This window comes from Vicugna pacos, chromosome 14, assembly GCF_048564905.1.
Source record: "Vicugna pacos chromosome 14, VicPac4, whole genome shotgun sequence".
Classification (NCBI taxonomy): domain Eukaryota; kingdom Metazoa; phylum Chordata; class Mammalia; order Artiodactyla; family Camelidae; genus Vicugna; species Vicugna pacos.
In genome coordinates this window covers 73,744,279-73,888,457 of record NC_133000.1, presented here as the reverse complement: position 1 = coordinate 73,888,457, position 144,179 = coordinate 73,744,279, and the positions used below count along the sequence as shown (strand labels likewise).

At 43.5% G+C, this 144,179-nt stretch overlaps 4 protein-coding genes and 1 long non-coding RNA gene across 21 annotated transcripts in view; 2 read left to right on the top strand and 3 right to left on the bottom strand.

Moving 5' to 3' along the window:
• Positions 1-43,717: 43,717 nt before the first annotated feature.
• On the top strand, positions 43,718-53,111 carry CHAMP1 (chromosome alignment maintaining phosphoprotein 1). Of its 4 annotated transcripts, none has more exons than XM_072976616.1 (4): positions 43,718-43,875; positions 45,814-45,916; positions 47,160-47,271; positions 49,557-53,111. In XM_072976616.1, exon 4 carries the CDS (start codon positions 49,584-49,586, stop codon positions 52,062-52,064), a length of 2,481 nt encoding a protein of 826 aa, XP_072832717.1. In that variant the 5' UTR covers positions 43,718-43,875; positions 45,814-45,916; positions 47,160-47,271; positions 49,557-49,583; the 3' UTR covers positions 52,065-53,111. The 4 variants fall into 4 exon arrangements, with proteins under 4 accessions (XP_072832717.1, XP_072832720.1, XP_072832716.1 ...); XM_072976619.1 differs by having other exon boundaries at positions 45,786-45,916; XM_072976618.1 differs by lacking the exon at positions 43,718-43,875 and adding an exon at positions 43,898-44,003.
• UPF3A (UPF3A regulator of nonsense mediated mRNA decay) lies at positions 48,962-84,352 on the bottom strand. 10 transcript variants are annotated; one of them, XR_012080153.1, is made up of 15 exons: positions 84,108-84,352; positions 83,088-83,194; positions 81,442-81,548; positions 80,209-80,307; positions 79,975-80,085; positions 76,759-76,814; positions 76,511-76,669; positions 71,097-71,257; positions 69,091-69,364; positions 63,851-64,106; positions 62,426-62,541; positions 61,471-61,622; positions 61,031-61,155; positions 52,859-52,928; positions 48,962-49,297 (listed from the first exon to the last, which is right to left on the bottom strand). XR_012080153.1 is itself a non-coding variant. In XM_072976624.1 (10 exons), the coding sequence occupies exons 1-10, from the start codon at positions 84,309-84,311 to the stop codon at positions 63,954-63,956; spliced, it is 1,431 nt and encodes a 476-aa protein (XP_072832725.1). In that variant the 5' UTR covers positions 84,312-84,352; the 3' UTR covers positions 63,038-63,953. The 10 variants fall into 10 exon arrangements, 3 of the variants coding, with proteins under 3 accessions (XP_072832725.1, XP_072832726.1, XP_072832727.1); XR_012080154.1 differs by lacking the exon at positions 52,859-52,928; XR_012080155.1 differs by lacking the exon at positions 61,031-61,155.
• Positions 84,231-86,472, top strand: LOC140701199 (uncharacterized). Its single transcript, XR_012080160.1, has 2 exons — positions 84,231-85,065; positions 85,932-86,472. It is a non-coding gene; the product is annotated as an uncharacterized lncRNA (long non-coding RNA).
• A 43-nt stretch (positions 86,473-86,515) lies between these two features.
• CDC16 (cell division cycle 16) lies at positions 86,516-122,322 on the bottom strand. 5 transcript variants are annotated; one of them, XR_012080152.1, is made up of 19 exons: positions 121,692-121,888; positions 120,380-120,434; positions 120,189-120,286; positions 119,230-119,268; positions 118,758-118,901; positions 116,671-116,830; positions 115,628-115,719; positions 114,986-115,119; positions 114,105-114,184; positions 113,008-113,057; positions 112,032-112,105; positions 110,324-110,449; positions 103,491-103,643; positions 102,049-102,112; positions 99,599-99,660; positions 98,534-98,669; positions 96,973-97,063; positions 94,057-94,527; positions 86,516-87,162 (listed from the first exon to the last, which is right to left on the bottom strand). XR_012080152.1 is itself a non-coding variant. In XM_072976623.1 (18 exons), the coding sequence occupies exons 5-18, from the start codon at positions 118,857-118,859 to the stop codon at positions 94,268-94,270; spliced, it is 1,584 nt and encodes a 527-aa protein (XP_072832724.1). In that variant the 5' UTR covers positions 118,860-118,901; positions 119,230-119,268; positions 120,189-120,286; positions 120,380-120,434; positions 122,141-122,322; the 3' UTR covers positions 94,047-94,267. The 5 variants fall into 5 exon arrangements, 4 of the variants coding, with proteins under 4 accessions (XP_072832724.1, XP_072832721.1, XP_072832723.1 ...); XM_072976623.1 differs by lacking the exons at positions 86,516-87,162; positions 121,692-121,888 and adding an exon at positions 122,141-122,322 and having other exon boundaries at positions 94,047-94,527; XM_072976620.1 differs by lacking the exon at positions 86,516-87,162 and having other exon boundaries at positions 94,047-94,527.
• Positions 122,323-138,375: 16,053 nt separating this feature from the next.
• The window catches only part of CFAP97D2 (CFAP97 domain containing 2), a 16,714-nt gene continuing 10,910 nt past the window's right edge, over positions 138,376-144,179 (bottom strand). Inside the window, exon 4 of the mRNA XM_015251096.3 lies at positions 138,376-138,657. Coding sequence (XP_015106582.2) covers positions 138,381-138,657 — 277 coding nt within the window. The 3' untranslated portion in view covers positions 138,376-138,380. The remainder of the gene's footprint in view (positions 138,658-144,179) is intronic.

Below are 144,179 nucleotides of genomic sequence, written 5' to 3'. Positions count from 1 at the left end.
AACCCTAACCCTAACCCTAACCCTAACCCTAACCCTAACCCTAACCCTAACCCTAACCCTAACCCTAACCCTAACCCTAACCCTAACCCTAACCCTAACCCTAACCCTAACCCTAACCCTAACCCTAACCCTAACCCTAACCCTAACCCTAACCCTAACCCTAACCCTAACCCTAACCCTAACCCTAACCCTAACCCTAACCCTAACCCTAACCCTAACCCTAACCCTAACCCTAACCCTAACCCTAACCCTAACCCTAACCCTAACCCTAACCCTAACCCTAACCCTAACCCTAACCCTAACCCTAACCCTAACCCTAACCCTAACCCTAACCCTAACCCTAACCCTAACCCTAACCCTAACCCTAACCCTAACCCTAACCCTAACCCTAACCCTAACCCTAACCCTAACCCTAACCCTAACCCTAACCCTAACCCTAACCCTAACCCTAACCCTAACCCTAACCCTAACCCTAACCCTAACCCTAACCCTAACCCTAACCCTAACCCTAACCCTAACCCTAACCCTAACCCTAACCCTAACCCTAACCCTAACCCTAACCCTAACCCTAACCCTAACCCTAACCCTAACCCTAACCCTAACCCTAACCCTAACCCTAACCCTAACCCTAACCCTAACCCTAACCCTAACCCTAACCCTAACCCTAACCCTAACCCTAACCCTAACCCTAACCCTAACCCTAACCCTAACCCTAACCCTAACCCTAACCCTAACCCTAACCCTAACCCTAACCCTAACCCTAACCCTAACCCTAACCCTAACCCTAACCCTAACCCTAACCCTAACCCTAACCCTAACCCTAACCCTAACCCTAACCCTAACCCTAACCCTAACCCTAACCCTAACCCTAACCCTAACCCTAACCCTAACCCTAACCCTAACCCTAACCCTAACCCTAACCCTAACCCTAACCCTAACCCTAACCCTAACCCTAACCCTAACCCTAACCCTAACCCTAACCCTAACCCTAACCCTAACCCTAACCCTAACCCTAACCCTAACCCTAACCCTAACCCTAACCCTAACCCTAACCCTAACCCTAACCCTAACCCTAACCCTAACCCTAACCCTAACCCTAACCCTAACCCTAACCCTAACCCTAACCCTAACCCTAACCCTAACCCTAACCCTAACCCTAACCCTAACCCTAACCCTAACCCTAACCCTAACCCTAACCCTAACCCTAACCCTAACCCTAACCCTAACCCTAACCCTAACCCTAACCCTAACCCTAACCCTAACCCTAACCCTAACCCTAACCCTAACCCTAACCCTAACCCTAACCCTAACCCTAACCCTAACCCTAACCCTAACCCTAACCCTAACCCTAACCCTAACCCTAACCCTAACCCTAACCCTAACCCTAACCCTAACCCCTAACCCTAACCCTAACCCTAACCCTAACCCTAACCCTAACCCTAACCCTAACCCTAACCCTAACCCTAAACCCTAACCCTAACCCTGAGTCTAACCCTAACCCTGAGTCTAACCCTAACCCTGAGTCTAACCCTAACCCTAACCCTAACCCTGAGTCTAACCCTAACCCTGAGTCTAACCCTAACCCTGAGTCTAACCCTAACCCTAACCCTAACCCTGAGTCTAACCCTAACCCTAACCCTAACCCTAACCCTAACCCTAACCCTAACCCTAACCCTGAGTCTAACCCTAACCCTAACCCTAACCCTAACCCTAACCCTAACCCTAACCCTAACCCTAACCCTGAGTCTAACCCTAACCCTAACCCTAACCCTAACCCTAACCCTAACCCCTAACCCTAACCCTAACCCTAACCCTAACCCTAACCCTAACCCTAACCCTAACCCTGAGTCTAACCCTAACCCTAACCCTAACCCTAACCCTAACCCTAACCCTAACCCTAACCCTAACCCTAACCCTAACCCTGAGTCTAACCCTAACCCTGAGTCTAACCCTAACCCTAACCCTAACCCTAACCCTAACCCTAACCCTAACCCTAACCCTAACCCTAACCCTAACCCTAACCCTGAGTCTAACCCTAACCCTAACCCTGAGTCTAACCCTGAGTCTAACCCTGAGTCTAACCCTAACCCTAACCCTGAGTCTAACCCTGAGTCTAACCCTGAGTCTAACCCTGAGTCTAACCCTAACCCTAACCCTGAGTCTAACCCTGAGTCTAACCCTAACCCTAACCCTGAGTCTAACCCTAACCCTAACCCTGAGTCTAACCCTGAGTCTAACCCTAACCCTAACCCTAACCCTAACCCTAACCCTAACCCTAACCCTAACCCTAACCCTAACCCTAACCCTAACCCTAACCCTAACCCTAACCCTAACCCTGAGTCTAACCCTAACCCTAACCCTAACCCTAACCCTAACCCTAACCCTAACCCTAACCCTAACCCTAACCCTGAGTCTAACCCTAACCCTAACCCTAACCCTAACCCTAACCCTAACCCTAACCCTAACCCTAACCCTAACCCTAACCCTAACCCTAACCCTAACCCTAACCCTGAGTCTAACCCTAACCCTAACCCTAACCCTAACCCTAACCCTAACCCTAACCCTAACCCTAACCCTAACCCTAACCCTAACCCTAACCCTGAGTCTAACCCTAACCCTAACCCTAACCCTAACCCTAACCCTAACCCTAACCCCTAACCCTAACCCTAACCCTGAGTCTAACCCTAACCCTAACCCTAACCCTAACCCTAACCCTAACCCTAACCCTGAGTCTAACCCTAACCCTAACCCTAACCCTAACCCTAACCCTGAGTCTAACCCTAACCCTAACCCTAACCCTAACCCTAACCCTAACCCTAACCCTGAGTCTAACCCTAACCCTAACCCTAACCCTAACCCTAACCCTGAGTCTAACCCTAACCCTAACCCTAACCCTAACCCTGAGTCTAACCCTAACCCTGAGTCTAACCCTAACCCTGAGTCTAACCCTAACCCTGAGTCTAACCCTAACCCTAACCCTGAGTCTAACCCTAACCCTGAGTCTAACCCTAACCCTGAGTCTAACCCTAACCCTGAGTCTAACCCTAACCCTAACCCTGAGTCTAACCCTGAGTCTAACCCTAACCCTAACCCTAACCCTGAGTCTAACCCTAACCCTAACCCTAACCCTAACCCTAACCCTGAGTCTAACCCTAACCCTGAGTCTAACCCTAACCCTGAGTCTAACCCTAACCCTAACCCTGAGTCTAACCCTAACCCTAACCCTGAGTCTAACCCTGAGTCTAACCCTGAGTCTAACCCTAACCCTGAGTCTAACCCTAACCCTGAGTCTACCCCTAACCCTAACCCTAACCCTAACCCTAACCCTAACCCTGAGTCTAACCCTAACCCTAACCCTAACCCTAACCCTAACCCTAACCCTAACCCTAGCCCTAGCCCTAGCCCTAGCCCTAGCCTTAGCCCTAGCTCTAGCCCTAACCCTAACCCCTAACCCTAACCCTAACCCTGACCCTGACCCTGTCCCTGACCCTAACCCCTGACCCTGACCCTGACCCTGACCCTAATCCCTAACCCTGACCCTGACCCTGACCCTAGCCCTAACCCTGAGCCTAACCCTAACCCTGGGTCTAACCCTAACCCTGAGTCTAACCGTAAGTCTAACCCTGAGTCTAACCCTGAGTCTAACCCTGAGTCTAACCCTACCCCTGAGTCTAACCTTGAGTCTAACCCTAACCCTGAGTCTAACCCTGAGTCTAACCCTGAGTCTAACCCTAACCCTAACACTAACCCTAACCCTAACCCTAACCCTGAGTCTAACCCTGAGTCTAACCCTGAGTCTAACCCCTAACCCTAACCCTAACCCTAACCCTGAGTCTAACCCTGAGTCTAACCCTGAGTCTAACCCTGAGTCTAACCCTAACCCTGAGTCTAACCCTGAGTCTAACCCTGAGTCTAACCCTAACCCTGAGTCTAACCCTGAGTCTAACCCTGAGTCTAACCCTAACCCCTAACCCTAACCCTAACCCTAACCCTGAGTCTAACCCTGAGTCTAACCCTGAGTCTAACCCTAACCCTAACCCTAACCCTGAGTCTAACCCTGAGTCTAACCCTGAGTCTAACCCTAACCCTAACCCTGAGTCTATCCCTAACCCTAACCCTTACCCTGAGTCTAACCCTGAGTCTAACCCTGAGTCTAACCCTGAGTCTAACCCTAACCCTAATCCTAACCCTAACCCTGAGTCTAACCCTGAGTCTAACCCTAACCCTAACCCTGAGTCTAACCCTAACCCTGAGTCTAACCCTGAGTCTAACCCTGAGTCTAACCCTAACCCTAACCCTAACCCTGAGTCTAACCCTAACCCTAACCCTAACCCTAACCCTAACCCTGAGTCTAACCCTGAGTCTAACCCTAACCCTGAGTCTAACCCTAACCCTGAGTATAACCCTAACCCTAACCCCTAACCCTGAGTCTGACAATAACCCCTAACCCTAACCCTAACCCTGAGTCTAACAATAACCCTAACCCTGATTGTAACGCTGAGTCTAACCCTAACCCTAACTCTGACCCTGACTCTGACCCTGACCCTTACCCTGAGTCTAACCCTGAATCTAACCCTGAGTCTAACAATAACCCTAACACTGAGTCTAACCCTGAGTCTAACCCCTAACCCTAACCCTAGCCTCTATCCTGTCCCGAATCCGGAACCCTGATTCCAACACCAACTCCTAATCCGAATCCTAACTCTGACCCTAAAACCCTTACCCTGACCCTCACTCTGACACTAAAGCCCTAACCCTGATCATGACCCTTTGCTCCTGATCCCTGACCCCTAGCCCTTGACCTTGTTCTGGTTCTAACCCTAGCCCTAATCCTAACCTGTTTCATAACCCATAACCTTACTTGTACCTTAAACCGTACATAACCCATACCCTAAACTTAACCTTTACCCTAATTCCTGCTCTTACCCATACTCTAATCCTATCCTGTACCCTATCCTCACACCTAAGCCATTCCCTAACCCTCACTCATACCCTGACACTGACCCTAACACTAACCCATTCCTTTACCCTACCCCTAATTTTGACCCTGACCCTAATCCTTAATCCCATTTTCTTGTAACAACCTAGTACTATCCTGATGGTCAAATCCCATGAAGACATAAGAAAAACACATCAACTAACCTTAAAATAGAATCCTCCACTTACCTGTATATTACTACTTACCTGAAATTAACAGCACAATAGAAATGTGTGTGCACCTACTGCAAATGTCTCCAAAGCAGATAATCCAATATTTTAACAATGTAAGCCAAGTAATGTCATAAATTATTACATAAAGCTAAGCAATGTGATAAACAGCAATTGTACAATACAGAAAACTCACATCATCCCATCCACTTGATTCACCACAAGCTTTAAACAAATTCCAATCCTACTTCATGGCATAAACACTCGTGAAAATTGGACTAGGAACAAATTATTCAGTTGATACAAAGCATTATAAAAATCACATAGTAAATGTCAATCATCTGGAACAAGGCCCAGAGGATTCCTTTCACCTCTGTTATTCACTATTGTACAGGAAATTCCAGGCAAATCCAGGATGAAAGAGAATAAAGATAAAATTGTTACATATAAAAGGATGTCTATTCACAGACACAGTTGACATCACTTTACATACACATCTTGAAAGCCTGAGCAATTCATTGACTAGCTCAATTTTTAAAATGTGAGCAACTGAAGTACTTCAGCAAGTAGACAATACAAAATATCAATGTATCAAAATTTGTTTACATGGACACATTGACAATGAATAATCTCAAGAATTTAAGAGAATTGTACTTTACATGATGTCAATATTACTAAAATTAAGAATTAATTTAATCCAGGTACAAGACAAATAAATTGAAGTGTAAAAGATATCACTAAAAGAAATGCAATAAAACCTTAAAAAAGGAAGACATCCCATGTTGATAACAAAACTAAACATGGCACAAGTGCCCAAAGCAATTTAGGAGTCAATGTAATTTCTATGACAATTTTGGAATAAACACAGAAGTTGATTTTAGCATTTGTATATCATTTTAGGAACCCCAAAAGACAAAACAAACTTGAAAAAAGAAAACCAAAGATAGAGCTTTGTATTTTCAAATTTCATGTCAGTACAAAGCAATATAAAAAATATGATATTTTCATAAAAATGTATAGATAAATGACAATCCACAATTGGCCCACACATAATCCCATTCACTTAGGATCAATACATTTTTGACAAGCACAAATATTTAGGGTTTTTTTTTAATAGTCTTTTCCACAAATGGTGCTGGGTAACTAGCTAACCACAAGTGTGGGAATAAAACTGGACCCTTACCTCTCACCACATATACAATTAACTCAAACTACATACATTGGGATATGGCTGATGGTTTTATATTACTGATTGTAGTTAAAAAAAATTAAAACCACCAAGAATGAAAAGACACCTACTAAATACATGGAGGGCATGGATAGGTTGGCAGAGTCTCCTACGTGGCCAGATTGCCAGCTAGAGGTGGATATACACATGGTTCAACAAGTGCTGGCACCCACTTCTACTTTTGATGATACGAGTAGGTGTAAGAATGATGGGAGGAATTGTGATAAGCTGCTATCATTCAGTCAGAGCAATGCTGTATTGAATGCCCCAATTATCAGTGGAACAAGTCAGTCTCTGGGTCCTCCAATTGTCCTTAGTATAACTAATAAACACATGCACAGGGTATGCATACTACAAATGCATATGCTGTTATGACTACATCGCAGATTTCCTCATCTCTGAGGAGTGCTCCAGGTCTCTCTGTCTCAGCAGGGATTAATGAACTTACTGTAGTGCCTACTATTCCAGCTCAAATAATAATGTAGTGATATAAAATGCCAATCTTTGTGACTTGTTGAAAGTTGTCAGTGGTTTGTGAATATAGGTGAAGTGGTTGAGCAAGGCTTATACTGTAAATCTAAAGATAGAGGTTTTTCCCCTTTGGGGTCAACCCCCATGGTGACTCAACATATTTAAATGCAAATTCTAAAAAAATCAGCTTCAATTTTGCTACAGCTTCTCCTGCAAAATTTTTCTAGATGGCTGGAGAAATACCTAGAAGCCAATTTACTGGAAGATTTACCTGTTAACTAAAATGTCCTGTGGTGGAAGCCCACCGATCTACTAAGTATTTACCTTAATTAAAGTGTTTCTTTTGCATTCAACAGATGTAGTACAATCTCTTATTATCCATATTTTTAGAAATTAAATTGGACTTCCTTGAACATTTGAAAGCCCTGGGTGTATATTAAGCTGAACTCCTACTCCAGCTCTGATACAATGGGCGTTAAGGACAGTAATGGTGTGACTATCAGGATTAGTGATCATCAGACGGTTGTTTTCTATGTTTAAAATCTCATTTTTTAAATTTATTCATAAAAATAGAGGAAGTGATATGGAGAATTTCAGCCAGATGTACAAATCTATGTTGAACAGCGCTGTGAGGATGGTTAGTGCCGGTGGGTTGATGTTACTGGGTTTTGTTGTATCTCAAATGATTGCTCATTTCAGGAAAAACCCTGATCCTCGTGAGAGGCCTCCTAATAAAATACGATGCCAGGGATGAGGATCATGATGGGAAGGTTTATTCCATGTGTGTGATAACGACAGAGTTGTGGTGCACGAGCAGAGCATGGATAGCAAGACGACACTATGGACTGATATAAGTTAGTACATTCAGGCTTGTCATGGTTGGACTACACACTGGAATAGCTGTCATCCGTCCTCTAGGGATGACTGACGAGCAGGCTATACATGTGGTAGTGGAGTTTTGTTAGTCTGCCTCGGCTGCTGACGATAATTCATAATACGCCTGTGAATAATAGTATGCTTGGGGGGCGGGTGCTGAGATTTGCTGTAACACTTGGGGGTACACATTCATCACATTAATTGCATTGGCCCTGCTGTGGGGGGGATGCCCTGTGTAGCTTCAGTCACTCAGGAAAGACATGTGAGAAGCCCAACTTTGTGACTAGGGCTGTTGTTTAAATTGTGGATCCTGTTGGATAAAAAAATTTTGTACTTGTCCATGGCTGGAGTATATTAGATTAAAAGTAAAATCCCACATGAAGAGTACGGATGTGGTGGGGTTTGTTGGAGAACAGTTGTTGGGTGCTTCTATAACTTGTGCATTCAATTTTCTTATTAGAATGGAAATACTTGTACAATGTCAGCTTGCTAATAAAATCATGGAATGGTCAGTAGAATGATAGTGAAAATAGGGTTTATTAGCATAGTAAGGATATCAAACAACACTGATAGCAGAATGTGGTGTAATGTGGCAGCATGAACACTTTTAAGTTCTTAACGGAACGATCAATTCCTGTGATTCTAGGAATAAGAGTTCTTAAACCTCTTTTATTTACCGTTAAGATAACTCTTTTGTCAAACTTATCAATGTTTTGGTGGGATGACCGATGCACATATGGGTAGTAAAACATACACAGGGCTACTGTTAGTGTTAATTTTTTTTTCATAGGAGATGTATAAGTTGATCATCTCAAAATCGTGGGTAGGCTATTCAAAGTCCTAGGAAGGAGGTTGTTAGGAGGAGTGTTTGAATGACAACATGGGCTGCATGTAATTGGCCTGTATATAATTCTGTTATCTAGGGATTTGAGATGCTCCTAAAAAGATTATGAAAATATTTATTATCATGATATAGACCTAACCTGCTATAAAGGCCAGAGAAAATAGACCTGCTACATACTCTACATTGAAGCTGGATACAACTTTTCAGTCTCCTTCTGTTAAGTCTAATGGAGCTCCTTAGATTTTTGCTACAGTAGAGGTAAATAAAAATCTGACTAGGAGTTGGGAGAGGACAAATCATCAGATATTCTTGAGTAATAACTGAGAGTACAAATGATCTATTTATCAGTAGGAATGATAAACCAATAACTGCTAGTTTACTTCACATGAGATTGTCTGTGCTGCTGCCCACAGAGCTCCGGTGAGTGTGTATTTTTAATATGAAGGTAATGCAGATCAGGGGGTGGAATACATGGCTAGGCTTCATACAGCCAGTATGCGAAGTGTGCCTAGGTTCACATGAGCAGACAGTGGATAAGGAATGGGAAGAGGAGCTCCTAATGTGGAAGCCATGGTTAAGGCCAGCATTGGTGCAACTATATATATACAATGTACATTGATGTATTATATATAATTTAACACTGTGTGTGTGTGTGTGTGTGTGTGTGTATATGATGATTGGGCCTCTCCAAATTTCCAGAACCTAGGACATCCCTTCAAATAATATGAGAAGTGAAACATGGATTAAAACTGTAATCATTAGTAAAGGAATGGAGGTTATAACCCTATTCTAAGGAAGAGGACTTAGACTTCAGGAAATAAAGGTTTTGTTTTCATGCAATTGTGAGATCTGCTACCCTAACAAACCATGTTCTACTGTAGAGTATGTAGAAATTATTTAAATTGTACTGTATCACCAATTAATTTGAAGGTATTTTTGTAAAGCGACCCTTAACTCTCCTGTCCTCTCATACTGGGACAAATGTATAAAACAGAAACCAATCGAGATTACTCCAGTCTGAACTCACATCTCACAGAACTCTAATCATTGAATAAATCATTTACAGCAGTTGCAACATTGGGATATTCCGATCCAGTTCTGAGGCTATAAACCCTATTGCTGAAATGAACTGTAAATTTGGATTGAACGGTTATCCCTAGAGCACCTTGTTCTGTTAATCAATGTACTGGATCAACACATGCCACAGCATTTTCAATAGCTGGTCTAAATGTTAGTCACTTGCAGTTTGGAGTTTGTTTTATTCACTGGGGCCTCCACAACCAAATATTTTAAGCCATTAAAAGCTGTGTTATTCCTTAATATTCAGTTACTTACTTTATAGGTTAAATGCCTAAAGCACCATAGGATCTTCTCATTTTATATGGCTCCCACCTCTTATTGGGAAGGTCAATTTCACTGACGAAAAGAGATACTATAACCTTGTGGGGCCTTCCTCCCAACTCCTTATGTGGAAAACAAATGATCATGCTACCTTGGCAGGGTCGGGGAACCACAGCCACTAACCATGCCCGTGGTCAGGCAGTGCCTCTAAGACCAGAAGTGCTAAAGGATATCTTCCTGGTAAACAGGCAGGACTTGTGATCACCACGTTCCTTTTACTTTTTTTTTAATCTTTCCTAGAGATTCATACCTGTGTTAGATTAAGAATTGCTTTTATAAATAATTAAATATTGATTAGCATTTTTTACTGTAAACTATCAGTAACTTACTCATTCTGATATAAGCTTATGCAAGGAGAAATAGTTCTCACTGCCTATATGAAGAGTATTGCTTTTACTAACTAATAGATTCGTCCAGTATTAAATTATGAGGGGTTTCTCTTTTTTTCTTCTTCTTTTCTTCTTCTTTTCTTCTCTTTTCCTTTTTTTTTTTTTTTTTTTTTTTGCTTTTGGTGTTGTGAATACTTTCTTAATGTGTGGCTGTTCTTAAGCCAGCTGCAACATTGTTTCTACTGATTCTCTAGAGGTTTTATCCTGTAACTAAAAACCTGTATCTTTTAAAAAAAAACATTAAAAATTATATTAAAATTTATATTCTTAATTAATAATTAAAACTGAATTAAAGTCTTTTCTGAACAACCTGCTGTCAGCAGCCTTGTTAGGTTTATTACCTCTACTCATAAATCTTCTATTTTACATATAGATGACTCTGTTCCACTGAACTGTTCATAATTACCTCATCTGGGTTCAAGGTACTTAACTTATTTCATCATTCCCTAGTGGTGCTTTATACAACCAGATTTAAATGTCTATCTTCTATACTTTAGATGTTAAATGAATCTTTAATTTAATTATGACAGTTAAATTTGGTAGGAAGCCTCAGCTAGTTTTAGTTCAAATCTTTCATCAAGTATGGAATTGACTGGGTGTAAATCAGGTGCTTTTCTTTAAACTACACTTTGATGTATCCAAGCACACTTTCCAGTGTGCCCACCTTGTAATGACTCCTCTCCTCTTTAATGTCTACTACTTGTTAATGGGTTATGAAAATTTATCGCTATTTGAGGAGGGTGACAGACTGAGTGTGCCTGCTTCGTGGCCTGACTGTATTAGGCACTCTTAAGTTACAGCTAAGTTCTCCTTTGGTATTTCATCACAATTTTTATATATATTATTTTGTACTCAAGATAGAAAATGAAACACTTATCTTCCCATCCCGTAGGTTACACCTAGAGCTAATGTTTTTATACCTGGTCATTATGATCACTATTCCTCCTTTTGGGGGTTTGCTGAAGATGCTGGTACATAAACATTACAGACTGTGTTCATGAGAGTGGTGAGGTTTATCAGGTTTTGTGGATTATAAACACCATTGGAAGCACCACAAATCCTTTTAGTTTTTTTGGATTATGCTAGTATTCATTTGGCCAACAATTTTGTTATAATCATTGTATTTTGATCTAAAGATATGTATAGTTGGATATCTATCCCCTTACTGACACACAGATACGACTTTGAATCTTTACTGACCTGTAACAAGGAATGTTAAAGTCATTTTAGTAGTTCATTTTCACTTTAGCTATGGCTTTGCACACCGTAGCTAGGACTTACCTTTATTTTGCAATACTCTTTAGCACACGTCACACTGACTTTCTATTATTTGAGGTTCATGTTATGACAGTGGTACCTGGTGTGACAATTTACCAACCCTAATTAGTTATGATAACCTAGTCAAACTTTCATTTATGGCTTAATTTTTATCACTGCCACTTCCCATAGGGGCATGGGTCAGTGAGGCATTGAAAGATACATCCAGGGTGCTTGATAGCTGATTTTACTCTTTTAAAATATTTAGAGGGCATTCTCACGGGAATGCAGAAACTTGCATGTGTAATTTTATTACAAGTTATTAGAAAGGCTGGAATGAAATCTATGTTTATGGAGTTAGTAAATTCATCCAGGCATTTTCACTGCCTTGCTTTAATTATTGAAGCTACATCAACAGGTTGAGTAGGATTTTCGACATGAGATTTCTGTATTTGTCTGAAATCTTGGTATTTGGTATAGTACTCCACATTGTGTTAAAATTAGTATTAAATATATAATATTTCTTTTGGAGACTGCTACAGTGCACTGTGTTTTTAGTTTTGTTCAAAGTAAACAGCAGATCTAGGGGTATGCCTATCGATATAAGCCTTATATATCTAAGCAGTTGATGGATAGAGTTAAAAGGCTACTTTGTAGTTATAGTAACTGGGTGGGTGAAGTAAGGGCAGTATGTTTGTTAGGTGAGTCAGTTGAATCTTACATAGTTACATCCTTTGCCTTGTTTGGAGGGGGTTGGCAAGGTGATAAGGACAGACAAAGTATGAGATTAAGCAGTAAGCAGGGGGTTGATACAGCAAGCTATGTATTGATTTGCATGTGGACGCGGATGTGTAATTTCTGAATGTCCTGTGACCACTGACTCAACACATTATGATGGTCGATGACGTTGGTAAATACTATTCAATTTAAGCTGAGCTACAGGTTACTTGGCTGTGTTAAGGTCTCTGATGATCATAACTGAGTCACAGCTTTCCCCCAACGACTATCACTTGGTTCAGCAACTTCCCTCTTATACATATACATATATGGCAAAAAATTTAACACAGGTGTCCAAACAAAAAATGCTGCACTACACTAATAGTCATGGCAGCATGATTTGAAACAGCTCAAAGGTAGAAACTATTCAAATGTCCATCAATGGATGAAAGGATATGCAAACTACAGTTCATCAATAAACTGTCATATAATTCTGCCATTGAAAGAAATAAAGTAAAATGGTGCAGCCACTGTGGAAAACATCTATCACCTGTTGATTCAACTTCAGAGTATAAACCCAAAAGATTTGAAAGCAGGGACTGAAAAACACATTTCTACAGCCATGTTCATACCAGCCCTATTCACACTGGCCAACAGACATAAGCAACCCAAGTGTCCATGGATGGATGATTCCATACACAAAATGTAGTATATACACATTGAAATAGGATTCAGCCTTTAAAACGAAGGTAATTCTGACACATGCTACAACGTGGATGAACCTTGCAGTCATTCAAGGGAAACAAACCAAATCAAACCAAAAAAGGACAAACGTTCTATGATTCTAAGATGAGGTATCCACATAAGTCTAATTCAATAACAAAACATACAATGTACTTGCCAGGAGATTAGGAATTCATGTCTGATGGATACAGTTTCACTTGGGGAAACTGAAAAAGTAGTGGAGATGAGTGCTGAGAATATTTCTACAACAATGTAAACGTAGTTAATATCCAAAAACAACATGACATGAATGTAATGAAACTATATACTTAAAGCAGTTTAAATGGTACATGTTATGTGGAACAGATTTAATCACAATGAAAAACATGAAGTGCTGATATTTGTTACAACATGGATGAACAATGAAAACATCCTAAGAAAAAGAAGCCACCCAAATCACACTCATCGTGTGCCCTTTAATTCAATCAAAGCTGGGGAAATAAGGGAAAGTCTCGAGAACAGTTCCAGGAAACAAAAAAACACTGGATCGGATTGGGAAAACCCATTGCCATACAGTTGGAGCAGGTGCCGACAGTGGAACTGAGCCTGTGGACTGCATTATGAAGTGAGAACCATAATGAATCCTCATTTGGGTGTTATGTGGTGACACAGAGAGAGTGTCTCTACTCAAGTTTAGAACACACTAGAGACTGTCATGAGAAGTGGCATACGTGCTACATCAGTGATGAGTGAGAAACCTGAGCTTACAGATGAAGAGGACATTGTACTACTTCTGCACATTTTCTGTACGGTTAACATTATCGGAAAGTAAATAATTTTCTAAATCAACCATGTCAAAATCAATACAGGAAAGCAGAGAAAACATCAAACTTCACTGTAGAGCCCAAGCCTTCTCCAGTTCCAGTTGATCCAAAATGGTTCAGCTGATCACCCTTGCAGGAATCTACATATTATTGAGAGACACCATAAGATAATATCATAACCCACTGTGTCTTGGTTGTTGTGAACGACTTGGATGTGATTTAAAAAAAAAAAGCGGCAATTTTGAATTCTACTTTTCCACATCAGAATACAAAAAAAAAAACTGTTAAAAAATAATAAATAACTTTAATAAAGCTACATGATATAATATCTATACACAAAAATTGATTGACTTTCTATACACTAATACAGAAGTTTCAAAAAGAGAAATTAATATAGCAATCCCATTTAACAATTGCACCAAGAGAAGAAAAAAACCTAGGAATAAAATTAACCAAGAATGTGAAAAACCTGCACATGGAAAGTTAGAAAACACTGATAAAGAAATTGAAGAGGACGCACACAAAACAAAAGCTGTACTCGTGCACTAGAAGAACATCACTGTAACATTCACGAAGCCTAAGCAGTGCACACATCAACTGCAAACTCTACCAAACTCAAGTGGCATTTTTTTCACAGAAACAGGAAACAAGAAATCCTACCATTTGTGTAGAACAAAAAAGAACCTGGAATAGCCTGAGCAACCTCGAGAAGGGAGAACTCAGTTGGAGGCGTCTCCCTCCCTGGCTTCACACGACGTTAGGAAGCCACCGTCCCCAGCAGAGATACAGTAAGACATTGGCACAAAAACAGGCACATGGGCCAGAGGAACAGAACAGGGAGCACAGGAATAGACCCGCCTTTAGGCTGCCAGTTAGTCCACGGCAACGGAGCCCAGAACACAAAGTGGGAAAAGGACAGTCCCCTCCATAAAGGTGCCAAGAACATGGGACACCATACCCCCAAAAATGACACCAGACACAAGATCAAGTAAATTTGAAAATTTTCCACATCAAGCCCCTGCTGGATCCTCTGAAAATGGACCTCCTCAGTTGCAATCACACACAGGAGGCCTCCCCCCACTTTTTCCTCACCTTTTACTCCCACAGTGATGCCTCCTGGTGATCCTTGGAGACGTCTGGCTCCTGTCTGGGTGGACTTGGTTGGTCGAGTGTTGTCCTGAAGCTGAGACCACGGAAGGTCCTGAGGAGACCCAGCCTCCACCAGCACTGCAGGAGCCAAGTTCCCACAGGAGCCAACCCCCTCAATGAGACACATGCACCTTGAGGGTCAGAGAACAGTGCCATCCGCTCGCCAGCTGGGAACTGCAGGCCACAACCACTCAGGTTTTACCACTCACACCAAAATGTACTCTAAATTGTCCACAGACAATTATATAATGCACATCTGGAATTATTCTAAAAGAAAACATGTAAGAAAATCTACATAACCTTGCCTAAGAGATGAACTTTTACAAAAATCCCCAAGTCTATCCACAGAAGTAAAATTTATATCATAGAATTTTTAAAAAATTTAAAATTTAAACTCTGTTAATGACCTTATTCAGAAAACCTAAAAACAAGTCACATACTGAGAAGCATTAATTTACAAAACACGTAACTGATTAAGGATTTGGACTCAAATTACACCAAGAAGTTTACAACAAACAGCCCCAATAAAAATAGGTAAAGATCTTAACAAACACCTCTCCAAAGAAAACACACAGATAGTAAATACGCATATGAAAATGTGCTCAAAAATCATACACCAGTAGGAAATTGCAAATTAAAACAACGATGATGTAACACTGCACACTCATTAGAACCACTAAACTCCAAAAAGTGACATTACTTGTGATTGATGGAAGATGAAGAAAAAGAGGAACTCTCCCTCACTGCAGGTGGAATGCGTGTGTGGCTACTTTGAAAGACAGTTTGGTAGTTTTTTCCAAAGCTAGTCAATGCTCACCTGAGAATCCAACATTACGCCTCTAGTATTTAGACAATTGCTTTGAAAAAACATCCAAACAAAAACTAGCACGCAATTATGCACAGCAACTCAACTCATAATGGCTTAAAACTTTAAAATATGAGGATGTCCTTCCATGCATGAATATATAAACAAGTTGGGGTACACCCATGTGAAAGAGGGCAAATGACACCCTAAAATATATCTCTTTGGCAAGAAGATTACAATGGGCAGATTTCTTAAAAAATAAGACACATAAGACTCTATGAAACCCGATTCAAAATTGCCTTTTGTGAGGCAAATTTACATTTATAAGGGAAATCTACATTTGAAAAGTAATCTCCCTTTCTGTACCAGGAATAAAAGAAAGACTAAATCTCAAAAAACTTATCAATAGAAAAGGCTAAGATTTAAATCTATATGATGAACATAACCTTCCTTTCTTTTGGTGTTACAGAAAGACGGTATTTCAGGTGATGTCTTGGCCATTTCAGGGAATTACTCAATTTCCTGGGCATCTTCCATGCTTAAAGTAGGCACACAAGTTCTTGAACTTGTTTGTACAATTATATAAACGTAGTTAATACCACAGAAATGTGTACCTGAAATGATTTCAATTAAAAACTGTCATATGTATTTTTAATCACAGTGAAAATCATGTAGGGATGTAGAACTGATACAACGTACACCATTAACAAACATTGAAAAGATCCCTAGTGAAAAGAGCCGTAAAGAAAAGTTCTCCCAGATCACATGGTCATCGTGTGTGCTTCACATCCATCAAGGTTGTCACAGTGAGAGTCTCAGTAGCAAACCCAGAAACAGAGAACAAGCAGCTGGACCAAGCGGTGGCAGCTGAAGGGGCCGGCGGGTCACACAGTGATGCAGAAGCCACACGGCTTCTTCACTGGTGGGTATGTGATGGCTCCTCAGGAGACTGCCCCTGTTTGGGGTAAAGCACTCTATGGTATTTTGTATAAAGGGACAACTGTGGGTAGTTTTTACCATCATAGAAATTACTGGAAAGTCCACTACTTTTCAAAACAACCATATCAATACCACGGCAGAGAAGCTGATAAGACAGACTTCCAACCTTGTTCTAGAAGCCAAGACTCACCCAGACCGAGGTCAGCCAGAGGTGTGATGCTCATCGCTCTTGTAGGAGTCCACTTGTTATTAAGAGGCACTGTGGGAGGAGTACACCCGTAGCCAGCAAGTCTTGGATCCTGTGCACAACCTGGGATGAGGAGAAACAGTGAGATTTTAACACTACAATTTTCCACAACACTTAACAAACAATTGTTACAATAAATAAATTCAGTAAAGTTCAATTTGAAATCAATGTACAAAAATCAGCTGCATTTCTATACACTAATAATAACCCATCAGAAGGAAAATTTAGGGAAACAATCACATTTATAATTGTATCAAAAAGAACAAAATATCTAGGAACAAATTTAACCAAGGATGTGAAAGACCTGTACTCAGAAAACTATAAACCATTGAAAAAGAAGTTAAAGAAGACACAAATAGACAGAAAAATATTCTGTACGTATAGATTGGAAGAATTACTATTATTAAATTATTGATTCTACCCAAAGCTATCAACAAATTCACTGAAACATCAATATAATATTCAATGATATGTTTCATTGAAATAGAAATAATAATCCTATTATTAATATAGAGCAACTAAGGACCCTGAACAGCCAAAGAAGTTCAGAGAAAGAAGGACACAGCTGGAGGTGTCACCCTCCCTAGCATCAAACTGTATCACAGAGCTGTAGTAACCACAACAGTGAGGAACTGGCACAAACACAGACACACGGATGACAGGAACAGCATAAAGAGCCCAGAAATAAAACCACATGGCTGTGGTCAGTTAATTCATGAAAATGGGGCCAAGAACATACAAAGATGGAGGGACAGTCCCCACAATAAACATTGCTGGGAAAATGGGACACCATGCACCAAAGAACATCACTGGTCACCATCTCCATTGCACACAAAACTAACTAAAACCCCACGGTTTTCCACATCAACCTCTTTCTGAGGTACCTCTGAGGACAGAACTCCCTTGAACAGTCAGCTGCACACAGGAAGCTTCTCCCAACTTGGTCTTTTCTTCCTCTTATGGCCCCTTTTCACAGCGATGCCCAAGAAAACTCAGCCCATGACAGCATGGACACAGCCCCACTGTCTAGAAGACAAAGCCCTGATGATCCTGAAGAGACCAAGCCCCAGACAGGTCCATGGGCAGAATGCACCTGTGCCCTGTGGGTCAGAGGTGGATTTGGCACCCCACTGTGGACCATCAGAAAAGTTCAGGGAACACTGAGCTCTCAAAGCCCAGAGTCCTCATCCTGAATGCAGTTCTGCTCTACGTAGTGTCTTTGGAAATCCAAACTGAAACACAGTCAAATAACTCACTATGTTGTCTCAAAAACTGGCTAAGGAGCAATTAATTTAAAAAATGTATAGAATGAAGAGAACATAGACACAAACTTTACAGCTGATAGCAAAGTTCACTCAAGATTGCCTGTAGACAAATCTAAATGACAAAACTATAAAAATCTTAAAAGGAAAAGTGAGAAAATCTGTAGAACCTTGGGTCTGGTGATGAGTTTTAACTCGTAACAACAAATGCCAGTCTACAAATCAACACAAAATTAATAATGTGGACTTTATAGAACTATAAATTTCTACTCTGTGAAAGGTCTTATTCATAAAGGCAAAAGAGAAACCACACACTAGGAGAAAGTATTTGCAAAATGAGTATCTGATAAAGGATATGTACTCAAGTTATATCAATAAAATCTAGAACAAACAACCCCATTAAAAATGGGTAAAGATAGAAACAAACATCTGGCTAAAAAAGGTATACAGATAGAAAATAACCATACAAACATATACTCAAGATCCTAGTGGAAGACAGGTACGGCCAACTTTGGAAAACAGTTTGGCAGTTTCTTCCAAAGCTAAACACTCTCAGCTTAGAATCCAAAAAAATCATCTCTTGAATTCAGACAACTGCTTTGAAAATCTGTTCAAACGAAAACTAACATCAAGTAATGCACAGGATGTCTATTCATAATGGCTTAGAAACTCAAGTGATCAGTATGCCCTGAATTATTTGAGGCCAAGAGTACAATAAGTAGATAAGTTTCTGGCAGATGTTCTGGGTGACTTCATCAGGTCAAAACTTAGGATTTGATTCAGGCTGAGATGTGATAAGTCACAATTTCCGAATGGGCTCCTGGCTCCACTGGACGGAGCTCTCTTACCAATACCAACTCATGATGATTTTCCTTTGACAAGTGAAAGAATCAGTCTGGAGAGGCAACATATGCACTATGTGACCCAATTTATATGAAATTCTGGGAAAGGGAAAAACTAAGAGATAGTAAACAGGTCATGCTGGAGTTTTGAAATGTTCCATATGATACTTAGTGATGGACATTTGCCATTATGCGTTAGTCTAAACCCATACGTCTGTATGACCCAACAAGTCAATTATGTGATCAAGTAAGTGGTAGTGTCACAGAATGGAATGCAGTATGTAACACAGGGTCTGTATTAGAAATGTATGAAAACACTAAGTGATGCTGGTGGAGCAGAAGTTGCCAGCCTCAGTAACTGCAGGAATGAACAGAACGTGCAGACTAAAGGGAAAACATACTGCACGTAAACAGTGGGGTCTGTAGGATCCATCCCACAGGGGCAGGAGCTAAGCATGCTCAAACCACTCATCTGGAGCAGAATGAAAAATGAATTGAATGGGTGGAAGCTGGTGGGAAACAGTATCCTACTGTCTGACTGGGAGTTACAGATAAGCAGAGGGGGAGATGTACACTGTCCATATGATAACGGATCAAGTTGGAGGCATCAGTATAAACCCGTCTTCTGCTTAATATGAATACAGACATTTCAACATAGAAATCTTTATAATTAGGAGTGTATACTATTGGGGAGGGGGAAATTTCACTCTCTCTCCCTCTTGACCTCTTGTGGCTGGACTAATAATAAAACTAACACAAGACTGAGCCACAGGAGAAAAAGAAATTTTAATTCCGACACACATAATTCTTATAGAAATGAGAAGAAGTAGTGAAAACAGGCAGATTTTATACATCTAGAAAACTATAAATTTCTTAAGAATTGACAGCCCAAAGAAATGTAGCTTTTGGGTATTCAATGAAGAATCTAAACAGAGTTTGGGCTTGGGGTGGTAAATTAAAAAGTTACAAGTTTTGTCTACATGTGCCTCTGAACATTTCATGTGTTAGACTTATTTCCTGCTTTTAGGGAGATAGATCTGGGGTCAGAGTGTCCCTCTTGCTTCAGCCATTTCTAAGTAACTTAAATGTATAACACTATGTGATTGTTGCAGATTGGGGGGCTGGGGGTGCACGGTGCTCCCTGAGCAACAATACACTAAGGTGGGAACACATGCACACACTTCCTTGCACTGTCAGCTGAGAACATTTTCCTTCCATGTGTAAACTCTTAATACCATTCTCAAATTAGTGGAATCAGGACTCTTTGAAGAAACGGCTTATACTAGGACTGAGACAGTCATTATGAGCCAGGATAATCTTGAATCTTGTATCAGAAAGTAAGGAAGTACCGGGGGGGACCCCAAAATATGGAATGACCTCAAAGGAAACAGGAGCCAATGAAAGAGTTCTCAGTAGCCAAATCAGGAATAAACTGAGCAACCAAACCTGTAGTGCTGGATTATAACCAAAAGATTAAAATAAATATCCAGGTGAAGTTAAATGATGACAGTTATTTTTTTTAATTTTAATAAATGGGGTTGAATAGAAATCTATGCAGAAGAAATCCTAATAATCCATGACATCCATCAAGGAGGTGGAGTTGAAGCCCCCTCTCCTGAAGTGTTGGTTCCACATAGCGACCTCCTCCTGTTTAGGTCAAAAGCAAGGAAAGCCTGAGATCCCACTGCTGGGCACATATCCAGAGCAACACTCTAATGTGAAAAGACACATGCACTAATTTTTTTTTTACCACAGTGGGCAACATTAAATTGGGGGAAAATTTGTGTTTTCAACAAATGGTGCCAGGCAATTGTCTATCCAGTGAAACTTTTTTCATTTCCAAGAGAAATGAAATTGGACCCTTGCTTCAAACCACATGCAAAATTACCTCAAGATACATAAAAAGCTTAAATTCAAAGAGTGTTAAAGTGACAATCAGCCCTCATTTGCTGATTCCACATTTGCAGAATCAGTCACCTTTAGATAAAATAATAATAATTTGAGAAAGTTCCATAAAGAAAAACTTGAATTTGTGGCATGCCAGAAACTATTTAAATAACATTAGTTTTAATTAATATTTTTATTATTAATTAAATAATATTATTTTATTATATTATTTTATTATTAATTAAATAATACTGTCTTCACAATTATTTACATATCATTTACATTGTACTATTTATTATAAGTGATCTCGAGATGATTTTAAGTATACAGGAAGATGTGCTTAGATTATTTGCAAATACTATGCCATTTTATATAATGGATTTAAACACCGACAGACATTTAGTATCCACAGGGTGTCCTGGAACCAATACCTCACAGATAGAGAGGAAAGCTGTATAAACTCTCAAAGAAACAATAGGGATAAGTCATCATGACCCTGGATTTAGCAATTTTTTTAGATCTGATAGCAAACACAAGCAAGGAAAGAAAAAAAATAAATTGCCTTTCCTCAAAATTGAAGACTTTTGTACATCAAAGACGCTATCCAGAAACTGAAAAGACAGTACACAAAATCAAAGAAAATATTTGCACATTATGTACTTGAAAAAAATTTTATCAAGAATATATCAAGAACCTTTACAACTCATAAAAAGACAAAACAAACCCATTTTTTAACTTGGTAAAAAGGATTTTTTAAACATTTTTATTGAGTTATAGTCATTTTACAATGTTGTGTCAAATTCCAGTGTAGAGCACAATTTTTCAGTTATACCTGAACATATGTATATTCATTGTCACAATTTTTTTCGTTGTGAGCTACCACAAGATCTTACATATATTTCCCTGTGCTACACAGTATAATCTTGTTTATCTATTCTACATATGCCTGTCAGTATCTACAAATTTTGAACTCCCAGTCTATCCCTTCCCACCCACCCCCTTGGCAACCACAAGTTTGTATTCTATGTCTATGAGTCTAACATGGTAAAAGGACTTAAATAGACCCTTCTCTATATGTAAAGTAAAAGAAAAAAGTCCAGTATATTCTATATATGTATTTACATGCAATATAATGTAAGTCTGCAGTCAAACAGTAATAATTCTACCTAATAAAAATGAAAAATTAAAACACCAATAAATAAATAAATTTAAATAATTTAAAAAAAATAGACCCTTCTCCAGACAAGGCAAGTAGTCTACAAGCACATGAAGGGATGCTCAAAATCAGTCGTGATGGGGATGTAAGTGAATACCATAATGCCATACCCTCTCAAGCACACTAGAAGCCCTACGATCAAGAAAACTGAAAACAACAAATACTGGCAAAAATGTAGAGAAACTGAAACCTTTAAACATTACTTGAAAAATTGGAAAATGGTACAGCCCATGTTTCCAGTTTGTCATTTCCTCAGAAAGATAAAAAATATAGTTACCTTATGGTTCAACAACTTCACTTCTACATATATCCCAAAACATTAAAAATAGGTATTCAAACAAAAAAAAAATGGTGCACAAATATTCATAGCAGCACTATGCGCAATGGCCCCAAAAGTAGAACAATTGAAATGTCCATCAAAGGCCAAATAGATAAACAAATAGGGTGTATCCATAAACTGCCATACTGTTCTGCCATATAAAGGAATACAATGGTGCAGCCACGGTGGAGACCCATAAAGGAGTTCCTCAAGAATTTACACATGGGGCTGACATGTTATCCATCAATTCCCAGTTCAGACACATCTGTCCAACCACTGTGTCCCCCTTTCACCTTGGGGCTGACAGGCCCCTCACAGGACTGTGACCATGCTGCTCCCCACACCCCAGGAGGCAGCCCCACCTTCCCTGGTTGATGAGCCCAGACACGCAGGGCCTCCCAGTCCCCCACTTTCCTTGTGCCCCAGTGACTGTTAGCTCCTCCTCCAGAGTCTATGGCCAGTCCCTACATTAATGCCCCTCTAAGGCCACAGGCCTGATGCTGGACCAATGCGATCTTGTGCCCAGCTCCTTCATCAGGCCCTGACAAATCTCCCGCCCCCACGGTGCATCTCACACCATGTCCCAGCTTTCTGAAGCATCACTGCGATAATGACCCTCTCCCACCTAATCCCCCAAAGTGTCCCCACTCTGGCTGGGCTGTCTGCTGGGAGAGACGTCTGCCGGGGCCCTAAGAGTCCCCAGCACCCCCACTAGGCTGCTGGCTCCCAGGTTCACTGACACTGAGCACCTCAGCAGGCCAGGTGACACGGCCTGAAACCCCAGAACTGCTCGCCTCAGGAAGCGCTGGCACTGCAGCTGCTCCATCAGAGAGAGCAGGGAAGAGCTCCCCAGCTGAGACACAGTCTTTACTCTAAAATCAAATCCCTCTCACAACGTGGGCAAGAAGTTGTCTGTGAACTAAGTCCCCACTTCTCCAGTCTTTGACTACTGAATAAAGCTTGTGCTGCATTCATATCAGCTTGTCTTGTTTTTGGCTTCCAAACCTGAACTAGCATCTATTCCACACTTTCTTTTAATTATTTTAATTCCTGTCCTTTTACTAACAAGCATTATTGAAAATAACCTGCTGAAATGAAGAGTCTTTGTCGTGTATTTATTACCCTGGTCCTGTAAACTGGAAAAGGAGAACATATCTCCCTGAGACTCCACAGTCTTCACCTGCACTCCAGCTCCACCTTCAGCTTCCAAGTTTGAGGTTCCACTTAAACTATTCCCTGAACAGCTTTCTTACCTTGTTCCTTGACTGCTATCTCTAAAGGCTGTGTGACCATGAGAAAATGACATCATTAAAACGAACATCACTGTGTACCTTGTGCGTTACATGCCCTTCCACCCAAAGAAGTGCAGTAAAGATGCTTCATCATAGGTAACACTGATATGTATAATCGGGAATTAATTAGCTAACCCACGTGCATAAGCATGCACACCAGCCTATTGCTATTACAGGACACAGTAAACAGTTCAATCCATATTAGATTCCAGTCCATACAAATATTCACAGGGGTAATTGAACAGATTGATATTACATAGAGCATGTTTATTAATCATAATACCACACTGGGTCCAAACATTTCCTGTCAACATGCTTATGGTAACTGATAACCAGTGCTTAATCATCAAGCCTCGACAAACCTACCTCTCTCCTCATTCTGAGCCCATGATCCATGGGAATTTCTGTGAAAGAACTGTAACTGGCATCTGATTCTTACTTCAGCACCCTCTCACATAAAACTGCCAACTTCCCCCCTTAAGTAAGACATCTCAATGGCATTTTTCACAGAAATAGGGCAAATCACCCTAATATTTGTGTGGAACCACAAAGGACCCCAAATAGCAAAGCGACCCTGAGAAAGGAGAATAAGCTGGAGGAGTCTCCTTCCCTGACTTCACACTACAGCACAAAGCTGCTCACAAAAACAGCGTGGAACTGATACAAAAACAGTGCGGAATGGGAACAAAAACAGGCATATGGACAAGAGGAACAGAACAGAGAGCCCAGAAACAAAGCCACACCGATGATGTCAGTTAAGGTATGACCAAGGAGCTGAGACACACCAAGAGGAAAGGACGGTCCCACAGGAAGCAGTGCTGGGAAAACTGGACACCACATGCCGTCTACACCACACACGAAACTTATAAAACCTGCTTTTCCACACCAAAGCCCTTCCTGGTCATATGAACACCACCACCACCACCACCCGCTCCAAGCCATCAGCCACGCACAGGAAGCGTCTTTCCACTTTTCCTCACCTGTTACTCCCAGCAGTGCCTGGGTCTCAGGAAACCCGGCTCCTGTCTGCATGGACACTGCCCTTTTTGGCACTGAAGCCACAGCCCGGGTGGGTCTCAAGGAGACTAAGCTCCTGCTGCATAGACATTGATCACATCAATACCACGCCAAAAGAGCAGAGAAGACATCAGATTTCCTTATAGAGGCCAACCCTTAACCAGGTCCACTTCAACCAAAGTGCCGATGCTAATCGCCCTTGTAGGAGTCCACATGTAACTCAGAGGCACTGTGGGAAGATTAGGAGCCACTGGGTCTTGGGTGTTGTGAATGACCTGGATGTTGTCCAAACAGGGCAATTTCTGAATTCTAGTTTTCCACAATAAATCATCAAAAAAACTGTTAGAACAAATTAATCATTTCAGTAAATCTACAAGGTAAAAAAAATCAATACACAAAAATCAGTTGTCTTTCTATACATTAATAATGAAACGTCAGAAAAATTTTTTGAAAAATCCCATTTACAATTGCATCCACAAAAAATTCCTAGCAATAAATTGAATCAAAGATGTGAAAGGCCTGCACACTGAAAATTCTAAAACACTGAAGGAAAGAAACTGAATAGACAAAAATAAATGAAGATATCCTGTACTCAAGGATAGAAGAATTAATCTTGCTAAACTGTCCATTTTATACAAAGCAATGTTCAAATTCAAAGCAACCCTGCTCAAACCACTATGCCCTACACTAGAAAATAATGGAACATTGTAAACTGACTACACTTCAATAAAATAAAATAAACTTCAGTGGCATTTTTCACAGAAACAGAACAAACATTCCTAATATTCCTGTGGAAACACAAAGGACCCTGAACAGCCAAAGGGATTCTGCGAAAGAACAGGCTGGAGGCATCTCCTTCCCTGACTTCACACTACGTTATGAAGAAACAGTCACCAAAAAAAAGTGTGGAATTGGCACAAAAACAGGGACATGGAACAGATAGAGAGCCCACAAATAAAACTAGGAATATGTGGTCAATTAATTCCCAAGGAAGGAGCCAGGAACCTGCGCCAGGGAAAGGACAGTCCCCTCAACGAATGGCGCTGGGAAAACTGGACACCACACACCAGAGAAGGACACGGCACACTCTACACCACACACAAAACCTGACTAAAACCTGTGGCTTCCCACATCCAGCCCTTCCTCTCCTGGGGCCTCTGAGCAGGGACTCCCCTCAGCAGTCAGCCCCTCACAGGAAACTTCCCCTCATTTTCCCTCACTTGTCCTTTCTTCTCACCTCTCCCTCAGTGCAGAACCTCCTGCTGGGTCCTGAGAATATTGGGCTCCAGTCAGTGTGAGCATAACCCCCGGCTGTCCTGAAGCCCCAGCAGGTCCAGAGGAGACGCAGCTCCAGTCAGCTGCGCAGGAAGCCAAGTCCTCAGACAGAACACAGGTGCGGGAGGCGGGCCCTGCCAGCCAATGGAAAAGTGCAGACCCAGCCGCCCTCACAGCCAGCGGGGGTGGGGTGGGGGGTGGGCTGCCTAAGGGTGGCTCCGCTCAGTCCTTTAAACTGGAAATTCAAACTGAAATAGAGCCAAATATTCGTAATTTCTCACAAACTTTACAACTTACAACAAATTCTCTCAAATTTATTTTTACCCATTTAAAATCCAAAACTATCAAAATTATAGAGATAAACAAGACATTCTAAATGACCTTGGGTTTGGTCACATAGATTATGCCCTTTGAGTTTTAACACACAACACAAAAAGCCAATCCACAGAAAAGTAATGATAATGGACTTTATAAAATAAAGATCTCTACTCTGAAAGCCCTTATTCAGAAAGCCAAAAGACAAGCCACAAATTGTGAGAAATATTTATGAAACATGTATCTGATAAATGATTTGGATTCATAATAAACAAAGAACTCTAAAATAACCCCATGAAAATGGGTAAAGATCTGAACAGACCCTGGGTCCAAGGAGACATGCAGATAGTACATAAACGCACAAAAATACGCTCAGACTCATACATCGTTCAGGGATTACAAATTAAAATCACAAGGTAACATGGCACACCTGTCAGAACTGCTAAACTGCAAAAACACAATAGCACTGCAGGTGGTGGGAAACGGCAGGGCTTTCCCTCGTTGCTGGTGGGATGTGTGCACAGCCACTTCCTAAGACACTTTGACAGTGTCTACCAAAGCTAAACAAGTCTCACCTTGGGATCCAACAAGCCTGCTTTCCAGTAATTAGGCAACTGCTTTGAAAAACTATGTCAAAACACAAACTGGGATGCAGTTATATGCAGCAGCTCTGCTCATAATGGGTAAAAACTTGACATCAGGATGTGCTTCACTAGATGAAGCATAAGCAAACTGGGGTACATGCATGTCAAGAGGAGCAGAATAAGCCACCTCAAAATAGGCCTCTTTGGCAAAGCATTAGTCTGGTCTAACTATTAAAAAAAAAAATCACAGAAAACTGAGTAGAGGTTGCCCATCTGGGAGCAATATTTACATTTCTTAGGAAAATCTACATTTGTAAGGGTGTGTCCCTCTTTGTACCAGAAATAAAGGGCTGATTAAACCTCAATTAATTCTTGCCAGTCGAGAAGTCCTGACTTAAATCTGCATAACAAACACATCCTTGTTTACTGAGCTTTCATAATAACCTGCCTTAACCGACTTCCTCCCTCCCCAAGGCCTTGCTTCTGTTTTTAGCTGAAGATCCTATTTAAGGTGATACCTTTGGCCATTTCAGAGAGAGACCCAGTTGTCCTGAGTGCCTCCCCTGTACACAGGAGGTACACATGTTATTAAATCTGTTTGTTTTTCTCCCTATAGTCTGTCTTATTGGAGGGGGGGTCTTGTTACGGAAATGACAGGCCAGCCAAGAAACAAGCACCACTCGGAGGGTTGGAGTACTCAGATTTATTATGCCGGCGGGCTCAGAGGGGCTTCTGCTCCGAAGCTCTGAGCACCTCCAAGACGTGCACATGAGGTTTTATAGGGTTAATTACAAGTATGGGGCTATTAGCCAATAAGGTTCAAACAACAAAAAGCAAGGAATCAGTACACTGGAGCTTATCAATTTGGAACAGATCACGTTACTGACACTTGTTGAGCTTGGATTTACGAGTTAGCTTGTTAGCCCAGTAAACTGACACTAAACTTTAGATTTACAAGTTAGCCCGGCAGAACTTATATCAGTAAACCAACACTTATCACACTTAGATTTGTGACTGAGCTCGTTAGCCCAATAGACTGACACTAAACTTCAGATTTATGAGTTAGCCCAGCAGAACTCAGATCAGTAATCCGACACTTGTTGCACTTAGATTTGTGACTTAGCTTGTTAGCCCAGCTGGGCTTTTCCTTCATATTCCCCCCTCTTGATGCTTTCACAACCCTTGTTGGAGTAAGCATCATCATTTACCTGTTGCAGGGGCTCATAATTGGAGGCTAACATCTGAAGTTTTATAGCCTCTATCCGCTCACTGACAAAGCGGGTCAGGAAGTTTAGGACATAGGGCCCAAACAGCAGAACTGCAAAAATCAGGAGTAAGGGACCTATGAACGGTGCCAGCCAGGAGGTCCAGCCCCAGGGGCCTGTCCATGGGCTCTTATCTAAAATATGTTTTCTTTTTTCCACTCGGTCTTGTAACTCTTGAACCATCCCTCTGACAATTCCTGATTGATTGGCATAAAAACAACACTCTTCATTTAGAAAGAGGCATAGTCCCCCCTCTTTGGCCGTGAGTAAGTCCAGACCCCTCCTGTTTTGTAAGACCACCTCGGCGAGAGAGTCAATCTGATTTTGCACAGTTCCCAGGGTTTCTGCTATTTGTTGGAGATCGTGGCTGAATTCACCTGTAAGCTGATAATAGTAATAAGAGGAAGAGGCGATGCCCCCGATTCCTGTGCCTACCCCTGTTGCCACTCCGAGCCCCACTAGCAAGGGGATCAATTGTATAGCTCGTTTTATTCTCCGTGGATGCTGGTGAGTTATGACAGGGATGGGCAGACTTTGATTATTAGGCATAATGTCCATTCGGGGAGTGAGATAAGCCAAAGCACATAACCCTGCCCATCTGGCAGGGAGGCACCGGTAGGCAAATTCACCACATACAAAATAAGTCCCGTTATTAGAACACCATCTTTGTGTGGGTTGGCACCCTAGACCCATACAGTGAGAGGTTTTAATACATTGATTTATAGTTAGATTGCCCTCTAAAGGATTAGTTCCATTGTTGAAATAACATTCTGGTGCCTTGTAGGCGAGCTGTATCCAGTTCAGCCTGGAACTCCTAGTGGTAGAAACGGCATCGCTATGAGTTGTGGTGAAAGTCTTAGTGAGGTTTGTCAGAGGTAAAGCCAGGTGCTGGATGGGGCCAGGACGCAAGCATAGCCAGCAATCTTTAGCCAGGTCTGGATTGGAATGATTGAGAATCCCATGGACTGCGGCTAACAGCCCATTTATTTGTGGATCCAGATCCCGAGGCTCGGCTAAAGATGGAAGTTTTATTGGCTTCCGGGTAGGTAATAACTTCCGGTGTTGCCTCTGGACTGCTTGTTGGACTGCTTGCCGGCGTGCCTGGTCCTGTACGCCCCCTCCATCACTCATCCCATAATGTGTTTGCTTGGTCCAGCACACCAGCTTGCCGGGTGTGCCATAGCATTTGATGCTAGATACATAATAAGCCTTAATTGTGCCAATCCAGTAGGATTTTCCCTGATATGTGCACTCTGAAGCGGAGTCATAGCATTGACTCGGCTGATAAGTATAAGCTGAAAATACAGGCCGGTATATGGACCACCTGTCACCCGGTTCCATGCAGGTGCACTGTACAGCCAAGGAGAGTGAGGACATTAGCATTAGTAACATCAGCCTTATGATTATCTTAGACATGATGCTGCGGTGATGGCACTAATTATAAGAAGATATAAAATAGCTATCAGGATTTTATGGCCTATGTTCCAGTCAGGTGGGGTGGCGCTAGCTAGCCCCACTGCTAGTACGCAGACTGGTATAGAAAACAAGGAAAGAGGCAAGGGAGCACAAAAGAAATATATTTAACAGCTGCGTTGGGCTTTCCTCAAGCTTCGGCCATGCGTTGACTAGCCAGCTTCCGGGTGTGGCTAGAGCAGGGCTCGTTGGTCCTCAGGCTTCGGCCGTGCTTTGACTAGCCAGCTTCCGGGTGTGGCTAGAGCAGGGCTCATCGATCCTTTTCTGGTCCCTCTTGATCTTGATCTTGAGCGGGTCTCCCGGGACACTCTCAATTTTCCAGGGACCCTCTGTCTGAGGTGCAGTTGCTCTCTTGACTCTGGAGTGGTGGATCCAAGGGACGATTCCTGCAACTTTAACAGCTGTAGGAGTAGTTAATACCACTAAATATGGTCCCTTCCATGTTGGTTTGAGAGGTTTCTTTTTCCAATCCTTCACCCATACCTGGTCACCTGGTTTATGGGGATGCACTTGAACCCCTAATGAAATGGGGGTTTTCTCTATCACCCAACCCCAAACTTCTCGTAGTACTTTTCCTAGTCCCAACAGTTGTTGGTGGAGCCCTAGATTTCCTATTTCTGGGGTGGGGTTTCTCATCCTGACTAAAGGTGGCGGTCGCCCATAGAGGATTTCGAAGGGAGAGTACCCAATATTAAATCTTGGGGTGCATCTAATTCGCAACAGAGCCAGGGGTAGAATGTCCACCCAGGGAAGCTGGGTTTCTTGGCTAATTTTAGCTATAATTTGTTTTAGAGTTCTGTTCATTCGTTCTACTTTCCCTGAGCTTTGAGGCCGGTATGCTGTGTGTAGGTTCCAGTGGATGCTCAGTGCCTTTGCCACTTGCTGTACAATTTCTGACACAAAGGCGGGTCCATTGTCAGACCCGATGGAGGTAGGCATTCCAAATCGAGGGATAACATCCCTGAGAAGAGCCTTTGTCACTTCCCTTGCTTTCTCTGTCCTGGTGGGGTAGGCCTCTACCCACCCTGTGAAGGTGCAGACGAAAACCAGCAGGTACTTATATCCCTTACTGGGCCCAAGTTCAGTAAAGTCCACTTCTAAATCTTCAAAGGGAGCCAATCCATATCGTTGTATTCCCATTGGCCCAGTGAGCCCTTGTTTTGGATTGTTTTGTGCACAGAGCAAGCAGCGTTGGGAAACTGATGCACATAGAGTAGGGAGACGAGAAATTAGGAAATATCGCTTTAAGAGGGCCTCTAAAGCTGTTTTTCCCATATGTGTGGCTTCGTGCTGTTGTTGGACTAAACGATAAGCTAGTCGTTCTGGGATGAAAACCCTTCCATCCGTCATGATCCACCATCCGTCCTTTCTTTTCTCTCCTCGTTCAGCCTGTGTCCACTTGTTTTCATCATGACTATATTCTGGGGCAGTGGGTAGCTCTGGCGCTGCCATAACTTTAATTACTGAGTGTTCCCAGGCGGCTGCTTCTCTTGCCTTTTGATCAGCTAGCCTGTTCCCCTGGCTCACAGGGTCATTTTCTCTTTGATGTCCCTTACAGTGAATAACGGCCACTTCCTTTGGATCCCATACTGCCTCCAGTAACTGTAAAATTTCTTCTTTGTTTTTGATTTCTTTTCCCCCAGCAGTCAAAAGTCCTCTCTCCTTATAGATGGCTCCATGTACATGCAAGGTTGCAAATGCATATTTGGAATCAGTGTATATATTGACTCGTTTTCCTTTCCCTTCCCTTAGTGCCTGGACCAGTGCCCAGATCTCTGCTCGCTGAGCAGACCATCCTGGGGGGAGGGACTCTGCCTTTATTACCTCTCGGGTTGTTGTTACAGCGTAACCTGCTCGCCGTTGTCCATCTTGCATGTAACTGCTGCCGTCTGTGAAAAGTTCCAGGTCTGGGTTTTGCAGGGGCTTGTCGGTTAGATCAGGCCTGCTTGCATACACCTCTTCAACGATTTCTTCGCAGTTGTGGTCAGGCTGCCCTTCCCCTTCAGGCAAATATGTGGCTGGGTTTAAGGTTTGCACAGTCTCTAGACGGACTCTTGGATTTTCACATAGAAGCCCCTGGTAGTGGGTCATCCTTGTGTTAGTTATCCATTTGTAACCTGGGCCATTTATCAGGGCCACCACAGAATGGGGCACTTTTACATTTAAAGTCTGTCCCAGTGTGAGTTTGTCTGCCTCATTGACCAGGAGGGCTGTGGCAGCGAGGGCCCGTAAACAGGGTGGCCATCCTGATGCTACAGGGTCCAGTCTTTTAGATAAATAAGCCACAGGGCGCTGCCATGGCCCCACATTTTGAGTTAGGACTCCAAGAGCAGTTTGGTCTCTTTCATGTACAAACAGATTAAACTCTCGTGTTACATCTGGTAAGCCTAGTGCTGGGGCTTGGGTTAGTAGTTCCTTTAATTGCCTAAAGGCATTTTCTTGTTTAGTTTCCCATTTGAGGGTTTCTTTTCCTGATCCAGCAGTTGCTTCGTAGAGGGGCTTGGCTATTCTTGAAAACCCGGGGATCCAGATCCGGCAAAACCCAGCTGCGCCCAGGAACTCTCTCAGTTTCCTTTTTGTTTCCGGTCTGGGTATGGCACAAATAACTTGTTTTCGTTCTGGTCCTAGGGCTCGGTGTCCCTCTGAGATAATAAATCCCAAGTATTTGACTGTCTTTTTGCAGATCTGGGCCTTTTTCCATGAGACCTTGTACCCAGTTGTTTGGAGTAACCCTAGGAGGGCTCGAGTTCCTTTCCAACAGTCCTCTTCACTGGGGCTGGCTAACAGCAAGTCATCCACATACTGGAGCAGAGTACAGTTCAATGTTTCCCCAGGGAATTTTACAAGGTCTGCGGCTAGTGCCTCTCTGAACAAGGTGGGTGAGTTCTTAAAGCCTTGGGGGAGACGTGTCCATGTCAGTCGAGTTTTTTCTCCTGTATGGGGATCCTCCCATTCAAATGCGAATATGGGCTGGCTCACAGGTGAGAGTCGAAGACAGAAGAAAACATCTTTAAGGTCTAGGCATGTAAACCATTTGGCATCTGCCGGAATGAGGCCCAGAAGAGTGTATGGATTTGGCACTGCTGAATGTATTGTAGTGACTACTTTATTTACTTTTTGTAAGTCCTGCACTGGCCTATAATCTGTTTCTTTTGCTTTTTTTCACTGGGAGCAACGGTGTGTTCCAGGGAGATCTGCACTCAGTTAGGATTCCCTCTTGTCTGAGGCGCTGTATATGCTTCTGGATTCCTAGGTGGGCCTCTCGAGGCATGGGATATTGCTTTTGTCTGACTGGGCTGGCTCCAGGTTTGAGGTCAATCACCAGTGGTGCCTGATTATGTGCCAAGCCTGGTGGTCCATTTTCAGCCCAGACTAATGGAAACTCTTCCAGGAGTTTGCAAGGATTTTCCTGGAGTTTTCTGCTCTCATACAGATGCCACTCTTCTTCTCGGGGAACTGAGATGGCTAGAATCATAGACTCTCCCTGTAGGGTCAGATGTGCCTGTTTCCCGGGGACAAAGGTAATTTGTGCCCCCAATTTAGACAGAAGGTCTCTTCCAAGCAATGGTATTGGGCATTCAGGCAAATATAAAAATTCATGTGTCACTAGATGGCCCCCTACTTGACAGGATCGTGGTTGGCAGAAATGGCGGGCAGTTGAGTCCCCAGTAGCCCCAATAATAGTCGCCTTTTTTTTGGTCAGGGGGGCTACAGGTTGGGTCACCACAGAATACTCTGCTCCTGTGTCTACCATAAAAGTCATTGGTTGGCCCCCTATAAACATTTTGACCTTGGGCTCCCGGGGGCCCAGGGGCAGGGAGCCCGGTCTCTCCTATTTTGAGTTAACCCCAGCCAGTCCGATGTGATTACTGGCTGGTGGCTCCAGCTGATAAGTAGGTCTTTTAGGGAGTGCTCTCTTTCCATCCTTTCTGTTTGGGCACTCGCTCTTCCAGTGCCCAGTCTCCCGGCAGTATGCACATTGGTCTCGGCCCAGGGGCATCCATGGTTGGGGTCCCCTCTTCCGGGGTGGTGCAGGGTTCTGGCTGAAGCCTGTTTTCCCCAGGGCTGCTGCAAGGAGCGCGGCTTTCTGCTTCATTCGCTGGTCTGCTTCTCGTTGGGCTTCCCGTTCTCGGTTTACAAAAACTTTGTTTGCTACTTCCAGCAGCTGTGTAGCGTTTATCCCTGCGAATCCATCCAGTTTTTGGAGTTTCCGGCGTATATCTGGGTATGATTGGGCTACGAAGGCAGCGTTGACCATCCGTTGGTTTTCTTGGGCCTCAGGATCAAAAGGAGTGTAGACTCGGAATGCTTCACACAGTCTCTCATAGAAGTCAGTGGGGGTTTCGTCTGGCCTCTGGGTCACTGTGGTCGTTTTAGACATGTTAGTTGGCTTCTTGGCTCCTGCTTTTAGCCCTTGTAGGATGGCCTCCCGGTACTCACGTAGTGCTTCTCTTCCTTCTTGAGTGTTAAAGTCCCAATCTGGTCTGGTGTCAGGGGCACGTGTCATGGCCCACGCCTCAACATCTATTGTGTCCCCAGGGGCTCGGCCCTGCAGCCATTTTCGTGCTTCAGTGAGAATGCGTCTCCTCTCCTCTGTATTGAAAAGAGTCAGAAGCAGCTGGCGGACATCTTCCCAGGTGGGCCGGTGAGAATGGAAGATAGACTCTATGAGGTCAATCATAGCCTGTGGCTTTTCAGAGTAGGAAGGAGTGTGATGGCGCCAATTGAGAAGGTCTGTGGTGCTAAAGGGTTGGTACTAGAGTACGGGGTGCCCAGGCTGAACAGTCCCGTCTTCCCCAACTTGCTGTGGCCCTTGTGTCTCCCGCAGCGGCATTTGGAGGGCCGGTGGTGCTGGCTTCATGGCTTGTGCTGAGCGGAGTCTCCTTCCTACCGGCTCAGGCTGGGGGCTGAGTTCTGCCTCTGGGTCCTCAGGTTGGGGAGGTGGTGACACAGAGGGTGGTGGTGTCTCCAATGGGACTGGAGGTGTTTGTGCCTTGGGGGCATATGGAGGGGGCAGGCATATCTCGTCTTCTGCGTCTCCCTGGAAAATCGGTTTTTTTTCTGTCTTTTTGGCTTGGACTGGCTGAGCTGCTAATATCTTGCATTGCCCAGGTCCATTCGAGCAAAACCGAATCCATGGGGGTAGAGTCTGGGCGATATTCAGCCAGGAGTCAATGTAAGGGAATTGATCTGGGTGGCCTGGGGTTCCAGTGATTATTTGATAGACTGCTCGCACTGTTGCTAGGTCCAGAGTTCCTCCTGAGGGCCACCCGACTCCAAAGGCAGTCCATTCAAGCTCACACAAAGTGCGCAGCCTGCCAGGGGTCATTCGAATTCCATAGTCTCCTGAGAACCCCTTTTTGAAATTCTTAATCATGCAGTCTAGAGTGGTGGGTTTTGACTTAGAGCCTCCCATTCTTTTAGATATTTAAGGATAATAGTTCTGTTGCTTTAGATGTTTGGGAAGGTAGCCTTTATATCTTTTTCTTCTTCACTCTTTAAAACACCGGAGTTCCCAGAGAGACTGCTCTCTTGCTGGGTCTATGAGTTGTTTTAAGGCTAACTTGGTCAGGGACTCTGGGTTCCAGTCTCAGCTGATGTCTCTGGATCTCAAGGCCTCAAGCAGTTTCAGGGACTTTCTTCATTAAATCCTCTCTATATTCTGAACTAACGTATCAGGGGCGTGGGACTGACGGCAGATGACAAAACAAATGGACTAGAAAAGGGACCTCCAGGGCTGGGCAAGCCCGGTCCTGAAGGAATTCGTCTTCTAAACTTACATCCTGGGTGTCTGGGGCTAGGCAAAAGGGGCACTACTTGGGTCAGTTCAGTAGGGGAACAATAAGTCTTGGGTGTTCTGTGACAGAGTCAGGTAGGAGACTTTCTCAAAGAAATAGCATCCTAGCCTCCAAGGGCACAGGGGCGTTGACTCATTGGCTATGTCCTTTTCCCTCCCAGTGTAGCCACCCTGTGCCGGTGTCTCAGACAAGACAAGGGAGGGTTTTCGTTGCGTCCGCCTGGCCGCTCCCCTCGCGGGGACGAAGGTGCCTCTTAGCTTTGGCGGGTCAGTATAAGCCGCTGACTCCGATCGGGACCCTGAGGGACCGATACCGCCCTGAGCCGTATGAGGTCACCACGGAACCGCAGGTTGGGACTCACTCGAACTCCGTAGCAGAATGCCGTGGAGCTACAAACTCGAGCCTGATTGTATGCTTCACAGGCCGCTCATTCACTCACACACACACACAGAGGTTAACAACATTCCTCCCACCAATACCAATATCCTGTTTCCTGTAGGAGGGGATCAGCCTCCTCTTTTGTCCACTGGGACAGGACCTGATTCCTGACCTGATTCCTGATTTCCCCGTCTGAGTTACCATCAGACGGAGAGCCTGTAGGAGGGGATCAGCCTCCTCTTCTGTCCAATGGGACAGGACCTGATTCCTCCCGGGGGATCCTACCTTGTCCGGACGGCCACCTGGTGAGTTTGTCCGTCCCTCCACGGAGTCTGGCTCTGGTTGTAGCCCAGCCACCCGGGGGGCCGAGTTGCCGTCACGAAAGAGAACCTGGAATACCGTCGGGTGGCGCCACCTCGTTCGCTGCCGGAGTCCCGTCCCCCGGTCGGCCGGAGCCACCAGTCCAGCGGCTCAAGGGGCCGGCGTGGTTGTATCTCGCTGGGGCCTCCAGAAATGTTACGGAAATGACAGGCCAGCCAAGAAACAAGCACCACTCGGAGGGTTGGAGTACTCAGATTTATTACGCCGGCGGGCTCAGAGGGGCTTCTGCTCCGAAGCTCTGAGCACCTCCAAGACGTGCACATGAGGTTTTATAGGGTTAATTACAAGTATGGGGCTATTAGCCAATAAGGTTCAAACAACAAAAAGCAAGGAATCAGTACACTGGAGCTTATCAATTTGGAACAGATCACGTTACTGACACTTGTTGAGCTTGGATTTACGAGTTAGCTTGTTAGCCCAGTAAACTGACACTAAACTTTAGATTTACAAGTTAGCCCAGCAGAACTTATATCAGTAAACCGACACTTATCACACTTAGATTTGTGACTGAGCTCGTTAGCCCAATAGACTGACACTAAACTTCAGATTTATGAGTTAGCCCAGCAGAACTCAGATCAGTAATCCGACACTTGTTGCACTTAGATTTGTGACTTAGCTTGTTAGCCCAGCTGGGCTTTTCCTTCATAGTCTCATCCAAGAACATAGAAGGGGAGAGGGAAAACTGGTTTCCCTCCCACACACACGCAATGGAATGCTCCTCAGCAACAGACATGAAACCATCAACCCACGGAAAGACACGGGTAAATCTCACTTGTATGTTACAAAGGGAAAGAACCCAGTCTGAGGAGGCTGCACACAGTAGGACCCCATTTATGACAGTTATGGAAAAGGCAAAACTGTACTTGAGCTGATCATGGAGTGGGGGTGGGGGTAAAGTATTCCATGTGATATTTTAGGATGGACACCTGTCACTATGTGTATGTCGAAGCCCAAAGGTCAATCATAATCTATTCAAATTTAGTTGTTTAGGGTGCAGGAGTGTCACAGGATGGAACACAAACTGTGACAGAATCTAACTGCATTGGAAAAAGGTGGAAAAATCTCAGTCGGTGGTGGGGCAAAAGGTGCTGATCTAAGTTAACTTTGGAAATGAACAGACTTATTCTACAAAGGCAAAATGGACCATTGATAAACTGTGGACTTTGTATTATACAATTCTTTCTGGGGTGTAGTAGCTAACAATTCTGAAAGCACTGTGCATGTAACCTGCAAAAGAGAAATGAGTTGACAAAGGGCAGATGGTGGGAGCCAGGCTCCTCGCTGTGGGACTGGGGAGTCACAGATAAGCAAGGGGAGAGCCTCACACTCCTGGATATGAGCTTCCTGGGCAGATGGTGTGGGGAATAGACTGGGATAGGGGAAGGCACAGGTACTTACTCTTGGAAGACCCTGCAGATTTAAGAACTTCACACCCTTTCCTTCCCCCTATACCTGCTGGAAACACTCAGACTTCCAAAATCAGCCGGTTGCAGGTTTTAAAGACACTGTCACCCCCAGAAAGGTAAAGGAGCATGAGGATCTTGCACTACCCAGAAGCTGTCCCAGAATCCAGGCCCTAGAGGGTGGAGCCAGGACGGGGTACCTGGATCTCTGACCAGCAGGTAAGAGCAAGGAGACCAGTCCTGAGGGCAAGGGTCTCCTGAAGTCTGTGAGCCTGATGCCCTGATGGGGTTCAGTCCCTGTTGGGACATGGGTGGGGCCTGCCGTGGTTCTGTTTTCCACCTGAGCCTCTTGGATGAAGCCTGAGCAGCACTGGGCTCAGGTGTCTCCTGGTAGTGTTTCAAACTCTGACACAGCAGCTTTACAAAGGAACAGGAGAGTGAAGCTGAGCACCTGACAGCAACCCCTCTCTGGCTCTCAGCTGCTTCCATCAGGACCACAGTCCCCTGCACAAGATCTGCTATAACCCACCTGCCCTGACCCAGCCTCTCCCCTTCCACCCTGGACCCCTCTCCCATGCCAGATGCTTCTGCCCAACCACTGTATCCCCCTCTCACCTTGGGGCTAACAGGCCCCTCAGAGGACTGTGATCCTGTTGGCCCCACACCCCAGGAGGCAGCCCCACCTTCCCTGGTTGCTGAGCTCAGACACCCCAGGCCTCCTAGTGCCCGCCCATGTGAACCCCGTGTGCTGCTGGGTTTCTGGCCAGGTGAGCTCCATATCCTGGGAGGAGCCTGCGAACAAGCATCCTCACTTTGCTGCTGGCACAGTTGTTTAACTACTCACCCATGGGCAGTGCTGGGATGAGATGAGGACCAGGAGATGTTCCAGGTCTCTGAGCCCTGCCCAGGCCCATCCAGACTGACCAGGTCAGTAGGTGGGGTGCTGGCTGCTGTGCTGTATGAGGGTGGCCCCATAAGTACCTCCTGTTTCTTCTACCCTACACAGCAGAGGCTTCCAGAGGGCAGAGCAGACAGCCTGCTTCAGTGGGTAGAAGCTCCTGGTGACCCTATAGGGGACCTGGAAGGGAGGGACCAGGCAGGAGGGGAGCAGGGACCCAGGCAGAGCCATGGGGCTTGGGGCCTGAGGGGCCTTTCTGGGTCTGAGCTTGGAGTGGACAAGCAGGAGTGTGAACGAGGAAAGCTGCCCTGGTGAATGAGGCAGAACCCACTTTAGGGTGAAAAGCCTCCTGGATGACCCTAAAAACAGGATTATTAGATGAATCCTATTAAAGGAAGATTTTGTAACATGAGTCCTGCTGAAGAGAAGGTTCTGCAAAGCGAATCCTCCTAAAAGGAGGCTCTGTGAGCTGGCACCCCTCAGAAGGAGGATGTAGAACTTGCTGGGGGCCACCCTGGGCAGGTGGTGGGCACAGACTCCACTCCGTGGCCCCACATCTGTGCTTCTGGGTGGTCACTTGGCTCCTCAAAGCCTCAGCTTCCCAGTCTGCTCAGGGAGGGACGGCAGTGTGGATTGACCAGTATTTTGCTCAGAATAGGGTAGAAAGGAGTCTTGTGGAAACTTTGCAGAACACTGTCTTTAGGGGAATCGCAGGCTGTTTCCTGCAGGTGTTAGTTTAGGGTCAGGAGGGCAAATCTGAGTGGACTTGCAACAGATCCTGGGGATGGGCTCATTTCAGTGGGTCCTCTTATTTCCTGAATCTCAGAAGGGGGAGGCTCCGGTGGGCAGTGGCAAGTTCATCCCGTACCTGGAAGCATCCAGACCTCAAGGCCCAGTGGCCCCCAGGAGGCGGGCAGGACAGGCCAGCCTCCCCCTCAGTCTCCTCCTTCTCAGGACATGCAGGGTCCAGACTGTCATCAGGGAGAAGGATGGAGGGAGGTGGGTGTCCTATGTGGGAAGCAGCTTGTGTAAGAGAAACAGTCCTTAATTTATGTCTCAATCATTTTTATATTTCTTGAAATGCATATTAATGCACTAGTTTGAATTGAAAAATTGCCTTTTTTCTGCCAGAAGTCAGTCTGATTTTGGCCACTTCATTTAACAATGTGCAATGGGTGTGCCATTGTGATTCTGTGCAGATTTGGAGTATGTGCAGAGGCTCAATGCTGTTACTCTATGTACACATATGACAAAGCCCAATGCCACTTCAGTGGTGTTTGGGGTCCTGCTCCACAAAGGCTGTTTAGACTGTCACTTCCTGCTGCAATTGTAGCTCACTTGCTTCCACCCATTCACTCCCTTCTTCAGGTTTGGCACCTGGAATCCACCGTAAGTTGAGAAAACACCCAAATTAGTTGTTAAGAAACGTGTTAAATAAAAACCTTAAACTAGACCTAGTTTGAAAGCCTGTAAGGCCTCATTTTACTGGGTTTTGTGAGTTATTTCTGCTTTCTTTGGTTGCTTTCAAGTACTGAGAAGCTTTAAAAGGGCATGATTTCAATAATTGAGAGTTTGTTTGCATTATTCACCTTTAAGTATTTACATATTCTATTACTACAATAGCTTTGCTTACGTAATTTCGATTCAAAATAATGGAAGAAGGTCTTTCGGTGTTTTGTTATTTTGTTGTATATTTATAAAGAAAACACCCATGAAAAAGATCCAGAATTACTGCCCCATCACAATCTAGATTTTGGCCCCCAAAAGTTGCACAGTGCTACAGGTTTGTTCAGAGTTCAGTTGGGATAATCAACTCATTTGAACACTTAAGAAAACAAAGTAAAGGACCAGTTCAAATTACAGCCTGCATCCACAGCAAGCCTTATCTCTAACAGTGAATTTCACAACAGAAGGTAAAAAGGCCCCAGAGGCATCATAAAGAAAAGGAACCCAGAGGTATCCACACACTCCACAACCACCTCTAGACTGAAGGGTCCCCCTTCTGCAGATAAAGCAAAGGAACAAGTACATGTTTGTACACTCATGTTTCCCTGACAGATTCCTCCAAGACATCTCATCTTCACCAAATACAGAAATAAAAACAGGTATCTTGCTACCAGTCTTGGGCTCTAACCTGTTCTTTAACTGGAAATTGTGTGATAGGAATGATAAATTAAACTGCCTTCCAGGAAGTGGCCTCACGAATAACAACATTAAAGGGTTGCAAGTTATTCTGGTGATGCTGATACAACAGCAACACTTTCAATAAAATTATTACAAGACCTTCAAATACAAACTACAGAACTCCATATATGCCCAAACTTAATTTCACAACATAACTTCATATTATAGTTAATGATCTCACAAGTTCTTTTAAAAGAAAAACCTGATGTTCAAAGTAAAGATCTCAAATATCTGCAAATGATGCAACTGACAAGGGCTTAATTTCCAGAATACACAAACACCTCAAATAACTGAGTAACAACAACAACAACAACAAAACAGCAACAACAACTCAATCAAGCAATGGGCAGAAAACCTAAACAGACATTTCTCCAATGCAGACATACAGATGGCCAATAGGCACATGAAAACATGCTCAATATCAATAATTAACTGAAAAATGCAAATCAAAACTACAATGAGGTATCCCTTTACATTGGTCAGAATGGCCATCATTAAAAAGTCCACAAATAATAAATGCTAGAGATGGTGTGTGGAGTAAAGAGAACCCTCCTACACCACTGATGGGAATGTAATTAGGTGCAGCCATTGTGGAAAATAGTATGGAGATTCCTCAAAAACTAAAACAGACTTACCCTATGATCCAACAATCCCACTCCTGGGCATATATCTGGAGGAAACTCTAATTCGAAAAGACACATGCACCCCAATGCTCATAGCAGCACTACTTACAATAGCCAAGACATGGAAACAACCCAAATGTCCATCGACAGATGACTGGATAAAGATGTGACATATATATAATATATATATATATTATATATATATTATACATATATGGCATATATACACAATGGAATATCACACAGCAATAAAAAGAATAAAATAATACCATTTGAAACAAAAATGAACTTATTTACAAAACAGAAACATACAGACAGAAAACAAACACAGTTAGCACGGGGAAAGGGCGGGGGAAAGGATAAATTAGGAGTTTGGGATTTGCAGATACTACTATATATAAAACAGGCAACAAGGTCCTACTGAGACAGGAAGGAAGAGGGCAGGGCACAGCCACTCAAGGAATGACAGCAACCAAAATGGTGGAAGATTCACCTCCTAGTTGGCCTTGAGGATTAAGAGGTTTGATTTCTAATAGACCTTGAGCTTCATTATACGCTCATTGTAACAGCATGATCAAATAACATGCCCGCAGGTGCCATGACAGACCCAAGGCTAGCCGCAAAAGGCCAAAGAATGCACGGTAGCCCAATCCCTGGGAATCCCAGCCCCTTCCCCAGGGCTGTTAGATTGATTGCACCCGAAGGCTTGTGAAGCTACTGAGACCATAAAAAGTGACAACACCACGCCTAGTGTTCCTTTGCCCTTTCTATCCCCTTTGGAGAGGGCCTGCCCTCGGTCTATGGAGTGTGTACCTACTTTTACTTTAACCTGCACACCCAATTCCCACAACTCTTTCCTTGCCTGCCTCTTGCCTTATACTCTATGCAGTATGTATCTCTCTAAATAAATCTACCTTAACTCAACAGTGGCTTGCACTTGAATTCTTTCCTGCACAAAGCCAAGGACCCACACTTGGCAGGGCACATCCCAGGGGCTCAACCGAGACCTGGGACTCAGCCCTCCTCATGCCCCACATCCTGCATCACTACTGTAAAGCACAGGGAACTATATAATCAGCATCTTGTAGTAACCTACCATAATACAGAATATGAAAAAGAATGTTTCTGTGTATAACTGAATCAATATGCTGTACACCAGAAATTAACACAACAGTGCAAATCAATCATACTTCAATTTTTAAAAATCTCATGTCTACGTTCAAACCTGCCACTTAAATCGTGTTTTTATTTGCATTTTTCTTATTATTAAAGCTGAAGGTTTTCCTGTTTATTGGACATGTGGGTCTTCTTTTGTAAATACGCTGTTTGTGTCTTTCCCCTGTATTTCTCAACAGGGTTTCAGCATTTCTTTTTTTAACAAATTTTCAGCCAGGAGATAAGAGTTCATTTCAGAGTTGTGCCCTGGAGGACGGGAAGCATTTGCCTGGGTAAGGTGAATGGTGTTCATTTATCTGCAGTCCCGTCACCCACTCCCCTCCCGTCCCAGTGAGTTTACCGTGAACCTGGGCAGGTACGCCCTTCAATTCCAGGCAGGTGCCTCCATCGGGGAGGAGTCCACGGAGCTCAGGTAAAAGATAATAGAAAATTTTTAAGCCTTTAATTTTAAGTTTTCTTTTAAAGCTGTTAAGTCAAAATTATGGATCACCTTGCTAAAAAACAAAAACTCGCAAATTTCCTAGCATGCACCCGTTACTGTTTAAGACTATTTACAGAAATTAAAAGGATGCAAGATCTTAAACTTGGGTGAAAGTGAGGATAAAACAAAAACCACAGGGAGAGACCGGAGATGCCTGCAACGGAGGCAGAGTGGAGGCCGCTGGCTCACACAGCGACCACGCGCCAGCTGTTCTCCTGGCGCAGCACCGTCTCGGCCGGGCGCTTGGGATCCGCGGAGATGTTAGCCTCAAAGGACCCGAAAAACAAGCAAATCCAAGACCCTGAGCAGCCGAGGGACCGCAGGCTGCGGCTCGGCCCCTCCACCCAGGGGGAGGCACAAGGCCGAGGCCCGCCCAGCCCGCACGGAAGTATCGCGGACCCACACCGAGCCCCAGCGGCTCGCAGGAACTTCCGGGCATGTCCGGGCGGGGGCCGCAAGGCCCGTGGTGGGGCGGGTGGGAGTTGCATCACTTCCGGGGGCCTAGCGGACTGCTTGACCCGCCGACGTTCCCTCCGCAAAGCGACGTCCCCGCGTCCAGAGATCTGATTGGTCCGCGTGGGAGGGCGCGCGGCGCCAAACTCGCTTCCCGTCAGCCTCCGCCCGCCCGCTCTGTGGCCGCGCGCACGTTCGCGCGCCCAGAACCCGCGCCTGCGCCTCGCCGCCATTCGGGAGGCCGCCGCGCCGCAGGGCCTCGCGGAGCCGCCCGGGGCCGCGAGCCCGGCCTCCCGCCGTCCTTCGCCCGCCTGGACGCCGCCCGCTGCCTACCGGTGAGGAGCGTGGGCGGGCGGGAGGGGCGTCATCCGGACTGTAGCCCCGAGGAAGCCGGGGACGGCCTCCGAGGAGGGGCCTGGCCGGGCCGCCTGCCGGCGGAAGGACCGCTCCCCCGGAGGCCAAGGCAGGGTTGGGCCGCCAGACCCGGGGTGGGAGGCCCTCCGTCACCCCGTCAGAGGCAGGAAGCGTTTTGTCTGAAACCCCGCGAGGAGCGGGGACCTCACGCAGCCGGGCGGGCATGTTCTGCGTTCTGGCCCGGAGGCAGTTTTCTCTGCCCCTCGTCTGCGTGGGCTTTTGTCGTCGTTGCTATTTAAAACTCAGCCAGGCATCCCCTGGCGTGGGACGAGTGTGATCGTGTGTGTGATAAGGGGTTAGTGTCCAGAGGATGTAAAGAAATCCTGCAGCTCAACCACAAAAAGTGGTTTTAAAATGGGCAACGGACTTGAGTGGGTATTTCTCCCAAGAAGACGTGCAGATGGCCAGTGAGCACATCAGAGGATGCTCATTAGCCCTCAAAGTCGAAAATGAAAACCAGAATGAGATACCACTTCACAGCCACTGATACGGTTATTATTGAAAACAAGAGTGGACACTCGTTCGTTGCTGGCAGGGTAGTAAAATGGTGCGGCCACCACCTGTGGAAAACAGTGTAGTACTTCCTCAAAATTTGGGCATGGAGTTACCATATGATCCACCAATTCCCCTCCTAGGTGTAGACTCTGAAGAATTGGAAGCAGGGACTCAGATACTTGCACACCAGTGTGCACAGCAGCCTTATTCAGAATAGCTTAAAGGAGGTAACAGTCTAAATGACTATCAACAGATGAATGGAAATAAACTGTGGTATTTTACTCATCCTTAAAAAAGAATTAAATTCTGATGCATGCTGCGGTATAGACATACTCAGTGAGGTAAGCCAGATACAGAAGAACAGGTGTGTGATTCCGCTCAGAGACAGAAAGGCAAACAGGGGTGGAAAGGGGTACTGTTGAATGAGTGTCCAGTTTCTGTTTATGGTGATGAAAGGTTCTGGAAGTGGATAATGGTGGTGGTCATACAACATTGTGAATGTACTTAATGCCACTCAGTTATGCTTTTAAAAATGGCTGGAATGGTCAATATTATATTTTACCACAATTTAGAAAGTGTATACAAAAAGGCAAAACTACAGAGACAGTGGTTGTGAGGAGCACGGGGAATTGTTAGAACAGTGACATTACTTTGTGTGAATCTGTAATGGTAGAGAACATGACACTACATTTGTGAAAACCCTCAGAACTGTACAGCACGTGAGGTGAGCCCTGTATAAAGTGGACTTTAGTTAACAGTAACTATATATTCGTCTCTAACAAGTCTGCCACATTAATACAGGATGTTAATAATAGGAAGGGTGTGCAAGGGAGGAAAGGAGATACATGAGAACAGAGAACTTTCTGTTCAGTTTTTCCTTAAGCCTAAAACTGCTCTAAGAAATAAAGTTTAATTTTAAAAGAAAACCAGCGAGGGTGAAGAGCAATGCTAGTGTGTACATACTAGTGGGACCCAATTAGCTTTCAACATGCTCTGCTAAGCAAATTTTTACATTTAAGAGCTGTGTGTCAAAATGTTTTAGAAGACGACTGGTAGTGCTAGACTTTAAGGAAGAAGTTGAATGGGAGATGGAAATAGGTGTGATATCACCTGCTATCCTCACTGAAAAATACAGGATGATGGAGTAGCAAAACACTCATGATTAAAACATGTTTTTAGAGACAACGTTGTCTGTAGAGGTGAAAAGTAAGATAAGAAATTTTTATTAATCTGAACAATGTAGAGCTATTTTCATAGTTAGGCTTAGGAGCCCTGACACTTAGGAAAAAAACTTCTGTAATCTTGAGGCTGGAAGTAATCTTAGTGTCTCACCTAGCAGTTGAATTCTGGACTCAATTTTCCAGCGTCACCATGGGAGAGACATCGTTGTCTTACAACAGAGATCTGGAAGCAGAAACCAGGGGCTTCTGCAGCTTCCTGTGACCTACTTATTGTGATCTTTGACAGGTTGGTCCCTCTCCCCCAGCATGAGTTTTGTGTTGATTGTAAAATAAGGTTGGACTTAAGTCCTGTGAGGATCCTTCCAGTCCTTTACTGACCATTGGCTTCCAATTGTGGACGGTTCCTACCTAACAAAGCAACTCATTCTAGTCCATGCTTAGATATTTGTAAAACTTTTTAGGTTGACCTGAAGTCTCTTTTCCTGCTGGCTTCCACTTGGACAGCTTATAGGTTAATCTGAAATTCTTCCTCTTTTGAAGTTAAGTCTCTGCTCACAAATGACATCTTCTTAAAGACTGACTACCATTATATTTGCTTTCTTTTGCATATTCCTAGTGCTAAGGACTTTCTTAAAGTATCCTTCCTATTCAGTTGGAGGCAGTAATCCACTGGGATACTCTGCCCAGTGCAGACTCTAGTCTTATAGTCTGCAATTGATATTTGGATTCCAGATGTTTGATAAATTTCATTTAGTTGAATGTGGCCCATTTACTGGCTTTTCAAGATCTTAGTAATCCCATTGTATTCGTTTGGTCAGGATACACAAGTAAGAACCTGGATAGATAGCAGAACGTTTTTCTGGTCCTTCGTCAGGTGCTGATTATCTGCCTGATCTTGAGCAAGGTGGTTAATGTCTAGGTTTGAGTTCCCTTCACTATAAATAGAAGTTTTAAAGTACATGATCTCTGAGGTCTTCTGCCCTACAATCCAGTGACTCAGGCTAGACAATAGTTCAGGTCTTTCCTAATTTTACAATTCTGGGAATCTAAGATCAGTTCCCCAGTCTTCATGAGACATCATGAAGCACTACCATCCCTCCCTTTTGCAGAAGCCTCTTCCCTCTTTGCCCCTTGATCCTATTGGTATGTTGTCCCTTCCTCCACTGTGTGTTAATTTGCTGCTCTGCTGTGCATGGATAATTGACAGAATAGCCTGTAGTCATGGCAGGAGTCTCCTGGATGCCAGTCACATCAGCTGAAGTTAGATGGTGGGTTTGAGAAAGTTTGACTGGGTTAGGGTTAGGTATTACATAGTGGATCATTACCATGGAATTTGATAGTCATGGATAGCATCTACTGTAGCCTTTGGTGTCCTTTCATTGCAGTTAGTGTCCAGGCTTATTGGATTGGACCCCTCTCACTGTTGGAAGGGGCAGGACAGTGAGAGGAAGAGGCAGAAGTCTATTACAGAGGGCACAAATTACCACAGAGAAGTAATTCTGATTACCCTTCTTCTATTTTTTTTCCAGGTTCAACTTCTCATCTTTGTCCTTCTTGATGTACTGCAGGCTATTGTCTGTGGTTTACTCAAAAAGCCATGTAGACTTCTCTGCCCTTGTAAGACTTCTAGTAAGACATCTGGTAAGTCTACTAGGGAAAAGTATGTTGTTTTTTCATTCCCTCCCCATTCTAAAACTACTTGTCCTGGATTTCAGTGATACTCTGCCAGCATTGCTTTGCATATATTTTTGTGTACTTTTATCATTTCTCACTTTCTGATGTTTAAGAGAGTATTTTATGATGAGTATATTTTTGAAAAGTGCTTGGTGGAGTTCTTGAGGAAAAACTCTATAAAGGTATACACACCCATATATGTAATGATGTATGAACATGTGCTAAAAATGTTACTTACAGAATCTGTTTTAGCAGTTGTTGGATTCCCATGCTAAGAACACCCAGATGGAAATGGTGGAGAATAGACTAGAGTCCAGAATGGAATCATACATGAAAGTTAGTCATTGCTAATAGAACATCATAGCTCAGTGTAATCAGTATTGAGACAACTGAACTATCCATTTGAGGTCAAAAACATACTGGATCCCAGATGGATGAAAGATACAAATGTATAAATAAAAGAAGAATGAAGTTATTATCAGGAAAAATATTGAGTGATTTACAAAATAATGGGGTGTGAAAGCATAATTTAAAAGAGTCATAAGGAAAACACTTAAGTTTTTAATTTTTATGTAAACCACCTATACATAGTAAAAAAAAAATTTACAGTCGAGAGACATGGTAAAGTGAGAAGGTATTTTCCATATAGAGGCTGATTTCTTTTATATGCAGGGCTATTACAAATTAGTAAGAATAGGCAAAGCACATCCTGGAAAAATAAATACACATGAATAATAAGGTAAAATGCTTATTAGCCTTTCTCATTAAAGAAAAGTACATTACAACAATAGTGAGACATCAGTTTTCACCTAAGAAGTAGCAAGGATTAGAAGTGTAATGATACTCTGTCGACCAGGGAGTTGGGGAATTGTTCTTCACATATGCACTATTGGTTAGTATATAAAAGTACAGCAACTTTTTGAGAGTTTGGTAAAATACCAGTTTTTTGTTGCGAAAAGCCTTTGAACCATGTAATCCATTTCTGGGTTTTTCCCCCTTCAGGAATACCCTTAAATTCAAAGAAGGAAACTGCTTACTCTGTATGTAAAAATGTCCTAGAAAATGCCTTCTAATTCAGCAGAATTCCTGAACCCTGTATTTGCCCTTACTATAGAAACACGGAAACTTGGCCCAGTTTTGTCTCCAGAATCACCAGAACATGTTCCTCTTGCTTCCCTGGAGCCTGGTCCTGTTGTTTCTCCTAAGCCACAGGCACCTTTTCTTCCTTCAGTGAAAGCGTATTGCAGAACAATATGTTTAATATCTCGTTTGTGTAAAAGTTTGTGCACTTTTGTAAAGATAAACATGTCTTCAGTGACACATAAGTACAGTGGCTTCCCCTGGGTAGTGATACTGTGTGTGTATCTGGTACTGTGTGAGTAAGTGTGTTTTTAACCGTGAGCTTCTGTTACTTTTACCACCTAAGAAGACTCACTTAAAAGGTTAAAAGTCTCATTTTCTGGCAAGCAACTTGCCTTAATTTTCCTCCACCAGAACTGCCCTTTGCTTGGCAAACTCCTTCACATCATTCAAGACCTCTGCTTGAGTGCCTTTCCTTGACAGCCTTCTCTGTGTTGTCCTCTGCAATCTCACCTCCCCAGCTCAAGTAAGCACCATATTGTAAGACACCCCTTTAAACACAAAGTGCTTAGAAAAGCACGGGACACAAAATGATTTATTAAATGGATGGATAAAAATAGGTTAGGATGGATAAAACATTACAAGATACGTTGATTTTTTTTAAGCCATCTTTTCATAGTTAGATTTAGTTTAACAAGTACTTCCTGAAGTGGATCTAAGGTTTCTTACTGAGCCTTAATAGCCTAACTTTAACTTTCATATTTACTCAGCTTTGTGTGCTGACACTTTGTTGATTCAGGGTTTTAGAGTCAAAGTGTAAGGCACATGCAGTAGATAATGCTGGAGTCAGACCTGGGTCACTGGTAGTCCTGTAACCTGGGTAAGTCACTTCTTTGAACATCAGTTTCTTCATCTGTAAATGAAAATACTGTGTGAGTTATATTGTTAGGAGGATTAAATGAGATAATGTTTGTAAAACTAGCAGAGTTCCTGGAACTCAGTAAAAAATTACTGACATTTCTCCTTTCTCTTCAAAATCTTTATAGAGCTATCATCTAATAAATGCATGTGCCATTCTAGGCTTACGATGATACAAGTATAGAAAGGACTAGAACAGTATTTTTATTCAAAATTTTGTTCCCTGAAAATAAGTTATTTCTACTTTATTGCAGCACTGCTTTTAGAGAATATAATCGTGTATGTTAGAAAGAAAAATGGAAGTATTCCAGGACCTTCATAAACCATCAGCACGTTTGGAGTGTGACCACTGCAGTTTCAGAGGCACAGATTATGAAAATGTACAAATCCACATGGGTACCATCCATCCGGAATTTTGTGATGAAATGGATGCTGGTGGGTTAGGTAAAATGATATTCTACCAGAAAAGTGCAAAGCTATTTCACTGCCATAAATGCTTTTTCACCAGCAAGATGTACTCTAATGTATATTATCACATCACATCCAAACATGCAGCCCCAGAGAAATGGAGTGAGAAACCAAAAAATCAGTTAAACAAAGAAGCAGATCCTGTGAAAAGCCCTCTTCTTCCTGAACACCAGAAAATGCCCCCTAATTCAGGAGAACTCCTGAAACCTATACCTGCCCTTTCTGTAGAAACACAGAAATTTGGCCCAGTTACGTCTCCAGAATCACCAAAACCCGCTCTTACTTCCCTGGACTCTCAGAATTCTGGCCGTGTTGTTTCTCCTGAGCCACAGACACCTTCTCTTCCTTCTCCTGAGCCTCCAAAACCTGCTCCTATTTCTTCTCCTGAACTTCCAAAACCAGTCCCTCTAGTTTCTGAATCCCAGAAACCAGTGCCTGTTCCTTCTCCAGAACCACAGAAACTTGCTCCTGTATCTCCTGAGCCAGTAAAGGCTACTCTTATTAATCCCAAACCTCAGAAGCACTCCCATTTCCCAGAAACACTGGGGCCACCTTCAGCCTCATCTCCAGAGTCACCAGTTCTAGCTGCCTCCCCTGAACCTTGGGGACCGTCCCCAACTGCATCTCCAGAGTCTCGGAAGCCAGCCCGGACTGTCTCCCCTGAGCCAAGGAAGCTCTCCCCTTCTGAGTCCCCTGAACCTTGGAAGCCATTCCCTGCTGTCTCCCCAGAGCCTCGGAGACCGGCTCCAGCTGTGTCACCAGGTTCTTGGAAGCCAGGGCCACCTGGGTCCCCACGGTCTTGGAAATCCAGTCCTTCAGCATCATCAGGACCTTGGAAGCCAGCTAAACCTGCTCCATCTGTGTCTCCTGGACCTTGGAAACCAATTCCTTCTATATCACCTGGACCTTGGAAACCAGCCCCCACATCCTGGAAGTCTTCATCAGTCTCACCTGGTTCCTGGAAGTCTCCCCCTGCATCTCCTGAGTCATGGAAGTCTGGCCCACCAGAACTCCGAAAGACAACTCCCACCTTGTCACCTGAACATTGGAAGACAGTTCCCCCAGTGTCTCCTGAGCTCCGTAAAGCAGGACCTCCCTTATCTCCTGAGCTTCGCAAACCGGGCCCACCACTGTCCCCAGAGATCCGAAGTCCAGCAGGATCTCCAGAGCTCAGAAAGCCCTCAGGGTCTCCAGAGCTTTGGAAGCTTTCTCCTGATCAGCGGAAAACTTCTCCTGCTTCACTTGATTTTCCTGAGCCCCAGAAAAGTTCCCGTGGTGGTTCCCCTGATCTATGGAAGTCTTCCTTTTTTATTGAACCTCAGAAACCTGTCTTCCCTGAGGCCCGGAAACCAGGTCCTTCTGGGCCACCTGAGTCCCCTAAAGCGGCCTCTGATATCTGGAAGCCTGTTCTCTCTGTTGATACTGAGCCTAGAAAACCCGCCCTGTTCTCCGAGCCTGCCAAAACAGCCCCTCCTGCTTCTCCTGAACCACGAAAACGTGCTCTTTTTCCAGAGCCCCGGAAACATACCCTTTTCCCCGAACTTCCCAAATCTGCTATCTTCTCAGAATCTCAGAAGGCAGTTGAGCTTGGTGATGAACTACAGACAGATGCCATAGATGATCAAAAGTGTGATGTTCTGGTTCAGGAAGAACTACTAGCTACACCTAAGAAACTCTTAGAAGACACTTTATTTCCTTCCTCAAAGAAGCTCAAGAAAGACAACCAGGAGAACTCGGATGCTGAGCTTAGTAGTAGTGAGTATATAAAGACAGATTTGGATGCGATGGACAGCAAGGGCCAAGAGTCAAGCAGTGACCAAGAGCAGGTGGATGTGGAGTCTATTGATTTTAGTAAAGAGAACAAAATGGGCATGACTAGTCCAGAGCAGTCCAAGAACGTTCTGCAGTTTACTGAAGAAAAAGAAGCTTTTATCTCTGAAGAAGAGATTGCGAAATACATGAAACGTGGAAAAGGAAAGTATTACTGCAAAATTTGTTGCTGTCGTGCTATGAAAAAAGGTGCTGTTTTGCATCATTTGGTTAATAAGCATAATGTCCACAGCCCTTACAAATGCACAATTTGTGGAAAGGCTTTTCTTTTGGAATCTCTCCTTAAGAATCATGTAGCAGCTCATGGGCAAAGTTTACTTAAATGTCCACGTTGTAATTTTGAATCAAATTTCCCAAGAGGCTTTAAGAAACATTTAACTCATTGTCAAAGCCGGCATAATGAAGAGGCAAATAAAAAGCTAATGGAAGCTCTTGAACCTCCACTGGAGGAACAGCAGATTTGATTTTTAAACATAGTGTGAATATGTGCTCCACAGAGTTGTTTATTGAAACCATTTGTTGAAAGTGTAGTTAAATAGCCTAGTTGAATCAGTAGATGTTGATGTGTATAATGTACTGTGTTTAATTGTCTCGGTAGTGTTACAAAGAATGAGCATTTGGGTTTTTTGTTGTTTTGTTTTTTTTTTTGGTCTCTATTTATGTGGCTATCTTGTAAGTCAGTACATTCACATTGTGTATTCCGGATGTGTAAAATTTCTTCAATTTCTTTTCAGTGTATTTGAATTTGAAGAGGTAGGCATTCCATTTAATGATCAAGAGCAAGTCATACTCAATTTCAGACATCTAGGTAAAGTACATCTTTTTTTGTGAAACTAATTTCAGGCAATGGAAATCATTAGTTGGAATGTTTAAGAATTAGGGATGAAAATTTTCAGAAATTTTGTTCTCTTAAATGTATTTTCAGATCATAAAAGTTATTTTAAGATTTTTATTGGATCATGTAAAATTAGTTTATAAAACTTGAACCACTTCTAGATGCTTAATTGCTCTTATGGAAAATTGGATCTCAGGGTTGCTGATTTTCTGCTACAAGGGGGAAGTTGAGTCAGTTAAAAAAATAGTTTGCAGCCTTCTCCTATAGGAAACTGGGAAGCCTGAGTGTGATTTTAGGCCTCACCCTTGGTTGTTTCTTTTGGAGTCTTCCATTCTGTACCTAACCCCAAATTCTGGCCCTTCACTTCCCTGCGAGCTCACGCCAGTAGATGACCCTTACTTGTCAAATGCACACGAGCCATACCTCCTCCTCCAGGGCTTTACGCACCATCTGTTGGGGCTTCAGACCAGGGTGATGAGCAGGAACTGAAAGTCTTCCAGATTCACAACAAAAAATTTTATAAATAGACATTGCTGTTTAAGAATACATCAGTTTTATGTTTTTCAGAGTTGTTACTGTAAATACCTTGTGCCTGTTCATGGGTTATTTTATTCTAAAATTTTTTGTCAAATGTGTATCAACCAAATTAAAAACAAAGACTTTGATGTTAGCAACATCTTCAGGTGTGTGTTTCCTTTTGTGTAATTTTCATTGTATGTTACCAAATCCAATTATTCTTTCCTATTTCCTCTTGGTTTTAGCATATTAATTTTGATATCTGGAGCAGCATTTTCTCAGCTCTGCTTTCTCAGAGTTCTGTGATAGGTAAGTTAGGGTGTTCACAGTCATCCCTTGGTATCCACAGGGAATTAGTTCCAGGACCCCCTGCAGATACCAAACTCTGTGGATGCTTACGTCCCTTACATAAAATCATGTAGTGTTTGTATATAACCTACACACACATCATCCCATATACTTTAAATCATCTCTAGATTACTTACAATGCTTGATACAGTGTAAATGCTATGTAAACAGTTGCTGGCATGGTGGCAAAATCAAGTTTTGTTTTTTGGAACTTTATGGAAATTTTTTTCTAGTATTTTTGATTCATGGTTCTTGAATCCAGGAATGTGGAAACCAAGAATACAGAGGGCTGACTACATTAGGTACTCCTTATGGAACACCTCATCAATTCATATCAGCGTATCAAAGGGTGTTTAATCTTGGTGGTGGTTAGTCCTGACTACCTCATTTAAACAATGTGACGTTTTTAGTGCCATAAGGATTCTGATATTTGGCCACAATTGAGATACTGGCTTTTATTGAGCTGTTCCCAGACATTTGGGAACAAGACATTTGTTCCCATTTTTTCACAGCATCCAAAAGAATACGCACCTTGGGAAGACTTAGGTCGTACTAGGAAGGCCCTACAACCTTCAGACCTGTCACTGGTGAGCATGGTCTGGGAGGGCAAGCGTGTGAGTGGTTGGTGGGATTGTTGGTTACACTGGGTACCTTGAGGACGAGCTTCCAGTTCTGGGGTTTCCTGCTAGGTGTGATGCCAAACAGTAGGACAGATAAGGTATCTTGGACACAGCTGTCTGTTTCTTGTATACTGACTTGATTAAAATTATGAACCGAAAGACAAGGGGCCTGTGGCGCCCCGAAATCCTTTAGAAGCCTGCAGTCTCAGACCAACTGTTAGAGCATGTGACGACATGCAACGGCTTCTTAGGTCTTCACGCTTTTTGATGCAAGCTTACAGAATCCTTCCTAAATTACTCAAGGGGAAGCCAGCTGGATCCCACAACTTGCCAGCTGATGTTTTCTCATGATACTGTCACAAGTGAGAGGGTATACTGCTAGCATAGGTGGTGGTGCGTGAGCAGCTGTGGCAAGGAGGCCTCAACTGTACTTGCTGAACCACTTGTTCATGGCTCCCCGCTTGTTTCTCCGTTTCCCTCTCAGGTCAGGGGCAAGCTGGAGAACTTCTGTTCACCTCTGACAACTGCCTCGTTCACAGTAGCATCCATCACTGATCAGTGTGACCCACTCTGTGCCTTTACATTTTCTTAATTTTCTATGTAATGGACTTTTTAGTGAAGTCTCCAATGATTTCACATAATATGAAAGGGAGTAAAAGTTATTGTACCATCTTTGGCAACATTACTGGTCTTGATGCCATTATATCCTAGGTGGCCAATTTAGTTTTCATTAATTTGACTACATGACTCGTGATGTGTCTGTAGCTGATCCTGCTTTTGTTTTTAATATTGGTGTGGGTTCTATAGCTTTGTCTTGGATGAAGATGATGCTTATCAAATCTGATCTGCAAGCATCAAAATGAAGAGGGGTGTCCCTTTAAGTGGAATTGCATCCTTAAATTAACAACAACCCAAAAGTGTCTCCTTTCTCAGTCTAGCTATTTTTGTATTTCTTTCCCACTGCCGTGACACACTGCATGAAATGTGGCTTCAAACCACGCAGATTTGTTTTCTTACAGTTACAAAGTTCTCTGGGCTAATGTCAAGGTGTCAGCAGGGCTCCATCCTTTCCTGGAGGCTCCAGTAGAGAATCCATTCCCTTCTCTTTTCCAGCTTCTAGAGACCACCTGCATGCTTTCCTCATGGTTCCGCTTCTGCATCTGTGAGCTCGCACAGTGCGTCTTAGACTCTGCTTCTGGTGTCACGTGTTTCCCTCCCTCACACACTTAAGACCCTTGTGATTACATTGGGCCACCCAGATAACCTAACAGGATCTCCCTGTTTTAAAGTCAGCTAATTAGCATCCTTAAATCTCCTCTGAGATGTAAACCTCCACAGTCACAGTTTCTGGCAGTTGGGACTTGCCTACCACACCCGCACTTGAAAATTGGGGTTTTCATCACTCTGCTTAGCCTATAGCAAGCCAGCTGGGGTTTCTTTGCCAACTTATCTGCTGCTGCTACCATACTGCTCTAGGCCCTCATCACTGGTGCAGAAGACTGCTTAGTCCGGGGCCTCCAGTGTCAACCCCAACCCACCCCTTACACACCAAAATAAGGTCTCCACAACACTGACTTTATGTTACATTTGTTAAACAGAACGACCCCTTAAGGTACAGTTGCTTAAGGTCTTCTGTTGGCAAAGCATACCTTTTTCAGTAAACTTCTCAGCCCATCTCACAATTCTTGGTCTGTTTATCCTGTTTAAGTTCTACCCTTATTAAGCCAGGCACGGTTCTCTCCACTTGCAAAGGCTACTCTTGCAAGATGACTTTTTATTTTGTAAATTGGGGGAGGGGGGAACCTATAGGACTGGTTTGGACCTAAATTAGCATCAATTCAGTGCAGGAATGCTACTTTTTTTTTTGGTTACAAATACCCCAGACTGGATGCTACACTCAATCCTAAAACTGAAAATACCGTTGGAGTAAAATATGACATTTCAACACCTTTGATCCTGATCAGTTAGTTGCTTAGTTGTTTTGAGCACACTGTCAATTAACTTTTTGCTTCTAACACCAGCCAGTCTCTTGCAGATGCTTGCCATGGGCCACAAGGGGGATTAGATGAAATGGGTAGGGAGTCTACTGAATTGTTACTTGATTCATATAAATGGAAGAGTTCTAGGTCAAGTGACCCAAATTCCAACTTGAATTATAAAAACAGAGTCATGGCCCCTCAATCATTTCCGAGATGAGCTTGTTTATGGACCTGGAATCCCTTGAATGAAAGGGCGACTGGGTCCCCTAGAGCAAGGACCCCAGTACACTACCAGGAATGTATACTGTTAACTTTTACCCCAACCTTCCCCAAAGGTACCAGGGTGACTGCATTGGGGAAAAGGAAATAACCGACCCTTCAGGAATTCCTGGACAGTGGCTCTGAAATGACACTTGATTCCAGGAGACACCAAGTGTGACTGTGGCCCTCTGGTCAGAGTAGGGGCTTACAGAGGTCAGATAATCAACAAAGGTTCAGCTCAAAACCACCTCACAGTGGGTCCAGTGGGTCCCCAAACCATCCTGTGGTTATTTCCTCAGTTCCAGAATGCAAAATTAGAGTAGACACAGGCAGCATCCACATGTCGATTCCCGACCTGTGAGATGAGGGCTATTACTGTGAAAAGGCCAGTAGAAAGCCTCTAGAATTGCCTCAATCTAGGAAAAATGTAAATGCAGAGCCATCAGGCAAAAGGAGTTCTGGGAAGATGGCAGAACAGGAGCACCAGGAGCCTGTCTCCCCACCACGACAGCAACTGAACTGGCAGAATCTGATAACACTGTTTCGGGACTCAAATCTGTTAAAATCTTCAACTTTCAGGGGAAGAATTGGAGAGTAAGTTGCAGTTAATTTTGGTCAATTTTGGCTCTTCACAGAGTAGCAGCTACTTGTCCCCCACTCACAGCCACGTGAGCATGATGCACACAACTTGCAGGAGCTAGTGTGGGTGAAAAGGACCCTGTCTTGCAAATACAGAGGATCTGTGCTTTGCTTTCTAGTTGCTGCTTTAGATTACAGAAGTGCAGACAGAGACAGGCAACCATTCTTTTTGCACCTCCCCTCCAGCTAAAGTGACTTTCTGTTGATTCAAAGGGCCAGGACTTCCCCGCCCTCACCAAAAAAACCCCGCATACACTTCATTCTTTGTTTTTCTCCTTTGGAGAACCGGACGTTAAAGACTAGGACATTAAAAGACTACTGCATGTACAGGGAAAATCAGAAAGTGACTGTTTGCCCAAGGGAAGGCTCAAAAGAGACATAAAAAGACATTGTTTACACCTCAGACTGATCCTTGGCACAGAGGCAGTCTACAGCAGTTAAGTAAATAAACATATAACCAATAAAACAAATATTGGAGAAATCTGAGGAAGAGGGAGAATCTGATTTCCAGAGTTACACATCAGCACACTCAAATGTCCAGTGTTCAATAACAGCGACAAAAGGTACACAAAGAAACAGGAAAGTGGGCCTGTTCACAGGAAGAAAGTTCAGCAGACTCTCCCTGAAACAGACATAGTGGGCAGATGTATTAGATAGAGGCTTTATCTACAGGGTTATCAATTTCGTTTCTCTTTTAAACCTCAGCACTTAGTTCCCTGGCTCTTTAAATAGACGAGTGTGCTCCTCGTCTGCACTTCCTTTCCTGTGCTCTGATCCGTGTTACCGCTTGCCTTCTGCTAGCTCTGGGCTGTTTGTTGTTCTTTTTCCATCTCGTTCCTTGAGTTGCAAAGTGAGGTTGTTTTTGAGATACTTCTTTTTCCTATTTGTAAAATACTTTAAAAAATTAATTTTGGTTTTTTCTTACTTTGGATTTGGGGGGTAGGGTTAGGGATTTGCTTGTTTATTCATTTGCTTGCTTATTCATTTACTTACTTACTTACTTACTTAATAGAGGCACTGGGGATTGAATCCAGGACCTCATGCATACTAACCCTAAGCATGCACTCTACCCATGAGTTATACCCTCTCCCCTCTTTTTTCTTAATGTAGGCGTTTATCACTGTAAAATTCCTTCTTAGAACTGCTTTTGCCGCATCTCACAAATTTTGGAATGCCAGCTTTCCATTTTCATTTGTCTCAGCTATTTTTTTGATTGCCCTTCTGATTTATTTGACCCATTGGTTTTTCAGAAGCATGTTTGATGTTGTGTGATGCTCCACGTTTGTGAACTTTCCTGTTTTCTTCTAATTGTTTCTAGTTTCATTCCATTGTGGTTGGAAGAGTTGCTTGACACGATTTCAGTTTTCTCAAATTTATTGATTTGTTCTGTGACCAAACATTTGCTCTGTCTTGGAGAATGTTTCACGTGCACTTGAGAATGTATGTTCTGCTGCTATTGGTTGGTACAGTGTGTACATGCCTGTTTGGTCCATCTGGTCTAATGTGTAGGTTAAGTCCAGTGTTTCCTTATTGATCCTCTGTCTGGATGATTGTCCATTGTTGAAAGTGGGCCTTAAAGTCCCCTGCTATTACTTCATTGCTGTCGATTCCTCCCTTCATATCTGTTAATATTTGCTTTATATATCTTATGTGCTCCAATGTAGGGTGCATAAATATTTACAATTGTTAATTCTTGATGAATTAACCCCCTTACGCCTGTATAATGACGTCCTTTGTCTTACTGCAGTTTTTGGCTTAGTATCTTTTTGTCATAAGCATAGCTACCCCTGCTTTCTTTTGGTTTCCATTTGCATGGAATGTCTTATTCATGCCCTCACTTAAAGCTGAAATGAGTCTCTTTAGAACAGCATAGAGGGGGAGGGTGTAGCTCAATGGTAGAGCACATGCCTAACATACACAAGGTCCTGGTTCAATCCCCAGTACCTCCATTAAAATAAATAAATAAGCCTAATTACCTCCCCCTACCAAAAGTCTATAAATAATAAAGCTAATTTTACAAAAAGAACAGCATAGAGATGGATCTTTTCCTTTTTTATCCATTCAGCCACTCTTTGTTTTTTTTTTAAATTGAAGTATAGTTGATGTACAATATTATATAAGTTACAGGTGTACAACATAGTGATTCACAATTTTTAAAGGTTATAGTCCATTTATAGTTACTACAAAATACTGACTATATTTGCTAGCTATATTCCTGTGTCATATAATACATCCTTGTAGCATATTTATTTTATATATAATAACTTGTATCTCTTAATCCCCATCCCTATCTTGCCCCTCCCCACTTCACCCCTCTCCACCGATAACTACTAGTTTGTTCTCTGTGAATCTGTTTCTTTTTTGTTGTATTCACTAGTTTGTTGTATTTTTTTGATTCCACATAGAAGTGATATCATACGGTATTTGTCTTTCTCTGTCTGACTTACTTCATTTCGCATAATCCCCTCCAAGTCCGTCCATGTTGTTTCAAATGGCAAAATTTCATTCTTTCTTATGGCTGAGTAGTATTCCATTGTGTATATACACCACATCTTCTTTATCCATTCTTCTGTTGATGGACACTTTGGTTGCTTCCATTTCTTGGCAATTGTAAATAACACTGCTGTGAACATTGGGGTGCATATATCCTTTCAAATTAGTGTTTTTGTTTTTGTTGATACACAGCCAGAAGTGGAATTGCTGGGCCATATGGTAGTTCTATTTTTAGCATTTTGAGGAAACTCCATACTGTTTTCCACAGTGGCTGCAGAAATTTACATTCCAGTCAACAGTGTATGAGGGTTCCCTTTTCTTCACATCCTTGCCAACATTTGCTATTTGTGCCATTCTGACAGGTGCGAGGTAATACCGCATTGTGGTTTTAATTTGCATTTCTCTGATTATTAACAATGTTGAGCATCTTTTCATGTGCCTATTGACCATCTGAATGTCCTCTTTGGAAAAATGTCTGTCCAAGTCATCTGCCCATTTTTAGAGTGAGGCTTTCGTTTTGTTTTGTTTTGTTTTTTTTTAAGTTGAGTTATATGAACTTTCTGTATATTTTGGATATAAACCCCTTGTCAGTCACATTGTTTGCAAATATTTTCTCTTACTCTTGTCTTTTCCTTTTGTCAATGGTTTCTTTTCTGTGCAAAAACATTTTTAAGTTTAATTAGGTACCATTTGTTTAGTTTTGCTTTTATTTCCTTTGCTTTAGGAGACAAATCCAAAAAATATCGCTAAAATTTATGTCAAAGAGTGTTCTGCCTATTTTTCTTCTAGGAGTCTTAGGGTTTCTAGTCTTACGTTTTCATGTATTAAAATTTATGAAAATGTTCTAATGTCATGGTTTACATGTATCTGTCCAGTTTTCCCAGCATCACTTACTGAAGAGACTCTCTTTTCTCCCCTGTATATTCTTGTCTCTTTTGTTGTAGATTATTGACCGTAAGTGTGTGGGTTTATTTCTGGGCTCTCTATCCTGTTTCATTGATCCATGGGTCTGTTTCTGTGCCAGTACCATACTGTTTTGATTACTGTAGTTCTGCAGTATTGTCTGCAGTCAGGGAGCATGATTCCTCCAGCTCTATTCTTCTTTCTCAAGATTATTTTGGCTATTCAAATTTTAAAATCATTTGTCTTAGTTCTGTGAAAAATGCCCTTGGTTTTTTGATAGAGATTGCACTGGATCTGTAGATTGCCTTGGGTAGTATGGTCACTTTAACAATATTAATTCTTCCAACCCATGAACATAGTATATCTTTCCACATGTTTGTGTCATCTTCAATTTCTTTCATCAGTGTCAAAGTTTTCTGAGTATGGGTCTTTTACCTCCTTAGGTAGGTTTATTACTAGGTATTTTATTCTTTTGGATGTAAGGGTAAGTGGGATTGTTTCCTTAATTTCTCTTTCTCATCGTTTATTGTTAGTGTATAGAAATGCACAGATTTCTGTATACTAATTTTGTATTCAGCAACTTTACCAAATTCATTGATGAGCTCTAGTAATTTTCTGGTAGCATCTTTAGGATTTTCTATGTATAATATCATGCCATCTGCAAACAGTGACAGTTTTACTTCTTCCTTTCCAATTTGAATTCCTTTTATTTCTTTTTATTTTCTGATTTCTGTGGCTAGGATTTCCAATACTGTATTGAATAAAAGAGCCACTTCATCTTTAGAATGGAGAATTTAGTTCATTTACACTTAAAGTAATTATTGATACAGACTTACAATTTTGTTAATTGTTTTCTGACTGTTTTGAAGTTCCTTTCTTCCTCTTTTGCTCTTTTCCTTTCAGATTTGATTATTTTCTTTAGTGGTATGCTTTGATTCCTTTCCGTGTATTTTTTGTGCATCTGTGATAAATTTTTGCCTTGTGGTTACCATGAGGCGTACATAAAACATCTTAAAACAGTTTACTTTTAGCTGATAACTTAACTTAGAATGCATATAAAAGCTCTACATTTTTTACACTCTCCCCTCCCATATTTTGTTCTTGATATCACAATTTACATTTATTTACATCTATTGATATTATATATCCATTAACAAATTATTGTAGTTACAGTTATTTTAATACCTTTGTCTTTTAACCTTTGTACTAGAGTTACAAGTCATTATCCCACCACTATTACAATATTAGGATATGCTGAATTTAACTATATATTTACCTTTACCAGTGAATTGCTTTTCTGTTAGGAATCAGTGGCCTTTTGTTTCAGCTTGAAGAACTTCCATTAACACTTCTTCTAAGGCTGGTCTAGGGGTGGTGAGCTCCTTCAGCATCTGTCTGTTTGGAAAACTTCTTCTATCTTCTTCAGTTCTGAAGGACAAATTTTCTGAGTAGAGTATTCTTGGTTTGTGTATCCCCCCACCCCCCACCTTGTTAATTATAACATCTCACTCCCTTCTGACCTGTAAAGTTTGTGCTGAAAAATCCACTGACAGTCTTGTGGGGGTTCCCTTGTACATAACAAGTTGCTTTTCTATTTCTGTTCTTAAGAATCAGTCTTCAACTTTTGACAATATAATTATGTCTCAGTGTGGGTCTCTTTGGATCCATCTTAATTGGTACTCCTTAGGCTTCCTGTATCTGGGTGTCTGTTTCTTTCTACGGGTTATGTTTCGTTATTATTATTTTTGGAATAAGGCTTTTACCCCTTTCCCTCTCTGTCCTTCTGGGACCTCTGTAATGCATATATTGGTCTGTTTGCTGGTGTCCTATAAGTCTCTAAAGCTATCTTTACTCTTTTTCATTCTTCTTCTTTTTGCTTCTCTAATTGGATGAATTCTACTGCCCTGCCTTTGAGCTTGCTGATCCTTCCCTCCAGCTGATTTAGTCTGCTGTTGACCATCTACTGAATTTTTCAGTTTAGTTATTGTATTCTTCAGCTCTATGATTTCTATTTGGTACTTTTTAATATTTTCTTTCTTTGTTGAAATTCATACTTCATGCAATGCTCTCCTGACCTCAGTGAGTACCTTTGTGACTGTTATTTTGAACTCTAGCAGTTAATTCACTTATCTCTATTTCATTAAGATCAGTTTCTGGATATTTATCTTGTTCTCTTTTTTGGAACATATTCCCCAGGTGTAATTACTCATTAAGGCTAAGACATTACTCACCTTTTTCATTATGAGCATCTCATGAGTGTACAGTGGAGTTTTCCAGAGGCTACATGCTGTGTGGTGATGTTACTACTTTGACAGCCAAATGGACCACGGGTTTATGGATTCTTGAGCTTTAAAACATTTTGTTTTAATTGTGAATACTATAACATCAATAGATATAACCTAGTTATAAACAAAAAGTCATTTGGGGTCGTCAATAATTTTTAAGAATGTAAAGAGTTCCTAAGACCAAAAAGTATGACAACTGTTGTTTTAAACCATTAATTTTGAAAATGAACACTAACAACCTATGGTTTGTTACACAGGCCAAATATGGTCTGCTGCTTGTTTTTATGAATAAAGTTTTATTGTAACACAGCCCTGCTCATTCATTTACTACTGTAAATGTATTATAAGGCTGCTTTCTCACTACAATGGCAGAGTTCAGTAGCTGTGACAGAGACCATGCAGCCTGCAAAGTCTCAAATATTTATCATCTATCCCCTTTCAGCCAGAGTTGGTGTGGCTGGGTCAGCTGGACCTCCCTGGTTCCACAGTAAGTTCTTCTCTCCCCTCCCCCACCAAATTTTTGGGGCTCAGAAGTCAGAGCAAGGGCACAGCAATGCATGAAACTGACTGTATGTCCAACAGTCATAGATGTTTTTTAATAATAAATAAGTCAGTTTTTGGTAAACATTTTATATTTTATAAGGAGTAGACATAACCAGCAAAATAGTCAGATGATTGAAGCTACATTTTTAAAAAGCGGTATTTTGTTACATACAATTCTATGTAGGAAAGGTACCATAACTGGAGTTCACATTCATAGTAACTAAAATTTTTATTTAATAAACTGGCATAGCACCAAAAACACATGAACATTTAAAATATTCACTAGAAGGAAAAAGTACTATGAAATGCACAGTTGCAGAAAGCTACATTACTATTTTAAAATAAACTGCCTCAGACTGCAAAGAGGAAACCCACAGATGCTGCACTTAAGAGTTCCCATCACAGGGGTTACAACACTATGCTGTCAGGGGCCATGACAGAGGTGCGCAGGGGGGATGGGGCACAACGGCTATAGCGGAATGACAGCTGCTCACTTTCCAGAAACCACAGCTCACAGAAAACCAACAAAAAGCACGATGAGATACAGACCCCAACAGAACCCTTGCTTACGAATGTGTGAAACGCAAAGTCCAAGTTATGTTTAAGGTGCTTTAGATACTAGTCTTCTTCCCTGTTTTAGTCATACTTTTCTGCTTCCTAAAGGAGGTTTTTTTTCCTGTATTAGTTGTATTATATATACTAGTCTGTACTAAAAACGGTAAAATCTATGTAAACTATTCAAATTTTTAAAAGATCGCTCCTTAAGAATGGTTTCTAAGCCACATTAATAGTTCTGGTTTCTCATTTCTTTATAAGGGGTAAATTCACCTTGCTCGCTTTATTCAGGGCTAATTTATACACTTCCAAAATGCCTCCTCGAATCCACAGAATGCCGAAGGGATCTCACCACCGTCACAAATGCGCACGTTGCTCAGTCTGCCCCTTCGCTCTTCTGGGGTCCAGCCTCTGTGGAATCTTCCACCTCACCCCTCTTCCTGACATGGCCCTCCTCGAGGGGTCTTCCATCACACTCGCGGGCTCGGACACACGCTCTGGACTGGTACAGCTGCACCGCTGGCCGGTCCTGCCAGGAAAGAAGGTGTGTTACTTTTCCAAGGGCCAGAAACATAGGAAGGGACACAGTTCTATTTCTAAGACCTGATAATCCTAATTATCTAAAGAAAATCAGTCTTGCAGCTAAAAACCAGCTCTTTTCACATATTATCTCAGAAATCAGGCATTTTGAGACCAAAAAAGCCATGAAAAGGAAGACAGTTAATATTTAAAATAAATTGAAAGCAGGTAAAATTAGTATCTGGGTAAGTTACTGTTAAAACCTAGAACACCCTATACAATTAATACAATCATGGCATTCCCCTCCCATTTTGAGAGATGAAAACTCCAACACACACATATCTCAGCCCCTCAAATTCACCAGGGAGGATGCGAAGTCTGAAACAAAATGAGGTGTGGCCCCTCAGAGAGATGGCGTTTTAGAGCTACTAACTAAGCAGTCATTAACATTTGTAATAAGCAATTTCTGTGTAGCTTATTCCTGAACTGTTACCTTTACAGAAAATAAACCTAACCAGTCATCATACTAAACTCTTAGAGATGGTGGGATTAAATATCTGAAATGAAACTAAACTGTTCAGGGAATGAGAGGAAGCCAGCTGGCTCAGCGTGGACCCAGCCCTACGGCCGAGAGAGGGGGCAGCTGACCCAGCTTAGCAGAGCTTCCAGCCCTGAGGGAGCAGAGCAGCCCCACAGCCTCCATGGCCTCCTGGGGGCCCAGGACAGCGTGAGTCAGGTGGGCATGTCCTGGGCTGGGTTTCTCCAGGGCCCACCCTTGGGCTGTGTGTGGAGGCCTCACATCACCACCATGGGGCTTATCGAAACACTCTTCTCCTTGGCCAGGCTGAGAAAGGAAAAGAGTGGGAAAGGGCTTGGCAGTCCCCATGGATCTGAACTCCTGTGTGGCCCGAGAGGCAGGCTCCACACACCACCTCTGCCTGGGGCTCTGCTCTCCCAAGTAACATGTGCACAGAGAGATCCTGAAAGAGCACCATCACTTGCCGAGCCTCGTAAGAAAGGAGCTATTACACACAAACGTGTGCAAATACCCACACCACTCACTGCTGTTAAACAAAAAGGCAGTTAAACACAAGCGTTCGTGTGAACAAACCCCACCAGAAAGCCCCATGGCTGTACCTGGTACCTGAGGTTAAGGTACCTACAGACCCTTTGAGTAAAACAGGCGTGGCCAGTCAAGGGTGACGATGAGAAGACCCTGCTGTCTGGAGTCCTGCCTCGCCTTCACTGGGGACACTTTAAAACCAACATCACTGACACCCACCACACCCTGGACGGATCTGCAGGGAGTTGTGCCAAGTGGAAAAGCCAGTCTCAGAGGCCACACACATGCTCCCCATCACAGAGCTCCCTGAAAAGACAAAACCATGGAGGCAGAGCAGAGGTGGCCACCAGAGTCACGGGCGGGCTGGGAGGTGGGTGTGCCCTGCAGCTCGTGACCAGCACTGGGGCAGGGGCCGGGGCCTGGCAGGGAGACGACCCCAGTTACAGTACTTCTCTGCGACAATGTGACCTGAATAAAACTTAACCTCAAGCCTCTGAAAGAAAAAGCTGTCTGTTGGGCTAAGTTAAGTACACAATCCCAATTCCATGCTGTTTGTGTAGAGCAAACCTATAGTGTTTATGAGCTTTTCGAATATCCAAGAACAATCAGAACACTTTTGGGGGGATCAGGATGGAGAAGGGGAGGACATAGAGCTCACCTCCCCCAGCAAACACATCAAAAATAAATCTACATGTGGAACAATTCTCACAGAAAACTAGCTGGAGACTAGCAGCAGATCTCCTACGCAACGAAAGCTGCAAGAAAGATCTCCATGTAACTGGGCAGGATGGGAAAAAGGCATCTGTGGGGGCCCGTGTCCCTGCTGGGGACTGTAAGGAGGTGAAGATCCGCATGGGTGGTCCCTCATCCTGGGGAGCAAGCAGGTCCAGCCACAACCTGGGCATCCCAGTCCCAGGGTTCTGCTTGGAGGAGATGGACTCCCTTGCCTGCTGGGAAATCTGCTGAGACAGAGAAGGGCTGGAGAAGCTCAGACTCCACTTGTTAGGAGCACAAGTGTGCTGACAATCAGGGTGGAAAGAGAGTCTTGCACTGGCGGCTGCCACCTCACTGCACTTGGGGCAAACATCCTGGCCTGCTCACTCCACACCACAGCCTGGTGTGAGATCTGGGCAGAGACTCAGTCTAGCAGTGCAGAGACAGAGCAGGGCGTGGGGCTGTGGTACAGGTGAGGTGGCAAAGGCCACTGTTGGCATGTGCAGGAGTACACAGCGGTTGTCTCCAGCAAGAGCCCTCAGCTCCGCCCACTCCAGAGCACAACTTAGTGTTGGATCTGGGACAGAGGGTCCTGGGAGAGTCTGCCACAGAGGCAGCCCAGACCCCAGGCAGCAGCACAGTCACCTCAATTCCTGCAGCCACACTGCCCTGACCCCCAGCCCCACGGCCTACTCCACAGCCTTGCATGAGATCTGGGGCAAACACAACAGAGAAAGGGATGCAACTCTGGGCTGCTTCTGAGGGGAACCACAGATGCCCACACAATCAGCACGTATGTCTTCTGTGACTGCACGGGCCACATTTGCTTTAGCAGTCACCTCCTTTGGGGCAGGACACACACTCAAGGGCAATGAAGCTTTACTGAACCCAACCCTCATGGCTTCTACTCCAACAACTGGGGAACAGACCTCACCCCTGACAGGAAGCCCCCACTCATACCCCACATAGGGTCTAGATACTCCAACACCAACCACACCTCCTATCAAGGGGATAATTGCCAGCACACCCTGAGGAAAGACAAGGCTTCCATACCAAACCAGCCCTTACGCCAAAAACACTGGACATACAGAGTTTATACATAAAAACACACTATTAAGACCACAGTAGACAACTGTTTCTCCTAAATTCACAGAGACAGAGAAAGTAAAATAAAAAGGCAGAGGAACCACTCCCAATTAAAAGAACAAGAGAAATCCCCTGAAAGAACAAATAATGAAACAAAGCTCAGTCTACTAACCGACTAGACTCCAAGTTCAAAAAGGAAGTAGTAAAAATGCTAACTGAATTAAGAAAGATTATTGATAGAAATGCAGATCACTGTAAAAAGGAACTAGAAACTATAAAGATGAACCAATCAAAAATAGTTCAACTGCTGGGATAAAAAACAATCTAGAAGCAATTAACAGTGGACTAAGTGACACAGAAGAACAAATCAATGACCTGGAAGAGAGAATAATAAAAATCACGCTATCGGAACAGCTGACAGAAAAACAAAGGAAAGAAATGAAAGCAACATCCGAAATCTATGGGATAATGTAAAATGTACCAACCTGTGTATAATAGGGATTCCAGAAGGAGAAGAGAGAAGGAAAATGAAAATGTATTTGAAGAAATTATGGCTGAAAACTACCCTAACCTAGAGAAGGAAACAGATATCCATGTACAGTAAGCACAGAATCCCAAACAAGATAAACCCAGAGACCCACACCAAGACTTGTCATAATTAAAATGGCAAAAGATAAAGATAAAGAGAGAATTCTAAAGGCAGCAAGAGTCAGTTACAGGGACCCCCCTGAGGCTATCAGCTGATTCCTCTAGAGAAACTCTGCAGCCAGAATGGAGTAGCATGATATATTCCAAGTTCTGAAAGGAAAACACCTGCAACCTAGGATACCCTACCAGCAACATCATCATGTACAACAGAAGGAGATACAAAGAATTTCTCAGGCGAGGAAAAATGAAAAGAATTCAGCAATTCTTAACCTAAAAAGAAACACTGAAGGGTCTTCTGTAAATAGAAAAGAAGAAAGAATCTATAGGAAAGGGAAAGTCACAACAGGAAAGGCTGAAAATCACTTAAATAAACCAGCACGTAGATTAAAAAAACAATAAAAAAAAACCTGTGAAAAACGATTACAACTACAATTAACAGTAAAAGAATATGCATGGAAATATAAAGTAGGACATCTAAATCACAAAACGTACGGGAGAGGGATATCAAAAATGTAGCTATTTCAGAATGTGTTTAAATTTGAATGAGTATCACTCAAATTTAATTTCAAAGAAAGTAGGTACAGTTCTGTGACATTCTTGAACTCCATGGTAACCGCCAATCAAAAATACACAACAGAGTCACAAAAACCAAAAAGAAAGGAACTCAAGCATACCAAAAAGGAAAATCGTCACACCAAAAAAGAAAAACAACAGGGAAGAGATGAACAAAGAACTACAAAAACAACTGAAAAATGACTAAAATGGCAATTAAGTATACACCTATCAACAATTACTTTAAGTGTTAACAGACCAAATGCTCCAATGAAAAGACACTGAGTGGAAGACTGGATAAGAAAATAAGAACCTACAACATGCTGCCTACAAGAGACTTACTTCAGGGCAAAACACAGACAAAGTGAGAGGATGAAAAAGATATTTCATGCAAATGGAAATGCCAGGAAAGCAGGGGTAGCAGTGCTCATATCACATAAAACAGACTTTAAAACAAAGGCCATAAAGAAAAAGAAGGGCATTATATAATGATAAAGGGATCAATGCAAGAAGAAGGTGTTATACCCATTGGTGTATGCACCCAATACAGGAGCACCTAAATATATAAAATAAAGACTGACATAATGGGAGAAGCAGACAATAATGAAACTTTAGCCCACTGACATCAACAGACAGATCATACAGAAAGAAAACCAAAAGGCAACAGAGATACTAAATGACACAATAGACCAACTGGACTTAATTTATACCTACAGGACTGCATCCAAAAACCCCAGAATACACATTCTTTTCCAGGGTGGACCCTCACTGTCAAGTGTGCACCCTGCACCTCAAGACACCACGCAGACTTCCCTCGTTTGGTTAATAAAAGAATTTCTGTTTGGAAAAGCAGCAGGAAGCCTGCAGAAGCAGTTTATATTTTCAGCAGATGGAAATGAAGTGAGAGGTTATCCCAAGTGAGTGAAAGAACCTTGTTTCCCATGCGCTCCTTTCTGGCCACCAGCCAGTCCTCACTCCTCTGCTCCATGGGGGCGCCCCAGTCCTGGCTCCCTGCCCTCCCTCTGTCTGGGGCGAAGCCTTTCCCTGACTTCGTCTCTTCATTGCCTCTTCCTGAAAGCCTGTCCAGCTCGCAGTGAGCTCTCTGCTTCCTGCTGTCGTCCAGGTGGTGTCTCTGTGCTTCAAGTTCTTGTTCCCGGCATCTTCTTTCTGCATCCCTTTGCTCTTTATCACTGTCGTTTTGTGACCTGTGATTAAACACAAATGATCAGCAACCTCTTGCAAACTGCTTGTCAGTTACCCGTCCTCCCTTTCAGACTGGAAGGTCAAAAACAGGCCAGGAATACGTAGGTCTGCTCATCCCCGTGGTGCCAAGTTTGCACATGACAGGTATTCAATAAGAAACTTTTGAAGAGATGAATAAACAACAGTAATAACTATATTTGCTGTTATACCTGAGTGACACATATGTAACAGGCACTATGGGAAGATACCATGTACACATATTTTTATTATTCTCAGTAAATACAACCTCCCCTTTTCTGAAATGAGATTAACAGTGGTCAAGGGACTTTCCTGGGAGCCCAGATACACATCCATCATGACACAGAGCCGGTATCTACAGCTGCGTTTCTGCTCCAAGCAGAGCTAAAGTTAACTGAAGATTAACGTATGCTGTATCAAACTGTTAAATGAATAGAGAGTAAGTAAGTGGCTACTTAGCTCATCTGGTTCTTAAAGTCTTTCTCTCCACGAACCTCACACACTGTCTGGCTCCCCGCACACAAAGGCAGCAGAGCAGACAGGAACAGAAAGATCTACCAGAAAAGCACAAATCTGTGCAAGAAACATGACAAGGGCATTCTGTGTCACAAGCAATAGTAACAGAAATGCCTGTAACATAAACCAGAGCGTTAAAAGATCACAGATTTGATAGTCACACATGAATTAATTTTATAAACAAACCAATTAACCAGAACCCCCCAAAAGAGGATAAAAACTTTATCACAACTCTGTACAAGGAAGGCAGTAAGAAACCATTCAGATTATATTGATTCTGGACAAACAGCAGCCTAATCCCATGACCTCGCCCTGCTCCCTCCAAACTCAAACCTACTTCCAGACACTCTGTGAGCAGAGGGGCCCTGGGCTCCAGGAAGCTCTGCAGGCGTCCAGGTCCAGCCCATGGGTAAGAGCCCCTGGTCAGGGGAAGCAGCAGTCCAGCTGCATGTGGCACCCGACTGTGGGAGGGGATCAAACCCTGAGGACACAGGGCAGGAGGCAGGGGCTCCCTTCTGCCAAGCCCCTGGCTGGTCTTTGGCCCCGCTCAGAGACTGCCACGTCCCGTCCCAGAGAACGCTGCCTGAGCTCCTCTCACCAGCTGCTCATCATGAGCAGACAGAGGACCCCCGCTGGCGGAGGGGGGCTAGCAGAACACCAGTACCCACAGCTGCTGGTCAGATCCCGTGGTGGGACGGAGGGTTGCCCACTCCAGCAAAGGAATGACAGTACTTAGGGTTCTATTTCTGTATCACAAAAGACTCCCAGCACCTAAAAGACTGGGTTTTCAAATCTGTAATTCTGTAGATAAATTGAAGGAGGTCTGGAAGATCAAGTGGGCAAAGTATCTCAAAACAGAGAGGAAAATTACAAACTGATAAAAATCCCAAAGGAAGAGAGATTGGGAAGATCTTGAAACCCAGAAGTGCAGTGACAGGGGCCCAAGAGAAGAGGCAGGAGAGGACAGTTAAGGAGATAACACAAGGACATGCCCCTTCTGAAGGCAAACCGAATGGGTTCACCAAGTACCCACTTGACCAAGGAGGGATAACAATGTGGACAAGCATATCCTGGCAAAATTCCTGAATTCCAAGCATACTGTGATGTGTAAGTACTTGCACTGGCAAAGGAAACACGACCGTGACCCAAAGGCCACCTCAGACAAGCAACATGGTCAAAGAAACAGAAGCACAGGCTCACTTTTCCCTGAGCTCCTCCCGTGAGCTCTCCAAGGGCACAGACTTCACGCCTGCATGGCTGGGACACAGTTCCCGTTTCCCATCTCCAGGGTCAGTTTCCTCTCCTCTTTCTTTTGCTTTCTCAGTGCTTGGTTCTTCCCCCTTTTCTGGTTTCTTGAGAAGCTGAAAAATTATAATGTTAGTAAAATATCACTTTAAGAGCGTATCATGGAGGGTAGGGTGTAGCTCAGTGGTAGACTGAATGCCTAGCACGCATGAGGTCCTGGGTTCAAGCCCCAGTACCTCCATCCAAAAAAAGGAAACCCAATTACCTACCCACAGAAAGTAAATTAAAAAAAAAAAAACCAATTTTTTTTAAGTTTATCATAAAAGAAGTTATTTAATAAATAATTTAAAATACACAACAATACTGAGTCCAAATGTTTGAACAGCAAAAAGAGTAAGCTAAAGGCCCACTGAATGGGTTTTTGGTAAAATACACAGGGGAACATTCAGTCAATGAAATACTTTGTAGCTATAAAAACAATTTAGGATAGTTACTGTGATGAAAACTTACTTATACTAACGAATAAAAGAATGTTACAAAGCAGAATGACTTCTAGCTATATGTTGATTCACACACACAGAAAAATGTCTAAAAGGCTTGCAACACTGTGTTAACAGTGATCATTTTTAGTTGGCAGAACTGAAATGATTTTCCGTCATCTACAGGTTTTAGTTTTTCTAAAATGAAGACGTATCACTTTCGTAATAAGGAAAAGACCTTTTTTTATTTTTAAAAAGACTGCTTTATATTGATGACTTTGAGACTAGTTTAGAGTTTTCAAACACTGTTCTCTTTCTGGAGAGAGACTCAGAGGTTGCTAGGATCCATTTAATTTGGTATGAAACTGGCCTCCCTCCCTGTTCTTACACTGAAATTTAAGTACTGCAGGGAGAAATCAGTTTGTAGAAAATGAACGGAAGGTCTGCTTACAGGAATTCTGTTCTCCCTAGACATATTCTGTATTGCAGCACAGCAAAAGTATACACAGATACATTTAGACTAAACTAGTTCCTTTAAGAATGAAACATGGGCTGACAGGCAAAATGCAGAAAGGTGCTTCTCATGAGAGGTCAACACCGTCACCTGCACATATGCTCTTACTCTGCCTGCGTGGGATCTGCGAATTCTAACACTTCCTTTCAGATAACACTCTATATTTTTTTTACTTAAAAAAGCAATATATGCTGGTAATAAATGCAAACCGCAGGGAGGGGCAACAGCATACACCTCCATCCACCCAACAGACGGTTTTGTGCACCTATGAACCGTTTTTACTCACAGTATTTCTGGAACCAAAGGTTAGGGTTAGACCCCCCTACCACACCACTTCTCCAACACAGGCTGGGTATCCCATGGTTCACCGCAGTCCTGACACCATCTACCTGCAATTAATGTCAGATCCCACGAGACTGTCCCCACTTCAGAGGCCAGTTTAAGTCCCAGGTTGTCTGGGACCAGCACTACTGATGGACTGGCTATAAGCTCAGGGGGGTTCTGAATGAGAGTGACTCACGGAACTGCGGAAAGTGTGTCACTCACTATGAGTGGTTTGTTATAAATGGTACAGTGCAGGGACAGCTAGATGGGAGAGATGCGAGGGCACAGCAGCAGGGAGAGGTCTGAGGCTTCCATGCGCACCTGGGATCCGCCTTCTTGGCAGCCAGATGCACGTGCTCACAAGCTTGGGTGCTCTCCAAACCCCACACTTAGGGGACTTTCAGAGACTCCATTACACAGGGCTCACTGACTAAATCACTGGTGACTGAACTCAACCTCCATCCCTCTCCCCTTCTGGAGGTCGGGGAGTGGGGCTAAAAGTTCCAGTCCTCTAATCATGCCTTGGTCTTTCTTAAGCCCCATCCTGAAGCCATCCAGGGCCCCAGACATTGGTCAGCTCATTAGCATACAGACACTCCTGTCACTCCAGAGACAAGGGTTTTAGGAGCTGTGTGCCATACATTGGGAAAAAGACCCTGTATCAGGTGCTAAGGATACAGTTGGGAATAAGAGACAAGTGCCCACAATTAAGGAACTTACATTTAACATTCTAGCTGAGGCAGTGGTGGCCATGGGGGTGGAAGACTGGTGTACACAGTGACAGAAACAGAAAAGAGTGAACAAGACAATCTCAGGTGGTATGAATGCTACAAACACACAATAAAACAGAATAAAAGGACAGTGAGATGTGCGGTACGGGGAGGAGGAGGAACGGTTTCTCAAGGGGGTCAGGAATGGCATCTCTGCAGGTAAGATGTGAACAGGGACCAGATGGTGAACAGGAGCCACAGATGAGAAGGCGTGAGTCTGGGGAGAAAAGCTCCCTGTGGAAAGGGGAGGAGAGAGGGACAGGACACAGGGGAGGCAGAAGCCAGGGCCACATCCAGGGAGCCCTGCCCAGCCCTCAGTTCTACTTGTTCCACAGGCATCTGCTTTTAAAGAGCTTCGTGAAAGAGATCACACAATTGTCTGGGATAATGCTATTTATAGCCTACAGTTATGTACTCAGGATCTTGTTTGTAACTGTGCTAACCTGACCTACCTCAACTTGAGCTCACTGCTTAGTTTTCAAGTCCTTGGAGGAAATAAAATGCTGAGTTGCTCTCCCTAAATCATATTTTTCTTTACTGTTAAAAACAGCCACGAGAGCCTCTCTCTGCCTCATTACTTTCAGGGTATTAATACAAATTCTTTCGGCATTTCTTTGCAGATTTTATTTTTCAAGTTCTCTTCTTTAAATTAGAATTCTCCAGAAGAATCATAGGTCAGAGACACCCAAATTGAGCACAGATGCTCAATAAAGGCTACGCCTGGAGTCAGACACATACGGTCAGGTCAGACCACACACTGAGGAGGACAGAGCTGTGGACGGCTCATGTCACAGGTCTAACCTACCACCAGGATTCTTTTTTACCAGATTGGAATAAGACTAAGCCTTTCTCTCACTGTGCCCATGTTTTGTTTTCTTTTTTTCTAGATGAAGAGTCCTACAGTTACTTTCACTGACTTAAAATTTTTTATTATTATTATTTTATTTTATTTTTTGGCAGGGAGAGATAATTAGGTTTTATTATTTATTTTTAGAGGAGGTACAGAGGATTGAACCCAGGGCCTCATGCATGCTAAGCATGTGCTCTACTACTTGAGCTATATCCCCACCTAAATTTGTGTTTATTTCTTTGGCTTATTTTGGATGCTAATTCCATACTCAAAAATGTAAAAGTAAAATGCTATACTCCAAATATTTCGTCTTAAAATTATAGTGAAAATTGTGGGCTACAAGTTTCAATGACTCTTCCTGAAAAACTCTAATAGCTGTTGACAAAAGTGCTTCTGAGAATACACAGCCTTAGACTAGCTATCATTCTTTGCTGAGGAAAGTAAAGGAAAAGGTTACACAATATTGGCACACCCGTGACCATAAAATCTGCATTAAACGTGTACCTACTTCCTCGCAGGTCATGACAGAGCGGCCTTTCTACGGTGACAAAGACCTTCCCCATAACATGAAGGTTTCATTTGACTAGTCATCCTTCCAGGGCTGTTAGTTCACACTGCTGAGACTACTTGCATTTGTCACAGCAAGTACGTCTGCTACACTTTCGTTATGAAGAGTCGTGTGTGCTCGCTTAGGCCACACGGACAAGCAGAAAATACCCTCTCCGAGTTACTTCCTGAGGGACCCCGGCCTGGCCTGCTCCCGGTCCATGTTCTGGCAGATGTGGGGAAGGTGATCTTCACTGAATACTGTTGCTGGCTTCCTCTACTTCATCAATGTTATTATCAGATTATGAGACTTTAAAACTACATAGATCTGTGTCCAATTCTCAAAGCCAAGATGAAAGAAATGACTTGGGATGATTTCTTGTGGGGCAAACGGCTCCCTACTCATCTTTGCACACTGGGGTTTCATCTTTGCCACAAACGTGCGTGAGCAACATGGCCTGGCCCGCACCTTCATCAAGCTGAGTTTTTCAGCAACGTCCTTAAACTTAAGAGAGACATTTCAAGAAACAGTCTTCAGAAATAATGTCACTCATTACTGCTGTTCATAAATACTTCAGGTTTTCCTCTGGCACGTCCTCTGTCCCCACTTGAGATTAGCTGGGGATGTGCACCATGTTTTGGCAGGTGAAGTCTGAGCAGGTAGGATGGATGTCACTTCCATGCGGAAGGTTTAGGAACTAGCGTGCAATGTGCTGTGTTACGCATCCCCTTCCCCCGTCACTAAGACTGTGGAAGCCGATGCCAGATGGTGCCTCCGTCAGCTTGGGTCACTGAGTGGCCGTGCTGGGCAATGCACGGTCGACAGCAACGTGGCCCAGAACAGAACCTGAGTTATGTGAAACCAATGAGATTTTGAGACTGTTACTGCAGCATAACCACCAGTCCTGACGGATACAAGTAGTTGTGTGTTTCATAGGAATGTTGTTGAGACATTGTTCCCTCCATTGCTAGTGAACCCCACATGACCACCTATGCGGGAAATTGTTTTAGAAGTCAAAGTCTAGAAAAGGCTTTGCTTCCCTTGAAGAACCGGCATGTTTCCTCTGCATGGATAATGGAAACTGTTTCTGATCAGCTTTTCTGGTTTTGACTGCCAAGCACATCAGACACTGACCAGCAGCTCAGTTAGGTGTTTGCGGCCTCTTTCCCATCCTTCCCTGGCTACCTCTGCTCCTCCAAGTCCTGACCTTTCATATTTTTCAATTTATATTATATGATTTTAATGAATCCCTAAAAGGCACCGTAAACCCTTCATGGAATGGGTAAGATTCACATTAGGCTACAATCCGGGCTCAGTTTAAGTCACCTGAGCGGAGCACTGAGAAGGCGAGGCCGGCCCCAACACGGACAGTAAATTTTACACAGAGGAAAGCTCCCTCTCAGCACTAAGCCACGCTCCTGGGCGAGTGCATCAGCCACGGGAGAAGCCGGGCGATGGGGGCAGAAGCCGTTGCTGCCACAAGAGAAATGGGACAACCCGGTTCTGTGAGTCAGGCTTCATGTAGGAAGGGCAGTGAACACAAAGCCAGCGGGTTTCAAATACGCAGTTTTTCAGTCAAGAAATCCTCCTTCAAAGGCAAATATAAGCAGAAGCCCAACCTATGACATTCAAATGTGGGGCTCCTCTGGGTGCCGTGCTTCTGTCTCCCCAGGAGGCCGGTCCCCTTCCCCACCCACCTACGTGGTCCTCCCAGCACAGCACGCCCAAGGAACCCCGGGGGCTCGGGGAACACAGTGTGAGAAAAGAACTCTGACAGTTAAAGACTACACTCATTGAAAATGTTCTTAAAGTTCTAAAGAGATAAAATACCTAAAAGGTAGAACTACGTTTGGAAAAAGGAAACGAAACATCTCCTCAGAATTACCTGAATCCTTACTTCTTTCTCCGCACTTCTTTTTGGCCTGTCTGCCGCTTTTCTCTTACATCTTTCCTCCTCTCTCCTCCTCTTCCTCTCTTCTTCCCGTAAGCGCTTCTTTTCCAACTCCCTCCTCCTCCGTTCTTCTCGCTTTTCTTCTCGAATTCTCTAGAGATGTGGGAAGTACGTGCATAAACTGTCTGCAGGGACGTGACAGTGACAGGAACGCTGTTCATCAGGTAAGAGGCCAGACCTACCTGCTTCTCTAATCTTCTGTTTTTAATATATTCCAAAAGGGGCGTGGTTCTTCTAGCTGAAACACAAAAATTGCAATGTGGTATTACCCCTAAAAAAAGATTTCTTTCCTTTATTTTAAATACTTGCTTTCAATTCAATCTTTAAAATAATTAGAGGAATTAAAATATACATGAACGTATACTATATTTGAGGGAGTTCTTATTTCATCACTATAAAGTCAAATAATTTGGAGGTACTGACAATTTTACACATGCTAGGCATTTAATTCCAGACTCTTCAGGGAATCTTCTATATTACAAATATGGTATAAAAGCAAAATGAGTACAATACATTAAACTTCCCAAATGTTATGACTATCTTAACATTTTTGCTGATAATTTAAATCAGCACATAACATTTGTAGACACAGTCAGCCCTCCGTACCTGCAGGTTCAACATCCACAGGTTCAACCAACTGTGGATCAAAACTATTTGGGGGGAAAAGTCCAGAAAGTTCTCTAAGGCAAAACTTTGAATTTGCCACTGAGTGGCAACTATTTTCATAGCACTCACAGCAAATCAAGTACTATAAGTCACCTCAAGACGACTGGAAATACCCGGGAGGGTGTAGGTAGGCCACATGCATGCACAGCACCGTGTTTTAGAGAGGACTGAAGCGCCCACAGACTTTGGTATCCGTTGGGGGCAGGGGGAGGGGGGCTGCTGGAAATCCGTGCAGACTCTGCTCTGCACTGTGGAAGTTCTGGCCTTGCCCACCAAGGGCAGGGCTGAGACCCTGGATGGGTGGAGGTTGACATGGAGACTCGACCTGCCTCCCTCCTTTCCTGCAGAATACCTGCCTTGTTACCCCAAAGCAGTGATGTGAATGAGGGGTAAATGAGACCTTGCATGAGAAAGTGCTTTACAAACCATAAAAGTGTCACTGTTAGACCTCCAGAGAGCTGTTACCACAACCTATGAGGAAACCGGGAAGCTGAGGCTCAGGACAAGGTCACGGGGTTGCTAAGTCTCAGAGCTGGGACTGAGCCCAGGTTTGTCTGCTCTGTAGACCCTGATATACACTGAACTAACCTGAACTTCAGAGTGAATTAAAACTTCCATTTAATCCACACTGCTTAGACTTGATCATAAGAATCCACTAAAGGCCAAAATCTAAGAAAAGAAAAAGGCATTTGCCATAAATTGTCTGATTAAGATTAAATTTAAATAGGCAGAAACAGGAGTCACAGAAACAAAGTCCATGGCCTCATCCTGGGCTGGTGGATTTACTCAGTAAGTCATTACGATTCATGTACCATGCACCCAGCACTGGGCGAGGTACTGGGAACCAGAGAGGACAGAACTGCACCCTCCTCTGCAGGAGCACGGCTGGAATCTGCAGGGTGGTGTGTGTTTGACCAGCAAGGGGATATCTAAAAACTGCCCAGAAGTTAAAGACCTCACTACTTTTCTGAAGCTATCCTGTACAAGGGCATTCAAAACAAAGTAGTGAAGAAATGGGTGGGGGAGGGAGGTGAGGTGTGTCAATTTCTTCTTCTTCTTTTAGTTCTTCTTAAATTCAGCATATTTCTACAGTGACATCACGATTTGTCCTCAGAACTGTTTCTTCCCTACTTCAGTAACAGTGCGACGGTCCATGGACCTGCTCAAGTCAAACTCCAGGAGGCCCTGATTCCTTCTGCTTTCTTACTGCACATGCCAGACCTCAGCCCAACCCCCAGAGCGCACACCAACTCGGCCAGCCTGAGTCAAGCGCCTTCCCTGACCACAGCCTCTCTACTAGGGCCCAGCTTCTATCAGCACGCACCGTCCCCAACGCTGGAGCAACCAGAGACCACACCATGCCACTCCCTCAATGGTTTCCAGCATCCCTCCAGTAAAACCCAGCCAACCGTGCTGTGCCCCATCTCCAGCTCATCTGCCCCTTGCAAGCCATGTGCCACCAATGGGCCTGCGCCTACTGCTCCGGGCCCAATATGCCAGCAACCAGCCCTTGCTTCCTTGCCTGACTGGTCTCAGGTCAAATGCGGTCTCAGAGGGGCCTCTCACCAAGCCCTTACTCTATTCCAGTATGTTTGTGGAGCTCATCAGGAATGGAAACACTCTGGTTTGGGCATTTCTGCACGTGTTTGTGGCCATCACCCCAACAAGAGGGCAGCGCGTGAAGGCAGGAGCCAGTGTGCCCCATTCTGGTGCAGTCCCCGGTACCCAGTCAGCACATGCAGGGCATGTGTCCACAAATACTTCAGTGAGTAAGTCTTCTGAGCCACATGTTAAATCATCTCTTATAAAACTCCATTACTACACTAACGAATATTTCAGTAATTAATGTTCACCTTTTTTTGATTAATTTACTCAACAAATATTTACCAAAGACCTAAATTTGTCCAAGCAATGTATTATGTGCTGAGACTAAAAGACAGAAATACAGTTCCGTTGGCTGGTGTGGGGTGGGGGAACAAAAATGAGAAGAGCGTTAAGGCAGAGGGAGACAGACAAATAAGATAAATTATCAACTGTGTCACTGGCCTGGCCTGTAAGTGTCAGTGGGTGAACAGGGTGCAGGCACCAGGAGGGGAGGGCAGAAGGGGAGAGGGGAGGGAGGAGAAGGGGAGGGGAAAGGAAGCGGAGACAGAAAGGGAGACACTACAAGCAGACTGCCTGATAGAAAATAGGGCTTCATGTCTCCAAGTTCTGCGGGACTGCTACCAGGAGATAACGACTTCTACAACGTACCACCTGCAGGTATAGGGTTGAAGGCCTGATTCACACCAGACTCTTGGCTTTGGCTGGGCTTACCCACTGGCTCAGGAGGCTAAACAGTTTTTTGAACAACGGCAAGATGACCTCATACTTAAGCAAAGCATCTCATTTGTGGGACTGCTCTTTGCAAACATGTCTGATTTCAACTTTGAGACATAAGGCTTTTCCCTAATGCAGCCAAGCACACAGCACTCAAATGTCTTCTTTGTTGTTCACACAGAAGCATCATAACTCTGAAACAAAATGACTGTAACTGAAAACTCTGGTGTTCTCCATTGACAGATGCTCAGAAATATTTTCCCAAGTTGCCATCTCGCCATCCTTTTGTCAAAGCTGGGAAATACGTACATTTCTGTCACGTGTCAATTTTTTTATCATATAATGAAAAAGAAATATATCCTCTATAAATACATATCTCAATAAATCAAAGAGAAGAAATGAGCAAAACAGACCAATAAGTTCTCTTGTCTTTGCTTCTATGTCCCCCAGAAGAGTTTCAGGATTGGCACTAGTTTTCTCCTCCTCCACACAGTAAGCTTCTAAAAACTTCTTATATTCTGGATCTGTAAATTAAAATAGACAGAAAGAGAAGAAAAATATTCCTTGCCATATACAGGAGAGGACTCATACTTGATCAGTGTATTTAATTTGGTGGTTTTCCAACCCAGCATCTGAAAAGGACGCACCATCTTCAATGCTTCCAGTTTTAGCATCTTTTTTCTTTAGCTTCTTTTTGGCTATCTTCTGGAATGGAGCAAATTCTACCACTGCAGGATATTCTAGGCCTTTAACAGAAAACAAATTACAAAAATCATTCTGAAATTCTACTGTATTCATTTTGGAAGACAATGCACTAGCTTACTTAAGGACTGAACACAGCATTGACAATATTACTGTTTAAACTATAATTTAATTATACTTTCAAGTAATTGTAATCTTAGCATGCCAAACTCCAGACTTAAACAAAGGATGCACAATTATTTGTTAAATAAAACAAATGTTTTATTTTGTTGTAGTGGTGGTTACAAGATTAAATACACACAAAATTCATTAAACTGTATACCTTAAAATGCTGATTATTAAAGATATGTAACTTATACCTCAATAAACGTTATCACTCTACCACCAAAGAGTTTATCTTAGAATATCTTCAAATAGGTTTCCTAGTCACATTTAAAATTTTTAAGTTTTAAAAGGTTAATTCAATTATCGATCTGTTATGTGAGTTCAAGGAAATGATTCTGCTTAGAAGATACACTCAGCTAAAAGAGAGGGCTTCAAACTGAAAAGTTCACAATGAAAGTCACTTGAAACTGATTTTGTTGTTATGTGAGGGGTAACAAACACACAGAAACTTTCACTCAGAGAATCATCCACTACATGATTACTAAAAAAAAGATGGAACACTTCTACCTTGGCACTAAACTCACTGAGTAATCACTTTTAGATTTGTCAGACGACTATGATATTTTAACTCTCATTTATCTGGAAGACATGTTTGTGCTACCCTCAACTATCCAGAATAAAGTCAAGAACCTGGAGGAGAGCAGGGCTTCAGATAGGCAGGGACAATGTCTGACTCATTTGTATTGCTGTGTCCACAATGCCTAGTACATAGTATTAGGATACAATAATTTAGTTCAGGGACATAAAAAGTTCACTTCTCCAGAAAACTCACTTATATGAAAAACTTGACTCATGATAATACATAAATAGGTTGTCACTACTACACAGAATTGCTGGAATTTCTGGTTTATATATAATTTTAATTTTAAACATAAGCACATAATCACAGTAATAATCAAAATTAATGAGTTTTAGATTAGTATCTAAGAACTTCTTAATTAAAACTCACAAACATGCAGCAAAACTTTTACTTAGAGATTATAATGAAGAGTTTAAAAAGCCAGTGATCCAACCTTTACTGTCAATGAAGATATATCCATCAAAACGATCTCTAAAAAGCAGGATGTCATCAGGGTTTCTAAAGTTAATGTACGCTCTTGAATAGAGATGAGGATAAAGACTGAAATAAGACATAACAATGAAAATGGTTAGTAAAAAACTTAGGACTTCTTTTGGTTTTGTCTTTTTTTCTTTTCTGGATACAACAAACTACTTCAGATACAACCTTCACGCCACAGAACCGTATCTCAGTTAATTACAACAATCTGGATATTCTATAGCAAAAAACCAAAAACAAACAAAATATTAACTGAGATCTTTTTAATGACTTGGGAGAGGCAGTTTAGGTTGGTTTCTCTACTGCACAGAGCCAGGGTTAAAATACTGGTCCTCAGAGGTGGAAAACCAAAGGCAAGGTTATTCAGAGATAATTCCTAATCATGCATCATGACTGCAATGCAACCTGGTCATGATTCATTGAGAAGAAAACATTATACTGTAAAAGAGATCTTTTGCTGATTTAGAGAATATGTTTACGTATCTTAAGAGTATTTATTGTAGCACATGGCATGTGGTCTACAGAAGAACTAAGCCTTTCTCCCCTTTCTCACAGCTACCAATGCCCTTCACAGGCAGGGACTTTCAACCTCAATTCACAGATGAGAACACTGAGGACCAGAGAAATTAGGCACTTGCAGAGGGTGTAGCTAGTTAAAACGTGGGACTGGGATTCCAGTCTGAGTCCCTCTGAGACCAGTGCCTGACCTCCTTTAACTGTACCAGTTTTCCTAAACTTTAGTCATGTGAAAAGTCATCTTTATGTTTTTTTAACCATATTTTATTTACCTGTGATATTTTTCTTTGAACTGACTTTTTTTATTTAAATGCATTTACTCAAAAGGATAGTTTATATGGCTACCATAAATGAGAATACATGATACTAACGATAAAAAGAAGAATAAAGATAATGTGAAAATCACTAAAAATCAATAGTGAAAATCGCTAAATTCTAGCCGAACTGTCACCTGTTGAAGGGCGAATTTGAGGTCTGCTCTCTTTTTGTTAATAAAAAGGAGATCTGGAAGTGTTAAAGTATTGCCAGAATCATCTTACTACCAAGCTGTAAAAGGGAAGTGAAAAAATACAGCTTGGTTGGGGGGGGTTGGGGTGGGGGGTGTCAGTGGTGGAAGGGAGCACTGGGGGGTTTCTGGGGTCTGGAATATTCTGTTTCTTTATCTAGTGTTAGTTACGTGAGTTACGTGGGCGAATTCACTTGTAAAAATTCATTAGGTTATACATCTACTGTTTATTCACTCTTCTTTGTTGTATTTTAATACAATTAGTTTAACAGGCTGTGTGAAATAAGGTTTGATATCCAAAATGAAAAAAATTAAGAAATATGTTGTTAGACTGTTTTTCTTTTTAGACTATGCTGGTGCTACAGAGATATTCAAATTTATTTTAGAGGAATATTCAAATTTATTTTAGAGGAACTGAGTGACCTTCCTACTTAGGAACGACTTGCAGAAATAAAGGTCTGTACTGATTTCCAGGTACATGTGGGAAAGAAGATGGAAACAGATGGTTTCTGTTATCTATATTACTTCACCATCAACTGACAGTGCCTCTCAGCTTGTTAATGTTGGTAAAAGCTTCTCACCTGAGATCAGCAGTAAAGAATTCAAAGTAATCATGTGCGGGCAGAGGGTGTAGCTGCTCCTCCAGCTGCTCCTTGGTGAGACCGGGAGGAAGCCGCCGGATTACCACCTGGGGAAAAAACGCTGTCTGGGTTTTGTTTCACTAGTACTGTATCAAGCTTTAATTACCTGAATGCTTGGTCACCTTTGTTTATGCTCAGGGTAAAATCTAAGCCAAGAGACCAGCAGAAACACGCATTTTAGGAAAGATTCAGAAATACACGCACGGAGAACACGGCTATCAAAAGGGTAATGAGGGCTGAACGGTCAGAAAAGGCTGTGCATAGCAGCTCTTTTTCGTGAAATCATTTCATGAATACCAGACAACGGCTGGCATGTGCCCCCCTACCCTCTTCCTGCACGAGGGGCCATACTGGAATGTAAGATACATGTACGAAACACCAACAGCAACAAAACATCGACGCATCTCTTCTTACTGCCGAGAGAACTCCGCCCGCTGTGGACACCTTCCGCCTGCTGACCGTCCGCAGTGTTCACCCTCGTCCACTATCCAATGCTACCAGGCTGTCGGGTTGTGCCTCTCTCGGCCCACCGTCTTCCCTGGACCGGACCGGACCCTCGCCGAGCCACCCCTCCCTCTCGGGCCCCCTCTGGCCGCGGTCCTCCGCAGCGTGGACGGCTACTGCCCGGCGCTGGTGAGCCCAGCGATTCAGCCCCAACGGACATATCCTCAGGCTGAACTGACTTTTCTTCCTCCAAAGCCAGGAAAGATTGCGTCAAGGAGGTGTAAAGCCGCGTCTCAGGAGGCACCAGCCCCTCAGCCGCCACCCGGACCGCCGCTGGAGCAGCGCAGCCCGGCCGCTGTCCGCGGTGCTGAAGCGTCCGCGGCCCCGCCCCGAACGCGAGCCGGGAGCCTGGCCCCGTCCTTCACCTCGCACCGCCCCAAAGCTAAAACACGTCCTCTTCTCGCGAGGTTTGCCGGCATGGCTCCGCCCCCACCCTGCCCCCTCTCCCCACCCCACCTTGCTCAGGACCGTCCTCTTTTCCTCGCGAGGTTTGTCTACACCGCCCCAACAGCCGGAAAATGAGGCTACTGGCGCTTCGGGCTCTCGCCGCGGAGAATCGTGGAGGAACTGGGCTTCTGCGGGTGACGGCTTCTCCCTCCCGCTCGGGCCCCGCGCAGCAACGGACGCCCCGGGGCCGCCGGCCCCCTCCTCCGAGCGCATCCCGCACCCGCCGCGGAGCCGCTGCCGCCTCCCGTCTGGGCCGAAACCTCGCGAGAACTGGGCCGCCCCCACCCAGCCCGCGCCAGTCGGAGGCCGCACGCCCCTTTATCCGGCCGGTGCGGTGGCCCGGCACGCACCTCTCCCGGCCCAGCCTCCGTCTCCGCTCCCAACCGCAGGGCCCGCGCGTGCGACTCCGGGAGCCGTGGAGCCGGGCCTGCCGCGCTGCCCTGCATCCCGACCTAGGAGGGTCTAGGGGCGCACAGGTCGAAGCCCTCGCCCATGAGCGGGTCAGCGGGAAGTTCTGGTCCGGGGGACTTCGCCTTGAGCGGGGCCCTTTCCCACGGAGAAGAGCTGGCCTTTTGGCCAGAAGTTCCAGAGAATTACATACACGTGCTTAATAAGATATTTACAGCTATTTATTTTTTTTCCCGAGGAATCTGAACCTTTCATCAGAGAACAGCAGTTACATTTAAGAAAAATCAAGCGAGTAACAGCAGAAACCGGTGCATGGCTTTCCTGAACGAAGTAGAATAGACACACCAGTCAGCAGAAATTGGCCGGCAGGGAAAGAAGGTTCACTGGGCTGTCCTTAGGCCTCAGGTGGCAACGCTGACTCCTGTCTGGATTGGTGGTACAGGCTGAATTGGAGCAGCTCAGACCCGCGGCATTCACAAAACAGGGCCTTAATGTTTTCCAAGATAATTTTCACTCAGCTTTTTGAGGTATTCAATAAATGGGACAGCAACCAAACCAGGTTCACATCCCTTTGTATGTTTTTCTTTTGCAAACATTCAGGCAATACTACTTCTGATTAGAATAGTTTATATATGTTACTTTTTAAATGCCACGTTTTTCATATTTTATATTTTCAACTTACGTTGGCTGTATTTTTCATTCATAGCACCTTTCTTCCCAGAACTTCCAAGTACAAAAATAGAAACTAGAGATGGATCAAGTGAGGCAATAATAGGTTGCAGGTCCTGGAAGTAAATCTAGGTTTAACGCAATCCAGTCCTTTATCCTTGAACCACTTACTACCTATGAACACACTTGAAATGTGTCACTTTACATGAGCTGAAAGACTGACAGAGTAGTTCCAAAACTGAGTTCTTTAAAACCCCAAGAAGTGAGGCAGGAGCTGTTACCAATATTTCATAAAGTCTAAACGAATCCTATTAGGAATACACCTATGACGAAGTCACATACTCTAGATCCAGAATTTCTTTTTCTGTCTCCACTCAACTCAGTATTGAAAGTCTAGTCATGCTGATCAAAAGCTCTTACCCATGACAAAGAACAGGAAAATGTTGTTACCAGATAAAATCGTTTATTACATCCTGAGGGTGGAAGGTAAGGGCAGAAGGCGCTGATGGTGAGAAATGTGGGAACCATTCATTTTAAAAATCTGAATGTTTCAGCAGTCTTCAAGAACAGAGCATAAATTTGGAGCATCTTTTTTAAAGAACTGCTCTCAATCTATTTGCAGCTTTTCTCTCTAATTTCTAAATATTATACAGATTAAACAACTGAGTATCTAATTGTAGCTCTTTAGTGATGTTTCTAGATTGAGATAATAAAAAGGATTCTAAATCTGACACCTCACATCTGTTCTTCTTGAAGTGTTCTTGTCCTAAGGGATTTTTTTCGTGACTCAGCCAAAAACCACAAAATGCTTAAATGGAGAAAACTCCTGTCCTAATCACGTCCAACGCCTTGTGCCACTTCTGTCAAGATTTTGCACCCACCACCATGACGCTATGGCTGTGGCCTCTGCCTGAACGTCCTGCCCACTTCGCTGAAGACCTCTCAGCCCAGCTGAACACTGTCCCAGCCATGATGGCTTCACTTGAGATCCCCCAGGACCTTGAGCTCACCTCCACTTACTGGTTACTAAGCTGTATCCAACACTCGAAGGACACTCCCTAAAACCCAGAACTTGACCTCACTCAGGAAGGAACCCTGTCTTTGTTCAGCTGTGTGCCCAGCCCAGGCACTCACATGTTTGCTGGATGTCCATTTCTTGTAGTTTACCCAGAAAAAATGCCAAAATGTTCTTCTTTTCCCCCACTGTAACTGCCACCACTGTCGATTTTTAAAGACTCCCTCTGATTCTTTAATTCCTGTTATTACCAATAAAGTTCTGAGAAATGGTTTCACAAAAATGACAGAACTCTAGAATTCAGGTTTGTCTGATGAAATTATTCTTTAAATAAAGTTGTATAAGACAAATTTCAAGACACAGTAAATGAAATACATTTGTAAAACCTCTTATGATTTCATATGAAAAAAAAAAGTACAGCACAAAGAAAATTGAGCTTCCTACACATTGCCCAACACATCCTGTTTAAAATACTGAGAACTAAATTCAAAACCAAGCAGTGTTAAATAATCTCCAAATGTCAGTGAATGTAGTAGGTAACTTTGCTTTTGCTTAACTGAACACTCCACCCATGACTGTGATCCTGGGGGAAATGCTGGTCATAGGAAGTGTTACGTATTACTCCAGGTAAATTATAACCAGTCTAACTGATGGATGACAGTAGCTTAAAGCAGCTGGTGATTATTACACTCCACTTTTCTTTGAAGATGACAGCATGGTCACTTAAGAAGGTTGCCTTTTTAGGAAACTAGGCATCATTATCAGAGACCAGAGAACTGAGTCATAACAGGAAAACACTTGGCAGTATAATCACACATTACCTTTCTGACACTCTGTGAAGACAACACTGATACTAGACTGCTGCTGATATGAAACAGTTTAGTCACATGTCTTGAAGCTTTTGTCTCTTATGTCTTAAAGCACTGCCAGCAAGGTCATGCTTACTGATCAGGAGTTCACTCTTCCAGAAACCTAAAAAAATCACACCACACGTTCAATGAAAAATCTAAATGAAGTAATATTTTGGTCTGGTGGGCCAAATAAATGTAAAAAAGTATTAATAAAATACCTTCATTTTAACTTATTTTAAAAGTGATTAGGTTCCAACATTTGATTTTCTAGCCCAGCTAAAGAGAGGGGAGGCATAAAAATAGGCACACGTGATGCCTGACAGAAGAGACAGAAGAGCCATTTAAAAACAAAAGTGAAAACTCAGTAACACACTATTTGAGTCTAAATAGCAGGAAGCAACTCATGGCACTAACAAAATAAAATGTAGGAAAGAATTCAAAAGGGACACATCACATCGAGATGGCTTCACAGGTCTTTTTCTAGCCTTCAAAGAACAAGTAACTGCTCTTTTACGTAAGCTGTTCTAGAAGGAAAAATGTCCATGTCACTTTATGAAGATAATCAGCTCAAGAAGGTAATTTATAGTAGATCAGCCTTTGATGATTGATCCTAGTTGCAAACATCCTAAACTAAACAGCAGCTAACAAATTTGTGATGTATTAAAAACAAATACATGAAAATATGAATTTACACCAGAAGTGCAAAGAAAAGCAAGAAATAAAAGACCAAACTTTCTATCTTAAGAAAAAAATCCAAGGTCAACTTTAAATTATTAAGAGTTCATTAAGAGGTTTTTTGCCTCCAATCAACGTGGAAAAATATATACTAAATTTGTCCTCATACACATGAAAACAACTAAAAACCTGGACAACATAATACTGAGTGACAGAAACCAGATACAAATGAGTACATAAGGTGTAAGTCCATTTATATAGCCCTAAAAATCCAGAAGAGGTGAAAATAATCTAATGTGTTAAAAGTCAGAACAGTAGTTAAATCTTGAGATTTTACTTGAGAAGTTACAGCTGACACCACAGAAAAACAAAGGTTCAAAAGAGACTGCTACGAACAACTATATGCCAATAAAGTGGACATTCTACAAGAAACAGACCAACGCTTAGAAAAGTACAATCTAACAAGACTCAACCAGGAAGAAACAGAAAATATGAACAGACCAGTTACCAGTAATGAAATTGAATCAGTAATTTAGAAAACTCCCCACCAAAAAAGTCCAGGACCAGAAGGTGTCACAGGTGAATTCTACTACACATTTAGAGAAGAGTTAACACCTATCCTTCTCAAACTATTCCAAAAAGTCACAGAAGAAGGAACACTTCTGAACCCATTCCACGAGGCCAGCATCACCCTGATACCCAAACCAGACAAAGAGATCACAAAAAAAGAATATTACAGGCCAATATCACTGGTAAACATAGACGGAAAAATCCTCAAGAAAACATTAGCAAACCAAATCCAACATTACATTAAAAGGATCATACACCATGATCAGGTGGGATTTATCCCAGGGATGCAAAGATTTTTCAACATCTGCAAATCAATCAATGTGATACACCACATCAACAAATCGCAGAATAAAAACCATGTGATCATCTCAATAGATGCAGAAAAAGCTTTTGATAAAACTCAACATCCATTTATGACAAAAGCTCTCCAGAAATGGGCACAGATGGAACATACTGCAACATAATAAAGGCCATATATGACAAACCCACAGCTAACATCACACTCAATGGTGAAAAGCTGAAAGCATTTCCTCTAAGATCAGGAATAAGACAAAGATGCCCACTCTTGCTGCTTTTATTCAACATAATTTCCAAAGTCCTAGCCACAGAAATCAGACAAGAAAAAGAAATAAAACAGAATTCAAATTGGAAAGGAAGAAGTAAAACTGTTACTGTTTGCAGATGACATGATACTGTACATAGAAAATCCTAAAGACACTACCAGAAAACTACTAGAGCTCATCAATGAATTTGGTAAAGTTTGGACTATAAATTTAATATACAGAAATCTGTGCATTTCTAAACACTACCAATGAAAGATCAGAAAGAAAAATTAAGGAAACAATCTCACTTACCAGCAGATCAAAAAGAGTAAAATACCTAAGAATAAACCTACCTAATGAGGTAAAAGACCTGTACTTGGAAGAGAATAAGATACTGACAAAAGACACTGAAGATGACACAAACATGTGGAAAGCTATAGTGTGTTCATGGGTTGGAAGAATTAATATTGTTAAAATGCCCATACTACCCAAGGCAATCTACAGATTCAATGCAATCTCTATCAAAATACCAAGGGGATTTTTCATAGAACTAAGACAAATAACTTTAAAATTTGTATGCACACACAAAAGACCCTGAATAGCCAAAATAATCTTAAGAAAGAACAGAGCTGGAGGAATCTTGCTCCCTGACTTCAGACAATACTACATGGCAACAGTAATCAAAACAGTATGGTACTGGCACAAAAACAGACACATGGATCAATGAAACAGGATAGAGCCCAGAAATAAACTCACACACTTGTGGTCAATAATCTACAACAAAGGAGGCAAGAAAATACAATGGAGAGAAGAGAGTCTCTTCAATAAGTGGTGCTGGGAAAACTGGACAGATACATGTGAAACAATGAAATCAGAACATTTTCTAACACCATATGCAAAAAATAAATTTAAAATGTATTAAAGACCTAAATGTAAGACTGGAAACCATAAAACTCCTAGAAGAAAAATAGGCAGAACACTCTTTGACATAAATTTTAGCAATATTTTCTTAGATTCGTCTCCTAGAGCAAAAGAAATGAAAGAAAGAAAAAAAACCCAAAAAACAAATAGGACCTAATTAAACTTAAAAGCTTTTGCACGGCAAAGGAAACCATTGACAAAAATAGACAACCTAAAGAATAGGAGAAAATATTTGCAAATGATGTGACTGATAAGGGGTTAATATCCAAAATATATAAACAGCTCATACAACTTAAAAAAAAAAAATTCAGTAAAAAACAAGCAGAAGACCTGAACAGACATTTCTCCAAAGAGGACATGCAGGTGGCCAACAGGCACATAAAAAGATGCATATGCAAATTGTTAATCATCAGAGAATGCAAATTAAAACCACAATGAGATATCACCTCACACCTGTCAAAAAGAACACAAGTAACAAATGTTGGAAAGGACGTGGAGAAAAGGGAACCCCCATACACTGTCAGTGGGAATATAAATTGGTGCAACAACTATGGAAAAGTATGGAGGTTCCTCAAAAAACTAAAAATAGGACTACTATATGATCCAGCAATTCCACTCCTGGGTAAGTATCCAAAAAAAACACAAAAACAGTAATTCAAGCAGATACATGCACCCCAATGTTCACAGCAGCACTATTCATAGTAGCTAAGATATGGAAGCAACCTAAGTGTCCATCAACAGAAGAATGGATAAAGAAGATGTGTGAGATACATATATATATATAACAGTATTACTCGGCCATTAAAAAGAGTAAAAATTTGCCATTTGCAACAACATGGGTGGACTTCGAGGGTACTATGCTAAGTGAAGTAAGTCAGAGAAAGAAATACCATATGATATCACTTATATGTGGAATCTAAAAAATGCAACAAACTAGTGAATATAACAAATAAGAAACAGATATAGAGAACAAACTAGTAGTTACCAGTGGGGAGAGGGAAGGGGGAGGAGTTAGACAGGGAAGGGGATTAAGAGGTACAAACTACTATGTATAAAATAAATAAGCTACAAGAATGTACTGTACAACACAGGGAATATAGCCAGTATTTTGACTTTAAATGGAATACAATCTTTAAAAATTGTGAATCACCACTGTACACCTGTAACTTATATAATATTGTACATCAACTATACTTTGATTAAAAAATGAAAAAAATGACATGTTACTGATAATCATCTGCTTATTTTACATGGATTCAGAAGCTACAACAAGTATAAACATACATGTATCTAATAAGAGAGCCTGAAAGCTGTCCTTTAAAGATGAGAAATGCCTGTTTGTGCCACTTCTGTTCAGCAAAATACTAGAACTGGCTTAGCCAACAGTTACGCAAGGAAAAGAAACAAAAGGAATCCAAACTGGAAAGGAAGAAGTAAAACTACTTCTTTTTGCAAATGACATGATCCTATTACATAGAAAATTCTGAAGAACACACACACACACACACACACACACACGTACAATTTGTTAAAACTAATAAACACATTCAGGATACAAAGTCTACACACAAAAACCAGTTCTAACTCTATACACTAGAAATGAACAATCCAAAAATAAAATTAAGAAAACAATTCCATTCACAAAAGCATTGAAAAGAATAAAATACTTAGGAATAAACTTAACCAAGGAGGTGAAAGACTTGTACAATGGAGACTGTAAAACACTGCTGAAAGACATTAAAGATAAATAAATGAAAAGACATCCTGTGTTTATGGATCAGACATAATATTAAGAAGACACACAAATTCAATGAAATCCCTATCAAAATCCCAATGGTTTTCTTGTCCCAGAAATGGAAAAAAGAAAGACCCTAAAATTAATATGGAAATTCAAGGAACCCAAAATAGTCAAAAGAACCCTGAAAAATAACAAAGTCGGAGAACTCACACTTCCCAACTTCAAAACTTATTACAGAAATAGTTAACAAAACAGTGTGGCACTAGCATACGGACACACACAGGGACCAAAGGAACAGAGTTCAGAGCCCAGAACCCACCCTCATATTTATCATCAGTTCAACACGGGCACCAAGACCATTCAACAGGACAAGGACAATAGTTTCTTCAAGAAATGGTGCTGGGAAACTGGACATCCACATGTAGAAGAATGAAGCGGGACCTCACACCATATACAAAAATTAACTCAAAATGGATCAAGGACCTAACTGTGAGACCTAAAACTATAAAAATCTCAGAAGAAGACATAGTGAAACTCTGCATAACCTTGGATTTAGCAAGTTTCTTAAATATGACACCAAAAGCACAGTCTACAAAAGTCAAAGATGAAAGAAAATAAATTGGATTTCATTAATTTAAAAACTTTTGTGTATCAAAGTACATAATTAAGGGAGTCAAAAGACAACTCAAAGAATGGGAGAAAATACATGCATACTTTGGACCTAACAATGGTTTAATATCAAAAATCCACAAAGCACTCCGGCAACTCAACAAGATAAACAACTCCATTTAAAAGTGCGCAAAGGATCTGAATAGACATTTCTCCAAAGAAGAAACAGAAATGGCCAATGAGCACAGGAGAAGCTGTTCAACACCACTAGTCACTAGGGTAATGCAAATCAACCAAAATGAGGTGTTACTTCCACCTACTATGATGGCTACAGTCAATACAAAAAAACCAAAAAACCCAGTAAAAACCAGCGGTGAGGATGCGGAGAAACTGAAACCCTCGTGCACTGTTGGTGGGAATGTAAAATAGTGCAGCCACTGTGAAAAAAGTGTGCCACATCCTCAAAAAATTAATATTGCCAGTAGCTAAAAGGTGAAAACAACCCAAATGTCCACCAACAGATAAATGGTAGGTAAGTGGTAAACATACACATACTGGAATAGCATTCAGCCACAACACTATGGAATGAAGTTCTGATAAAAGCTCCAACATGCTAATATTATGCTAAATAAAATGAACGAAACAGAAAAGGACAAATACTGTATGATTCCACTTACATGAAATTATCCAGAACAGGCAAATTCAGAGACAGAAATTAGATTAGAGGTTACCACAGGCTGAAGGCGGGCAAGTGGGGAATTACTGCTTAATGGGGACAAAGTTTCTGTTTGCAGTGATGAAGAAAAGCTGGAAATAAATGCCACTGAATTATACCCTTGAAAACGGTGAAAAAGGCTATCTGTCCACACCGGCACACACGTTGTTTCTCAGCGCATTAGGTGAGCAGAGGCAGAGCCCCGTACGCTAACCTCCCCCCACACCTGTCTTGCACTAAGTGGTGCAGCTGTCACCAACAGCGCTCGCGATTGTTCACTGAAGGCCACAGTTTATGTCCTGTGCACTTCACCAAAAGGAAAGTCACAGGGACACAGAAGCCCAGCTCAGAGAGCTCCAATGGCCAAAGCTGAAACAACTGAAGCCACAAAATAAATAATATTAGTACAGAATTTTAACCTAAAATAGGAAATATATATAACAGCAGTCTACACTGATAAATAAATAAATGGGATAAATAAAACGAATAAATAAATTGGAGAGAAGAGATGAAATTTCATTACAGAAAAATTCCAAATAATATGTGCAGATACCCCCACCCCACAATCCCGAGGATGGAGCTTAAACCCTAGTCCGACGGAGGGTGGGCTGGCCCTAGTGACTGACGTCTAAGAACACAGCACAGCAAGGGAAACGCTGACTACAGTGCAGAGGCCTGGCAGACACCACCGTCACCAGGGACAAGGCCAGCACCTCCTGCGGTGCACCACACTGACCTTGGGCACCCTGACGTGATGTGAGGAGAAAGGTACTTCACAACTGAGGTATTTTCCCCAAAACCCTTAACCCTAGTCTAATCATGAGAAATACTCAAAACTAGTTAACAAAACAATCATGAGACGTACTCAAAACAAACTCAAATTGAGGGACATTCTAGAAAATATCTGACAAGTCCTCCTCAAAACGTTCAGCTCATGACAGACAAGAGGTGCCTGGGGGAAGTGGAGACTGGGCCGCGTGGCCCCTGGACACAGGCACAGAAAGAGGACATCAGTGGGAAAATGGGTGATACTCAAGCGTCTGGAGTTTAGCTGCTGGAAACATACCAACGTGGGTTTCTTAGTCATGATAAAAGTCCCACGGGATGCAAGACGTTATCAACGGGGGACCAGCTGGGGATGTACGGAAGCTCTCTGTACGACCTTTGCAGGTTTTCTGTAAATCTAAAATTAGTCCAAAATAAAAATCTACTGAGAAAGAAAAAAAGACGTAAACGAGGGTTTACCTTCTTTATTTCACTTCATATAGCTATTCTGTAGGGCCAGACAACATGTGCTGCAAAGGTGTGCCATCCAGTCCCTCAGGCCAGGTCTCCACTCCCGAATGCAGACGTGCGGCCGGGGTGCGTGATGAGCGTGATGAGGGACGGGCAACTCTCGAGCCGCAGGAGGATGAAACGCAACCGCTCCGGCGGCGTGGAAGTGGCCCGCATGGAATCACATGCTGTGGTCTGACATGGACGTCTCTAACATCATGTCGCTTTCATTCATTTCGATTTCAAATGCTTCCTCCAAGGAAGGCCTGGAATCTGGAGTCTTCCTTGAGGCTGCCAGCGGCGCAAGCCCTGCTTCCTCCACAGTCTGTTTTTCTGCCTCAAATTCCCTGAAATCCCACGGGGGTGAGATAATGTTTTTTAGCGTCTTCATTGTATGCACGTCAAAGTCGTAGCACTTTAACTTGTCTTTAATGTCCGCTCCTAGAAAGAGAGAAATGCCAGAGTGAGAACAAAGTAAGAGATTCCACTTACCTGCCATTTCCATCGATACGTAACACTACTCCGTCATTTAGGCCGAATGTACTTTCAGGGGCACAAGCACAGCTTCGGAGAAAGATGTTCCAGTCTCTCCCCTGCTCTTCTGATTCTTACTATGAAGGGGGACGGCCGGGAGGACGTTCAGAAGCACAGGCAGGTTCGGCCTAGTGGGGCTCAGCAGCCTCCGCACCTCCGAGGCCATTACCTTTGTGAGGACAGGTAAAATGCCTGTCCCACTCGGCACTGTTTCTCCAGACCTTGCCTAACTTCATAGGACTTCTGCATTTAAGCCTTACAGCTCCTCCTCGGACAAGCGTGGAAACTAAGCCTCACACTGGCCCCAAAGCCACTACTGAGCGGTAAAGCTGAGACTCCAGCCCAAGGTCTTCAGGATGACAGAGTTCAAGTCCTTTCTTTGTTTTTTAAGTTTTAAAACATTGAGCCATGACATACAATCCAAAAAGCGTGCACAGCTAGGTGAATTCTCACCTATGTGCACACCCACATCAGCACCACCAGACCAAAACAGAACACTCCCAGCTCTTAGAAAACCTCCTCAGGCCTCCCTAATGAACACTTCCCTTTTCAATCACTGCTCCAATTCTTCTACCACCAGTTAGTTTTGCTTATTGCTAATCTCTGTAAAAATGGAATTAATCATTTATTCTTTTCTGGTCAAAATCTGTGAGATTCATGCATGCTACAACACGACTCAGTAGCTGGTCCCTGAAGTGCGCAGTGGTCTCCATCTCCTACTGACACACAGTCGGTCATGTGCAGGAGACACTGCCAGGAATGAAGCTGCTGTGTGCAATCTTGCGAGTGAATACCAGCTCACCGAGCCACCTGTTTCTCCTGGGCATAACCCAGGAGCATGACCGCTACATCACAAAGTCGGTGTGGCAGGTCACTCACTGCCCTAATCACCCCCAACGAGCCACACCTCCCATCACCCATGCCCCTGAACCCTATCCCTAACCCTGACTCTCCTGTGTGGACTCTGCACTTAATCGCGTCACCCGTTTTGATGTACAGAATGCGATGAAAGTGATTTTGTGCAACTTCCAGCCCAAGAGGTCTTGAAGGTTTAGATACTGCCCCTCAGGACCCTGAGGCCATGGTGCTCTGAAGAGACTGGGATACAGACCCACGGAGAGCCCAGCTGTTCCGGTGAGAACCCTGCAGACAAGGCCACTCTGGACGTCAGCCCCATCAAGTGAACGAGATCACCAAACAAGCCAGCCAGCCCGCAGGCTGCGAGGAGCAGTGTGTCTCTGTGGTCGGAGCAGCGTCAGGCAGCAACAGGTAACAGATATGACAGGCCTGTTCCACGTCAGTAGCTGTGTTGTTAAACAGTTTTCCAAAGAGGTTTTACCTGCTGGACCCCACCAACAACCAGTAATGCACGCGTCATCACCAACACGAGGTGCTACTGGCACTTCGCACCTTTAGCCACTCTGGCAGGTCCACAGTGCTGCCTCACTGTGATTTCTACTTCACTTTCCTGGTAAGTAATGGTACTGAGCACCTTCATTTGCTTTCTAATTATCTGAATATCCTCTTTGGTGAAGCTCCTGTTCAAGTATTTTGCCCATTTTTGGCTGAACTTTTCCTTACTGTAGGATTTCGTATTCACGACACAAGTTCTCTGATAAGTCTATATATTGTGGTGACTTCTCCTGGTCTATGATATGCCATTTTGCTCTGTTAATAGTGTTTTTGGGTAGACATTAGTTCTTAATTTTATTGAAGCCTAATTTACCATCTTTTCCTCCTAACAGCTTTTACATCCTGTTAAAGAAATCTTTGCCTACCCCAAAGTCCAGGTCTCAAAACTTAACCTCACTGAAACCCTCCTTACCTTAAAATGTTCGTAACTAAATGACGCCCAAGTGCAGCAACTCCATACAAGCTTATCTTATGACTTGCTAATCTTAAAAAAAAAAAAGTTAAAGAACTATATAGCGCTGTAATATGAATGTAAGCCAACTTAATGTTCCACTGAAGTGCAAAGATCAACATGCTACACTTTGCATTGTAAAATACTGAGGCCAAAGCTCTTTCATTTGTTTATTAGAAAAATCTCTCAAGATTTTTTCAGTGTTGCAATTAGACTGATTCCTGTACATCACACTGCTTTATGCGTATTCTGTAACAGTATTTTGCTTATAGTAGTACTCAACTTTAAACTAAATGGACACTTAATGAATCACTAATTCCCACAACATTGTTCAACTGAAATAAATGGAGTTCCTTGATATTAACGCAGTTAGGATGATTAGAAAGATAAACTGAGGACAGTGCATGAGAATTTGAGAAACCTAAACAGAGATAAACGACAGTCTAAACAACGGAATACAACATCAACAAGAATAATTATAATCTCACCGATATAGGCTTCAGAGTCACCAATGTACATTTCAATACAGTGACCAAGCATCGTGACAGAAAAGGTGTCATCTCGCCGAAGACCCAGGGCCTGCCAGGAAAGACGCAGCTTGGTTATTACAGGAAAACTTACTTCCTTCTCTTTGGCTGAAAATAGTCCCACAGGATGCAATTCAACATACGCCAGGGAACCCAGGGTGGGGGTGGAGGAGGTGAGAGTTGTGGGGACACAGCCATCACCAGGGGACACGTCTCGATACTGCTGAAACTGGGTGACAAGACACAGAGGGTCATCACACTGTTCTTTTCCTTTTCTGTGTCTGAAACCCCCTCCTCCAAAAGATGGTAAAGACTCCACCTCCAGAGAGCCCTTTGTTACTAACTAAATCACAGAAGACACGTACAGACATCTGAAAGGTCACATGAACTATAAGGCTGCCAGTCACACTTGTGAGTCGCTCCATGCGTGCTCTAGGTGTCTCAGCAGTACCTCAGGATCATCCTGCCTGAAAGTCTATCACTCACAAATTTCACCTTTAAAACACAGAATTTTCTCATATTTTATCTCTTTCTCCAAATACAGTTATTTCACCACTTTTTTCAAATTCCAGCACTTCTGAACTGGGGAAGTCTTTCAACCGGAGGTTCCTTACTGCTGCGGTCAGCCAGCCACAGCTGTGATCAGGGTACCTGCATCAGCAGCGTGGACTTGGTGGCCTCATTGTGGCATGGACTAGACCACAGACCACGTGAGGAACACTTAAAGAAGACACCTGAGCTGTGGCTGTCATCTAAAAACCTTCTGGTGACCCTTTCTGGCAGAGCCAATGCCACTGGCCGGGAGGAACCTGAAGGAAGAGTGGGGTGTGAGCACTGACACAGGACACAATTTGGGGAAAACAGGAATACTGATTTAGAAGAACCAAACTGAGTGTGAAGAACTGAACACCTTTCATTTCCATCTTCTTTTTTTATGTAGGTATTAGAGTGATCCCTGATAAAAATCTATGTCCTCATATGTCCAGAAGAACACTTTTTCTAAGTACAAAGAAAACCTGAAACAACAGGCTAGAACTGTGTTAAAGTTTAAATGGCAGCGCATTTGTTTCGTGTGATCATCTTGCTTACTGATGGTGTCTCAGACTTGATGAAATACTGTGTATGGATTAAGGAGAGAGTCTTTCCTTGTGATGAATGCAAACAGTTTGTCCATCTACTAACGTGGTCTGAGGGAATTAATCACAGTCATAAATAGGCGAGCTCCCTGAGGGCTCCCACAGACGCACACCCAGCTGAGACTGCGCTGGAGAACACCCCAGACCCGCGTCTCACTGATACTCAGGACGGGTCTCACAACTGTTTCTATTCTGATGAGCACTGTACAACGTGCACAGACTCTTCCCTGCAAAGAAAACAATAAAATACAGGTTGCTTGAAGAATTTTTAAGCATAAACTTAAACTGTACTTTTGTAAAGTAACAAAACACTGCCTAGAAGAGATCTTAAAAAAAAAGTGGTAAATGTAACAAGATTTAAAGTTAGGCACAAACGAGAGACATACTGTGTGGAAATAGTCAACGGCGTTCTCAAAGTTGCCCATCAGACTGTGAATGTACCCGATGGCAGAGTAGGTGGACGCGTTCTGAGGGATGAGCACCAGGGCCTGGCGGTGGTAGTCCAGGGCCTCCGCGTACTTCCTGTGAGGGAGGCAGGAGAGAGGAGGACAGGAGGAGAGAGAACAATCAGTGGGTACCACGTCCGGAAAAGCATGCGCCTACAAGAACACACGAGAAAGAAACTCCTTCCTCTATCAGAGTAACGTCCAGACTGTGACAGCCTCCACCCCACCGGTGTGTCTAACCCCCTCCGTGTGTCCTCCTGCCTTCCCGCCGGGGTGGCACTCCTGCAGGGCTATCAGCTGCCTTCTGTGTGGGGCCTGGTGTGGGGCCTGGCGGGAGACTGAAAGCAGAGCCCCACTCTCGACCATCACCCGGCAGGGTCTTCTGGATGAGAAGACAAGCCCCCACACCAGTGGTGGTTAAAAGCAACCAGACAGCTATGCTTTAAGGTCCACAGGACTTACTGGGAGCAGCATGTCCCAAAACTCTCCGGAATCCTTGCCCTGTAAAACCTTTTGTGAGAAAACGGTTTTGTGCTCAATAATGTTTGGGAAATGCTGCAGTTCATTAATAAATAGTAAAGACTCCAAGAAATCCTGAAAAACCTGCTAAATTCTGAGTAGCCTCAAGTTTCCCAAACTTATTTACCCAAAGAATCTATTTTTCAATTGTCATTGTTTGTCACATCACAAAACTGGTAACCAGAGGAAAACAGAGAGTGAGGGATGGATACGGTTTTAAATGGGGCCTGCTGTCTTAATTCTCCCAATTCTGAACATTAAAAATTTTTAATCTAAGAAAATAAAAGTTATTATAATTCTCAATGTATTTCTAAAATAAAATTATACCAACAGAGATAATAAAAACAATTATTTTGGTCCTTGTTAAATCTGAGTAGCCAAGTACAAGAAAGCTGGAGGATCTTACAAAATGTGGAAAAGGCTACACAAAAGTAAGCAAAGTTTTAGTCACAAAGAATATTTCTAAAAATGCTTTACTTCACTTACTTAAGTTTTCTGCAGACATGCCCCAAGTTGTTCAACAAAGGTTCCCATTTGTCAACTGTCACCTAAAACAGAGCAACATCAGATGCAGGGTTTACACTGTGCTTTTCAGCCCAAGTGTCTGCATCGGGCTGACTCAAGCATCTTCATGAGCAAGGGGCTCCCTCCTGGTGCTCCCACAGCACCAGGCAAGAGTGTCCAGCACCTCCAGCTTCCCTACCAGACGAGACATCCTGAGGACTCCAGTATCCCAACAGTACAACTTGTCAAGGAGCCCTCTGTGCTGAAGAAGTTCAAATTTACCTCCAGGCCAGAGCTTTCCATCTGCCTCCCAAATATCTCTACTCAGAAATCTCACAAGTACTTCAACCCCAACAAGCCACATGCTAAACTCTTACGCTGTCTCTCCTGCCATCCCAGCTCCCCAGTGTCACCCCTGCCCTCAGCACCCACGTCCTCCCTGACCCCTCCAGGGTCACGGAGGCCTGTTCATCAGCCTCTTCATCAGAACTGCACCCCCATTAACAAGCCTTGTGGGCCTCGTGAGTCTGACCGGACTGCCCGTCCTAACCCTCTCACTGTCCCGCCACCTCAGGACAAGGTGCAAACTCTCACGTTGTGTTTAAGGCCCCTGAAGACCTGCACTCAGCCCTCCCACCCTGTTTCTTGACATTCTCTGTGAGCTCAAAATCCGAGCCACACTGACCCAGCTCCAACTTCACACACACCATTCTCTACACCTGAAACGCCCCTTTCCTTATTTCTGCCGCCTGCCGTCCATCCGTCCTTGAGAACTGAGGTGTGTGTCCTCGTGGCCGCAAGGCCTCCTGGACCTGCCCTCAAGTCTGTGAGGCCTCCCTTACTCCATCCACCAGAGCCGCTCCATGCACTGTCATCACTGCCAGTTTACTTGTCCACGCGCCCGACAGACCTGAAGACGGTCAACACCGAACCATTCTCTGTTCCCTCCCAACGCACAGCTCAGAGCCTCGGACACAGCTGACGTGAGCAGTGAGTCAGGACCAGGTGAACAAACAGACCCGGGCAGCACTCTCTGATGCCCTGAGCCTGGCTCTAGGAGGCACTGCCCACGTCAGCAAAACAAATCCTTAATGATTCCTGGGCACAACTGCTTTCCTGTGGCTACTCTGACATTTGCTGCAGTTTATAACTAAGTCACACAGTATCTCCCCCTCTGCATATAACCCTTTAATGGGCATTCTGAAAGTTTAATAGTCTTGTGCTTTCGTAATTAAACCATTACTTTAAATGTCTGTAAGAATCCACAGTGTCTTCTGATCATCAAAGCACACAGTTCAAGTTCAAGTGTGCTTTATGACAATGCAGCCCAAACTTCTCTGTGCCTGAGAACCACCTGGGGACCCCGCTAACCCTGCAGACCCTGGCTCAGTAGGAGTGAGGGTCTGCACCTCTAACGAGCTCCGAGGTCCAGTCTGATGCGCTGGTCCCGTCTTGAGTAGCAAGGTCCTAAGGGATTCAACTCTTTGAAAACTGGCAAGGTGGTAAGTGGCAACCTATACTCCAGAAACATGTATTGCCAAGCCCACCCGAGGCTGAGCTGTGGAAGAGCCTGTTTCACGTACCTCCATGTGCAGACACACAGAAGTACAGTGTTTCTAAGCTCACCTGACAAATAAGAAGACAGCAAAGTAAACGAAGCTCTGTCTCCAGGGACAGGTAAACTGCCACCTGGCAGGGCCCCGGGGAGCTGTGTCTGCCTCAGGAAAGAGGAACTCGCAACGAAGGAAGATGCGGGCTGTGGGCAGGTGTGCCAGCCAGGAACAGAATGAAACTGGGAAGTGATAATCAGACAGAATAAAACGACACAGGCGAGAATAAAAAGAACCAGGAACCAAAGAGTCGCAACAAGCAAGCCCGCAACCCTCAGACACTCACGGTGTCTACAGCCGTTGTCAGTTTAAGTAACAGCAGTGCTGACGCAGCCACGCTGGCTGGAAAGTTTGTCAGCACGAATTCACACATGCTCCACACGACGGACCCTAGTTAAAGATCTAAATACGTATCAAGTACCAGGTAAGGAAGCGCAATGAGAGGTCCGATTTAATGACATCTAACCCTTTTCCGCATCCCAGACTCCTGGAATCAAAGACGAGGCTCTTAAGTTCTCAGAAAGGACATGCTGGATGCCACAGTGCCTACCAGCTTCCACTGATCAGCACGTATTTCCCATATCAAACGTATTCCGTCTAATCCCACAGCCCAAAACTAGAGCCGCTTAAGAAGCAAACAGCCAACACCTGCCCTCTCAATTAGAAGCAAACTCACTTTGCGCCAGGACAGCTCAAACACTGACAAACACCAGCTCGTTACATTCAAGGCAAGACACGCTGTCTAGCAGGATTTTTTTTCATTTAATAGTAAGCACAATTATGAGTGTGTGTGTGTGTGTTTACAGGTATTACATAGAATACCTCATTGCCAATTGCTTTGATTTTTTCCAAAGCATCGAGAAACCATTTTTCCGCTGTTTTCCATCTGAAATAGAGGGGAAAAGGTTGCAGGTTATTCAAAATTAGCATGTACAAACATTTTAAGAAAAATGTATCTCTTTCCAGTAATATTAAGATACGAGGTAAACTTCTGAAAATAGTTTATTAAAATTCAAATTTAAGTGAGATAAATGACTCAACATCACAAGAGGCGAAGATTTTAGGAGATACAGCATATTCTTAACATTCCAGGAAATTATCTTCTACGAAGTCACTGTGAGCCCCACTCCAGCCAGTGCCAAACCCCGGCTCCCAGGGAAAGACTGCAAACTCTGCTCACATCTTCACCCCGTGCTCAGTGTATCTGTTCCGTACCTGCTTCTCTCTGGCAACACCTTACTTAGCGTATGGTGCTGACTCACAGCCCTGAGCCCACGCCAGCAGCACAACCACCCCACCCCCCGCCACCAGGCTCACTGGACATGTGCTCTGCCCAGCACCCGCCTCCATGCTTCGGACACTGCCTGGCGCCTCAGCACTCCATCTGGGAGCACTTTGAACAGTGAAGCAGCCAACAAAAGGCACACAAATCAGGGGGGCACCAAATGCACTGCAGAAAGAACACTTGCTCACAGTATAGGGGTGGAAACAAGAAGGCAGAACAACTTGTTTGACCTCCACTGGGACACACCCTCGTTCGCATATGTGAAAACACTGTCAAGTGCCGACTTCAGGGTGACAAATAAATTGACTACATATTAAATTGTTACTATACATTATTAAAAAGGCTCCAAACTCTTTTATAAATACAAGATAATCCAGTTTTTAGAATACACACGAAAAACACTACAGTAGTACTAATTTACTGTTTTAAAACTTACATAGTTTAGTGCAAAGGACTATAGCTAGTTCTATTTCTAATTGACACTGAACTACTTATTCTATAAATATCCAAAACTACAGTAATGCTTCAGCTACCGACCAGGAAACTCAGAAACTGGGTCATTCTAATTGGTTTCATTTTCAGATTAAACGGTAACTGAAAAAGAAGTACTTCTGTTTCAAAATTGTGGGAAATCTTTCTCAAATGTGTGAACCAAACTCCTAGCCAGCAAAGAGATGACCAAGGATTCCGCAAGGCCTCCAGGCCACCCTGTGGGCTCCAGTGACTTGACAGAGTTGGCAACAACTGTCCCATCCTAGAACTAACAGCTGGTGACAGCCCACAGCAAAGGAGACCAAAACTCAGGCTTAGCATTTCTAAAGAATTCCAAGGTAACACTTGTTATTCTCTTTAACTGTCCACCTCCTTCCCTAAAATAAACATCTGTGAAGAGTCACTCTGATCAGTTAAGCTCTAGTGATGAAGGTTTTGTTCTGTTTACAAAAGAGGAGCAGAAGGGCTCGGGCCTTTCAGTACTTACTCTCCATTCTGAAACGCAACCACGCCAACCTCATGCATAACAAATGGATCTTCTGGTGCGATGCTTAGAGCTTGGCCAAAGAATCTTTCAGCCAGTTTTGAGTTATTGGTCAATCCATATTCTAATCCAATATAAAGCATTGGCAAATGACACCTAAAAATATTGGAAAATTTCACATATTCAACACCAAAAGCTTTGTAACTTAGCAGATGTCAAACCCCACCTGCAAAAATAATTTTAAAACCTTCCCTTTTTTCTAACACTTCATTTACTTATATTTAATGAATGTTTAATGGGCTTTTAGACTAATCAGCTGCCACATCTAGACTCTATCAGCAACCTGTTTACCCTTATTTTTCATTCTTCTGTAGTAAAAAACAAAAACAAAACCCTCTAAAGTAGAAGGGCTGGGCCCCAGCCGACTGTCTTCTTCCTTCTCCTTCCCTGACTCAGCGACGTTCACCCCTCACGACTGCGTTCAAGTTCCACTTTCCTTCGCGAAGCTGCTTCAGACCCTCCACCTAAACAGATCTGCATGCCTTCAGTTGCTATGGGTGTGCGCTGAAGAGCTCAGAACCACGTCGTGCGCACCCTATTTTCATGCCTCTGGAGCAGTCCAGGCCCAGAATAACTAACCTTAACTGAACTTTCATCTCCTCGCCCTGTCAGACCAGGGAGCACAGGAAGATAACCTTTCTTTGAAGACGGATTTGACCCCGTCCACGCGATGTGCACTGGCTCTCATCTGCAATTACGACTGAAGTCAGACTGTCCTGTCTACAGAAGGGTCGTGAAGAACCTCTACATGTGTTTACCTGGAGGAAGTACTTTCGAAATGCATAGTCAGGAGCTCCAAAAGTCTATTCCTCCAACAACTGTCAGAATAAACTCCAGAACTTTGGAAGTTACCCAACAGCTTACAACAGTCTGAGGAGTATTTACTCTAGAAAAAACAGCTGAGTCTCAGAATGGCAAACCCTGTGACACTGAACTTGTCCGATTCTCACCTCCTTTTCCCCAGCTCCACACCAGCTGAGAAAACTAGCAGCCTGGCAGCCACTGGAGGGGACAAAATGCATCTGGGGTCCCTGAAACACTGACAGGACTGTCACAATGTGCCCCATCTGGCAGATCCTTGGAAAGGCCCATTCATGGCTTATCTCTATCTGATCCGACTCAGAGCTCACCCAGAAAAACATCTACCTACCAGGGCATTTGTTGAAAACAACTGGTGGTAACTGTTTAACATGAACCTGAGGCAGCTGTACCAACTGAGACAAACAAGAGGCTGACCAAAAACTTACAGGAAATCTAGGGAACAAATGTCCGTAAGGGGTTTGAAGAACCCCAACATATTCCTAGGGACCCAGAAGGCCACACACAGGGCCATACGCATGCACAGTAAAGGCTGGAGAAGGCCCCAATCTGCCATCTCTGGATGACCCTGGGGCTCAGTGCAAGCAGGAAGTGTAGAGGGCTAGGCAGAAGTACCAGCCAGGGGAACACTGCCGGCATGCCCTTGTACAGAGCAGGGTCCTTCAGAAGAGGGGCAGACTCATTTCAAGCTTGGAAAGAACCTGTCATGTGGCCTCATGTGATGAAGGACACAGACTTCACAGAACTTTTAAGAGTCCAGCAAAGTCATCAGATAAACAGCCACAACAAATAGCAAGAACAACAAACTCTGGGGTGGAGTAGGGTCAACCTGATTTCCAGAACTGCCACATTATAGTGCTTGAAATGTCCAGTTTCAATAAAAAATAAAGAGACACACAAGGAAACAGGCAAGTACGGCAACACACAGGGGGACAAAGGCAGGCCACAGAAACTACTCCGGAGGAAGACCACACCCTGGGTTCACCAGAGAAACACTGTAAGCTGTTTTTAATACCCGAAGAACTAAAGGGAATTATGTCTACAAAACTCAAGTAAGAGAACAAGGTCTCACCAAACAGGACAACAACAGATACAAGTTATAACAAAGAACCAAACAGAAAATCTGGAGCTGAAAAGTAAAATAGCTAAATAAAAAACTTGCTAGGAGAGTTCATCGGTAGTTTGAACAGGCAGAAAAAATCCGTGAACATGAGTAAGATCAAACGATTACCCAGTCTGAGGAGCAGACAAAGGAATGAAAGGAAGGAACAGTCCCACAAGCTTTTGGGACACCATCAAGCACTTCGACACATGCACGATGGCCCCAGAGGGCGAAGGGGGAAAGGAAGGGGTGGGGAAAGAAAGAATACTGAAAGCAAACAACACTCGGGCCAAACACATCCCAAAGCTCAAAAACCTCCCAAGCAACCCCTACCTAGACAAACCACAGTCAAACCACTGAAAAAGACGAAGTAAGTAAGTAAACACTAAACTAATAATCTTTAAAGCAGTAACAAAATGTAACTAATAACAAACAAGAGATACCAGATAAGATTAACACCTGACTTCTAATCAAATACCTGAAGGCCAAGAAGGCAGATGGATGACACTCAAAGGAAGAAAAAGAATGACAATCAAGAATTTTATATTCAGCAAAGCTATCTCTTAAAAATGGAGGTGAAATTAAAACATTCTCAGGAACAGAAACTGAGAAATTCTATTTCAGACTCATTAAGAAACACTAAAGGAAGTTCTTATAGCCTGAAGGAAGTGACCCCAGGCAGTAATTCAAATCCACATGAAAAAACAAGCACCAGTAAAGGTGAATATGTAATTATCACACAGCAAAGTCTATAAATAAACAGCCTTCTGTGTGTGGAAGACGAAGCCTTCCACACACAGAAGCGTGATGCTCCCAGCTGTGTGATGCTCCCAGCAACAGCGCTGGGGCAGGGAGCGCAGAGCTCTGCTGGAGTGAGGAAGCCACCCCGACAGCATCTTCATCCACAGGCACAAAGGAAGACGGCTTGATACTGTAGAAAGGGCTAATAGAACAACAGTGAGAATATATACCTGCTCTCCTTTCCTCTCAAAGCCTCTTTGAAAACACCACCACACACGGAGATAACCCTAACAACGCATTACAGAGAACTCGCTGTCAGCAGACCAGCCCAACGAGAAACAGCGATGAGAGCCCACGGGCCAAAATGAAAGAACACTCGGCAGTAACTCAAATCCACGTACAAGAGTAAAGAGTTCAAAGGGACGACACAGGTAAGCATGCGAAAGTACACAAGTATTCCTGTTTGCAACTCTTCTTCTGATCTGTTGACATTAAGTGGGCGCCCGAAGGTAAGTAAATTTGAATTTTGCCCCTGGTTGCTGGCACAGATTTCCGGAATACCAGGAGCCCCTCTGATCACACCCAAGTTTATCTCAGGCCACCAGGAAGATAAAGGAATGTGAGAGCTGGAACCTCTAGGCCTACGTACAGGCCTCCTGGAAGAGGAAGCTAGAGCCTGAGCTCCGTGAAAACTCTTGGACAATGACACTCGGAGAGCCTCTGGGCTGGCGAGCACATGGAGGTGCTGGGAGGGTGGTGTGTCCCCACCCACACACCCTGCCCTGTGCATCTCTTCCACTGGGCTGCTCCTGAGCTACATCACTTACAATAAGCAAAATGCCTTTCTGAGTTCTGTGAGTTCTTCTGGCATATTATCAAACCTTAGGAGGGGGTTGTGGGAACCTGAGTAGTAGCCGTCAGGCCGAAGTACAAGTGGCCCGGGATTTGCAACTGGCATCTAGAGTGGGGAGGGGCAGTCTTACAGACTGAGCCCTTAACCTACGAGGTCTGCACTACCTCTGGATGGTCAGTGTCAGAACTGAGTGGACCTGTAGGTCCCAGCCTGCGTCTAGAGAATCAGAGAACTGGTTGCTGGTATTGAAAAGCACCCTAGTTGGTATTAATCCAAACTAGATTGCTTTAAGGTGTTAATTATCACCCCCAAGATAAGCACTTTAAAAAAAAACCCTCAAAAAATGTACAACATTAAAAAAACAATTAAAATGGTACATTACAAAATATCTAACCAAAAAAAAAGTAGTGAGGAATAGAAGAAAAAGACTCATGACATAAAAACTGACCAAAATGCCAAATACAGATCTTACCTCATCTGTAACTGTACTACACATAAATGGATAAAATTCCATCAAAAGGCAAGAAACTGGCAGAATCAATAATAAAGCCATTATCCAACTATTTGTTGTCCACAAGAGACATACTTTAGATTCAAAAAACACAAACAAGTTGAAAGTAAAAGGATGGAAAAAGATATACCAAGCAATTAGTAACCAAAATAGAGCAGGAGTGGCTATACTATCAGAGAAAACAGACTTAAGACAAAATTTATCACCAGAAGCAACAAAGGACATTTTATAACAATAAAAGGCCCAATCCATCAAGAATCTAACAACAAAGACCCAAAATACAAGTAGCAAAAACTGCCAGAACTGTAGGGAAAAACAGACAATTCAACCATAATAGTGGGAGACTTCAATACAGGGACCCCCGCTGTTCGAAGGTGTGCTTTATACCACTTCACTTTTGCAAGAGATCTATCTGTCTGGCTAATCAAAGGAAATCTGAAGAGGATTTCTGCCTTTATGACAAAGAAAACTGCTTCCTCACTGTCTGCAATTTCAGCTTACAAAAGATTTCACAGGAACACTTTACTTGCAGAAAGTGGGGAAACCTGTAGCCCACTTGCAATAACGGACAGGATATCGAGGCAGAAGATCGACAAAAAAACAGAAGACTCGGACGACACTACAACCCAGTCAGGCTCCAGGGACAGCGACAGGACGCTGCATCCAGCACAAGCAGAAGTCTCAAGTGCACCTGGAACATCCTCTAGGGCAGACGACGTGAGGTCATAAAATAAGGCCCAATAAATTTAAAGACAGACATCACACAGAGCATGTTCTCCAACCACAACGGAGTTATGTTAGAAGTCATAACTGAAGATCTGGGCAATTCACAAATATGTGAAAATTAGATAACACACTCTTAAATAGCCAGTGGCTCAAAGAATCATAAAGAAAATTTAAAAACATGTATGCAATTCCAAACAATTACCCAAACACAGGGCACGTTAAGAAAATGCAAAGTTGTTCTGGTGTGAAAGTGAAACTGAGAGAGAAATAATGCTTATCCTCATGAGCCAGTTTGAAAGTGTAACTAGAAGAGCGCCAAACTGGAAAGCATTAAAGGTATTAATTACGTCACTGATTATCACTGGTTTTGATTCTTAGCTACTAACTACCTAGTAACTAGTAATAAGTATTCTGGAATTGAACACCCAGGATAGCAAAATAAAATCAGCAGACCTGAACATGTGGTCATAAAAAACACAGTCAGTCACTTTTTTCTGCCAGTTCACCAGCCTGATAGACTAGGGGTGCGTGCAGACACTGGAGTCAAGCTTCAGCAAAGCACTAGGAAGGGCTCATAACCAGCGGGCTCCCGTCCGCACAGGAAGGACTGGGTATGAGCACCACTGAGGTGGAGCAGTACTGAGCTGAACAACTCTAATCTGGAGTAGTCGTCTAGTGATACGCTAGTATTACAGACTTGGGACTGAATGCATGTGTCTTCCCCTAGAGCCACACGTTAAGTCCTAACTCCCAATGACTGTATTTGGAGAGAGGGCCTGTGAAGAAATAATAAAGGTTAAATGAGGGCAGAAGGACAGGGCCCTAACACAAGAGGACTGGTGCCCTTACAAGAGGAAGAGACACCAGCCCTAGTTCTCTGGCATGTGAGACACAGTGAGAAGGCAGCCATCTGCAAGCCCGGAAGAGAGCTCTCTCCAGGAACCAAATCCGCGAGCACCTTGACCTTAGGCTTCCCAGACTCAAGAACTGTGAGAAAATTAATTTCTGTTGTTCAAACTACTGGTCTATGGTATTTTGCTATGGCAGACTGAGCAGCTAGGGAGCTGTACCTTTACAATATTCTCATGGATGGCTAGGTAGATATCAAAGTCATACATATCATATTTAATATAACTAAAAAAGCTGGGGCCACAGGTAATACAGATGCAGAACTGGATGCCAAAATGGGTCTGACAGTCTGGAAAGATATATCAAACCTAGTAAGATGAACTCAATACAGAGAAGCACAGGATCCCCCTCCTGACTCCTACAAGCAAAGAAATGAAGGTAACCAACTTTCACTGAGTACTTTCCACGTGTCAGACACTCACAAAGTCTTTAACTGGTATTATCTCAATTACCCCTCATGGTAAGCCTGGGAGTAAATCATGCTATTATTCCTGTTTTTCCAGAGGCACATCCCTTGCCAAGACCGCCAGGCAGGCACCTTCCCACACCCGGCACCTCTCCATGCGGAGATGGGCAGCGGTGAGCAGAGGCAGCCACACAAACAGCACTGCAGGGTGAAACCAATGGCGACTCTAAAAAGAATCAACAGGAGTAACCGCAACTCAATCCTCAAAGTAACGCACTCTCAGGGTCAGGGTCAGGGTCAGGGCACACCCACTCAGCATCAACACATTTACTGCTGGTATCAATCCACAGTGCTGGCAGATTCTGTTCTGAATTTGGATTATGAATTAAGCCACATAAATGCATTTGGACGTAAGCAGGATGTAAGTAGTAATTTTGCTCATGAATACCTTCATTCCTGTATGAGCATGTGCAAAACAGCTTCCATCCTCCTCTGTTCCCTGAGCCAGTCGGCCAGCCCCCTTTGTACTGGTTAAGATAAACTGCCGGGCAAAATCACTACACCAGCTTCTTTCTCCTTCATTTCCAAGTTACTTTACAATCCTAAGCTACTAACAAGACACCAGTGTTACGTTTCTGTTGAGCTCAGCAACCACATGGCAGAGACATCAGAATAAAATCTCACTGCTGAATGGACTTGCTCTGCGCACCCTTTCATCAGCTGTGCGGCTGTGAAGTAGGCGGCCATTGCCTGGTCGTGCTCACTCTCAACCGCGAATGAATGCCCGTACGCTATCCACGCCGGCCCATAGGTCTTCTCGAGCGTCGTAGCTTTGCTAGAACAAGAGATTTCATTCAAGTATGTATTTATTCTCAAATTAAGTTAGCTGTATGTAAGTTGATGCCTTTAAGGACATCAGAATTAAGTAAATAAATGAGCTGTCAACATATTAAACACTAATGTAACATTTATGTTAATTCACCTGAAATAAAATAATGTTTTTTAATAGTACAAGCAAAATTTCAAGTAACTTCAGGAAAGGTCCACAACTTCTCAGGTGCTGCGTGGAGCCCATGAGCATCCTGTGTAAAGTTTACAAGTCTCACCTGATCCATAATCCAGGCGCTTCACTTTGAAACCTAGTCTACAGTGGTAGCAGCAACCATTTAACGAAGGTCTGTTTTGTGCATTGTATGCACCACATAACCCCAGTAACTTTCAGAATAAACTATTGTTCACATCTTAGAATTTGTATACTGAGGCTGGAAAGACTAAGTGGTACCCTGCGGATGGTCAGGTGACTCACCTTAGTTCAAAGACCAGACTACACAGTCTTAAACAGTCTTCAATTAGGTGACTCACAGAAGGAATAAAGAAAACACATCACAAAACCAGGAAAACATAAATAGTGAGATTCCCACTTTCGAGCATTTTATTTTCTAAGTTTTCTTTTACCCACATATTCCCTGTTTCATGTAGAGCTGATTACTGAGTAAGCACACTTAATCAAAGCAACAGAGTTCAAAAGAACTATTATAACACAAATCACCCTACTCCTGGAAAGAGCACAAACACATCTTTCTAAAATGTTTCCCACTCAACTAACCAGAGAGCTTCCCCACTTCTTCCATTATCTGTTGTCTTATCAACTTCCCTAACGATCCTGGGATACAAATATTACATCATTCCCATCTTTACAAAAGAAAGAGAGGGTCAGAGAAATGAATGCTCCCAAGGAATTACAGCTGTAAGTGGCAGAACTTGGATTAGAATTGAAGTCTGTACCCAAAGTTTACAAATTTCCCACAGGACCATTTTCTACTTGGTTCACATGGAGGAAATCACAGGTACTATTATATCTTAAATCCTCAGTAATCAATTCTTCACATACTAGACATTTTCCGGTACTTGAGTAATTGACCAACATTGGTTAACCAGCTTGCTTGGGTTGCATGGAGTTCCTTGAGCTAAAATCACAGCAGATCCTTACACAAAACCATTCACCAGGCCAAGAATTCTGTTTCATAGTCACATTTAGTGACTCTAAGTTTTCATGTAATTGCACAACTATCAATACGAGTCCTAACAGGAGGAGGAGAACAGTATTCCTGTAACTGAAAACTTTCAAAATACTCTGCTGTTCCTCACTCCTTCAGGTTTATCCTCACTGATAAATACGCATTTAAATACAGCATACGCTCCTTAAGAACAAGGTCTACCCACTCATTGCTTTTATCTCCCCTGAGGACATCTTAAAAAGAGCAAAGCAGGAAGTGATAAAATTGAACGGAACCTGAGGAAACGTTTATTCTTTCACACAGCTTTTAAACGTAATACTAATCACTGCATTAAAGCAGAAGACCAAGAAATTACCTCTTACAGGTTCACTGAGAGGGAGAAAGACAATAAATCCATACCTCAGGTATCTTCTGGCATGTTCATTTTTATGACCAACCATGAGATAATAGCATCCCACTGCAAACCAAGACACCTAAAAAGTTTAAAATTTACCATGACCAAAGATGTCTGAACTGGGAATCTGATCAAATCAGACGTTCCATCACATATTCTAGTTCAAGTCAGAAACCTCTCTGAGACAGGCTGCGTGCTCAGTCCCAGATGAAAAGAGAACAGACTCTCTACAGCCCTTCCTCAGGGTGCCTTCAACCAGGCCCCTACAGCACCTGACATAGACGAGGCCCCCTGGGCACCCCGATTTCACAACCAGCCTGAGTCCTGGCCTCCCACCCGCACTGTGTATCTTCCCTGGCCCAATCCCTGTTCTACCACATTCCACCTTGTTAGCCAACTTCTTGGGCAGTGGTCTCACCTCTTGATAAATTATTTTCAGGCTGGTCTAGGGTACAGATTCTTGCCTGAGACTCAGACCCTGACTCAGGACTTCTGTCTTCAAGGACACAGTTCCTGATTCCATTTTCAATTTCTAGGTCTTAGTTCTGATCCAGTTTGGTAGATACAATGATTCAATCAGTGGGCAATCCGTTAGTTGCCCTATAATATGCACAGGAGAAAGCTGCTAAGCAGTGACTAGCATTGCTGATGAGAGGTGTGAGCATGACTTTCACTTTCAATATTTCATTTTTCTGTATGTTAAGCCTTTTAAAATAATAAATATATATAATTTCTATAATCAGAAAAAATAGATTTCTGTTTAAAGTTACAGACTAAGAAAATACTTCCGTTTGTTGGAAAAGGAACTGCTACTTCTAATTATCACAGGCGCTAGGAGACTCCACTCCCACACCTTCAGATAAAACATTATTGCCTGAACTTAAATGTAGCCTTTGTCTAACTACTAGTTAAAGAATTTTCTTAAAGTTCAGGTAAGAAAAAAAACCCAATAAGGAAAAAAGAAGATTTATATTTACTTACAGGATTACCAGGATACAAATCCACCAATTTATGAGAAAGATAGAAAAGTTCTACAGTAGACAAAAAGAAAAAAAAGAATAAAATTACTCATATCAAATGAATTTTAAGACATGAATTTTCCCCAGTTACAATTCTTCATAATCATATAAATTCTGTTCTCACAGCAATGACTTCATACTTTTCTTTCTTCCAAGATAGAAAATCCATCTACCTGAGGCAATACAGAAACTCCATGGGGTAGACACTACAACGGTTTTCATTTAACCCCCCCCCTTCCCCTCCCCCATGCCAGAGCCTGAGTGGGCACAGAGTGCTTGCCGAGTGACTAGAAGACGGGATGAACAGCCATGGCAAAGGCCTGCATGTGCCTGAGAGGCTACCTCAGAGCACCTCACCTCTCTTAAAGCCACGACCCTACTCTGGGCCCTTATGGACCATCTTACCACCTATACCCGACCTGGCTGACCAAACTTCCTAAGCCATCAGATCAGCAAGACGATCTCTGGAGTCACACCAAGTCCCAGCACATCGACGATGACGTTCCCTACAGCCCCACAGACCAGGGCAGCTGGAAAGCCTGCGCCCCAGCAAGCTTCCTGGGATGTGGTGCCACAGGTCCCCAAAACACACTCTGAGCAGCAGGGTTCCAAGTAGGAGGGCCTGGCTATTATCCTCCTGACCAGCTCACTATTCAATCTAAAAGACTTAAGGGCAAATACAGTTCAAACACTTCAAATGTTTCTGAAATATTAAGTTACGGAAACAAGAGGAAAAATTCTGCCCCCTGCCAGTTTCTAAAGTTACTAACTTTTGCTGTATCAACTTTCTTACGGATTTTACAAAAAAGAAAAAAGGCAAAACTGCTACCCATCACTCAAAAGCTCACATACCTTAAAGCACAAACCACACTTGAGAAAAGGAAGCAGGAAGCAGGGATAAAGAAATGGTGTGTTCTGTTGGCTACTTTGATAAGCATTTCATCCCCTAGCTGTCACCTAAGATTTCAATTACCCAGGATTCATAAGACAGAATTTCAAGAGTTACAGAACACTTTCAGTCTTAATAATTATTTTTTTAATTAAAAAAAAAAACCTTACCATTTGCTTTATTCAGCTCCACAAGTGTCCCTATGTGTACGGGTAAACAATTTGCATGGAAAGGATCTTTTTCCATTACTCTGAAAGTGAAAGCAACCACCATGACCCCAGAAACAGCACGTAACAGCACTCGTCACAGTCAGATTACATCTGAGCAGTCATTTCCGTGTTATGTACAACAATGTGGGTTGTAGTACTTTTTTACTCTCCTGACTCTGCTATCTTTAGGCAAGTTCAGTTAAGGTGATGATTAGGCTATAAAAGAAATGGGGGTGGGGGGGCGGGAACTCTAATCTAAGAAGGAATAAAAACAAACATCATCAGATACATTTACTTTAATAGATCTGTAACAAAAAAGTGGTCCAATTATTCAGAAGGATCAAAAATAATATGAATTATTAAATAGATCCTACCTATTTGTCAATTAAAATGTTTGTGAATTCAAGGATTTCAAGCAATCCCAAAGATCCATTACAAATAGTATATGTAATTCAGCTAAAGGACAAGTGTGAACTGGAAAACTAGGGGAGGAGGCCTGGCTAGTAAGCCTGACACCCGGTACCTGTAGGATTTTATTAGTCTCCACTTTAACAAAGAACGGATTTCATAAAACTATGCACCAGAATTGTATTTTCAAACTTGCAAATTATCAACTGGGAGGGACATGTATACTCCCCAGTTAGTGGGATAAAGGGACAAATGTGCATAAACCTACAAATTGCTCTTTTAAGACAATACTCCCCTTGATATTCTGCAGCTAGAAAAGGCAGCTTAAAGGATCATCCATTAGTCTAAGATTGTTCAGAAAGCAAGTCCCAGGCACTTCTTACGTAAAATGGGCTGAACTCTGTTCCCACACAAAAGCAAGGGGGTGTACTTACACAGAGGTAAGCTTGTAGCACATTTTAAAGTCACAGTTGTAATAATGTCTTTCAGCTAAAGACACAACCACATCCAGGTTCTCCTGCAAACCCTCTACAGACTCGGGGATGGCAGTTTCACTAGGCTTATTATACTGAAATAGAGAAAAAATGGAAACATAACTCAACGAGCAACACCAAGTCGAAAGGCAGGCTCAATCTGGCCCAACTGTTTCAAGAATTCACATGTGGACACGTGTGAACCTCTCGAAACTTTTTAATTTTTTAATTTCAAGTATCATCAGTATTCCTCTCAACAAGTCTAATTTCTTCTCAATTTTATCACAGAATTCCATGGTAGGAAGTACTTTACAAAGTAGAAGTTCAGGGAGTTTAAGAAAAGAATTCTCATTTTCACACAACAGCTCTCCGTTACCTGGTAGTTCAATCTTTTACAAGTATAAGGAGTCCCTGGGAGGAAGACAGACATTTTTGGAAGCTTTTTTAGGAATCATATCATATACTTAAAATAATCTATTCTTGCAAATGTGCTAAATTAATAAAAATTAATTTAAAATTTTCAACTACTAAAAGAATAGACTAAATTTAATGAAAAAAATAAAAAATTCGTATGACGCAAAAATTAACTTTGTTTTTACTTACCTTTTTTAATTTGTTCTCAAATAGAAAACGTAGCAATTCCTGCTCTTCAGTACAGAGCTTGCTGAGAGGTAGTGATTCAAGAAGTTCTTTTTCTAAAACATTTTGAGAAAAAAATGTCCTCACAATATTTAGGGGGAAGAACCAGCAATAGAAAATATTCTTTTATAGTTCTTGGTCTAAGTAAAGTGAGCTCAAAAGAAAAAATAACACGATCAGAATGTTTTAGAGAAAACTAAGACCCTGGCAGTGAGACCCACCTTGAGGGCTGTCCATGAACCTTCCAGGCAATCCTAGTCATCACCAGACCTAAGAACCACCAGGTCGGCTTTGAACCCCATGTGGACAGTTCTCTGCTGTGCTGGCTTCCTATGCACTGCAGGATATCTGCAGGGTGTCTGGCCTCTACATAACAGATGTCAGCAGCAACCTCCCACTCGCCTCCCGCCCCAAGCTGTGACCACCTAAACTCTCCCGAGATATTGCCAAATGTCTTCCAGGGGCAAAATCACCCTGGCCTAGAACCACTCTTTAGGCTAAAATGTGTTTGAATCCCATCAGTGCAATATCTGCACTTTCTCTGTTTCTCTCGTATCCACCTCACATCACTGGCTACACACTAGGGCAACAATCCTCAGCCCTTGTTGCACCTCAGAATCATTTGGGGGCTTTAAATGATCTGACGCCAGGGCCCCACCACCAGATTCTGATTCAACTGGTCTGGAGTTGAGACCTGCACACTGATGTTTCTAAAACTCCTCAGGGTTTAAAGTTCAGCCAGGTTGGGAATCACTAAACGAGATAATGAATTCTTAAACAACCTCAAGTCACTCATCACGTCAGAGAGTCCCTGAAGACTGACTGCAAGAGGCACTGAACAGCACTGCGTTTTGCAACGCGCTTCATATTTGAAGACATTAAGGAGGTTATTCAACAGGCTTATTTAACCCTGTACACAGCCTGCTCTTGATTCGACAGATTTCAAGGGAAAAAGCAACCCCAAAAATATTAATGGTGCCAAACACAAAAACACCTGGGTTCCAGACCTTCTTGAGCTGTCAGCATGTGGTGTGAAGTGAGAAGGTCAAACGCTTCAAAGCAGTAGACATCGAGCTTCAAAGCCTCTTTGTAGCTGTAGGTGGCGAGAGTTCGGTTATCGAGAGCATCGTAGATCTTCCCTCGCAAGAGACAAATAGAACTCTTTATCTGTTGGAAAATGATGAGTTACACGTCAACACTATAAACCTAATTTTTATCAAAAATTACACGCTATCTAAAGGCCAAGACATTTTCAACATCTAGAAAGATCTGCTCCATCCCAAAGTCAGACATAATTAACAGACACATGAAAGCAGAGTACAACTTCTCTGATCTATTTTCCCTGGGCTCTGCTCACTTCAACAAACCTTTGCCGCCACCCTGTTCATTACTGGTTCTGTCCCAAATAGGGAATGACTCAGAGACGGCAGACAGAGCGCACATACATTAAATCAAATGTTAGGGCAGTTTGGCATGTAGATCTCAATGACAGACTCTTAGCAAACATTAGAAAACTGACAGCCACGCAGCGCAGTAGTTAGGAGCACAGCTTTCTGGAACTGCACAGACCTGAGTTCAAATCCCAGCTCTGGTACTTACACGTGACCTTAGACAAGTGATTTAACCTCTTGTTCCTCAGTTTCCTTTCCTCAGTTGGAGGGTTCTCTAAGGGTTACAGGTAATACTATCTGTAGCCAGCACATGGTAAGCTGCTCACATGGTAGCCACCTTACTACTACCATTAACAAGAAGATGTGGAAATCTGATTTATGTTCCAGGCTCTGAACCTCAAAAAAAAATAACTGAGCTTAAAGATGGTCCAGAGATGCAGCTGTAGTTGGTAATGGGATGAATGAGATTTATCATGAAAGCAGAATTTAGAAAATATTAGAGGATATTATGAGAGAATCTTAGACCTATACAGTATCTTATCAGTTATTAAAAAAGTAATTTCATAAAATACTGTATTAGAAATAAATCAAGCATTTCTTAGCAATTAATGGATAAGAGGTTCAAAAATAATAATCCTTAATTCCCTCATAAATGCATTTCCTCACAAAAAAAATGAATACGGTACTTAGAAATGAAAAACCAAAGCACGCACAGTATTCCTAACTTCACGAGGTGAACAGAAGAGCAGCCAAGTCTTCCTCATGGACAAGTTACAAAGAACAACTGGCGGGGGTGGAGGGTGTGAAGGGACAGACTGGGATTTCAAAATTGTAGAACAGATAAATAAGATTACACTGTATAGCACGGGGAAATATACACAAAATGTTATGATAACTCACAGAGAAAAAATGTGACAATGAGTGTGTGTATGTCCATGAATGACTGAAACATTGTGCTGAACACTGGAATTTGACACAACATTGTAAAATAATTATAAATCAATAAAAAATGTTAAAAAAAAAAAAAAAGAACAACTAGGGAAATGGGGGGACTGGTGAGCAAGAGCTCAATGGTACAGGGTTTCTTTCTGAAGTGAAAAAAAGCTCTCAAATTGACTGTGTGAGGTTTGCAGACCTCTGTGAATATACTGCAAAGGAACGAGCTGCACAGTATGTGAACTGTATCTCAAGAAAGCTGTTTAAAAATTAAAAGGCTAACAGTCCAGATCAGTAATGACTGTGGATGTTACTTATTATGTCACTTTATATACTCTCTGCCAACAAGGTACATGCAATTGATACAGATATGAAGTACACAAAGTAAAATATACAAAATAACATCAAGCCATTCCCTAGAAAGAAACAATCTAAGGCAATCATAGTTTCCTGGTACAAAACACTGTTAAAACACAGAAAGAAGGGGAAATATTATTCCACTCATGGGAGTAGTTTAAAGCATCAAATGTGAGAAGAAAGATCTTAAGTCCGCCTATTTCAGATTCAACCATCTGAGGACACAGTTACAATTTCTAAACGATGGCTCAGAAATGTCTCAGAATCTTTTTGGTTTGGGCAAATTAAATAAATTGGCAATCAAACTGTTTTAACACGGTTATATGCAAACAAAAGAAGACTTATGTTTGCCATGTCACGTGGGCAATTCTCACTGATGTCGCTGAAGCACGCCTATGAGACTCACTTACTGAGGACTGAGACACTTCCCAGTCACTGGAGGGGTCTTTCAAGCCACCACTTTCATCCTTCAAGCATTTCTCGAATAACCTTTTGTTGATCGGTTCCTCCATATCAAGAATATCGAGAGCCTGCTGATGCTCCTTTGCAGCAAACTGTGTAGAAAACAGAAGAAGCATTCGTCACCTGTGACTTCCGACACTAGAGACACACACAAACACTGTAGATTCTAAAAGGGTCTAAATTATACCCACTCATTACTTCAATTTAAAATGTCTCAAGTAAAACTTTCTTCATGCATGTCAACTTTTAGCAAATGGAGAATCAATATTTATAGCAAATAATACTAAAAAAAGGACATTTCCTTAGGAAATACTTTATTAGTCTGCAAGCTCCGTTACTGGAACTCACACTCAGGAGGGACACACAACACCCACGTCACGAACCCTCATCAAACAGAAGCGGGACAGAGCGCATACTCACGTGGCACCTAGCTGCAAGGTAGCGACATGCTTCATACAACTAGGAAAGAAATCAGTCTATTAACAACGAGATCAAGGTAACATGCACCTTCCCTCCAAAGAAAACTATAAGCATGAAGTCAAGGAAGCTTTTCTCATAATTTCTCCTTTACTCTTGCAGAGGAAAAAAAAAAAAAACAGACTCTTTAACTCATAATCATGAACCTACTGTTTACCAGGCACCAAGGATTCAAAAGGGAGTAGGGATCTGCCCTCAAGGAGTCTGCAGCAAGGGAGACATAAACCATGAAAGAAAGGGCATGGAAACTATGAGGCAGCTGAAGAAGAAAACATCTGTAGGGGAGAGGGTCAGCGTTCTAGGCACGGAGCCCGAGTAGGTGTCACACAGCTTCGGAACTGCAAAGCAGCCAGCACGGCTGGGTACATATGACACGTACTGATGGTGGTGGCGGGTCAGACAGAGACTGTAGAGAGATCATGAAGGACCCTGGGCGTCTATGAAGCATCTAACTTTATTCTGTAGGTGATGGGAAATCACTGAGTGACACTGTGAGCGATATAATCATACCTGTGTTTTAGGAAGACCACCCTGTGTAAGTTTAAAAGGTAAACCAGAGACAGGAAAGGTGGGGTGTGGGAAACATGTCCTTTTGAGAAAGGAGAGAGGCTTCAACAACAAAACAGACAAATTACAGGCCTGAAATATATGAGTGATGACATGGAAAGGAATATCCACACTTTCAGAACTATTTAGAAAACAGAACTTTCAAAACTTGGTGACTAAGTAGGGTGGTGTGAAGAGGGAAAAACAAGGTGACAGATTAGGAATAAGAAATTTTCTCTTTTCATTTAATAAGAAAAATTGAATCCTTTAAAATATTTTTACATGAAAAGAACATATACCTAAAATACTAACCTCATGACATTTTCAAAAGCTCTGAGGTTCATACAATCACTTACTTTGTCCAATTTTCGTGACCGAAGTGCATGAGCGGCTCTGTGATACTGGGCTGTCAGGTAAAGACACTGAGCCAGCCAGTAAATGTCCTGGGGCTCCTCTGGAGGGAAATTCACACAAATGGTCAGAAGTTCAAGGTAAAGGAGACAGGTTTTTAATAGAGAAATCAGAAAAATTAGAATTTGTTACTTACCACGAGAGAGTGAAGCTACCTTATCCGCCCAAAATAAAGCACTTTGATACTGTTGCTGCATCCAAAAAAAAGGTAGTAATTGCCCTGTTATTTCAATAATTTTACACAGATATCTTAATATTATTAGAATGCTACATAATAAGTCAACATCTCAACATAATAGCTTTTTACATGTAGTAGGGGGTCTATCAATCATACCTCTATCTCATTTGCGGCTAGGTGAGTTTTAGTTCAGTGGTACAATAAAAATATTATTTTAAGAGCTCTGATATATACAGTTCAAAAAGGTACATTTTAAACAAAACTTACACATTGCAAAAATGTATGGACAGGTAAGTGAAATAGTAGACCATTTAAACTACCATTTTGCAACATCTAGCCCTAGCCACCAGCTAGCAACCTCAGTCCTCCTGGATGCCAACCCAGAGCTCTGCTGCCAGTCAACCTGGCAAGAGGCTGCACGGATGTTCACACATCTGCTCAAAAGCGCCCACAGGATGGAAACAGGCCTGTCTCACTGCTCACTACATCCCCGAGCCAGAGAAAAAGTGCTCAGGAAGCATTTATTCAAGTCATCTGACTCGTGGCAAACCAACATACAGCCCTTCAGTGTGTGCAAACAATTGGCAACATTTCACATCCAATTCTGAACAGTTCACACAGAACACCCTTTTCCCTCCCCTTCTTGGTTTCTAATTTATCAGGAGAGCATACATTTTGCAAAAACGAAGTGACATCGTAGATTAAACTGATGCTGCTGATTCTGGGCACAATTCTTTCCCTTAAACATTGTTTGCTGTTCATTCAAGGGTAGTGCAGGGAACGAAGGTAGTTATTGTGAACTTTTAAAAGTACTGATTTTGAGACTACAAGTTTGTTTTTATCTTTGTTCCTCTAAATTCGACCAAATAAGAATTACAACTAAACTTTTCGAAAATTTTCTATTAGCTACCTAAACTCAAAGGCCACTCCTCAACTTTCCTCCTAAAATAACCCTTCAACTTCCACTTCGCACGAAGGATGTACGGAGCATCTCAGTGCCCCGGCTCTGGGCGGGCTTCAGAGCGGGGCTTGAACACGTGTAAGGCTCGCCGTGTGCCGAGACGGCCTCGAGCTCGCTGCTCCTCAGCTCCCCCCTCTGCAGAGGGCTGGGGGCTAGACCCCTCCCTTCGGGGCCTCTACACCAGAACGAAAGCCCAGGTCCGAATGCCGCGCGTCGCCAAGACTCCGCGGGCAACCGCCCCTAAGGATCAGGCTCGGGAGGCGCTGCCCTACGAGCCCTGGCTCGCGCTCCACGGGTTATGCCGCCCACCTGGTCCAGGTACTGCCGGACGCGCTTCCGCAGCCGCTCCAGGTTCATTGCTGCGTGGCCGCGGTCCGGCGCGCGCCCCACTTCGTGCTGCCGCCGGGCGGACTCCGCCCCCGCGCCGCCACAGCCGCCGCCCCGCGCCCAGGCCTCGACCCAGCCCGGCCGCGCGCGCCGCCCGGAAACTTCCGCTCCCGGCCTGGCCCCGCCCCGGAAGTCACCCGCAAATGCGTCCCCTCTGGCGCTGGAAACGGGGATCGCGCCGTTGGTTCCGAGGCCCTCTCTTGCCCCTTGGGTTGCTAGAGTTCGTGAGGAGCTGTGGACGTCTTTCCTCTGAGACTCAAGCCCCCGCGGACGCGCAGCCAATGACGTGTCCGTGCGCCACTGGCTGATTAACGCGTTCCAAGTGGGGACTTGGCCGCCGCGGGGCTGGGTTCAAGTTCAGCCCCACTTACATCGTGTCCTTGGATCCAGGTGTGACTCCTGTGTCTCGGGTAAAATGGCCAGAACTACCTGTGCGGCTGGTCGTGCGGTTAAGTGAGCTCACGCCGGGGCCTGGCACGTGGTGTAGATGCTCTTCGCGTCCTCGCAGTGGCCAAGTGTCCCTTTCAGTGTCTTCAGGCAAAACCCAGAGGCTCATCCCTCAGATGCAGGTAAAAGACACTGCGATCAAGAACAAGAACTGAAGTGGATCTGTTAAGACTTTGGATCCATACGATGGAACGTTATTCAGCAGCAGAGATGAATGAAATGTTGACATGTGTGAACCTTATGTTAAGTGGAAGAAGCCAGTCCCAAAGGGCCTCGTGTTGTATAACTCCACTGACAGAGATTCTCTCGTGGACCAAAATCTGCTCAGACTCCCCTGAACCTTTTTTCAGCTAGGCCTGTCTTACTTCCATGTATCTCTCTGTGTTGTCCAGTTTTTGCAAGAATTCCAGTAAGTTAGCTTAGCCACAGTCCCACACCCTGTATACTCCTCATCCCCTGTAATCTTCCTGGCGGTATCTGATCACCTTGGTCTGCCTTCGGCAAGAATCCTGTTAGGTCAGTTAGAATCCCCCTTACCCCTGGTGTTTCCTCTTAGCAGTTTTCACTCACGGACCCCCATCCCACTCCTTGGCTGTAGTTCCCACTCGCCCATCCTGCATTCTGAGTGGAACCCAATTTCTCCCTCACTGCAAATTTCTGTCAAATTGGCCCCTATACCTGTATTGATAGCTCCCTACTTTTGAATAAAATCTTCCTTTAAGTGCAAATGTCATTTGAATATTTGGGGTGAGGGGTAATTAGGCTTATTTATTTTTTTATTATTAGTTGTTTTTTTTTAATTAAAGTACTGGGGATTGAACCCAGGACCTCGTGCATGTTAAGTATTCACTCTACCACTGAGCTCTACCCTCCCCACTTGGATATTTTTTTTCATTTATGTGAAATATCCAGAATAGGCAAATCAACAGCGATAGATAGTTGATTGGTGGTTGTCAGTAGCTGGCATGAGGGGTGGGGTTGGGCAGATGAGAAGTGACAAGTAAAAGGTACGAGATTTCCTTTAGGATGGTGACAGTGATCTAAAATGGATTGTGATTCCTGCATAGCTCTGTGAAAACCCAAAAGACACTGAACTCTACACTCTAAATTTTACAGTGTGTGAAAGATATCCCAATAAAGCTGTAAAAAAAAAAACCTTCTTTGACAAGTTGAATGCAAAAAGAAACCTAATTTGACAAATACGTTTTACTTGACCCTGTGACAAGATGGAGCTACAGATAGGTAAAAATGAAAAAGTTACATGCACTACGTCAGAGAGCTAACTCAGAGAACAATCTCTACATGTAAAATTTTCAGTCTAGTAGAAGGAAGCAGCTGTGGAAATATGTAACTGCAATTAACGAGTGCAAAGATGCAAGAATCAGGAAGGAGTAGAGGGACTAATCAGTCAGTACTACCCAAGTGAAAAATCAAGTGACCTGTAAGCAGTGGAAATGGAGGTGACGTGAACTGAACCTTTCTTCCCCAATATTAAGTTAAATTTTTAAAATGAAGGCAATGCATTCTCATTACCAAAAAAATTTTTTAAGTAGACAGACAAACAGCAAATGAAGTCAAAAGACAAGCTAGGGAGAAATTTGAAACCTACCATAAGATGCAAACCTCCTTTAGATGTAATAAACATACATATGAGTAAACTAAAATAAAAAGACCAATGGCTGAAGAGGGAAAAATGGGGAAATGATATGAAAATACAGTTCATAGGAGAAGAAATGCAAATTGATTCTTAACATCTGAAAGAAAGCTCAACTTCACTCATAATAAGAAAAATTAAAACAGTGGGATATTACTCTTCGTAAATCAGCAAAGATCAAAAATGTTGGTGATACTTTGTTGGCAAAAGTGTGGGGAAACAGGCCTCTTCATATGTTGTTTTTGTGAGTGATACTGACATTTTCTCTATGGTGAACAAGTTGGCGTGTCTCCCAAAACAAAGTGTACATACTCTGCCCTAACACTTCCAATTCTGGGAAACACAGAGATGCATTTTGCATATGTGCAGAATGACCTGCCTCATTAAGGATAGTCATTACAACACTGTCTGTTTCATAGGAAGACCTATGAAAAAACAGAACCACCCTGCAAGGCCACATCAGGAGAGGCAGCAAGTGTGCTGTCTGGTGGGAAAGAGGGCTCTGGAGTTAGACTGCCTTGGTTCAGATCCTGGGCAGAGGGATCAACCTCTCTGCGTGTCATTTTCCTCATCTGTAAAATAGCTTGTACTTCATAGGATTGAGGCATGTGAGGACTTAATGAGATAATTCACAAACAGTGCTTAGAATAATGCTGAACATATTCTTGAAATTGTAATTAACATGTACGTATCGGCATATATTGCATTGCATTAAATTACACTACTTTATTACTTGTGGCAGCAGCTGTGGCAGCAGTCTTGCTAATAAGCTGAGACACACAACGAGCAGCATGGAGATCTGAGTCCCTCTCGAGGTTAGACAGTCTGCTCCATTCTGTTTGAGGTCTCTGCAACAAGACAGCTGTTGCTTGCCTCCAGTCCCACTCAGCACTATGGAATGCCAAAAGCAGTGACCAGGCTGCCAAACCAAGCTTCTGGACCCTTAGATAGGCCTGCATTGTCTCTGTGGTGGTGAGGCCGGCCAGATGATTTGCCGTAACCCATTTCATGCATAGTCTTCTTTTATTTTTTATTTTTTAGCTTCTTTGTGTACAGTCTTTACTAACTCATATGTCCTAAACTCATACATTTGAGATGAATAATTAGTAAAATCACAATATAACCTAAGATTTCTTTCCATCAAACCCACTTTTAAAAAGACAAAATAAAACACTGAATGTAGTTGTATTATAAGCCCTCAGTAACTGATTCATACTGACATTTCCCAGATGTGTTTGAAGTTCATACATCTTTTATTTCACACCGTGAGGCCAGGCTCTCCAAATGTCTTCAGGTATTAAACGCTTTGCTGCACAAGGATTTAATAAGGTAAACACATGCCCTTGAAAGCACAATTTATCACTTGTTTCCAGTTTGTTCTTTCCTGCTCTTGATTGTAGCTCCAGAATCCTCTCCACTGCACACAAATCAAGACAATTGCAGTGACATTTGACTGTCTGAGGAACCTAAACCTTGGAAACCTTTAATTTAAAAGCCCCAGGAATCTTTAAGTAATAACCAATATCCATACACGATTTCTCCTTTTTCAGAGTACCTTCCCCTGTGGCACGTCACTCACCTCCCCTCGCAGGGTGTGGCGACATCACTTCATTGCGGGATGGACTCTGAGTCCCAGGGGTCTCCTGAGACAGGGATTTACTGAGGGGCTGGATCGTTCAGAGTCCTTTGCTCTCTCAGGGGCGTGCAGTATCCTTGGCTACAGTACAATTTTATTATTGGGCCCAGAACAGACGAGTTAAGTTCATTTCTTTATCAGATGTCGTTGCTGGAAATACTTATAAGCCATGTTAGTTTATTTTAATGAGTTCATAAGCATGGTGGGGAAATAGGTTGATGGAAGGTTTAACCTCAGGAGCTCACTCCAAGACCAGGGATGACAATGTAGCAGAAGGTGACAGTAGGTACAGAAGGAAAAAGTACAAGAATGAACTAGGTGGCTGCTGTAGACTGAATATTTGTGTCCTCCCATATTCATATGTTGAAACCTAACCAAGAATTAGGAATTACTAACACCCACTCCCCACCTACCCTCAGGGGTACGGCCTGTTTGCCAGCAGCTCCGGGCCAGCCTCAGCCTGGCCAGGTGACAAACTCATCAGCTGTCCAGAACTGTCCCCACCTCCTCCTCCTCCCTTCCCCTCCCGCTGCCCTCCTCATCCCTCCCCAGCACCTCCTCTTTCTTCTGTGGCCACAGTGCTAGTGAGAAGGTGGCATGGCCTCCCTTCACTTTGGATGCTGGGTAACCAGGTGGCCAGCCCTGTGCCCTCAGGGTCCCGGGTACCAAGGCCCAGTCAGCGACTGCAGGCCAGGTTGACTACCTTGGGCTCCTGCCACAGAAGGACAGCGCTCTTTTCTCCCTGGAATAACTCACGCTGGGTTTGGATTTGCCCTCCCCGTCTTCCATGTTGACTCTCTAACTGCTGCCTTCATCTTCAGGGTTCTACAGGGTCATGAGGTAAAACAGTAGCCAGTGTCCACGGGGCTCATCGGACTTGTCATGTGCAGGAATGGTCACACTATTTTAGGTAGCAGCACTTAGAAAGATGTACAAGAAGGGTGAGTAGGTGTGTGTATTGGGCACAACACTCCCTCCACCTCCCTCACACCTGAACCTGTGACCTAAATGCACCAGTCAGACGGCACAGCTTGGGTGTCTCAAGAGTGATAGAGGCCAACAGCCAGCAAATGGCATGGGATAGCGGGTAGGGCACTTTCCTTATGCCCTCAAATTGCCTGTTGTCCTGCAGGAGTAATTTCCACTGTCTTCAAACAAAGACAATGAAGAATCATGCACAGAAAGGGAACAGAACTCCGATATCCTCAATCAAGTCATGAATCATATTAGACAATAATACAATTCCATCCAAGGGGTTCTAAACCCCTAACCCATGATTCTTCTGGTGTGTTCACTTGTCTGAAGTCAACCAAATACTGGGCAACAGCTGCACATTGATATTTTCATGCCAAACTAAGTTTTGTGAAATTGCATATGTATAAATCTCTGTGTTGCTGTTTCTTTTAATGATTCCTTTCTTAAACTAGTCCATGAGATACAGTCAGGAAAACAAGGCACAGATTTTCAGTATGGCCAGAATATTAAACATCTTTAGTAGTTTCTCAAGAATTTTTGGTGTGGGGGGGGCTTCTTCCTCAAAATTACTCAAAATTGAAGGGAGAACAACCATCTTTCTAGCTGGATTGAGGAGCAATGTGACAAGGTTACCACAGGAGGGGAATCTAAGGATTGGCAGACTCTTGCTGCAAGGACATGAATAATTATTAAGAAGCCCATGATTTGTAGACATCCTGTTGCTGTTTTACAATGACAATTCAACAGATTTTGAATTAACCTCTATCCAAACACCAGATCTCAATTACTCAGTCTTCTCTGTGTCTTGCTGTGCCTGCTGCCACAGTCGCTAGGACTGTACCTGCACCTGCTTAGAAACCGGAGGTTGTGTCCATTCCAGCTTTCATGTGCTATCAGTGCCTCCAGCAGAGCCAAGGGTGAGGGAGTGGGAGGGGGGTGGCAAAGTGGACAATGGAAGGATGCTTTGGCTCAGTGAAGGCAGTCACTGGGATGCTGAGAGAAAGCCCAGCTCATTCAGGAAACACAGAAACATAGTCAGGCTGGGATGCAGAGCAAGAGGCCGGAACATGAAAGATGGAAAGTTTCATGTGAGAACATATTCATGTGTGAAAACCACAGTCGAGTCTGGTAAGTTACAGTGTTTAGAGCTGATGTCCAGTGTTGTAAGTATCTTATTAACACACATCTTTTCTACTCCAAGATACATTATTGCTGTTTAAACTGTAGTGCTAAGGACAGGTTTTAAAGACAGCAGCAGCATATCGCTGAAAGGAGGTGTGAGACATGTAAACTGGAGACACACTCACACATGCCTACACCCACCCACGTGTACATGGTCTTGTTAGCAGCTGGAGCCTCCTCCCCACCTCGCCCCAGGACTGTGTATTATGTTGGACAAACATAGCTACGTAGAGTAGGATGGAAGAGCCAAGGGGTCCTATTTAGGAAAAGAGGATGGTTGCTGAGCTGCTGACAAGGGCAGTAAGTCCAGCTTGACAATCAGATTTGGTTGTGCTGAGAGTGAGTTGCAGAATGGAGCTGCTGGGGGAGGTAGAAGGGACATCTCAGCTACATGGGGAAAGAAAGAGGGAAAGGACGAGAGGCAGCCGGAGCTCAGAGTAGAGTCAGGAGAAGGAGACACACTTAAGAAGGACTCTGAGAGAGAAGCAACAACAACCTTTACATCAATGACGGTGGCCAGGGACTGCAGGTGGCTTTTGTGACCAGGCAATCCTCGCCGTGCACACATACAGCAAAAGTGCCTTGTGCCAGCACACACATTCCCAGGTGGAAAGGGGCTCCAGGAGAGAGAGACACGACTTCCTTTTGTGGACTCCACTGTCTGACCCCTCTCCTGACAGCGTCACTGGTAAGCGGTGATTCGTGTGGAACATTATCTGGCATGCATTTTATGTAAGGACCTGAAGGGGGTCAGAGCATGCCACCCCAAAATACACCTCTTTGGCTCCTTGATTATTTTGAGAAACAGCAGGTGCAAGCGGGGTTCTCTGCCCTCCCCTTTCTACCTAAAAGCAGGGCGTAAGTCTCCCTTGAGGAAGAAGCCCCCTCTGCACCAAGAGGAGAGCACTCTGTCACCAGGGACGGGGAGCCATCGGAGACGGATCTTTACAAACACACCTGCTGAAACAGACCGTGTCTCCCACTAATTCCCTCCCACGTCCCCATCGTGGCCCCACAATCTGCAGCCCCAGCCCGAGTCCCTGGACTGTCACAGCCCCACGAATTACGGTTCTTTGTTTGAAAAGATACATAAGCTCTTGGCTCTAATAAGCTCTTCAGATTTTCGTTTTCCTTTGAAGACTCCTACAGACACTTAAAATATTAAATAAGCTTGCATGCTTCCCTCCTGTTTACCTGGTCGATACGGAGGCCAGCCGCGGGTTCTAGCTGTGTGGAAGGAAGCTTTTTCCTCCCTACAGATCTTACTCCTACTGCTTCTAAACACAATTCTGTTAAAATTATTGGGGAATCTAATATTTACCCAAATTGGATTTCATAATTTGGAGAGTCGGATTGTAAAAACAACTGTCCTAAAGCCGTGCTGGAGAATTGCTGACTTGCGCCAAAGAAGCCCGTGGGGACTGGGTACACCCTCCTTGGCCGGGTCTCAGCATTCTGAATTGCTGAGTACATACTGGTTGAGAACAAGTGAGTGTTTTGCTACAACTTACCTTTGATGAAGATATTGGGGAAAGGGGCTAATTAGGGGGCCGGGGCTGTGGGCTCCTCGGCACCCCCATCAAGCAGGCAGAAGGCGAGCAGAACACACTGGTCCTCTGGTCGCGGGCCCCGCGCCGGGGCTGCGGCTCCAGGGGCCACCACCAGAGGGCGCGCCGCCGCCCCGCGGCTCCGGTCCCGGGCCGCGGGGGCCGGGCCGGACCCGGCTGGTCGCTGGGGCGTCGGAAGGCCGCCCGGAGGCCCGGGGCGCAGGACCTGGGAGCCAGGGGCCTTCCCGCTTCGGCCACTGTTTTGAGGGTCAGCTTGCTGGGGGGCTTCCCGCGCTCCTGACGGTTCCGGGCCGTTCCTGGTCTCCCTGGAGCCGCGAGCCCGGCGGCGCCTGGGGCCTGCTGCGCCGCGTGCGGAAGGGCACTGGCGCCGCCCAGCGGCCGCCGGGCTGACGGAGACGCGGCCGGCGGCCGCACAGGCGCGGCGGCCGAGCGTCCCGCAGCCGCCCGGGGCGCCCTCCCGGCGGGGCCCGGTGGGGGTCGGGTCCCCCAAGGCCAGCCCCCGTTGGGGTTGGGCCCCCGCCCCGGCTCCCCACCACCGCACCCCGGAGCCGCTTTCTCTGCCGCAGCCCCCGGGAGGGGCGTTTCGGAGCTCGGCCCTGGGAGGGAGGGAGGGCCCGACAGCGCTCTGCTCCCAGAACCTCCCCTCACACCCGGGCCGGGCCCGGCAGCGTGGGGGCGGGGCGGGGCGGGGCGGGGCGGGGCGCGGGCCCAGGGACCCTGTCGTGCTTCTTTACTGAACTTCTAGGTCTCCATAGCAAACACAGGTAGTTGAATAATGGTTTCAAAACTCAACAGACGACAAGTTTCTTTTCTAGAAATATGACATGTCTTGACAACTTTATCATGTGTAACAAATCTTTTTTCCCTTGTGTTCTTTTCCGATTTTGGAGTGGACGCCGTGAGACTCAAACGTCAAAGCTAGACTGCTTGTGTCATTGTGTTGGGACAAGAATGCAGAGACCAGGCTGCTGGCGCTCAGCTCTGGGAGTGATGTGGGCACTGGGGTGGGTCAAGGGACAAACGCCGACTGTCCGTCAGAAGTGCTGCCTCGGCCCTAAATCGCCAGGGTTGCACAGGAGGAGCAGATGTGAGGGCTTGTAAACCCAGTGTACCATCGCTGCTCAGAGGGCGTTTTCTGTCAAATTTGGCAGTGATCGCAAGACTCTCAGCAGTGTCATGCCCTGTTTGAGGCTTCCCGACAGGGAAGGGACGTGGACAACCTACAGGGGTTCCAAAGACCGCCATTCAGTGCACCGAGGGCCAAGCACACAGCCAGGCTCTAGCACAGCCTCGCTCCGCGGCCGGGGTTTCAGAGAGGTGGAGTAATCTCACAGTCCTCAGAGAAGTCAGAGTTCACACCCAGGTCTGCCTGACTCCAGGTCCCTGATTTTAAACACCATCAACTGAAGAGCCTGCCTACACGGAGCAGGAAAGAACCTGGGATGATTCCATTTGGACCCAGAAACCTGAAAGGGGACACTGTCGACCTTCAAGGATGCGTTAAAGGCTTTGTGTACAGAGAGTGAAACGAGCTTCTTGTTCTCTTTCATTTTAGTAGAGACTTCAACCTAAATCTGCCATATGACTTAAACCCAGCCCAGAGTAACCATGTACTGCAACATTATGGACAGACGTACTAAGAGGGGTCTGTCTCCTGGGGGCACACGTCTGTCCTCCTGATCTGAAACCCCAGGCCTGCCATGATGCGTGGCACATACACAGTTTGTTGCTGAATGAACAGGTCCTTTAATCATTTTTTGGAGGCCTTTACCGTAGGATGGATGCTCATTGCTGTTGAATAGTTTAAGCGTGCTCTTACCTGGGCTTTACTGAGAGAGTCAGCAGAGTCTGGGACCCTCTCAGCAGTGTTTAACTGCTCCAACCAAGAACTGCTAGTTCTTTTTACATCTTTAGTCATGTATTGTGGAGTCAGGTTATAATTTCATCACACTGAGGAGTTTTAATCTGATTTATTTAGATATTTGTTAAAGTAACAATCACAGATTTTTAAGGCAATTACACAAATACACCTGGGAGTAATAAGCAAATCCACAACAGCACAAAACATGGTAACAGAGTAAGTATTAGTAGCTAGAGAAAGAAATCTAATTCAAAAGGTTTTAACTCCCGGAATTACTCTGCATAATCTATTTCCAGCTATCAGCCTGAGAAGACCATAAAATAGTTTTGCTGCATCATCTGGTCAAATACCTTGTGTGAACACTCAGTTTTGGAGTGCTGACTCATGGGTATGTACAGCTGTCCTTGTGTGATAGTGGCGGGGTCAGCGTCTCTGAGGACTAGTGTGGCTCTGGCACCAGGGAACCGTGGTGGCCGCGTGTTTTCCCATCACCACTTCTCACGCTGTCTTCTTTTCCCACTTTAGGTCCTGAGTCCTACCCACAGCTTCACTTTTTGGGTCCAAGATGTGGTCTTGCTAAATTTCATTTTCAGTTCCTGCTGGATCAAAAATACACGTTGGAAACAAACACTTTCCTTAGGCAAGAACAGTAAGATACCAGTTTACTAGAATGCCTGGGAAATGGAGTCTCTAAATTCATTGACAATTCTACCTTATTTGGAATTGGTCATATAATTATTGAGCTTTATTGAGACATAATTTTATAACATAAAATTCACCCTTTTGAAGGGTATATTTCAGTGGTTTTGCAATATTCAGTTTGCACAATCATCACCAAATCCAATTTTAGAAGACTTTCATCAATGCCCCACCAAAAACACCACACTCAGCTATTCCTCCCCAATTCTCCTCCCCCCGGATCCTGGCAAACACTAATCTACTTTGCATCTCTAGGGCTGGCCTGTTCTGGACATTTCCTTCAAATGGAATCATATGTTGCGTGGCCTTTGGTGCCTGGCCTCTTTCACTGTTCATCATGTCTTCCATGTTTGTGCACAACGCAGCGCCTATCAGAACTTGGTTCCTTTTATGGCTGTGTGATATTCTTCTATGTGCTTACATCACATTTTGTTCATCTGTTCATCAGTTGATGGAACATCCTTGTGCAAGTTTTGTGTGGACATGTGTTTTTAATTCTCTTCGGTGTGTACCTAGCAGTGGGATTGTTAAGTCGTATGCTAATTTCTGTTTAACTCTTTGAGGAGCAGCCAGGCTGTTTTCCAAACTGGCTGCAGGACTTCACATCCCCAAGCAGAGCGTCCATCTCCACATCCCCCTTAATGCTTGTTATCTTCTGTCTTTTGATTCTGGCAGGGGTGCAGGGAGGTCTCATCGAGGTCTTGGCTTGCATATCCTAATAACATTGAGCATCTTCTCATGGGCTTCTTGGCTACTTGTACTTCTTGTTTGGAGAAATGTCTACTTAATTAATCAGAAATCTTTTGCTGTTTCAACTTTGTTGTTGAAAATCTTTCTAAAATAGGTCAAAGTATTTTACACTAAATCGGTGCTTCTGCGATTGCAGTCTGAACCAGTGGGCTTGTTGGTGCTGCATGGTGCTGGGCCTGCAGGACACACGCCAAATCCCAGCGTTTTTGTTTTTGTTTTTGTTTTTTCTCTTCTGTCCTCATCCCTCCCTGAAGGCTGTGCTGGAAACTGCCTGCAGATAGAGTCTGGTTGTCCAGGTATCTCAGGGAAAGAGGTGGAACAGGACTTCTTCCTTTGCTGCAGAATCGTTAAGACTTGGAAGAGAAGGGAACTGAGGCTCTTGACACCTCCTCCCTGGATGGTAACCACGTCCCTGAGCTTCCACAGTGTTTGTATCAGGGGGACCACAAAGCACAAATCAGTGTTTCATCTAAAATGCTAGGAGTTGAATTCGTACAGTTTTATTTGTTTGCACAATATAGTTAAGATATAATCAGACAAACAACCCATCAAAGGGTGGCCAATATGATCACAAAGATCCTCAAACTTATATATAGCTGAAGGGGTAAGTGGAAATGCCACCCCAATAAACACAGTGATGGAGTCCTATGGCTTCCAATCAGCCACATTAAAGTTTTTTTCTAGTGTCCTAAATGGCTAAAACCTTCGCAGAGAGCCTATTGGATTATCTTTCACCTTAAACTCTACACCTGAAGGATTACACCCCTGTTGGTGCTGAAGGCTTGACATGCAGTAGGCTCTTAGCCAACACACCCATGGTGGTGCAAGACTAGCTCAGTAATTAAACTCTTGATTCTGGTTACTGTGTGACAGTGTCACCCTGTCCTTGTGCAGTGCCCTCCGGTGAGAGCTGTAACAGCTTCTTCTGCTCTGTTGTTGTCCCCCATGCGCACACACCACACACTGAGACTGTGGAATCCTTGGGGTGGGTACTTGCCTTCAGGTACTACTTGCCCACTAGGAAGGGTTTTAGGTAAGCAGAATTTATGGTTGTATACGTGTTAAAGGCTCTGTCTTTACTTTAATTGTTTTTTTTAACCATTTGACTCTCTTCACCCATTTTCCCACCACCCACCCCTGCCTCCAACCACCACTCTGTTCTCTGTATCTGTGAGCTTGTTTTTCTTTTTTTAAAGATTTGACAGAGGAGTGAGATCAGACAGTATTTGTTTTTCTCTGTCTGAGTCTTCCACTTAGCAGAATGCCCTAGAGGTCCAGCTATGTTGTCACAAACAGCAAGATTTCATTCTTTTTATGACTGAACATCTATTTCACAATTTCTTTATCCGTTTGTCCATTGATGGGGACTTAGGTTGCTTCCATATCTTGGCTATTGTAAACAGTGCTGCTATGAACTTGGGGGTACAGATGTCTTTCGAGTTAGTAGAGATTTTTTGGCTAGTGTTTTTATTCTGTGTGGCAGATGAATATGTTAAAGAAGGAAAGAAAGAAGTAATATTTTATTGCTTGCCAAGTAAATAGTAGGCACTTTTATAGTAATTTTTGCAAACATTTAACCTGACATGAGTTCTGGGAACGGGTTCATCTCTCCCTACAAATGAGCGATGGAGGTTCACAGGGACCGAGAGAGCCTGGGGTGATACTCGGGTCCACGGGGTCCCATCACAGCCTCTGCACTGATGATGTCAGCAGTGCCCTGTTGCGTGTGTTTGCTCTGTTTCTGTCCCTTCTCGCGTGTGCAGGTTACTGGGCTTGGGGCACGAGGTTAGAGCAGCATAGTGAGCTGAGGCCCAGCAGCTCTGGGACGGCCACTGGGTTTTATGGCTGGTCTTGTAGAAACCCATCCGACTTTGGAGAAAAGTTACCAAATCAGTTAAATCGTTTCTCACTTTGGATTTAGGGGTAAATGAGTATGATTTGAGAAGGGTAAGGAGGATGAAGATTTGAAAACTTCCTTCAAAATATTTGCAAGTTGTTAACATTTAAACTGGCGGTGGGGGTGGGGGGAGCTTGAAGAGTTGCCTAGGAGAGCTGGGGTGCCACCCTTCCGCACCTTGAGAAATGTGCACAGTTCCCTTAGCAGACGCTGCTCTGGAAGAGAAGGAATCAGTGCTCTTTCTTTCCCAAGTCAGTGAGCTTCATATGTTCTAGAATTTTAAAGGTGAGTCGCATGTATCCTGTCTGTGCTGGGCCAGCAAAGGCCCCAGACCCCCTGACTGGACGGTGGGTGGGTGGGAGGCATCTGGTCTTCAGGAAGCTGCTCGGGAGGGGCTTACTGGGGCTTCCTTGGACCATCTTCCAACTTCCTGGCCCTATAAAACTGAGTTCCTTCCCCCCTAAACCTATCATTTTCAAACAGCTTGGTTTTGTCCTGCTGCCCCTGTTCCCGACTGGATGCTGAGTCCCTTACATTCCCAAGGCTGGAAGGCAGGGGTCTGTCAGGGAAAAACACAAGCAGACAGTTCACAGCAGGTCTTGCTGGTTCAAAGCTGTCACCCCAAGGGCAGGAAAGGGATTTTCGACTGAGGGATTCCATGGCTGGGTGTCGGTGCCTCACAGAAGCGGAGGCCCTGGGAACTGCAGGCAGGGCCTGGAGTCCACTTGTGAGAGAGCTGTGCTTGGATTTTGGCTCTGACCCTCAGATCACCATTCTGTCTTGGGATCCAGAGGTAGTGAGCTGGCCATACGCTTTCTGTGTCTGTCTTCTTGCAAAGGATAGGGCAGAGCAGTGACAGCCTCCCCGGGAGGCCCAGCGCTGGGACGTCTGCCTGCCCAGCTGCCTGGGTCTGGTCTTCGTCAGAACCGTGAGGGCCTCTCTGCCCGCCTCCTCCCCCAGCCTCCACTTAAACACTTAGCAAAGCTGGTGGCACTTCAAATGAAGTCTGAGGGCTGCAGGCTGCGGGAAACCCTATTTCTAGGAGCTTCTGTCTTCCCTCTCTTTGCTTTCCTTTATCTTAACATCTCCTTTTACTGTCGGGCTTCATCTGTTTCCTGTTTTGTAAAAGGGGAATTTCAAGAGAGTCAAAGTAAACAAATGAAGGATGGATTTGAAGCACAGTTTCCAAGGATTTTCTTCATTTGTTAAAGAAAACAATATAAATGTGAAAAAAGTAAGGAAACAAAAAGAAACAAAAAGCTAGAAATGCGAGCAAACAAGGTACTTATGTCAATAAATATAAATGGATAAAACAGGGGAAAAAAGTCTCTCAGGCTAGATTATAAAGCAAAATTACAGTGTTCTGCTTAAGGACACAAACCTAAAATAAAAAAACACAGAAATATCAAAAAGAAAATGATGCCAAAAAACAAATTAGATCGATATAAACCAAAGGAGGGCAGCAGAGGCAGCAGCAGGAACAAGCACGTGGAAGAGGGTCCAGGCCCCAGAGAGCCTGGTGAGGAGACACAGGGCGATGGCTCTCAGGGTGAGCCCCACTCCCTGACGGGCAGGACCTAGGAGAGGCCCTACATGGTGTGAGCCGCTGGGAACCTCTGGAAGGCAGTCTGTGTGAAGTATGAGGCATAGGAAAAGTTTTTTATATTGCAAACTGGTTTTTTAAGTAATAAATTTGGAGACTTTTAACTCTAACTTACGCAAGGTACAAAAACTCTGTGTTTATTAAATTCTATATTAATTAAAGAGTTAAAGCTAATTAATACAACTGTAAAAGAATTAAGGGAAAATATAGGAGCATATTTCTCCCATCTTAGCTTGAGACGGCAAGTACGGCCCAAGAATCAGATGCTGTAAGGGGAAACACAGGCAGACGTGACTTCCTGAAAGCGGACTCGGTGAAATGATAAGCAATAATGTGGGGAAATGCTGTGCCACTGACAATAGGAACAAGGTAGATACTGGAACTAAAGGAGACACAGCAGCAGGAAACTGCCCAACCGTGTGGACAGTCAGTCCTCAGAAGAAACCAGACGGACGAGGTGAGGGCAGGGCCGAGCGCGGGCGGAGCTGCACGTCATGGACACTGAGGAGGCCATTGCAGAATTCAGATGCGCGAACCTGTTGACTGAACAGTTTGCGGTCTAGGAATATAAGTTACAGAAACAATACGTGTAAAGATGAAGATGCGCTGGGATGCTCGTGGCAGTTTCATCTTGAATCATGAAGGACTGGAAACAGCTCAACATTGTATCATTGGAGGACTGATTAAATAAATTAGGGCACATTTGTACAAAAAAATACTTTGTAACTGCTGAAAAAGAATGGAGACCATCTTTATGTACTGACATGAAACTATTTCCACGATATATTATTGCATGAAATAAGCAACTTACAGAAAACCATGTAGGGTGTGACCCCGCTTTTGTTTAAGCAAGCAAATATGCATAAAGCATAGAAGTCCATGTTCACAAGCTGTTAGCAGTGACTGCTTCCAGGGAGTCCAGCCTAAGAGAGGCCCCGCCTTTTACTTACACACTCTGTACTGTTTGCTATTTTATTTCTTACAATAAATATATGTTAGTTTCATAATTAAAAATAAAGATTGGTAACAGAATGTTCAAGTTTCAATATAAATTGCAACCCAGATTTTCTGAGTGCCTCAGCACAGATACTGCGTTGTTCTGTTCTGTTTTTAACAAACTGAAGGTTTGGGGCAATCCTGCACAGGACGAGTCCAACAGCATATGCTCACTTCATGTCTCTGTGTCACATTTTGGCAATTCTCTCAGTATTTCGAATTTTTCATTATTATTATGTTTGTTAGGGTGATCTGTGATGTTACTACTATGGCTCAAGTGGTAGCTTTTTTTTTAGCAATAAACTATTTTTTAATTAAGATATGTTCAGTATTTTTAGACATAAATGCTACTGCACACTTAATAGACGACAGTACAGCGTAAACAGAACTTTCACATGTCCTGGGAAACCAAAAAATGTGCTACCTGCTTTCCTGTGATGTTCACTTTATTGAGGTGTCTGGAATGGAGCCCGAGACATCTCCAAGGTGTGCCTGTGATTAGTAACTGCCCATTAGCTTTGCATCTTTGCAAAGATAGTTGTTCTCTCCAGGCCTCAAGATTCTGTAAAAAATGTCCAAAGCACACAGGCAGGGAGGCTGGGGCTTCTCACACCCATACCAGCCGATGGGGAAAGGTGCTGCTGGCAGAGTCAAGGCCAGATGGCTTCAGAGGGTCGTGCACCTGGGGGAGGGGCCTGGGATGGGACTGGGGGCCTGGGTCATGCTGAGGGTGGGGGAGGCTTGGGGCCAGGAGTGTGTATCTAAAGGTTGATATCTACGCATTTTTCCCTCTGATGGACTAGATTTCCAGGGAAAGCAATTCCCTGAAATGTTCCACAACATGATGGCTGTATGTGCAGACAGGGGAGTGAGTGAAGATTTTATAACTCTTTAATCTGATTCACTGAAACATTCATAAACAGGATTATTAATGACAAAATTAAAGTATCATTTTCCTTCATTCAGAATTATGATTTTGCCAGCAACAAGGACAAAATGAAGAGGGAGAGTTTAGAGTTTAAATTATTTGGCAAACTCTTTCAAATTATTAATTATATTTGCCTTTCTGGATGCAGTGTCACAGTTATTTCAGGACTGTCACTTCATTTCCTAACGAGGCTTTGTGCAAACTGTCCTGCTAAGTTACTATTTTTCATGAACTCTTTCTCCTACAACCTATAATCAATCAGCTGAGTAGATTTTTCTCTCTCTCACTTCCTCTCTCTCTCTTCCTCTCTCTCTCTCTGTATGTATATGTATATATTTGGTGAGGAAATAGTGGGTGAATTCATCAGCTGAGTCAATGTTCTGTGTCTTCTATTATTAGGATGTGGCCACTTGGCTTATGCTTGCTGACAATGAAATAAAATGCCGTCAAACAGCAGAGAATCAGTGAGTCGATGCGTTTGCCGAATCTGATGAAGGGAGTGGAAATTTCCAACAGCTATGGCTTTAACAAGAAAAAGGAACCACGGGTACCTCTTCCCTCGGTGTTTCTGCCGGCTCTCAGGATCCCAGCCGTCTCTGAGTGGGACAGGATGGCTCCGAGTCTGTGATCCTTTCCAAAATGATCTTGTCTTCCCTCTGCACTCTAATGCTTCTGACCTCTCTTCCCCCTGTCTAGACTCCAAAAAACAGCATATTTCTTGAAACATGGAGAGACTTAAAGCCTGTGACAGCGTTCCTGTCTGCTTTCGAGAGAATGAGCTGGGTGCCAACGGGCAGGAAGGGCTCCTGGGGCGGAGTGGGCCCTCTTGTTCCCTTGTCCCGCAAGTGTCTGGAAGCCCCTCCTTCTCTAGGTGCCTGGGTTGGAAGGGGCTGGGCTCCAGAGAAGAACAAGCACAGCCCTGAACTCAGGGACCTGATGGCCTGGGCAGGGGTGGTGACAGGTGGAGGAGAAACTGCAGGGTGCTGTGGCAGACGGACTGAGGCACAGCGGCAGGGGCGCCCAGGCCTTTCCAAGGGCAGGGGGAAGGGACATCGATCATGAGAAGTGATGCTGGGACGCAGCCTTGAAAGAAGAGCAGGTGTCACTAGGCAGGAAGGAGAGGAAGGACACTTCAGTGACCTGGCCTGCCTGGAGAGGTGCAGCGGGAGGCTGCAGAGTCTGGCCCTTGGGTGTTGCTCAAGGAGTTCTGACTCACCTTGAAGGCAGCGGGGAGACACCAAGTGGTCTAAACCACACTCACGTGCGTTTTAGAATGATCGATCACTGGGGGAGGGGTGGAGAGTGAACCAGAGAGGACGAGACTAGAGGGGCATCGCTCGCGAGCCCACCACGGCAGTCCAGGAGAGGCGGCCTCCTCCGGACGGCCCTGGTTGGCCGTGGGCAAGCATGGCGTGGGAGTGAAGACAGGGCACAAGTTCCAGGGAGCGTGGAAGTGTCGCTGACATGGGGAGTAACAGTGGAACACCATCCCATCCCAGTCAGAGCAACCATACAGCCCTGTTCTGAATGCTTCACACACACTGTGCTGCTTCACGAGCACCACACTGCCACCGACTGTCTCATATGCCACCAGCAACACCTTGCCATGCACTGAGAGGAATTCCCGCCCAGCCGTCGGTGGGAGTGGGGGCAGTGAGCACCTGCGAGATATGAGTGTCTCGCTTTACCCTTAGAGGCAGCACTACCAGTAGGCCGACTGAGGTTAAAGAACGAATTGGTGAGGAGATGGGACTCAAGCACACGGTCTGACTGGGCCTGGGTCGTGGTGTAGCACTGGGTGGAATCACCTGTCGGCTGGTGCAGGCTAGAGACGCGGCTGAGGGAAGGAGGGCAGCTTGCAGTGAAGGCAGGGTCAGAAAAGGGCACCTGCACTGAAGGAGGGTGGGAGACCAGAGGGCAGAACAGGGCAGAGAAAATGATGAGGCAGAAAGGCAGTGTGGCAGGTGGGGAGAGGACACTGACGTTCAGTGCTTCAGAAAGGCCCCAAATTGACCTTTTTGTAGGTCAAAAACAACAAAAAATCAACAAATTTATTCAACACATGAAGAGTAGGGCTGAAAAGAGTCTGCGTGAAAGTCAGGGCACAATGTCCATTTCAGCATCATTTATAATAGTGAAAATTCTCAATTAATCTGGGGGCTTAATAAGAAGGAACTGGTTGAGTAAATGATGCCACCATACTAGGACGTGTGACCAACCCAGTAAACAATGTTCAGGAAAACATTCCAGTGAGGTGTAAAAATTCTTCTGATTTAATGTTGGGTGAAAACAGTTAGGATGTAGTATTGTATATGAGGTACAATTTTAATTTTACTTAATACATTTCTATGTGTACAAAAATATAACTGTAAGAATGCAGACAAATATACAAAAATTATCTCTGAGTTGTGGAATTATAGGTAACTAAAATTTTCCCTTTATGTTCTCTGCTATGAATGTGTATTACTTTCTAATCAGGAAAAAATGTGAAAATTATTTTTAAAGCTTTAAAAGGAAACAATTCAATAAATTTGGTAAGTGGGAAGTCATCGGTGAGCTCATTTGTCTGGTTATTCAAGACCTATTTCCTGAACACCCACCATGTGCCTGGCACCATGCTGGGCATTGGGTCCACAGAGCAGACAGACTCACAGACTCCTTCGGTCGTGAGGCTTGTGGCTTGTGGGAGGATGAGAGTAGATAGGCAAGCGCACAGACGACCACGAATGACAGGCTGTTGTGTGTGCCATAGGGGATGGTCATGGAGTCAGACCACAGGCAGGGGTCATCCTTTAGAGTGGCTGTCAAACGCCTTCATGTGAACTGAGACTGAAGGCCAAACAGGAGACAGTGGACCTAGGAGGACATTCCAGGTTCCGACCTGAGACCTCGAGGGAGGGAGTACGGCACCTGGAGATGAGCTCCTGACTGACAGCTGCTCTGTGAGTTGATGCGGAGCTGTTTGCTCATCGCCTGGCCTTGCCTGGGGAGACCACCCACTTGGCTGGTCGTGTAAGTTGGGCATCATCCAAATAAGCGCTGCTGGAGGCGTGACAGGTCAGCCTCATGTGTGCAGGCCGTGGCGGGGGGGTGTCCAAGCCTGGGCCTGTGCGGATGAGTGTGGCCTGTCATGGCAACGTAAAGCAAGTATTTCTGGATTACCTTTATTTGTGGGTAAACTTTACCTTTTCCTCCTGTTTGCGTGAGTAACTGGCAGCTGGCTTCATTTCTCTTTCTTCTTTGAATTTTCACTTAACCAAATTCTACCTCTAAGGTTGTTAAAAGCTTCTTCTTCCATTGAAAACTCAAATGAATCCTATTTAAATTTCTTGAGGGATGAGGTTGCCAGTGGGTTGTGGACCTGCTTGTTCGCTCTGAATCTGGCAGGGACACAGGTCCGTGGACTCTGGTAGCCCAAAGGAAGGGGCCCTTCTCTGGGCCCCTCTGTAGAAAACTGCACACACACAAGGTACTGGATGAAGACTGTTCCAGGAGCAGTCCCTGCTGAAACCAAATTGCAGCCTCGTTGGAAGCCTTGGTACAGAACGTTTCTGAGGTTATCTAGTCCAGGGAACCAAGATGTTGAGTTTTAGGAATTCTCTACTTATTCTGGCTATTAGCCCCTTATCAGATACATGATTGCAAATATTTTCTCCCAGCCTGTGAGCTGCCTTTTTACTCTGTGGGCAGTGTCTTTTAAGGGACAAGTTTTCCATTTTCATGAAGCCTAATTTGCTTAGTTTTTCTTTTGTTACTGTGCCCTTGGTGTCGTATCTGAGAATCATCGCCAAGCCTATGATATGAAGCCCTTTCCCTGTGTTTTCTTCTAAGAGCTTTATTGTTTTAGGCCATGCATTTTGGTCTTTGATCCGTTTTGAGTTAATCTTCATTTATGGTGTTAGGGAAGGGCCCAACTTCATTCTTTTGTGTGTGGAGATCCAATTTCCCCAGTATTATTTGTTTACAAGGCTGTCTTTTCCCTGATGAATTGTCTTGGCATTCTTGTCAAAAGCATTTGACCACATATGCGAGGGTTATCTGGGTCTCTCAATTCTATTCCATTGGCCTGTACATCTTTCTTTATGCCACCACCACATTGTTTTTGATTACTAGAGCTTTGTAGTAAAATTTGAAATCAAGAAATGTGAGTCCTCCACCTTTGTTCTTCTTTTTCAAGATTTGGGGTCCCCTGAAATTCCATATAATTTTAGCATGGGTTTTCTATTTCTGCAAAAAATGTTACAGGGACTTTGATAGGCATTATATTGAATCTGCAGATCACTTTGGCATTTTATCAATATTAAGTCTTCCAATTTGTGAACGTGGCATGTTTTTCCATTTATTTATGTCTTCTTTAATTTCTTTCAACAATGTTTTGTAGTTTTTATTGTGTAAGTCTTTCACCTCTTTGGTTAAGTAAATTCCTAAGTTATTTTTTCTTTTTTGAAGCTATTGTAAATGGAATTATTTTTGTAATTTCCCTTCCAGATTGTTCACTGTTCATGTATAAAAATGAAACTGATTTTTGTGTATTGACTTTGTGTTTTGCTACTTCACTAAATGCATTTTTAGTTCTAACAGTTTTTTGGGGGTGATGTGAGGAGTCATTAGGGCTTTATACATATAAGATCATATCATCTGTGAACAGAGGTATTTTTACCTCTTCCCTTCCCATTTAAATGCCTTTTATTTCTCTTGACTAGTTGCTCTGGATAGAACTTTCATACTATGTTGAATAGAAGTGCTGAAGGCAAGCCTCCCTGCCTTGTTCCCGACCTTGGAGAAAAAGCTTTCCGTCTCTCAGCACTGAGTGTGACGCTTGCTGAGGGTTTTACATACAAGGATTTTATTACGTTGGAGTGGTTTTCTTCTATCCCTAGTTTGTTGAATGCTTTCGTTATGAAAGGGTATTGAATTTTGTCAAATGCTTTTTCTGCTTCAATTGAGATAGTCATTTTTTCCATCATTCTGTTAATGTGTGTATTACACTGATTGATTTGTGTATGTTGAACCATCCTTACATTCCAGAAGTAAATCCCACTTGATCATGGTGTATATGCTGCTAATTTGGTTTACTAGTATTTTGTTGAGAATTGTTGCATCAATGTTTGTAATGGATACCATAATGTAATTTTCTTTTCTTGTGGTGCCTTTGCCTGGCTTTGGGATCGGGGTGATGCTGGCCTCCTCATAGAATGTATTAGGAAGTGTTCCCTCCTCTTCAATTTTTTGGGAAAAGTTTGGCAAGGATTGGTGGTAGTTCCTCTTTAAACGGTGGGCAGAATTCACCAGTGAGCCACTGGGTCCAGGGCTTTTCTTCGTTGGGAGATTTTTGATTACTGATCCAATTTCCTTACTAATTATAGATCTATTCAGATTTTCTACTTGTTCATGAGTTAGTCTTGGTAGGTTTTATGTTTCTGTGAATTTGTTCATTTCATCTAGGTTATTCAATTGGTTGGCATACGATTGCTCGCAGCATTCTCTTATAACCCTTTTATTTCTGTAGAGTTGGTAGTAATGCCCTCACCTTCATTTCTTACTTTAGTAATTTGAGTCTTCTCTTTTTCTCTTAGCTCATCCAGCTAAAGGATGATTATTTTTTTGTTGATATTTTTGAAGAACCAACTTTTGGTTTCATTGATTTTTCCCTACTGCTTTTCTGTTCTTTCAAATATCTCTGCTTTAATCCTTATTATTTCCTTCCGTCGGCTGGCTTTGGGTTTAGTTTGTTCTTTTTTTTTTTTTTTTTTTTTTAGTTCCTTAAATTGTAAAGTTAAGTAGATGATTTGAGATTTTTTTCTTATTTTTTAAAGTGTTTAAGTTATAAATTCCTTTCCCCAGCACCACTTCACTGCATCTAATAAGTTTTAGTATGTTGTGTTTTCATTTTCATTTGTCTCTAAGCATTTTCTAATTTCCCTTGTGATTTTTTTCTTTTATCCATTGGTTGGTTGACAGTGTATTGATTAATTTCCACAATTTTGTGAATTTTCCAGTTTTCCTTCTGTTAATGACTTCTAACTTTATCCCACTGTGGTCAGAGAAGATCCTTCGTGTGGTATCTGTCTTTTAAGATCTCATGAGACTTAATCTGTGGCCCATCCTGGAAGATGACCCATGTGCGCTTGAGAAGAGTGCATGTGCTGCTGTTGGGCAGTGCCCTGTGTGTGTCTGGTGGAGCTAGTTGCCGTGCTGTGTTAAGTCCTCTGTT

Bases quoted from the DNA above. Each gene is read 5' to 3' on its own strand.
- CHAMP1 (XM_072976615.1), top strand. From the start codon at position 49,584: ATGTTAGAAAGAAAAATGGAAGTATTCCAGGACCTTCATAAACCATCA.
- UPF3A (XM_072976624.1), bottom strand. From the start codon at position 84,311: ATGCGCTCGGAGGAGGGGGCCGGCGGCCCCGGGGCGTCCGTTGCTGCG. The intron at 80,086-80,208 runs GTGCGTCCTTTT...TTTAATTTACAG, and splicing joins AACTGGAAGCATTGAAGATG to ATCCAGAATATAAGAAGTTT. The intron at 64,107-69,090 runs GTTCTTTCACTC...CTTTCCTGGCAG, and splicing joins AGGAGCGCATGGGAAACAAG to GACCGGCCAGCGGTGCAGCT.
- CDC16 (XM_072976620.1), bottom strand. From the start codon at position 121,739: ATGAACCTGGAGCGGCTGCGGAAGCGCGTCCGGCAGTACCTGGACCAG. The intron at 120,435-121,691 runs GTGGGCGGCATA...TTTTGGATGCAG, and splicing joins TCCGGCAGTACCTGGACCAG to CAACAGTATCAAAGTGCTTT. The intron at 115,720-116,670 runs GTCTGGAACCCA...AAAATGTTTTAG, and splicing joins CATGCTGACAGCTCAAGAAG to AAAAAGAACTTCTTGAATCA.